This window comes from Furipterus horrens, unplaced genomic scaffold (assembly GCF_987537825.1).
Source record: "Furipterus horrens unplaced genomic scaffold, mFurHor1.1.pri manual_scaffold_5, whole genome shotgun sequence".
Lineage (NCBI taxonomy): Eukaryota > Metazoa > Chordata > Mammalia > Chiroptera > Furipteridae > Furipterus > Furipterus horrens.
In genome coordinates this window covers 22,790,257-22,934,435 of record NW_028327175.1, presented here as the reverse complement: position 1 = coordinate 22,934,435, position 144,179 = coordinate 22,790,257, and the positions used below count along the sequence as shown (strand labels likewise).

At 40.3% G+C, this 144,179-nt stretch overlaps 1 protein-coding gene and 1 pseudogene across 2 annotated transcripts; one reads left to right on the top strand and one right to left on the bottom strand.

The window, feature by feature from the left end:
- Window positions 1-48,296: 48,296 nt before the first annotated feature.
- LOC150008273 (peptidyl-prolyl cis-trans isomerase A pseudogene) lies at window positions 48,297-48,956 on the bottom strand (annotated as a pseudogene).
- Window positions 48,957-69,639: 20,683 nt separating this feature from the next.
- BASP1 (brain abundant membrane attached signal protein 1) lies at window positions 69,640-138,917 on the top strand. Of its 2 annotated transcripts, none has more exons than XM_090278902.1 (2): window positions 69,640-69,753; window positions 137,468-138,917. In XM_090278902.1, the coding sequence occupies exon 2, from the start codon at window positions 137,477-137,479 to the stop codon at window positions 138,161-138,163; it is 687 nt and encodes a 228-aa protein (XP_090135028.1). In that variant the 5' UTR covers window positions 69,640-69,753; window positions 137,468-137,476; the 3' UTR covers window positions 138,164-138,917. The 2 variants fall into 2 exon arrangements, with proteins under 2 accessions (XP_090135028.1, XP_090135027.1); XM_090278901.1 differs by lacking the exon at window positions 69,640-69,753 and adding an exon at window positions 91,868-92,070.
- Window positions 138,918-144,179: the final 5,262 nt, after the last annotated feature.

Genomic DNA, 144,179 nt, shown 5'->3' with positions numbered 1-144,179 from the left:
GATGATTGAATTACACACATAACATTCCTTGTATGTGTCTCAGTATGTAACAGTACTCAATAAAAGTCACTTCCCTTTCTTTCTTATACTGTGTGGCTGCTCCCAGTGGGTGACTCTTTCTATAGAGATGTTGCCTGGAATTGCATAGCCTTCCTTCTGCTGTTGACAGAAATCAGGCTCTTCCATGAGATCACGAGGAAAGCATTCTAAGGACCTGTGCATGGGAGATTGTGGTGTGGCAAGATGATTTATTTTTGTAGAAGGCTGCCTCTGTGTCCCCTCTCTGCCTGTCCTGCCATGGAAAAGGTCCAACAATGTCCTCAGCAAGGCCACAACAAAAGCCAGTGTCCAGAGGGTCTGCTTCACATTAAAGCTTAGTTCTTCTAATCCACCCACGTAGTCTGCTGTGGGCCCTGGTAGCCACTAGACCCTCATGGTTGCATGCTTGCAAGTAAGAGAGAATGTGAATGCAGGGGGCAAGTGCATTATGGAGCGAGCAGAGAGAGAGAGCAGAAGACAGAGAGAGAGCTGCTCTGTTCCTCTGGGATTCATTAGCTTGGGTTAGGCATGGACCAGGTGCTTTTTTGAAATGACCAATCAACTTCCCAAGCTTTCATGGGCTTTTTGATGGGTTTGCACCCCTACTTAGACTGACAGAGCTCTATGGTCCAACATCTCCCCCTGCACCCTCCAACAATCGGGTACTGGAGGCGCATAAGAAGAGTGTTAATCCCCTTGGAGGAGCAATGCGGTGATCCCCTAGAATGTGAAGCTATAGCTTCCTGATGAAGCAAGCGGGTTTATGCTCCCCAGTTTATTAAGCTCAATGTCTAATTCCCTTTGCTTCCATTCATATTAATAATTAGCTAACTACCTACAGCAACTCATTCTCTCCTACAAAAAAGCTATTCCATGTGTCAAAGTAAGAAATGTCCAAACCTGTAAGAATTTTTATAAGTTTATTTGAGCCAAACTGAGGACTGTTGCTGGGAAGCAAAACATCAATGAACTGAGAAAATGTTCCAGAAAGTGACAGTTTTGCACCTTATTTTGTACATTACAAACGAAGGAGGAGGTATAAGAGGGTTACATGCAATCCACTGGTGATAGATTCAGAGGTGGGAGAAGGCAAAGCTTGGAAACCTCTAGGATTGGATAAAAAATAAAATGAATAGACAGGATAGTTACAGTCAGCAATTAAGACAATAACAATAACAATGAAGGAATTTGTGGCTTCTGGTGTGCTTTGAGGGGTCTGGTAAAAGGAAAGCACTTTGTTATTCCAGAGGCATGTTATCAGGTGTGTTATCCTGGATGCAAAAAAAGACAACAGACAGGCTCAGTTAAGGTAAAGATGGACTTTTTTTTTTTTTTTTTTTTTTTAGGGAAAAATACTGCCCTAGGACATGATTACCACTATGAAATGTTTTAGTTAGAAAGTTTTAATTTCAGACCATCCTATGTGGTTACTTTAGGTCTCTGAGTTTGTAAGGCCACCACTCAAGCCTCCCCTGAGCTTCTCAGGTCCAGTATGTGGCTTTTTTTTCTTTCATTCACACACACTTCCTTTGCATTTTCATCCCCAGTAGTTACATGTATCAGTGTTAGATTATCATTATTATATAGTCCTCCACTCCCTGACTTCTCTTTAAATAATAATCTATGGATCACTGTTTAACAAATTGTACAAACACATCATCTAGGTTTATGCTGTGGCTTGGTGGTTGTTCCTCATGGTGGTCTGTTCTGTGGCTGCTTTGACTAAATGGCATCAACATCACCAGCTGAAGGGACTCTGCTCCTTCCTGCTTCGCCTTCAAGGTCAAAGAGCCGAGCCTACTTGTTCATTCCACTCAGGACCACCTAGGTCAGGGGAAAACATATTGGAGAGGAAAGAACTGAACTAAGATCTTCCTCAACACAGATTCTTTCTGGAATTTTATGTATTTTCTTTTTGAGTAAGGGTCTAGGTACAGAGACACACCTGTATCAAGACTTTAGACTGCAATCTTAATTACATGTACTCATGGCAGGTGAGGGAAAAATGGAGCAAGTAGGTGAACACCAAGAAAACCCCCAAGTTCAACCACGTTCAACATTGTCTCATTAACAGAATCCTGAGTAGCATGCTGCCCTTCACATATACACGATCTGGATTAAGACTCACTTTCTCTGATGAATTGGTTGTGCCAGAAGAGAGGTTTCATTTGAGCAGAGCCACCCCTGGACGGGAGAATAGTTGGGTGGCTTTGCCTCTGGGTGAGGGCCACAGAGCTGAAGTTAGAAGGAGAAAGTGCTTCTGTTTCTCTAAAGTCAGTGCAGACATCAGGTCCTTGACCTTACAATTAAGAAGGGAAGACATTTATAAGCTGCTGGGAATACCAGCTACCATTTACTTTCAATGTATCAAGCATTATTCGAAGTGCTTTGAAGTCACTAACTTATGCAATCCTCCCCATACTTTTAAGAAGAAGATACTATTGCTATTATTTCCAAAAGGGAGAGAGAAGTTGAGTAACTTGCTCAAGATGCACAGCTAGTAGGAGAGTAGCTCTTTATCTTTCTGGGGTAAGGAGCCCCAGTTCCTGCTCAAGGAGGTTCCTGAGGGGCTGGAGGTAAAGAGTGTTTTCTCTCTTCTTCATTTCTTCCCCAAGGCTGGAGGAGGTTTTAGGAGAAGAGGGCAGTCTTACCAATGGAAGGAGTGGAAGAAAGGAGAATAAGATCCAGAATTTTCTGGCATGTTACGAATGAAAACCACAAAACCAAAGTTGATGCTATTCTTTTCATTTCTTCCAGAGTTCCCTGTTCTCTTTGTTATCATTCTTCCCATTAGTTTCTGTTCATTCTTATTTGGAAGTGTAGTGAGGGCAAGTTTGTCTTTCTCATTATCCTTTCCTTTAACAGTGGAATCCTGTAAGCCCTTTCATTTTGTTCTCTCCTTATCGTTCTCATGGAAATTTAAATTCCGTATTATCCCCTAACCTTATGCCTGGTCAATGTTTTTAGGAAGGAACAGGAAAACGAGATACAACTAGATTCTAACATCCAACTTCTTGGCTTTATATCAGCAGAACCTGCCATATGTTAGAGACAGTGCACCTTGCTGGGAGCACATTTTACTTCAGAGCTCCAGAGCACCCACAAAATGCTGAGGCAAACTTCGTGGGAGGACTCCTACTTATGTGCATCAAGATGATCAAATATGCAAACTAACATATCCACTGTTATGAATGGGGTTGTTCTGAGGCCTTATGAGGTAAGGATAGTGTGCTAAGTTTGAGCGAAATCCATGTTTTAAGCTCTGCTCAGGCGTACATTTTGATTTACAGAGGCATTTATGAAGTTAGATGATCAGTTTCCACAATTTGTGTTCTGTAGCTTAAAGCAAAAAATAAAAATAAATTCAGGAAATAGATGGTGATATATTTTATCCCAGAATATTGGTGAAAAGAAGTGTGGACTCATGTATGGAAAGCACAGAAAAAAACTTAAAAAACACAAACACATTGAAGACAATAATTTGACTAATGAAAAGGATGTTAGCAATGTGTCCATTTGATGGGTAAGTGTGCAGACTAGAATGAGAGACCTGGTTGCTGCTGAATCCCTTAGGGAGTGGTTCTTTCAACATTCAATAACTATTTACTGAGCATCCACTGAGTGCTTTCAGGGTCTGAGTGCTGGTAATAAAGTGACAAGTAAAGCAGTGATCTTTTCAGTGCAAGAGCCAATATGATATGTAAGGTCTTGATATGTACAGAATAAAGAAATAAAGAGGGGTGAGAGGAAGAGTTCTATTTTACATAGAATGGTAAAAGGCCTGCTTGAGAAGGTGACATTTGAGTTGAGACCAGAAGGAAGCCAGGAAGGGAGCTGTGCAGATATTTGGGGCAAAGTTCATTCCAAGAAGAGACACAGCAGGTGCAAAGGCCCTGAGGTAAAAGAATACTTGGGGGTGTTCAAACAGGAAAGCGGGCAAAGTGGATAGTAGAGGAAGATAAGATGGGGGCAAATGGAAATTATGTAGTATTTTATAAGCCCTCTAAGGACTTTGGTTTTTATTCTGTGATGAAGGCAGTGAGTGGTTTGGAACGAAAGAATGATTTTAGAAGGATCACTCTTGCTCTATGTGGAGCCAGGCTTTGGAGAAGGAAACACCATGTAGCTATGAAAACTCCCTTCCAGATCTGCAAAATGTCAAAGAGAGTAACTGTTTCAAATATTTTTATGGGAGACTCTATCCAGATAAAAGAAACAAGACGTTTGGCATGATCTTTAAATGACCCAAGCGGAGAGGGGTAGTGCTGGGCAAATATAAACAACATTGCATTCAAGAGCTGAAGTGGAGACATGCTTTCAGTCTAGCGTGTGCAATAGCCAAGGCATCATAGCACAATCAAAGCCAGCTGGGACCACGGAAGATGACTCCATATCCTGTTGATGATCTGCTTGGCACAATGTGGATGGGAGTCAATGAGGCTGGGGGTGGGGGGAGTGGATGGAGGCCCTCTGACTGCTGCCAACCTTTGTTCCAAGCTAGTGAAAACTTTCTGATTCAGTTCAACTCTTCTGCAGCTAGCAAGGGGGAAAGGGCCTAAAGGGAAGGTGCCAAGGCTGCCATAATAAATATTATGTGGGCATCCGATGCCCCACTAGAACCGTTTCTGAGCAATTTCCATTTTTAAAAAAACTGGCAGGTCTTTATCTTGGTAAGGCTGGCTAACCTTTATTCAGCACTTACTCTATGCCAGGTACTGAGCTAAACTTACCATATTCATGACCTTATTAATTTAAGTATTCATTACAGCTCAATGTGGAAGGTGCTATTATTATCATTGGCATTTTTTTTAGTAGTGGGAACTTAAATTTAGAGGCTTTCATAAGAACTGGGATTCAAGCCAGAGAATCAGAATCCTGTCTGTACATTGAAACAACCACACACTGTCTCTGATGGCTACTTGCCAATCTTGCCTGAGGAATTGCCTAAATGGTGGTAGAGTTTGTTCTTAATTGGCTTCCCTTTAATAGATGTTGGCATACATTTGGCATTAGTATGAGAGCTCCCCATTCTCAGTGCAGAAGAACAATGGTAACAAGGTATTGGATTAGTGTGAGAAAATGCGTACAACCCATATGCAAGCCCTATTTTTAGCAAACCTAGTAACACGAAACAATACTTACAAAATAGGTACTAGAAGGGCATGATTTTACCATAGTTTTTTTTTTCATTAATTTGCCATAGGATTTGCCAGAGTATTCATTTATATAGTGGGTGCAATAATGCATCTCGTGTGTGATTTACATTTACCCATGAAAACAGTGGTTATAATAAATACAACCAGTGCCTACCAGAGTGGAGACAGTTAATGGTTGCTGGTGAAACGGTCCATCTGGGCTAAAGGCCAACGAGTCTGGTGTTGACAGTCAAGCATCACAATTTCAAAGCGAATGTTTCCTATTGCAACCATTTTCCAAGTTGGTGACTGTTAGCCATGGCGGAAAGCTTGCTAGCTATTATAGCCTGGCAGGGGAACCTGGGCAGTCACCATCAGGTTTTAGGCCTGGATTACTTTCATGACATGGGGACCCTTTCTCTAGTCTGGTCATTCAGAGGTATTGAAGTGGTAAATATTCTATGGGTGATAAGTTAATAATAAACTGGCTGGAGATAGAATGAGGTGGAAATGGGAGGCTGTCTCCTTGTTCTTCGATCCTGACTACACAGTTTAATCCATCCATACTTTGAGATCTACACACAGACTAGCGATAGAAAGGAGGGTAGGTAAAGGCCGGGAGTTACCTTGCTTCTCTCAAAAGTGGGAGAGTGGAGTAAGCCCCTGCCAATGAACCTGAGTTCTTTGTCAACCCATGTGGGCTACACAAGCTAGGAAACAGTCTTTGGGGATATAAGCAAGAAAGAGGGGAACACATTCAGAATTCACAGCTCAGGGCCACCATGGAGAATTATGGAATTAGCAAATGCACCCCTCTGCTCTAAAGCTAAAGGCAGCAGGTGGAGAGGTGAATTCAGTGGATAGTTTAGAACTCCATTTTTGGAAGATTATCAAATGTATCTCGTCCACTTAATTCTGAATGCAGACTATCTATCTATCTATTTTATAAATTTAAGTACAGTTGGATTATAATATTATATTAGTTTCAAGTGTACAATATAGTGATTTATCATTTACATACCTTACAATGAAAGCCCTGGCTGGTTTGGCTCAGTGGATTGAGCGTCGGCCTGCGAGCTAAGTGTCGCTGGTTCGATCTTCCAGTCAGGGCACATCAGAGAAGGAAAACTCTGACTCCAAAAAACCTCCGCTGCCTTGCGGCATACCTCTTCAGGGGAAAGGCTAAGGGAGTAAACCCCGACAGAAAATCCGGAGCCGGAGTCCCTAAGGCGGTTTGACATTGTAGTCAACACCGGCAACTCCTGCGGCGCACCTGAAGCCAAGCTGTATTGACTCCGTCTTTCCCTTGGACCCTTCAGCTGCGAAGAGAGGGGGGGTCTGCTGCATGGGCAAGAGCAGACCCTCCATATCACCCTGCCCAGGCTCTGTAGCTTCAGCTTCACTGGAGAGGACACTCCAGCGTCATCGCAAGATGTCGATTTAACACGGGAGAAGACAGATACCGTGTCACTCCCGAGTCGGACTGCACAGCCATTCTCGGCGGTGCAGATAGACTCTTAAGAAGCTACACCATCGTCTCTCGAGACGGACGGCTGCCGACGACCTTACAATGAGCTCACCATACTAAGCCTAGGAATCATCCGTCACCGTGCAAACTTGTCATCGTATTATGATTATATTGCCCTTGGCCTGAGACCACCAACTTAAGTTCAGATGAAGCAAGCGTCATATGTCAAGTGCCAAGTGTGTGATATGATGTGGCCTTCATTCTAGCATGAAGCATAAATCTTTCTGCCCCTGCCCCGTTGGTTCCCAAGGATCTGATGATATTGGCGTCCTGATATTGATGACAAACTCTGTTTTCACAGTTTCTCCTCTGGTGGACTTCAACACTCCAGTCACTCACTCAATATTTTCCCCTAATGGCAGTAGAAGTGTTGAGATACTTTCTAGGTGGTTTTTCCCCTTAGACAACTCTGAATTCTTTTTCTTCCCTTTTTTAAAATTTTATTTTCTAGTTGTGGATTTTTTTATAGTTCATATGCATTTTTGCAAATATTTAAAAGGATTATTTCAAATAAAACAAGTACATTTGCCCCCTGTAAGTTAAAAAAAGAGAGAGAAACAAGAAAATTACTACTTTCTTGCACTTAGTTTATACTTTCGGCAAACCTCTTCTCTTTTCAGTTGAATTAGCAATGACCCAATGCACGAGAGGACTATAGGAATGATGATTGTAAAGAATTATAAACATCTTTAAAAGCTTCAGCAATTCAGGTTATTTCCAGTGCATCTTACTTATCTGGAGTCAATAATTTAATGTACCAGTTGGTAGTTTTTGCATAATTTTTAGAAAAAAACTTCATTTTACTTACTTTGGAGAATCAATAATATTTTGTGCTCAATAACCGGGTAGTCAACTTGTAACAAAGACAAACTAATTTTATCAAAGAGACTGATCTGTGCTGATTGTCTTCAGTGTGACAAAGCCTTTCACCCTTCTGGGATGTTTGTGTTTTGGCTACAAAAATCTTTCCTTGCTCTGTAAACTGATAGAATGGTTGTGAAGTTCTTTTTAATTGAAGGAGAAAAATGATAGTCAGCAAGCATTTCCCTAACAGTTAGCTCTGCCAGTGGAAGTAGGCATGGGCCTTGCCCCTTGTGTTCCCTGTCTCGCCCATCAGTCAGGGTGGCATGTTGCGAAGGGATCAGGGTTTCACTGTGCATTATATTTCAGTTCTAGATGCCTCAGCTCCACTGATTAAGTCGGCTGAGTATGCAAAGAACAACTCTGAAGCAGAAATAGCCACACAGTTTGGTAGCTACTATGAATACATCATACATCAGAGTTAATACACCGTGAAGATACCTCCAATAGCTTCTAATCATTAACACATGTTTCTTCCTGAACAGTTTGCAGTATGATTACTCTATTTATAAGTCAGCCAGTCCATTTAAAAGAGATTATATGGAGCAAAAATTATTTTAAGCTTTGTTTGCCAGTGCTTTTACTTACACTGGTTCCCAAATCCTATGAATAAAAGGGGTTATTTTTCAAGGAAACTGCTTAACCAATGTATGCAATGCATCTTGTGCAAAAGTGAGATTCTTCCAGAAGGAAATTTCCAGAAATTTGTTTCTATTTAGGAACAAAAGATTAGGTTATGAAACACTCTAACAGCACACGTGTGTGTGTGTGTGTGTGTGCATGTGTGTTTGTTACCATAGGAAATAGTATTGTAGTGAATGTTCTTATACTCAGTGGCACTGTCTGCAGGCACCCTCTCCAGAAGTTTTGGCGACAATAAGGGCAGAGTCTAAATGCAGCATGAACTATATGGAACCAGCATCCAGAAGAGAATTGCATATCATTTAGGAGAAAACCGGCCTTTGCTTTCAGAAGGTTGAGCTAGTCTGCAAATGTAAAAGACAATGGTCACATCACTTCATATAGGTCTTTCATTGTATCTGTCATAAATGGTTAATGATGAATTACTAACCTGAGTTAGCTTTGTCCCTAACTCAGTCTGCAAAGTCTAAAGGGAATGTTTATCATCTCCATTTCTTAGAGCAAATCCATTCAAATCTATGCATTGAGGTGAGGGAGATGAGAAAACCACAGTTCTTGCCAAAAAGGCTAACAGGAGCTATAACTACATATTATAATGTCAGTATGTGTAAAAGCTATTCAATCGATAAACATATTGGGGTGAGGAGCTAGGTTCACATTATGCCACAACTTCTGGCCTTTTCTCATTGTAATGTAAGACGTTTATCTTACTTTATGTAAAATAATGTATGAAGATGTTCTGTCCCACGTGAGGAAGTCGCAACTCAGGGGTGGGCGCTGGGAGGAAAGGGTGAGGGTCAGGGGCCCTGACAGGCAGAAGGCGGCAGTGGCCTCCTCCTCTGGGAAACTTGGCTTTATTGTCCAGAAATTCTGGGAATTTTCTCAAGCTTGGGCTGCCCTGAGGAAGTAGTTTGACCTTCATGTGGCTGGTCAGTTTCAGAGATGAGATTCTAGCCTAGCGACTCCCTCCCCATTTGCAAAGGCTCAAATGTTTCCTTTTTAGCTTTGGTTTCTATAGTCTCTGTGTCAAAAAAGTATCATCTAGGGAGCTTCCTAAATAACCCCCTTAGCATTTTTTAAGTCTGTAAAATACAAGCAAATTAGAGCTGTGTGATGTCTTTAAAACTATTACCATAATTTTATTTTGTAGTGACAAACATGTAATATCGACCTCAATATGCTGCAATGTCCTCAGTGCTCACTATCCTAAAAATCAATTTGCTATTTGTCTTATAAATGATTTTCAAAAATTGTGTACATTATAGTAGGCTTGAATACGTTACCAAATTTTTCCATATTTCCTGTTGTTCATTGCTTTTTTAAAAAGAAACATATCCTGGCTGCTGTGGCTCAGTGGATTGAGTGTCGGCCTGCGAGCCAAGTGCCTCTGGTTCGATTCCCAGTCAGGGCACATACTTGGGTTGCATGCCAGGTTCCCAGTTGTGGGTGTGTGAGAGGCAACCACACATTGATGTTTCCCTCTCTTTCTCCCTCCCTTCCCCTCATTCTGAAAGTAAATAAATAAAATCTATTAAAAAAAAAAAAAAAAAAAAGAAAGAAAGAAAAGGAAGAAACATAATCCCCAGGTAATTCATGGAGTATAATAAAGTCAAGATTCTTGCAGCATTAAATTCTGAAGCTGTATATGAATTACCCAAATAAATATCTTCATATAATTCTAGTTTACAACTTCCTTGAGTATATGAACTGTGACTGACATGTTTATCCCCACTCCCATCCATATTTCCAGACCTAGGCAGGCACTTAACAAATGTTCAATATGTCATTGTTTGGGGAATTAATGTATGTCCCAGAGAAATAGCATTTAAATGTACATATTTGTTACAGACTGAATGCTTACGTCCTGCCCAAATTTATGTGTTGATATCTTAACCCCCAAAGAGATAGTATTAAGAGGTGGGGCTTTGAGGAAGTGATTAGGTCATAAGGATGGAGCTCTCATAACTGGAATTAGTGGCATTATAAAAGAGACCCCAGAGAGCTCCTTTGTCTCTTCCACCATGTGAGGACAAAGTGAGAAGCTGGCAGTCTAAGAACCAAGAATTGGCCTCTCAGTAAACACCGATTCTGTAGGCACCTTGATCTTGGACTTCCCAGCCTCCAGAACTGTGAGAAATAAGTTTCTGTAGTTTATAAGCCACTCAGTCTATGATATTTTGTATAGATATCTGAATGGACCAAGCCGTGTTTTTATATGTTTAAGTGCTATTTGTCTTGGACTTACTTTTCAATCTCTTTCTTGACTTCCTTAAAATGTATTCAATGGAATTAAGAAAACATTTGAACATTTACATGTACTATTAATAGTTTATCAGATGAGTGATTTTTAACCCTTTCCATCTCATGGTACACATAAACTATACACTAAAATTTTGTGGCACACCAATATATATATATTTTTGCCGATCTGACAAAAAATAGGTATAATTTTGATTCACTAACACTGGATGGCTATTGTTGTGTTGGCTGTCACCATTTTTTAATTTGACAATCTAAGGGAAAAGAGGTCAGTGCCCCTGACTAAATAGTCAGGTATTACATGTTTTAAAAATTCTTGTGCACACCTCTTGTGGCACACCAGTTAAAAATCACTGTATCAAATGTTACAATTACTAACAAATCCATGCCAAGTCCGTCCTAATACACTTACTGTGCACAGGGGTAGACAGAATAGAATCTACTTTATTTGTATAAAGCACCTTACTTAAAAGTGGAATTCAGCTTCTTATTACCACAGTCCACCCCCAAGGCTTAGCCTGTGTGGACAACAGCTGGTTTTGGATTTCCAGGCAGAGATAAACAAGACCCCATTATGTGGGGACTAGTTCTTCACTTGGCAACTGTGGCCTTGCAGAGATTATGCATCTGTCTCTCATGAAGTTTGCTTTCTTCAATCATATGCTTTAAAGAACACTGAGCTAGAGCTCACATGATCTTGGAGAATCTTGGAAAAAACAAATTCACATTCTTTACTCTCAACTTGACCAACAAGTGTGTAATTCTAAATTCCCATGAGGCCTTGGATTTGACTTTCTGCGACTCAGCCCACAGTCTGGAACTAGGTGGTTTCTTTATTTGATAAGTTCCCTGGCTAAAGTTTCAAGGGGACCGGCAATTATTCTCGAGGAAATGCTATCTCTTTATCTTAAGAAAAGCTTTTCATACCAGATTTGCAGTATTCTGGTTGATCTAAAATGTTAGGAGCAGAAGTTTTTGTTGTTGGAGAGTGTGGTCCCTTTATCGGGGTAGGGGTGGACCCAAAGTATTTGAATCATGAGAAGGATCATAGATATTTTCTATTCCAAACCCTTTCATTTTTTTCAGATGAGGAAACAGAGGCCCAGAAAGGTTAACTGAAGGAATACCAACTGCTTGCTCTGCGCTTGGGGCAGGAACAGGATCCTGGTTTAGGGACTGAAATGTGATTCCTTAAACATCCTTCCCTGGTTCTATGAATTGCACTTTAGGTCCCTGATTATGTGCAGGGTCTATGAGCTCGGCGGAGTGTTACTGTTCACAAGTGTATCTTTTTACTTAAGGATTAGAAAGTGTGTGCTGACTTAGCACAGGTGAGCTTTGATCTTGCCCAAGGTCAGCGTTGAAAACTGCATCTTTTATGAAAGAGGAACAGGAAAATCCAGTATGAGATTTCAAGTACATATTTATTCTCTTGATAAGCTTCACATTTCCCAATGCTGTAGCTTTCACTCCCCCTGTTAATGAGTTGATTGTGTGTGCCTCTCCTCCATGATTCTGGTTTCTCTGAAATGGTATGAGAGTTGGTCCAAGGCTCAATCAGTTTCCTTCAGTCATTTGATATTTGACTATTGTCTGTATTATATATTTACTGTTTAGCATATAATTCTTTGTTGTCTACTTTGTTTTCTGAGTGAGTTTCACAATCCTTAAATGTAAGGTACTTAAAGGCTACGGGCTTACCTTAGTGTCTTTCACATTGTTCATTTAAATAACATTCCTGAAGCTCCTTGAAAACCCAGATTTTATAAGGTGAGCTACTTAGAAGTAATTATGGCTAGGAGTTAATTTATTGTTTTGGTGAAGGTGATTTTCCACATGTCAGATTGCATAGAGCAAGGTATCCCTACTGTCACACAAGTTCATCCTTCCCAGGGACTTTTCTGTGTGCAGGGGAATCCTCTACAACATTTTGTCATCCCTTTCTTGGTTCCTTTTCTGCTAGAATCAGTTGTTTCAATGACCAGTTGCTTGACCATCTTTGATAAGGGCTGTTATGGAAATATCTAGCTATTTCCCTGTTCTTCATAATGAACATGGGTGTTTTTAAAAGAAATGACCTTGAATTGGCCAGTGTTTTGTGGATGAAATCTTCCAAAACTCCTGTGTATTTACTTTCAGATTGTGGACTGAAACTGGACTGTGAAGTGGTGCCCTTGGCTTGATTTCACTCCACCTATGTGGTCATATTTTTTTGGCCTCTAATCCTGTGCCCAGAAATATTTTCCCTTTGTGGGTATGCCTTTAAGAGAAAAACAAAAGGCTTGATGCCACTAGGCTATTCCAGAAGAAGGGTAACTTCTCTGTTGTGCTTCTGTTGACACCTCCGTTCTTATAGTTAATTACACATTTGGTTAATTGGTTTAATTAGTTAATTGGTGTGCTGAGTCTGCCATCCTGGTGAGAATTACAAGACCCGGAGATCTGCCAATTCATGCACGGGTATGCCCTTTCATTGCTTGCAGGAAAGAAGAACAGGGGAAAAACCTGTTTCTTTTTCTTTAGAACATAGGTAGAGTAAATGCCTGTTCACTGCCAATTCCAGAAAAGTCTGCTTTTCTTAGGCAAGGGAGGAAGTGAGAATGGCAGGTCCCAGAAGCAGGAGATGTGGTTGTGGGGAAGAGTTGTTGGCCAGGAGGTGGTGCATATCAGCTGTGTGTCTTCTCCCCTCCTCAGAGAAGGCCAAGAAAAGAAACAGAGCTCAGTGTGTCCATTCTGAACACTAACATTTTCTCAATAAGCGAAGGAAATGAATTCTTCCGAGCTTGCTGGGAGAATGAAAGGAAACAAAGGAAACATAGTTTTTAACCGTAGATGGGTTTTACAGTTGTCGAACTCTCTAATCATTTCTGGTTCTTTCCGTTTTCAAAGTGCCCATAATCACATTTTTCAACGGGTGACTTTATGGATGTTGAACAAATTATCAGCATGTCTTGTTTGGCATCCTGGCATCACATGTTGAAGAAGAAAAGCTCCAGGGTCTTTTTCCTTGATGAGTTGCATGCAGAGGAGAGTGAGTAGAGGGCTGGTTTCACCATGCTTCTAAGATCTCTGGAAAGAATGTGGCTAAAGATTGAAAAACTGTCCATAGATTCTTTTAACTAGGGATTGGAGAAATCCATTTTAGGAATAGTGTTGTTTTGTCCTAAGAATCTTTAATTGTTGGGTTTCTCATTTCAATCTGAGGGTTAACAAGTTTGTGAGCCCCTTTGTCAGACTCCTGAGAATCTTCTTTCCATTCCTCATAATTAGAGAGCTTTTTGCAATCTTTAATCAAACTTTTCTTTGAACAAGCTTAATTGCATCTTTTTCCAGCTTTATTGACCAGTGTAACTAATTGATCTTTCCCTCGCCATAATATTGCTTTATGCGTTTTAAAGGCAATTATAGCTCTTTTCATTTTCATTCTCTCAGTTGCCAAATCTTCCTTTTAAAAACTATAATTATTTTAAAAAATCATAGAAGTCATATAATAGTAGTACTATTTGGCCTTTGTTTTTCCTTCTGAATCAGCCTTTATGTTACTCCCTGCAAATCATAGTTCGGGTGACATTTTTCTTTAGATTTGAGGTTTGAAAACCAAACATGAGATCAGCATCCTATAACCAGTGCGGAAGTCCGTGGCAGAAGTTCCCATGCTTTGTGTGGAGCTCTTGTTCATACATCCCAATGCCAGAGGCCACTTCCTCTTTTTTTAGGGTGGCCTGGGGAAGAAAGGCGGGTGGCAACAGTGTCTCATTAATGACTCATGTTCCTGTGTCTATGGATGGATGGCAGAATTCTCCATAACAGTGTTTTCAGGATGGGAAGTTTTACTTAATAGATCTGATTGCTTCTTTTTTAATACCTTTCCGCTGAGTTCTGGCTAGTTGTTCAAAAAGCATCATAACCTTACTGAGGAAACAGAAAATGAGATCAGGATTCAAGCAGATAGGCTAGACTGGGTTAAACATAAATAAATAAATAAATAAAAGAAGGGAAAAGTGGAAAAGAAGGTGATTGAAGCCGAGAAAGAAAAGAGGTGCATAGAAACAACGTGGAGAAAAATGTGAAGTGTATGAAATTGTATGTAAAAAGTTACTCTTGTTATGGCTATTCTTGCCTTTGCATGGATGGAAAGAACATGGTTTGGTGTTCAGCTCTAAAATGCTCTGCTTTGAGTTGATGGGCCCAGACACGTTCAGAGTGAAAAATGTTTTAATCAGCTTCTGGCCTCTGGGCCAAGAGTATCTTAGTCAGTTCTGTGCAGTAGAGTGGGCTATGTGAGGGGTGCGGGGAGAAGGGGAGCAGAGCTCAGAGTAGGATAAGGTGGTTCTGCTGGGCGGTTGCCCTCCAGGGAAGCCAGCAGCCTGGTGACCCAGCAGAGACCAGCTGTGGGTCCCAGTTGACTGGACGTTAAGGAATGGTCCCAGGCAGCTAGAGCAGGATGAGGTGATGGATGAGCTCCCTGGGGTCACAGGAAAGATGCAGTTATGTGACTCAATTTCCTGTTGGCTGCAATTTATTTAAGAAAACAGCTAGACAAGCAAGGATTTGATGAGGATTAGCCAGTATTCCCATGCTTCGTTTCGACCCTGTGAAATTATTAACTTTAGGTGTAACTCTTGTGGTTCGTTGTTATCTAACTGCCTCTGCTGATGAGAAGACTTCTGTTTTCTTGCCCTTATCTAATATTAAAGTAAGCTGTTAGTGTCAGCTATAAACTAGCATTAGATATTTGCCTTGGAGGCCAGTAAAGTCAGAGATAAGACCGAAACTGGGATCACTGAGGCTTCTGGTTTCACCATCTGCGAAACTATTAGGGGAAATAATGATGGTGATACTAATCCAAACTGGCTGCTGAGCCACTTTTAGCACCAACAGTTTTTCTTATCCAATGTGTTCAGCACTCTGCCGGGGGCCAGAGATACTAATATTACTGCTCTGACTGACAGCTGTGTCTCCCAGTAACATGACTAATGACGGCCAGACCTCACATGTGCCTACTATACACCAAACACTGTTCTAACTTCTATCTGCTATATACATATGTAATGATTTCACCTTCCAAACTATGAGAGCTGTTGTGTTATATTATTCTTATTTTACAAAGAAGGAAACTCAGATACAGAAAAGTTACAATTCATTGCTCAAGGTCATACACGATGACGTATCAGGGCAAGGGATGTAAAGTTGGGAGAATCATGACTAAGGACAGATTCACACCATGCCTTCAGAAAACTGATCATCTAGTAAGGGAGATGGACCATTAAACACTCAATTGCAATTCAGTGTGATTGGTGCCTGAGAGGAAGGACATGGAGCAGAGGCAGGTGAGACCTCGCAGAAAGAATGTTATATGAGATGCCTCTGATTGGCAGGGGCGGTAGGCGTCAGGGATTGCAGGGTAAACAGTGTGCTGAGAAGGGACATTGCTGATGTGGTGGGGTAGTTGTGGTTGTGGTTTGCGGAAAGAGGCGGCAGCCATATTGGGGAAGGCTCCTTCAGCCACAACAAAGAGTTGACTTGATCTCCAAAGTGAAGGGAGGCCACCTCAGGGTGCTGAGTGGGGATGTGAATTGCTCCTATTTGGCTGCTGTGGGAGAATTGGATGGGGTTTAGAGTAGAAATGGAGATCTTAGAAGAAACTCTTCACTAATGGGGATGAGGAAAAATGGTTCCTTGGACTAGGGCAATGGCCATGAAAATGAAGAGCAGGATTTGAAAGCTAATTAAGAGGGGTGGCTGCTAGATTTAGTGGTTGACTGGAAGTCAAGGATTTGGTCTGGGCAACTGGCTGATGGTGGTGCTATGTGCTGAGGGAAGGAAAAGGTCAGACCCTCTCATTCCCTTCCCCCTGCAGCCCTCTCATGTTCTATGTTGAACATGAGGTGGGGGTGGGGGGAGAGCTTTAACTAATGGGGACAGAGGACTTCGGTCAGCTTCTGTAATAAGCAGAGTACCCCCTGAAGACCTGTGTCAAGGATGATGTTGGTGCAATGCCCAGGCCCTCCTTGTGTGGAGGTGGCATAGCCCAGCTGCACAAGCGTTTGAATTGCTAGAGGTTTACGGATGTGTGACTCTCTCTGGAAAAATGGTCTTGACTCACAGGAGCTATCTTGCTTGAAGATGATGCCCAGCCAGATACTCGAACATCCTCTCCCCACCAGACACACAATGGGGTCCAGCCAGTGAGCTAACAGATATGGTGATAGGAAGACGCAGCCTCTTTACTTCACTCTGTGGTTTGACTGACGCTGCTATGACCCCCTCACCCCATGGATCAAGCCGAGACTAGGCTTTCCTGGGGACCACATGCTGTCTCTCTCCTTCTGCTTTCTTGTCCCTTTTCTATTCCCATTATGGACTGAATTGTGCCTCCTCAAAAGCCATATATAAAAGCCCGAAACCCCGGTACCTCAGAATGGTCTGTATTTGGAGATAGGGCCTTTCCAGAGGTCATTACGTTAAAATGAAGCAGTTAGAATGAGTCTTCATCCAATCTGACTGTTGTCCTTATAAGAAGAGGAGAGTCCAGGGGAACTCATGCACAGAGGGACAACCATGTAAAGAGGCAGCAAGAATGTGGCCATCTGTGAACCAAGAAGCAAGGCCTCAGGAGAAGCCAACCTTGCCAACACCTTGACCTTCAGACTTCCAGCCTCCAGAACTGTGAGAAAAGAAATTTCTCTTGTGAAAGCCACCAAGTCTGTGGTATTTTGTTATAGCAGCTCAAGCTAACATGCTCCCTTACATGACTTTCCTGAAAAGGACTCCCCCCTACCAATAAACCACAAGCTTGGATCTTGGTCTCAGGCTCTACTTCTTGGGAACATGACCCAGGACTCCGAAGTGCTAAGGATTGTATTCTAAATGGATCATCCCTTTGTTGATTATTTTATTAACTTGTTAGTGGAGAGTTAATACCCAGGAAGCAGAAAGGCTGACCAAGGCTCCCAAGGTCAGATTCTTCTGGAGCTGGTCCAGGATTTAGAGGAGGGAGCATCATCTGGGATAGAGCCTTTCTCTTTTTCTCAGCCTTTAATGTTTTTTTAGAGTCCACAACTATTTTAGTTCTAAGTTAAAATAAGTTCTAATGTACACGAATTAATTTGTTTCTGGTTAAAACCAGAAAGAAATGATTAAAACTAATTTCGGTTTATGAGAACATAACCATCACTTTACATTTCTAGATGCCAAATGCTTTCCATCAGCTTGTACCCTGTTTATACCTTTTGGCTGTATACATGAGAGAGAAATGAAGAAACAAGGGGCTTCAGAAATGATCTGGGGTCAAGTTCTGAGTCAACCAGGTGTGGGATTTTAGGCCCTTTACTACGCTCAGCTTCAGGTTCTTTTTTTTTTTTTCCTTTTCCTTTCTTTCTTTCACAAAACCAACCAAACAAAAGCAGTCCAAAACCATTCTAAGTCCCTTTTCCTTCTAATTATTCTGACAAATAAACTGGGATTTTTTCAGACAGAGGTGTTTTAAAGATTCTCAGGTTATTCCAATCAGAATAGTCTCACCTACTTGCAGTCACAGGTGTGATCCCAACCCACACCCCCTTCATCAGTTTTCACTCGTGAACTTCAACTTCATTTACCTTTCTGTCCTCAATTCCCCCGGCTGGCTCTGCGTGTCAAATAAACCTCTCCAAATAGACTTGGAGTCTGGCTGGGCTGCGTTTATTGAAAACCCATTATGTCCTGTTTACTTATTCTGCAATCAGAGCCTGCGCATTTCTGATTCACACTAATGGGAAAGTTTTGGCCAAAGAGGCGCTGATTGTTCTTTCTCTGTCCTGTTCCATGATATCAAACATTCATCTGTGGAACACATCTGAAACCTTTGTCCCCTGGTAGCTGCAGTGGTTAATCTTGAGAGAAAGAGAGACAGAATGTGTGTGTGTTGGGGGAGGGGGTGTTGATTTTATTAGCTTGGGACACATTATGCTGTGTTTTCGAGGAACTGTCAAAATCCTAGAAGTAAGCCTTCTAGTGCGCAGTTTATTTTCTCAAGCCTCTGCTGTCAGCGAACTGATCGAGAGACCTGTGGGGTCCTGAAACATCGCAGGACAGCAGTCTTTTATTCTTTGTCTAGCAGAGCGAGGCCTTTACACCTCTTTAAAAGCTCTGTAGTGACCCTCATTCAAAGTGGCTTGAGGCACGGCTCACGAAAACTTATCAAAATGTGGATTAGATGCACTAGTTTTTTTCAAAACATGAAGACATCGGAGAAAGTGTTGATGTTTTAAAAACAAAGACTTGCCAGAGAGCAGTAACCCCTAAAAAGTAAACTTGAGAATAGCATCCATGCCTTATTTATTTTTGTATTTTCTGAGTATTGAACTGTGCTTGGCACATAGTAGGCCATGAATAAAAAAAGTGATGAATAATGAAATGCGACCTGAGACTCAACTTCTGGTTCATGCTCCAGCCAAAGAGCAATGTTAATCCTGCATCTTGCAAATGGTGGCAGGTTAAGAGCAACACGAAATCACCTACTAACTAGGCACTGTGTGAAGCTGGCCACTCTCTCCTCCACGTCTTCAGAGCATCTACCACCCCGTCAAATGATCCCATGTTTTCCACTGTGAGGCATTTATTGCTTGTCTCCCTGACTAGACTGTGAGCCTTAGAGAACACAAACTCTGAAAATCTTATTTGTAACTGGTCCTGCCACCCACACAGTCTCAGGCACATCTCATTGGACAATAATAATTTTCTGTTGAATGAATGAATGTATAGATCAATGAATGAATGCAGAGGATGTAGAACAGTATCATCTAATTAAATCAATATGCATTGAAAAAGTAATGTGTTCAACTGTATCAAAGAACCAGGTCCTGTTTTCAAGGAATTCATAAACGTCTTGGAAAAGAAGCAAATATTGATATCCCCTCTGGCCCTTACTCTCACACTGAATACACCTGGCACCACTGATTTCAAAGTCAATAGGAAAGTAATTTGCCATCTACTTTTTGGAGCCACAGATGTTCCTCTAGCATTGAAAATGGGTTCATGCATGTGATTCCACATATATCAAGTTATAGAACAGGTAAAACTAGTCCATGGTGACAGAAATCAGACCAGTGGTTGCTTCTTATGTAAGGAATGGATGGAATTGACTGAAAGCGGCACAAGAGAACTTACTGGGGTGTTGAAAAAAATTTTTAAATATTTAATTTATTTACTTTTAGAGAGAGAGAAAGGGAGGGAGAAAGAGAGGGAGAGAAACAGCAATGTGCAAGAGGTACTTTGATTGGTTGTTCAGTTGCCTCTCGCATACCTGCAGCTGGGGACCTGGCCCCACAACCCAGGCATGTGTCCCGACTGGGAATCGAACCAGTGACCTTTCAATTCACAGGTCGGCACTCAATCCACTGAGCCACACCAGCCAGAGCATTTATTTTTCACTTGATGTAGGTGTGTATGCAATTGTCAAACCCCATTGAACCATAAAGATGTGTGCATTTCCCAGTCTTTGAATTACACCTTGATTAATTAGTAGACAATGCTTGAGCTGAGCGTGCATGATAAAGCGCATTTCCATCCAAGCACACTCGTTTCCCATTGGGTCTTATTACGTCCCCGGCCAGATCCCAGTGCCCCACTGGACTCCCTGCTCCAAAGGTGATATGGAGGGAAGACAAATTTTGGCAACTGCTAAAACATATTAGGACAGGATTGAAAACTAAACTGTAATTTAAAAATAAAAATAAAAAACAAACAGTAAAACCATATTAGGGTAGGAGAAATGCTATTTCTCAAAAAAAAAAAAAAAAAAAAAAAAAAAGTGGTGGGCTTGTATCTTGCCTGAGGTTAAGGAATTTAATGTCTCAGAAAACTGAGGCCCAGGTCAATCAAATCATTTTTCCTAAGGCTGTATTAACTGCACACAATCAACCAGTAGCAGAACTGGGTTTCAAACTCCGGCTTCCTCACTCCTCCCTCTGAGCCTAGTTTTCTTTCCATAATAGAATGTGGTGTAGGAAAGAGTCTTTCCTTGGACCAACACAAGTTCCAATCCCTGATCTATCAGTTTCACCTGCATGAACTCAAAACAGTTTATTTACTGTATTCACGCCTCTGTTTCTGCACCTATAAATGGAGATACAATATTTGCCTGTGGTTGGGACTAAATGAAATAATGTCTATGGACACTGGGTGCTTATCAGCTGTCAGCCCCTCTTCCTTCCTATCCTTTTCATTACTAATTCCTTGTACTTCCTACCCAGACTCAGGCCCTTGGTTTGTTTATTCACAAGGTTGTAATATAATGAATCAGCTATGTAAATAAATATTACTCTTCATATTAATAACCCAAACTGTTTAAATAGAGTTTTAAAAATTCCCTAAGCCTCTCTTTCCCTTTTCCCAGAAAACTCTGATCCAATAAGAAAATAAATCTCATAAACATGACAAACTACAATGTATTGCAAAGAAACCAGATATCTTTAAAAAAAAAAAATATATGTAAAGGTAAAAACACTTGAATTTCTAGCAGACTTTCTGTCATCTTTGGCAAATCATTTCAGTTTCCTGTGCCTATTTAAGAACCCCTCAAAAATAAAAACAGCTCTTTTGCAAAGTCAAGAACCCCAGGAAGAAATAGTTATTACTTTCTTTATGTAAATACCTTTTAGGAAAATTTTGAGGTCTTGCTTCAGACTGTCATGTGGTCCCTTGGATAACCTTGAGAACATTCCAATGCTGAGCGTCAGTCGTTTTCAGGGGACAAATGGGACCCTTGCTGCTTGGACAAGGATGCATTTATCTTGTACCCAGTCCCATCAGCAGCCCCTTATCATTTGCTAAGTGTCATTCTGTCCCTGCTTCTCTCCCCTTCGATTCCAACCTGGGAACAGCTCCTCAGAGGTTGACCAGCCCACTCTTAGCACATATAACAAAAAGAAAAATAAAGTTTTTTTTAAAGGTGATGTAGACTTCACGGAAGAAAGACAAACAGTCCAGAAATGAGTGATTGATGGACCAACTGCCCTCACTTCCCATCCCACGAGGTCTAGGCCTTGCCAAAAGGGTTCCATCATCATACAAGGCCAGGGAGGATAGAAGCTGCATCCGTGAGGGAAGCCACATGAGAGAAACATGTCCCCAGCATCCTCACAACATTCCCTGAAGCTATGGGACAGGCCCACAGTGATTTAATTTTATGCATGAAGATGAGGCTTATGGAGTGTTCAACATTCCTGCGACAGGCACTCAAATGCCTGCTGCTTTTTATTTCAAAATAGAGACAATACGTGTAGGCTCATGTACACAGGGACACACAAAACATTCTTATTAATCCCCATGAAAGTCAGGCCAAACCAGGGAACAAACTCCAATCCTCCTCACTTATATGGGACTGAACTTGACCAGGAAACTTGAATGTTCCCTTGGAAATATCAAATACCCACATTCAGTTCTCTCCGGGCCCATCTCTCAAACTAGGTATCTTGAGGGATGTTGGTGGAGGGCTGGTGGATTTATGCTAGTCAATGCTTAAGCTTAAAAAAAATTACATCTTGTAGATTCTAGCAGAGGTTCTCAGATTAGTCTTTACCACCGACTATTCCTTTTAATCACATGGGAAGAGAATTTGGCTTAAGGGTGCTGTTTTTCCAGGAATGCCCCAATAATTGTTGGGCTGTGAACATCTCACACTGAGTCTTAGGTTGAAGTTAGTGCTCCAACAAGTGTTAGAAGTGATCTAGCCACATTAATTTTATATGTTTCCTTGATTTCACATAGCAAGGACCTGGTCTTCGGCAAGGAGGTCAGGTCACATAGCCACGTGACAGAGGCCAGGGCCTCAGACCTGGAGCTCAGGACTCCCTGCCGGGTGTCCTTTGCACTGGCTACAGATTTTGTTTTTACCAATTGTGCATTTTAATAGGACCATGTTTCCCCAAAGCTAGTCTCGGTCATGTTGTCCAGAATCCCATCTGACTGCCTCAACGCACAGTCAGTCCAAAAGACGGAGGCACTTCCAGCCAAGTCTCAACTGGGTCCAATGTCCCTGTTGTCCTCTGACCCTCTCTCCTTTGGACTTGGAAAGCAGAGCAAGGCCAGAGGTAGAGAAGATGCCAGTTGAAGCACCTTTCTCACAGAGAAGGTCAGTGTGGGAATAGGGACAGTTAATCCCTATAGCGCAGAATGTTCATTGATTTGGTTCTCAATTGCATTTTCTTTCTTTTTTTTCATCCCCCACACTGAAAATCACTTGTATTTTCTAGTTAAAAAAAAAAAAAAAAGACTCCAATGGAAACCTCTTTCAAATTTGGGATACCTAGCAAAAAAATATAGGTATTCTCTGTTTCATTTGCATGCACTTCGCAAAACTAATAGAATTCAGAGAATTCCACAACTGAGCAACATGTCAGTAAGCAATGTCAACTTCTGGCTTAGCAGGGTATGGTGTTTTAGCTTTAGTAGCTGTCACCCATAGTCAAATATTGGAGGAATGGACCCTTAATTTCAGGAGTGGCATGTGTGGAGTGAGGGCAGCCCTAGAGAGGGTTGAGGCCAAGGCAGGAGAATCCTGAAAACAAGGATATGCTGCAAAGTCTTCTATGCCTGTTAAGAGTTTCTGCTTCCAGCATTTCAGGAATCTGGACTCTCAACTTTCTTCTCCTAAAACTTTGGGTTACAACTCAGGGGAAAAAGGAGCCTTTCTTCCTACACATTTGCTTTACAACGAAATGGACTGACATCTATTGGCAAGGGAGTGAGGGTCTACTTAGGGAACTTCTTTTTCCAGGATGACAGAATTGTCTTAAATAATGAATAGGGAGGTATGGATTGGGGAGCTCTTATTGAACCACAGCATTATGTTGAGCTCTATATGTTCCTAATAAAACTAACAAAAATAAGAACGGCACTTGGCCCTACTTCATTCACCAATGGGAAATGAAGTCATGAACATGCTTTATAAGTGGCTGGCTAGTTTCCATCAGGTGGAATGCCAAATTTAAAAATAGGAAACTAAGCTTTGAAGTATATATCACAGAGCTCTTCAATGAAGTCCACATTTTACAAAACTGTATAGTCAGTCGAGTCTTGGTACTTGGAGGGGGCACTGGGTTTTTAATTTTTTTTCCCTTGTAAGATGTTCGTAAATTCCAAATTACGGACTCTTCTGCTGGTTTTTACAACTGAGAATGAAAGAAGCCCTCTTGTGGTCAGAAAGTGCACAGATCAAAATCAAAATGCAAGCTGCTTGACTTGGGCCAAGTTTCAGGGTTTAGTTTTAACTAGATGAATGCTTTGAGCCTCAACTCTGGTTCCTACCAACGTTTTACCATTAGGGAAAGGATAACACAAATAAAAAGCCAATGTTTTAACCCATAGTCAGAAAGAATTGAGTGCCTAGAAGGAAACATTTAGTTTAAATTGTAGTTTTAAGGAAAGCACAAAAACACATTATATAGGTTTCCTAATGGCCCCGCCCTGCCAAGACTTGACTGTGGGTTTTAGAAATTAGGTGCTGCATCATCATTTGATGAGCAGTATACAGCTTGACTCTTTAAGGCCATACAACATACTTTGTGAATTCGGAAGGCAGTGAACTCCAGCAACTGGAGCACAGGGGGCTGGGGTCAGAATTGGTTTGCAGCAAACCAGTTGCCTCTCTCCTGGCTTTGATTTCTGGATTTAAGAAATGAATGTTTGGGACACTTTTTCTTTCCACTGAGCTTCTGAAAAGCTGGTTCTTGGGCTGTTGTCTGGCAGGGCCTGGCTTTGCCAAGCAGTTCTTGCTTTTCCTAAAGACCTTGTGTTTTCCATGTACTTAAAAAATGAACAATTGCGTAGTTTCTAGTTTTGAGATATTACATTCAACAATAATAATAATAGCATGGGGGAACACAATTTCTGTTGAGTTAGACCTGACACTTGTTTTTGACTAACTTTTGGCACCTGAATCCAAAAATGACCCCAGTTTTTCTCTATCACATCAACTTTTTAAGGTACAGGATACCCTCCTTTGTCCCCCAAACCATATAAAATGTACATACAAAGGAAAATAAAGAAAAAATTATCTAAATAGACTCTTTATTTAGAGTTATTTTATTCATATAAAGGCTATATTTTGTTACTGTAAGTCAAATTGTGTACAAGTAGTAAAGTTCTGCTACCGAACATACATATTAAGGTATTTTAACTTTTCAAATGACATGCTAGGAAATGCCAAAATTAGATACTTGAAACAGTCTCCTTCAGTTGGCAAAGCTTTAACAAATTGCTTCATGAGACCCAGTTCTATGTGCAGAGGTGGGAATATAATGTTCTTTCTGTCAACAAGTGGCTCATGTAGAATGTTTGAATCACCAGGTTTGAGGTCAGATCTTGGAGGCCACTTAGACTCCACCCAATGCTTCTCACGAACTCTGCTGTCCCACATACACAGAAAACAGGAATACTTGGTGTATCCGCATTGCTGACCTAGAAGGAAGCAGGCCATTTTAAGGTCAACACAGATGATCCAATTGTGCTTGTGATATTGCAACAGATCAATGACTCTCTTTATGTCTTCATATTCTTCATGAAAACAAGCTGAATGGCCAGCTGGGACTGCACCAAATAAATTGCCATTGTGGAGGAGGATACATTTCAAGCTCCTCTTTGAGCTATTGATGAACAGTCACCATTCAGTTGTGTTCTAGATTAGAATTCCCAATTCCTCCATTAAACCATGTATGTTATGGCAATACACAAAGCCACCGCCACTTCAAAAGTATTGCAGAAATGCACTTTCTCTTGATCAAAAGTAGGATGCCTTTGCTCCTTTTTCAAGCAAGTTTTTCTCTTTAAGTCTTGATGTTAGGAGTTCTGAAGCCTTTTTGAATAGTCCCAAATCTCGTGCCAAATTATTCAACTCATGCTGACCAAATCCCTTACGAACTGAGTCATCTTCAATTTCAAAATCTTCATTGTTGCTGTCACTTAGTTCTTCACCATACTCCTGTTTTTTGAAAGAGGATAGTTCAATGAAAACTGGCACTGGGATTTCAGTTAAATGAGGCACTGGGCACATAGCTGATGGTAGACTAGGATACTCTATTCTACATTTATTTTTCATGATATATCCTCATGTTTTCACTATACAAAAGTAACAGTCACTTGAATGATCTCTGGGCTCTTGCCAAACCATAGGTACAGTATTCCCTCACTATCGCGGGTATTACATTCTAGACCCCCCCTCAAAGTAAGAACCTTACATTTATTCTACACTCTTAAACCCACGTAACTTTAACAACATACGTATACAGTATCACAAAATCCCACAATATAGCGAAAAACCTGCGATAAATAATTAAATATAATATTTTAAAAAATCCCGCAATACAGTGAGGCCGTGATAAGTGAACCGTGATATAGAGAGGGACTACTGTATACCAAATGGCAATTTATCACATGTTGCCTTCGTCCACATCTGTAAACTCTCAACACACTGCTTGCACACCTTGTGAGGGGCCCAAGACTTATCTTGATCACCAAGTTTTACTTTAAAACATGCAAAATAGGCTTGCCTGATAAATGCACTGATGTTTTTTCCCTCGACTGGGAATGGTGAAACTGCCACAGATATAACAAAATGAATCAGGGTTGTTTAGGCACTTATGATGAGAAATAGCAGAGGCAGACATGATCTGAAGGAAAGGAAGTAAGTATGTATGTAAATAAAAGAATAAATTATGCTAATTCCTTGTATACAGCTAAGACCTCGGAGTACACTTTGGAATATGATTCACTATATAGAGCGGCACACAACCTCTCCTCACGCTGTCTCATGTGTATGAACCTGTTGCTGGTCTCCGAGGTCGTCCCCCACCCCTCCTCACTCGAGGTAGGTTTGCTCTCAGCCAATAGGAGAGCACTAGTGCTTCCCTCGATCTAGGCTCGATCCAGCCTAGAGTGCTGGCATTAAGATAAGCTGTACAGAAAAAAACTTGACATGATAAAAGAAAACTATCTGCAGTTTTGAAATCAGTATGCCTATTTAAGTCTAAAGCAGCTGAAAAATCAAACCCAACAGGAATTAAGTTAAAAATTGTTTCCCTGTGTAGTCAATCTATTTTGAGCACTTGTCATATTCCAGAAACTGTTCTTAGTACTTTGTGTATTAACTTGCTTATCTTTCATAATAATCTCATGTGCAGACACTGTTATTGTTCCTACTCTACAGAAAGGAAAACTAAGGTACAGAAGGATTAAGTCACTTTCTCTAAAAATGGCAGAGACAGGATTTGAACCCAATCAGTCAGAGCACTTACTATACTATTCTGCCCAGAGAAGTCTGATTTCTTCTAACTTCTAAATAGCTTTTACATCTATTCACTTCTCTCCATTCCAATTGCCATCACTCAGTTCATTATTTTCTCTCATTTAGACCTTTCTCTTGGCCCTCTACAATCTTTTCCTTCACTGTGCAATTAGGGAAAAGAATTTATGGAACACAATATATTTATGATTTCTCTGAAAAACCCAACAGTGAAGTAATTATGAATTTATAGGCAATTGCAAAAAAATTCAGAAATGAATAAGGAGATCCCATGTCCACTTCGCCTCGCCTCCCACCATGGTTCCATCTTCCCTAACCACCACGGTGCACTATCCAAGTCAGGAAATTGACATTTGTGCAATCCATGGAGCTCCATTCAGCTTTCACCCACTTTACAAACATTCATTTGTGTGTGTGTTTTGTGTAAAGGTCTATGCAATTTTATCACATGTGCAGGTCTTTGTAATCACAGCCAGAGTCAGGATACAGACTTGTGCCATTTCCACAGGACTTTCTCATGCCTTCCCTTTGTGTCCACACCCAACTTCTCCTTCACCAGCCCCCACCCTGCAGCAAGCACTAACTAATCTGTATTCCATGTCTGTAATTTTGTTATTTTGAATACGTAGTGTAAGTGGAATCATACAATCACCTTTTGAAGATGAACCTTCTTTACTCAATGTATTTCCTTTGAGATTTCTCTAAATGTTTGCATGTCTCAAGAGTCCTTTTCCATTGCTGAATTGTATTCTTTGGTATGGCCATAACAGTTTATTTAACCATTCACCATTGAAAAACATTTGGATTATTTCTGGTTTGGGGCTATTATGTATAGAACGGCCATGAACATTCTTGTACAGGTTTTTGCTAAATTACAAAATGTAGACCTTGCCTCATGTGTTCTGTCTGGTACAGATATGTGTAATCTGCCTTCTATCTTTTGCTTTTCTCCCATATCTTTCCTTAGTCCTGAAAGCAGATACTAGACCCTGCATTTTCAAACCCATTTCAGAATTTATATTATGTCCTAAATATGTCTGGGTAATAATAGCTATCACTTACTCAATGTTTTGCTAAATGCTATACTATAAATTATATCATTTGGTCCTCACAGGAATGCAAATAAACTCCATACTAACATGGTTCCATTTCATAGGTGAGGAAACAGAGGCTTAGAGAGATCCTAGTCTTTGCTATCTGACTCTTGAATTCCTCTGGACCACTACTATGTATTGCTCTTTCAGAGGGTGAATTGCTCTGAATAAGGGAATGAATCCACTGTTCACAGGGTAAATTTTATTCAGAGATCAAGTATTCATATTCTAAAACATCCCTGTAAAACCCAGAAGGTATAACCATTTACAAACTGTACAGTTATCACACAATATGCACCACCTTGTCAATGTTAGAAAATCATTCTTGGTGTCTATGGGCTTTCCTTTCCTTCGATCCAGATGTATTCTTTTCAGGGGAAGGGGTCTGTGCCCAGAACCTCCCAGAACAGTGGTGACTTCCAAAATCCTAAACTCTCTTCAACCTTATCAGTATTTCTGTTCTTACTCAAAGCAGTCTGTATGCAGGAGGCATTGGTGTCAGTGCACCTTTGGTGCAAACTCTTGGATATGCTGCTGTATCTTGGGATGATCAAATATTAGAGTGAAGGAGATTGCTTTTCTACTGTAGGGGTCAGCAAATGTTTTCTGTAAAGTTGCACATAGGGAATATTTTAGACTCTGCATGCCATAGAGTCTTTGTTGCAACTGCTTAACTCTGCCCTTACAGATGGAAAGCAATCGTTCACAGTATGTAAACAAACGGGCATGGGTGTGTGCCAATAGAAGTGTATTTACAAAAACAGGGGAACATAGCAACTTACTCAATTTCAACTACAGGCTTGTTGAAAAATAAAGTCTAGAAATCAGTCCTCCTGACCATCAGCGCTTTTCCTACTATATTATACTTATTCCCACCTCTTTTTAAAAATTATGAAAATTGAATTTTGAATATTGAATTTAAAAATTTTTCCCACCTCTTTTTAAAAATTATGAAAATTTAAAAATTTCAAAAAGAGATAAAAATTAGCAACATAGAACTATTACCAAGCCTAAGAGAAAAATTACAAATATGATTGAAGCTTCCCATGTCCCCTCCCCAAACCCTACCCCCCAGGGCACCATTATCCTGATTTTGATGTTTGTCATGCCCTTGCTAGTCACATGCATAAATCTCCTGAAACAACAACAACAAAAACCAAGTAGTTTTAGAGGGACATTTTTTCCAAATAGCAAAAGATTAGAAACCTAACTTACCATTAGCAGAAACATGAATAATAACATTTTGTAAATGATCCAATTTTCCCCCTAAAATCTCTGCTTAGAAAGGGATTGTTTGCTTAAAAGAGAGTTGGTGACAAGATATGCAGAGAATGTTTTTGAACCTAAAACTACTTGTAAAGACATGGAGGCTGAAATTCCAGCTGAGTGACCTTGGGCACATTATTGGTCCTCTCTGTGCCTCAACTGGTAACATTGGAAGAAACACTAGCACCCACTTCTTGGTGTTGTGGAGGCGCATAAAGGACTTCAGGTATGTAAATGCCACCAACAGTGCCTAATGTTAGCTTTTATTCCTTCAACATGAATAATTTAAAATGTAAACTTCTAAGCTTCCATATTAGGAATGGAGATCATGACAACATACTAACCAAAACCGCAGAGGTTTCTTAGGTAGACAGAGCTGCTAATTCTCTAGACTGAGAGCCATTATGAATTTGAAGATGATCTTGATAAATCAAGGAGTGTTATTGAGAGAACAGGCATTCAGTCAGTTGGTACAAAAAGAGATAACATTAACTACAATCCACACATAGATACTGAGATGGTCCTACAACATGGGATGTGTCTCAAAAGTGGGGACCCGGGACTTCCCGCCAAGATGGAGGCTTAGACGGACGCGCTAGGTCTCCCTCTACAACTAGAGAGGAATACAACTACTTCAAAACAAAGGATAACTAGAAATTCCAGAAAATAAAACTACACGGAGGCCCAACATATGAAGTTATAAACCAGCGGCGCTCTTTGGGCAGGTAGGACGAGAGAAAGGGGGCGGAGCTGTTTGTGGTCGCACCTGGGACAGCAGCGGGGAGAACAACCCCGGCTGCAGTCGAACCCCCGGCAGCTCGCGACCCCAATGCTGGGGAAAGCAGCCACCACATCGCCTTGAACAGTGAGGCCCAGGGGGGCGGGAGGACGGATCCCGGTCTCCTAGCGGAATAACTGTGTGAATCCATCTTGGACCCCCGCCCCCAAAGAAAGCGCCACAGGCCTGCGAAATAGGTCGCGGACAGGCACCGGTCGCTGGGTTGTGACGCGTACACAGGCACTGCCCCCTACAGCCGGCCCAAGAAAACAAAACGCATCTGTCAAAATGAGGCAGACAACTATAGAAATCCCGGTGGCACAGCTCACCAGGCAGCAGATGGAGAACCTGACAGATGAACAGATAAGAAACCTGTCAGAGGCTCAGTTCAGGGCCATTGTTATCAGGTGGCTTACAGAATTAACAAAAGATCTGGAAAAAGATGAGAAAGAAGCGAAAAACACTCATAACGAAAGGAACAAAACCACATACGAGACAGATGGTGAGGAAAAAAAATCCAGAGTTCATTTCAACAAACCGGAATATGGAGAAGGAACAAGCAGTCAACCAATGCAGCGAGAGGAAATGGGAAGCAACGATGAGAGGATCAGAAACCTCTGGGACAGCTATAAAAGGCCCAACATAAGAATCATTGGTTTGCCAGAGAGCGAGGAAGATGAACTAGAACTTGAAAAATTGAGTGAAAATATAATAAAGGAGAACTTCCCAGACTTGGGGAAGGAAATAGACTTACAGATCCAGGAAGCACAGAGAGTTCCAAAAAAACTGGACCCAGGGAGAACCACTCCAAGACACATTATAATCAAAATGTCAAAAATTAAAGATAAAGAGAGAATCTTAAAAGCAGCAAGAGAGAAGAAAAGAATTATGTACAAAGGGGTCCCAATTAGACAAGATAAAGAGAGACTCTTAAAAGCAGCAAGAGAGAAGAAAAGAATTATGTACAAAGGGGTCCCAATTAGACAAGATAAAGAGAGAATCTTAAAAGCAGCAAGAGAGAAGAAAAGAATTATGTACAAAGGGGTCCCAATTAGACTATCAGCTGACTTCTCAAGGGAGACCCTGCAGGCAAGAAGGGACTGGCAAGAAATATTCAAAGTAATGAAAATCCAAAACCTACAACCACGAATACTCTATCCAGCGAAATTGTCATTCAGAATAGAAGGACAGAGAAAGTGTTTCCAGGACAAAATAAAACTGAAAGAGTTCATTAGATCCAAACCACTGTTATATGAGATGTTAAAGGGACTGGTTTAGAAAAAGGAGGATCAAGACAATGAAATCTAAAATGAAAACTGCATCACAAGAAACAACAGAAGCTAGGGAATTGAAACAAAGGCAAACTAAATAGGCAACGAGACTGGAAAAAGAACTATAGTTACGGGGAACATATTGGGGGGAGGTCAACAGGGAGGGGGAATGGGGAGAGGGAGGGAGATGATATAGGCATTAAGGATCATGGTAGGAAGGAATGGAATAGACAGAGAGAGGTTGAGAAGAACTGTATGCACAACTAATGGACATGATCTAAAAGGGGGGGACAACTGGAGGGAGGGGGGCCACCGGGTGGAGGGGAGCAGAGGGAAGGGAAATTGGCACAAATGTAATATTATAATCAATAAAACACATTAAAAAAAAAAAGTGGGGACCCAGAGATCCAGCTGCTGGGTGACAACGCAGGCTTCACCACTCAGGAACAAGATTATCTCACGGAAGTTCCCAAACCTCCCCACGCCTGTGTCCTTCGCTGTGAAATGTGGAAAATGATAGACCTGCCCCTTAGGGTGGTTGTGAGCCCTTAGCACACTGGGCAACAGAGTTAGATGCAGCCATTACTGTTGCTGTTGTGGAGATTAACGCAAGGTACACATTTAATGGCAAAATGACCTGGGTGGAGCAGTCTCCACTGACTGAATGAATGTTCCTCAGAAATGTAGTGGACCTGTGGGAAAAGCCATCATGACACGGAGATGCCAGAAGGAAGACAGGAATGCTTTAGAAATCCCTTCCTTTGTGTAGTTTTCCTTTATGTTCCTCCTTAGTCCAGACTTCACTAGGGAACTTTTTTTTGGCTTGTTTGTTTCTGCTGTTAAAAAATGATAAGAAGAAACTAAAAGCATAAAAAGATGTTGGAAAGGATGACAATTAGTTTTATGAGAAAAGGTTCAAGCATATGGGGTTGTTTGGTTCAAAGAAAGGCAGGCTGAGGGAGGCTTAATGCTGATCTTTAGATAAATATAAGGTTTTAATGTGGGGAATGCAGGCCAGTTTTTTCATTCGGCTTGTGAAGGACCAAATTAGTGCACGTGGACTTAAATTAAAGAGGAGGGATTTCACATCCATAGCAAGTTCTCAAAAGTCACAGCGACCAACTGTTACAGAAAGCTGCCAAGAGAGAATGGGAGCGGGCATCTAGAGGTCTGAAGAAAAACAACACCAGGAGTCTGTCGTTAAGATGCTCTTTCTAAAACTTTCTTCCAGGCCAATGGGTCTGTTTTCCTTTGGATCGCACTCTAGACAAAGAATGCAAAAGCTAGAGCAAAAAGTCATGCAATTTTCTTATTTTTAGCTCAAACAAACTGGTATTTTCTCACTGATATCTAGGATGTTTATCAAGTCTTGTTCCTGGAGCCACGTTCTTCTGGCCTCTGTTCTCTGGCTTCACTGTAAGGCTGGGCTTCCTGTGGTTGTTTATATGTAAGAGACTTCTCTTCTCTTCACCTCTGCCTGCCCTCCTGGGACTCACATCTCCACTCAAAGCTGCTCGTCTCCTTCCTCCATTCCCCAAATTCACTAAGTTGTACGTGTTTGCTTCTATTATTTCTATTTCTGGGACTGGGAATCAGATGATGCCTTGACAGCATCTGTGATCATCTATTGTCACCTGCCCTTACACTTTGTAATCCAGAGGCAGTCTTTCCCAGGATGCACTGCCAAGGTATATTTTCTGCCTGTGAAAATGTACACATTTAGCCTTTTCATAAAAATAAAATTAAAGCTCATTCTAACATTATAATGCTTGTGAGAATAGACCACATGATGTGGTATGGGAGTTATTCACAAGGGTTTTGCAAACCCCTGTCCCTTGGTGAAGTCTGGTCCTCCTCTTGTTTCTGTACCTCCTGTGAGCTAAGAAAAAATGGCTGTCCATTTCCTAAATGTCTGAAAAAATGCTAGGTGGGAAGCAACACTTACTGTTAGTACTTTCAGTTCTTTTGATCCTTAAAGCAAAAGTAGGAGAAAAAGCATATCAAGAAGTGCAAGGAGGAAAGTTCTGCCTCATTTCTGACAAGAGATATTAACATGTACAGAAGTGGAAAGAAATTCACATGCAGGAGTGTTAAGCCATATTCACAATACGTTAGAGTAAGTGCTTACCATAGTGGTTATTGAATTTAATAAAGTGCTTTCCCAGGATAGACACACTGCAAGTGTGAGTGTGTGCGTGTGCGTGTGCGTGTGTGTGTCCATATTATAATGCAGGACAGGTAAACATTTGATTTTTATAATATGGCTTAGAGGACTATAAAATGGACCAGGAGTGAAGATATGAAGAGATGTTGTTACAGTCTCTTCTCTCATGCTACACATTAGTACACCACGCAACAATCTATTTCCAGGGCAACAGTTCTATTGAGTTCAACAAACATTTCTTGAGCACCCTTTGGGTACTGGGCACTGTGCTAGGTGCTGAGGATGCGAAGGAGAATAAAGCTGGGCCACCGGCTTTGCGAGCTTGCAGTTGAATAAACTCGTGGAAAATAATTTTCTTTAAAACCTTGTGTTCTGCTCTTAAGACTGTTGGCATGTGACCCAGCAGATCCACTTCTAGGTGTGTACTCCAAATAATTGAAAACAGGTACTCAAACAAATACCTGTACATGAGTGTTCATTGCAGCATTGTTCACAATACCAGAAGGTGGAAAAATTTTGCTCATCAGTGATGAATAGTAAACTAAACATGGCATAGACATGCAATGCACTATTTTTCAACCACAGAAAGGAATGAAGTTTTGGTACAAACTGCAATATGGATGAACCTCAAAAATGTTATACCAAGGGAAAGAAAAATGAAACGTAAGTTCACATATTACATGAACTATCTGGAGAGAGGTGGATCCATAGAGACAGAAAACAGACTGGTGGTTACCAGGGGCTGTGCGTGGAGAATGGAGTGTGACTGGTTACCGGATACCGTTTTCTTTGGGGCTGATGAAAGTCTTAGGAGCTAGATAGAGGTGATAGTTGTACAATACTAAATGTCGCTGAATTGTACATTTTAAATTAGTTAATTTTATGTTATATATCTTCTCCCTGAATTTTTTCTTCTATTTTTTTAAATCCTCACTGAAAGATATGTTTTTTTTTTTATTTTAAAGAGAGAGAGGAAGAAAGAGAGAGAGAGAGAGAGAGAGAGAGAGAGAGATCAATTAGTTGCCTCCTGCACATGCTCAGACTAGGATGGAACCCGCAGCCGAATTATGTGTCCTGGCTGGGAATTGAACCCACAACCTCTTTTGGTGCATGGAACAATGCTCCAACCAACTGAGTCACCCAGCCAGGGCCTAAATTTCTTCTTTTGACTTCTAGGACATCTACTTTCTTCAGCTTCCTTCCTACTTAGCCCCTGTTGCTAATTTCATCTTTTTCCTTTGACCTGTTAGACTGGTGGTGCTCAGAGTGGCAACTTTTCTCTTCTTTTCTCCTCTACTTGTCTTACTTTCTTGGTGATGTCATCCAGTCTCATGCCCTTGAGTACCATCTATAGACTGATGACTCCAAATTTAAGCTTTCTGCCTGGACTGCTCTCCTCTACCCTAGACTCACATATTCAAGGGCCTACCTGACATCCCCATGTGCATGCCTAATAGATATCCCAACTGTAAGGTATTTAAAACTGAATTTCTAGACTTCCTTAAAAGCTGCTTTCACAGTCCTTCCCATCTCAGTTGCTGACAGTGTCAGCCTTCCAGACACTCAGGCTAAAAATCTTAGAGTCATCCCGAATTCCTCTTTCTCACGCGGCTATCAACAAAACACAAATCTATCAACAAAACCTTTGCTCTCTCCAACCAAAGAAGGGACACCATTTCCTGCACACAAGCTTAGCTGCACAGGGTGGGATCCTTTGCAGGTTTGTTGGAGCAGAGGCCATGACTGACAGCTAGCAGCAGGACTACTATTTAGAAAGAAAAATTAAAGCAATAATGGAGATCTTAACTTGTCTAAAGCCAAGTGAAACTTCATGGTTCCAACTGTAGCTTCCAAACATTCTAAGCACCGCTTCTTCCTGTGTTCAAGATAGCAATTGGATACCATGGTAGATTATACAAATGGCCAGTGATTCTGTCCCTCCATGCATTGGTGCCCTTGTAATGTGACAGTAAAGATCCTCCCATCAAGCGGTGGAGTCTCTTTCTCCATCCCTTGAATCTGGACTAAAGTTGTGACTTTCTTTGATCAATGGTGTACAACAGAATCAATCTCATTCTCTCTCTCTCTCTCTCTCTCCCCCCCCCCCATCTCTCTCTCTCTCTCCCTGGGCTTTTAGACAACCAGGGAGCCCCAGTCCACAACCAGCCAACTGCCAGACATGTAAATGAGAACAACAGGAATGAGCCTCTGGAGCACCCACCAACTGACCTCAGAACCAGCAGCTGATCCCAGATGAGTGAGTGACTATAGCTGAAAACACAGAAGAATCACAGGACTGAGCCCAACCCAGGTCACTAACCCACACAATTATGAGCTAAATAAAGAATTGGGATTGGATGATACTATATTTTGAGATAATTTACTCTGCTGCAAAAACAACAAATAGCCATCTTTAATTTATCTCTCTAATTTTGCTAATTAGATTAAAATTTTTTTTCAATGCAATGATGTACATGTAGACTATTTTGTTTTATAATTTGAACTTCAAGTCTTTTACCTTTTTAATCATTGTAACTCCCAAAACTCACAGATGGGGGCAGGTTTTGTTATTTTTACTGCATTGCTCTTAGGAACCAGATCTAGTTACAAAAAGGTTTATATTTTCAAGAGCCCAAAACAGAGGAACCGCAAAGGCAAACCCTTGAAATTTTCAAACCCTTGAATCAACATTGTGACCATTGGTTTCTTGAAGTCTTTTACTCTGTAGACTCCAAATGCAGGGAAAACTCAAAGTCACCAGAAAGAAGAAATGCATTTTAGCCCATAGGGCCTCACCTACTACCTGTCCAAGCGTGTTACCTTAGGAATGGTTAAGTAACTCTCTCATTAATCTCAAAACAAATTATTCTTCTGAACATTTTCAGTGCTTTATTGGGCAATATTTAAAAATATTGGACATCAAGGCACATGCCTGGGTTGTGGGCCAGGTCCCCAGTTGGCAGTGTGTGGGAGGCAACCACATATTGATGTTTCTCTCCCTCTCTTCCTCCCTCCCTTTCTCTCTCTCTCTAAAAAATAAATGAATAAAATCTTAAAAAAAGAAATTCATTGCCATGGACTATTGCTATGGCTTAAAAAAAAAAATCGAGCAATATTATGTCAAGATATGGAGATTAGAGTCATCTTTCTACCAGGTAGTAGTAATAATGAAGATGGGTGCTTCATTTATTTTATAAAATTTATAAATAATTGGGAAACCAGAAGTGCATTTCCCAAATGACATGGGCAAAAGCCGTTGTGAATACCAGGGAATTCTGGGGCAGGGAACAAGATTCTTTTAGAAAAAAATCTCCAAAACAAAAAACAGCTGTTTTTAAACATTAGACGTGCAGAAAACCGAATTCCGCCCTAACCATTGTTTCAGAAAGTGCAAGAGCTCCCAAGGGCTTCTTCGTATTCTAAGTGCTTTTGTCCCCATTCTGAAATCATAGTATCTGTTTATAAAGTCTGTTTTTAATTTTCATCAGAATTGGAGGCAAAATAAAAAATATGTCACCCTTTTCTTTTGAACTTTAAAATGATTTATGCTGTCCAGTGTTGAAAATGTTTCCACATAGGCAGTGTTAATCTTCTCATCATAAAACAACATGAAGTAAAAAGTATTTTGAAATGCCAACCAAAAAACAGCTTCACAAGAAACACATGAGATACTTATGCTAACCTATTTTATGTTAATGTGGGGACAATAATAACCATGTGTGTTTGTGTGTGTGCGTGTGTGTCTCTCTCACCTTTCAATAAATATCCCAGAGGTTTCCATCGAAAAGCCATGCTTTTATGCTGCCATTTAACCCAGGAACTAAGCAAAATCTTACAACGAAACAGCAATAGTGTCAATTAAACCATTAAGCATAACCTGTCAGATTAGCAAACTAATTTATGTGCTTGTTTTTCTTTATTTTTGTTCTTTAGGCAAATGTCCTAATCCTTATTTCAAGTTGGCTTATTCTTTTGAATGTATTAGTTATAACTAAGGACTTATTGTTAAACCTGACACTCAGGGAATTCTATGTCTTTCTAAGCACCTTGTGGGAATAAGATTACTTTTACAAATAGCAGATTACACATGTGAGTGGAAATAAAACAAGAAATATCCTCAGTCCTTGTGTTTATGTCCTTTTGGCTAATGGCTGCTTGGCAAAAGCCTCTGGTCGCTGTTTGTAAGAGACTACTTATTCAAAGTAATGAGCACCCATTGTTGCCCTGCGTTTTAATTTTTCATAGCTTAGACTGTTTAAAATAAGCAGATGATGGAATACGTGCAACAAATTCTGTGTCATGACTTAATAATGATCGTGCAGCACACTTATGGCAATGTTCATTTTTCCCAGATTCATCACTTGGAGTGACACCTTTCCCTCTTTGGGGGAAGGTGTCCCAGGCTACCCTTTACTATGACCAGTGCATGTTACAAATCTGTGTAGAAATCTGTTATGGCTGATGGAATATTCTATTTGAAGGCTCTGAGAAGCACATTAGGCTGCTGATATAATTACTAATATAGGGAGATTTTTCACAAAGAGTTTTCTTTGGGCTCTGGGGTCCCCCGCTGGGCTACTGAAGGATTTCCATTTTGGTAGGCAAACAGAACACAGGATTCCCCAGGCAAACATTCCTTTTTGATCTGTCTGTATTTTCCCCTGTTTTAATTTATTCTTGGGAGCTAGCCACAGATCATATAAACATTTATGAAGTTCATTATGGCACGCCCAAGAACAAAGTATACAGCTACATTGATTTCAGAAAATATTTATTTATTGCATGCCAGGGGCATGAAAGACTTTGTCTTGGGTCCTAAATGCAAATTGTGGGCTTTGCGCCTCACACATGGAGCTAAGTTCCCGTTGGGTCAGTGCGTACACGCAGAGGCAGACGCCCAGGCAACTAAGTGGAGGATCTGCACATCCCCTACTTGGGGATGCAAGTTACAATTTTGGGATGCCCTGGCTGCAAATGCATTCCAACTTGATATTCCAGACCTGACAACATGAAACGTACATAAGTGTGGGGGACCTCTGCTGCAGAATCAATCTTGGGGCTCAGCCTGTCATGTCTTCCCAGTTTACAGTGAGACACTTTCTGAAGCTAAGCAGGGGTGTAGAGGTCGTCTTTGAATGGTTGAAACAGAGTTATTACCTACATTGGTCTTTTGCTTTCTTGTAGATACTTTGGTCATCATAGTAGACAAAAGTTAACTAGGGAAATAAAGGACGCTTCTGATTTAACATTGATGTCTGACTCTAGCACTCTTTCAGAACTTTGGGTCGCTCATGGATTTCTTAAGCCTCAGTTTCTCTGGAGGAAAAGCATGAATTTCCTTCTTATGTCACCTCATCAATATTATGCAACAGGGCAAGTACAGGCCCACCACAACTTAGTCTAACTTATGGGTGTTGTACTAAAGACCAGCACATACCTAGAAACTGACAGTGGAAGTGGGGTGGCAGGAATGGGATAGCAGATTCTAGCCCTTCTCTCTTTTTAGGGGTCAACAATCCTTGTTTCTCAATCCCACGCACCTCCAAAGTTATTGACCTTGACCGACATCCTGGTTTGTCCAGAGTTGTCCAGTCTTAGTCCTAAAAGTAAGTCATGCATCCTAGGCACGGCCTCCCACCCCAGACCTGTGAAAATCAGGATGGTTATCTTCCCCTTCATTCTAAAAGAAATACCAAGCATGAAATAGTTGTACAGTCAAAGAATTTTAGAAACTTCCCATGAGAAAATAAATAAAAAGTGAGGAGTTTATATGACTTAGCATAAGCTCTTTCCCCTCCTTCATTCAATACCTGGCAAATGGCAGTATATTTTCTATAAACCAATGTTACACTGTCAGATTTGATTTCTTGAAGTTTTACTTTTTCAGGAGCCACATCATTTGTGGCTCCTCAGAGCTCTGTGATGGAGATTAAATGAAGATGTTTATTAGAGAGTGTTTCTGAGACTGACACCTATAAAAAAAGAGAGGAATAAAACAAGATTAAGGGAAGGAATTCTAGCTGGGACGTAGTCCTGAAAAAGGCTTCAGCCGATCCCACTGGGAGCTCAGAAACTGAGATGGCACTTCTGAGTTGACTCACTTTGGGATCAGGGGTTTGGCTTTTATATACACTATCCCCTTCCATCAGATCAATCACTGGATAATCATCCAGGGAAGGGGATGTGACCTTGGGTGGAGAAAGTCCTTTAAATGATGGTAATTGACATAGGGGGTAACACACTGAGGGTTGGGGCCTGCAGCATTGCCAGCAGGGGGGGTAGGGGTTGAGGGGGCAAGCCTTCATTCCGGAGGGCACTCTGAGCCACGTGACTCAGCCCAGCTTTCTAGGGGTCTTGCTTTCTGCTGGGCAGGAGATTATTAGATTAACTGTTCTCCACTAGCATCTGTAGTGCATCAGAGAACACAGACTGAACCCCATTCAGAAGTTGCTATATAGCAGATTCTTTTTTTGGAATGAACCCTGAACAGATAAAAAAATTTTTTTAATGTCAGTCTTCTAGATGTTAATCCTATGTAGTTTGATAGACTGATGGTAAAAACAGAAGCCTGGGTTAAAAAAAAAGAAAAAAAAAAACGGTGCCCGCATACAGACATAGTTATTATTAATTGATTGCTTTACATTTTGCATATTTCCACACAAGGATATTTTGCACACCATTTTTTTAAAGTTTAAGTATTGCATGATATAAGTACAAATTCCTGCCCATGCTTTTGAGGGCATCCTTGGAGCTCTGAACCTCAGGGGCAACACTAAATGACAGCAAGTGGTCTCTGGAGCCCAGCTCCCTGGTTCAGTTTCTCCAGTTCTACCACATATGGGTGTGTGACCATGGGCCTCAGGTTCACGGGATTCTGCCTCAGAAGGGGTTTGGATAGTTTACTCCAAGGCACTGATCAAAATGTACAACCTCTATTCCATCCCCCTAACACGTACCTTCTGTCTTTCATCCTCTCTGATTTATTCCCTCCCTGTTGACCTCCATCCTAAACTACCTGGAACCTCCTGTAAAGACTTTCTCTATACCTTCAATCCATGACAGATGAATATGTTGTCCTCCCATACTGACACTGTTTTTCTTCCGATTGGGCTCTCTGCAGTGAGGGCTGCTCTTTCTCTTACAGGTTACCTATCTTTCATCTGGACGAGGGAGTCGACATTGTTCTCAATACCCTCTCCAGAACCTAGACATTACTTTATTTCCCTTGGTTAAAAATCCTCTTTCTTTGGGGTCATGCCATCCACCAAATCCACCCTACATCCCTGGGGATCACTGTCATCTACTGGCCTTCTGATCTCTCTCCCACGTTATGGAAAACTTTGGCACTTGGTTCACGGTCTCCTCTAAGTCACCATGTAAAATATCTAGGGTCAACCTGAAATCTATGTACAATACATAACCCCAAACATGGTGGCCTCTAAGGCTCCTTGACCTCAGAACCAATAGCATTCACCTCCCCCGCTCTTTCACTAGCACATCCTGCACCCTTTTAATCCCCAAACAATGTCACCTCAACAGCGATTGCCTACTATTATATTTTGGTTTGAGTCTCACAAGCAGCAGGCTCTGAGAGAGATTCCTGTACAAATAGTTTATTGGGAGCTAATCTCAGCAGGGGAGTGTGCGGGAGGCAGGGAGAGGGCTGCTGAGACAAGGCAGAGAAGGAAGTGGAACACCCATCCGACTGCTCACCCTTGGGGGCTGGGTAGTTAGCCATGATTTCCATTAGTCATCAGCTGACGGCTGCTTCTAGGGGACATAACTGCTCCGTATTTCTGGCCTGAAAAGGCCCAGAGCCCAAAGTAAGTAACAGTCTGGCCAGAGTAGGGGCATAGAAGTAAAGATGGCTACAAAGGTATGGGGCCTTCAGCAGCATCTGCTTCACCTAGCATTTCAGCTTTCTTAACCCTGTATTTCCCCTAAATATGCCTTTTGTCTTTAATGAGATCCCTGGTTCCTTGACTCATTCGTTTTCTGCTAAATAATCAGGCTCCCGGGAGCTGCAATTCCTTCCATATGGAGCCTGGGTCCCATGGCCAATTTGAACTTCATCTCTCAAGCCTCTCAATTTCATTGTCCCCTCATTGTTGGTCCCCCCCTCCCCTTTTTCTTTTTCTTTTTTAACCACAATTTGGTATTTCCTAACTGAGTTCAGACTTTGAAACTAGAAAGAATTGCCCACCCAGGCAAACTGGTGCCACTACAAATTAATGGAAGTCTGTCTTCCCAGTTCATTACATTTTTTGCATGTTCTAGGTCAGTTCTCTCTTTAATAACTCTCAGCTGCTTGTCTAAATGGTCCCCTTCTCTCCCCAAGTCATCTTCTCAGTTTTTATCCCTTTTATTCACAATCAATGGCTCAAGACAAATTTCTTGGTAGCATTGTCTATATTCACCATCCCCATTATATTCTCCCACTTATCCCTAAACCTGCCCTGGTGTGAGTTCTGGCTTTATTATCCATGAAAACAATTTTTGCTTCATGCCAACTCAACAAACATATCTATTCTTACATTTTTTCTTAGCAACATTCTTGGATATTTACCCGCTTGGGAATTTTCTCATCTCTTATTTTCTGTGCCATGACACTATCTTAGTTTCTTTTCTTATATTTCTGGATTTCTGGTCATTTCTTCTTCCTCTTCACACTCTCATCATCTCACCACTATCTATTCACTGAATATTTGAGCTCCTCAAGAATCTTTCTTGGGCCCTGTCCTTTCCTCTATATTCTTTTCATAAACAATCTTCCTCTAGTGATGCCTACTTTTTGTATCTATGTTCAGACCTTTCCTTTGAGATCCAGGCTCATATGTCCAGCAGCCTATACTTTCTCTTGACTGTCTCAAAGACACATTAAAAGCAATATATTTAAATGAAAACTCATGATCCTTCCCTAAACCCAGCTCACTTCCATTATACTTCATTTTAGCAATGCACCCAAATGTGTGCAGACTGGAAACCTAGGAGCCAATCTCAATATTCTTTTCACCTTATCATACTGAATTTTACTTCATAAATATCTTTGGAAATCAATTTCTCTCTCCATTTTCACTACCACCACATTTTCTGAGCTATAGTCCTTTCTTCCCAGGATTACAGAAAGGGGTCTATCTTGTCCTCTCCTGACTCCTCTAATTCCCTTCTCTGGGATGTAGCTAAAACGAACTATAAAATACAAATGTGATCATGTGACCTCTACCCCCAATCCTTCTTGAAATTCTTCAATAGTTTCCTCGTACTTCATGGAATAAAATGAGCCTTCCTGCCATGCCCTGCAAGGTTCTACCTGGTCTGATCCTACTTATGTCTTCAGCTTCATCTTTTGCCATCCTTTACTTCACTCTTTCTGCTCCATCCACACTGACTCTCTTTTCGTCTGGCTCAGGCTTTTGCACACGCCGAACCGCCTCCTGTCTCTTCTCCAGTTGACTCCATCTTGTAGATTGAAGTCACATCTCTTTATCAAGTGGCATGTCCTACTTGTGTTACCTCAGCAAGGAAGACATCAGTGATACCTTAGTAGGTCAATTCCTCTCATTATAAATGCTTATTGTACCATGTAATTCTTCATAGCATCTATCACAGTTGCAATTTAGTATCTACTTATATGAATTTTTGATTAGTGCCTACTACCCCATCAGATTTGAAGCTCCAAGATGACAAGGATAATGCCTGTGGTGGTGCCAGGGTACTTGGTAGGTGCTCAGAAAATAGTTATTGAAAGGGTGACAATTAACGAATGACCACTTTCCTATTTCCTAGACAATGTGAGTTCTTAGATGTGAAAGCCCCCATTTTCCAACCTACACCCTAATGAGCAGGAGTCCCAGAAAGGTCTCTGTTTTAGATGACCTCCTCAGCTGTGCTATTAATCAACGCCCTTCTGATCTAGTTCCAGTCATTTGGTCCTTCTCATGTTTTAATTGCTCCCTTTTGTCTTATTCCTTTCTTGCATTCATTAATATTTTAAAATACCATTAGAAAAAAATACTCTCCTCACCTTTGCTTTTTTTCTATTTTTCTTTATAAAGTCCCCCAAATAATACCCTACACTAGAATCTCTGTTTCTCACTTTCATGTGCTGACATCTTCTGTCATGACTTCAAAGTAAAACTGAAAGCTTCCTCTTGAACTTCAGACCCAAATTACCAATTGGTGACTTGATATATTTAGCTGCATGTCTCAAGGGCTCTTCTACTTGAACCTATATCAACTATTTCAAGACTGCTCTTCCCCTATTTCTTTAGCACTGGTCAGTTAACAAAGCACTCAGTTAACAAAGCGAGGGTTCTGATAGTTGTCCTAATCTTGTTCAACTTATTCTTGATCTCAGTTAGTCAATGTGTCTTATCTAATGTGTCTCTTAAATGCTTTGGGAATCTCTGCATTGATAGATATCAATACTCATCTTATTCCTTGGATTATGATGACAGGCTCCAGGTGGTCTACCAGGTTAGCTGGCCCTGCTTTCATCTGGTGTTTACATAGCTACAGTGACCTTTTGAAAACACACATCTGATCATGTGTAACCCATCCCCCTAATTCTAAGACCACCCCCCCCCCCCAGGCTCCTTATATTCTCAATGCTTTGGCATAGTATACAGGTCCCATGCTTGTATCTTCAGCTTCACCTCCACCTCTTCCTCCCATTATCCCCTCTGCTCTACATATTCCCTAATCCCTGCTTATCTTGTAATGCCATTGTTTTATGCATCTTTGCCTTTTCACATACTGCTTCTTCTCCCTACAACACCCACCCCAGACTCTTGGAAGAATGGAGAACCCCTACTCCTGCCTCAAGGTCCAGGTCAGTGACTACTTGTTTTGTACAGCTTTCTCTGACCTTCCCAAAGTCAGTTGAGAATTCTATCTGCTGTATTCCCAAATATGCCTTTAACACATTGTGTTAGAATGTGTGTTGGTAGAGCTGCTGCATAGGTTGTTCCAGATGTGGTCCTTGTTCACAAAATGGTGCACAATTAGCAGTCGTACTCCATGGCTCTGCTTGTGAGCTGTTTTTCCATTCTTTGTTCTTAAGGATCATAGGAAAGGAGATAAAGGGATAAAAAGAAGATTAAGAATGTAGTGTGTGGAATATACATGTGCTGGATTGCTCTGTTAAGTCCAGAAGAACGAAGGACAGTGCATGAGTACATGCTGAGTCAGGACGCTTATGCATGTAACACAGGAGCTTAAGGGATAAGTTTTGTTGTGCTTTGATGTACCATACTTATGTGGCAAATTGTGCAAGAGATATGACAAGAAGGGGTTAGCTTGGGGTGGTGATTTTCATTCACAGCAACAGAACAGGTAGAGCTGGAAGAACATAAATGATTTTAAAAGGACTGAAACACAATTGGCCACAGAAAGAGAAGTAGGGATGCCCTGTATCTTCATGGAGTTGATGACTGGTGTTAATAGCAGGGATCTCTCACATAAGTCTCCCCCAAGGGCTTGAGTACTTTGTCATACTCAGAATGGGACAGATGCTGATTGAGTTGGATGGTACATTTGTTGATATGTTTGCCCTTCCCCTCCCCCAATAGCATGAGAACTTCATTAGGCCAGGCATTTAATTTTTTGATCTTTAATCAGCAGTAACTTACGTGGTACCTGGACCACAATGGGTACCTCTCACACCCATTCTACCCAGAAGGAGAAAAGAAAAGGGAGGTTTATTGACTTCAACAGTAACAGTAATAATAATATTAATAGTAATAATAATAATAATTAACACTAATATAGTATTTGCTATGTGCCCAGCACTTTTCTAAGTATCTACTATATATTAACTCATTTTATTCTTGTATTTAGCTATTATAATAAGTTTCATTTTACAGATGAGGAAATGGATGCTAAGAGACATTAAATAACCTGGCCAAGGTCATACAGTAGGGGATCTTCTCTGCCCCACCTACTGTGATGGCAGTTTTAATCTGAAGAGAGGTTAAGGATTTTGAATGAGGTTTGTGTGCAGTCTCATACCTTGCCTGCACCACCCCCCACCCAGATATCAGTGGTTTTGTGTTATTTACTTTTTCTTTAGTCTTTCGCCCATAGAGACCTCTATTTGTGAATAGAGACATCTACATTCTCTTTTTCCTGAATAGTTCTGGTGGGAGAGTCAGTGGGAAGAGAGGTTAACACTTTTGTTTTAGAAAGATTCTCCACTCGAATCTCCTGGACTGCCTATCTACCCCTTCAGGCTGGAGAAATTAAAGAGATTTTCTCCCAACATTTTCCCCACTCATCTTCTTGGTTTTGATAGTGCTTCTGGAGATACGAGGCTTGGAGCTACCTTTTTATCTTTGGAAACACAGGTTTTTCTGGGTAACACTTTTCAATGATTTGTTTAAGGAGAGTTGATACAATTAATTTTTCCCTAGTTATGCTTTTCTTCATTTTTTTCATTGGTTTTTGTAAATTGAGCAATTTTATAATTTGGGTCCATTTTGTCATCTTATCACAGAAGTCAAATAATTGTGTTTCTTTCAGAAAGAGTCATAATTTAATTTTCCTTTTCACTTAGCTGTATTTCTCTAACCTGTAGAAAGAATAGAAATGCAGACTTATGAGGTCTTTGGGTCTGAAGTTTTCTGGTGAAAGGCAAAAAGAATTCACACCTGGCTTGCTTTTGATGAGGATTCCATATGCTTCATTATGTTCTTGGGATCCCCGATGGGCTTTTAAGTATATATAAGTTAGCATTTTTGTGTAGATCATATTAATAAATAAGAGTTTTGCCTTTTTATTTTTGCTCTAAGGGAGAAAGCAGACATTGTGTTTACTATGCACTGTCTCAACAACTATGGCCAGATTTCAATTCATTCCTTGATTTAGATCTTAAAGAATGTTTAGTTAAAAAACTTCCTTCCCACTCCCCACCGCAACCAACCCGCGGGTGTTTACTAGTTGGTTGGACTAAGAGCCTGCAGTGCTGGTCTATGCTGTTCCTCTTATAGGATTTGTCCTCCTGAAGGCATTCAGTGTTCTTTGATTTCCTTTCTCCTAAAAATAGAATGGTGTTTGCTTACAGTAATTCAGCGTACACTTATATGTTAAGAACAAGAAGTCTATGGATTTCTGCCTTTAATTCTCTTTAAATTGCATTTGGTTTGGTTTTCAAATGGCGCCAAAATAATGCATGGTAGTAAAACTTCAGTTTCAAAATTGGGATTTGGTACATTTCCAGTGCTGGTAATAGAACCCCTTCTTCAAGATTAAAAAAAAAAAATTGAATAAAAGCATTTTTCTAGGATTGAGTCAAGTCCCATTTGGAAGTAAGACTATGAGTTAGGCATGGCTAGATATCAAATATAAGGCATTTCTGTCAACTGGTCCTATAAATCATGTGTATTTGTAAGGTCATGTGTCCTAATTTTTAGTTTGGAAAATACGGTCCCTGTATTTGTTTTCTAGGGCTGCCAACACAAAATACCATAATCTGGGTGCTTGAACCACAGAAATGGATTTCCTTACAGTCCTGGAGGCTAGAACTCCAAGATCAAGGAGTTGACAACTTTGTTTTCTTCTGAAGTGTCTCTCCCTGGCTTGTAGATGGCGAACTTTTCACTATGTCTTTTACCTGGTCTTTCCTCTGTGTGTACACATGTCTGTGTCTTAATTTCCTTTTTTTATAAGGACACCAGTCAGGTTGGATTAGGGCCTAACCATACAGCCTTATTTTACCTTATCTACCTCTTTAAAGGCCTTATCTCCAAAAAAGTCATATTTTGAAGTACTTGGGCTTAGGACTTCAACATACGAATTGGAGGGGACAGGGGCACAATTCAGCCCATTATAGTCCCTATTGGACTGGGCATCTTCTGGCCCCTGGTAGTTACTTGGGGCCTGAATGTCAGGGTATTCATGACTACACTGAAAAATGATGGTGACTTCAAGGGGCTGACACACTGCTTGACCCCACCAAAGAATACAGAATATTTTCATCTCCCCAAAGTTTAATAATATGAATATAATCTTATAATAAATAGAAAACCCGAAGAGCCCTTAAATAAAAAATAGCTTAGGTTAGCAATCATAGAATCTTAGATCACCAATTATGATAAATGACATCTCAGTACTTATCAATTACTTAAAGTTTATAAAGGGATGCACTAACCTTTCATCACCTATTATTTAAGCAGGCTCTTTGCTCTGCTAGGAGAAAACAAATACCTTATCTGCCTATCTTGGAAGAGTTCACAATTCTGGATCTCAAAGATTTCAGATAAAACAGAGTCTCATATTTGAGTAAATGAGGTATCAACGAGGCTACCTATCACGCCCGTCTTAGGTCTAGATCAGGTCTGCTCAAACCCCTTGTTCACCAGACAATAGAAATTCAATGCTGTTGCCAAAACTTCTGTATATTCCTTGTGTCAATCCAAGTCACCTCTGCTTTCAACTTCCAGCTTCTACTGACTTTTTGTCCACTTCTCTATGTCTTACAGCTGTTCCTTTATCTTTTCCTTGGCGTCAGCTCAAATATGGGACATGAACCTTCCATTTTTTATTTGCTCCTTTCATTAAAATACAGTGACACAATGCAGCTGTGTGCAGTGGATTTCTGCTGGCAATTTGATGACAAGGAAGGTTACATTGTAGAGCCATGGAGAGATCACTTTAAAATTGAATACTAGACCCCCTATTCTTCAAATGTTTCTTGGGCATTTCCACCTCTCTCTCCCATCCTTCCTCTCTCTCTAAAAATAAACACAATCAATAAAAAAACATATCTTTTGGTGAGGATTAAAAAAAAATGATATAACCTCAAAGGGTAGCTAGATAGGACACTGAGTTTACTTATGTCTATCCATTAAAATCTTCCATCTTGATCCATGTTGAGTTTATTGTAGTGTGGTGTAAGTTGGTGTTCTAGTTTCTTTTTTTTTTTTGTTGCTGTTGTTGTTGTTGTTTAGTTTTTATTTAATAATCATAAGCTTAACTCTGCAATCCAGCTAGACTTGGAACGGGTAAGGAAAATATGGAACCCAATGAACTGCGGCGAGAGCACGGAGATTACAGAACATTTCCAAGCAGAGAGGGGTGAAGGGGTGCTCTCCTGAGCTACAGAAGGAATGGTCTGGTAGTTAAGATAAAACCCAAGTCAAATGTATTAGAGTTGTCCACAGTCAGTAATGGTAATCTTCTTGCTGGTCTTGCCATTCCTGGACCCATAGCGCTCCATGGCTGTCACAACACCCATGCCGTCTTTCACCTGGCCAAAGACCACATGCTTGCCATCCAGCCACTCGGTCTTGGCCGTGCAGATGAAGAACTGGGAATCGTTTGTGTTGGGTCCAGCATTCGCCATGGACAAGATGCCAGGACCTGTGTGCTTCAGGATGAAATTCTCATCATCGAATTTCTCCCCGTAGATGGACTTGCCGCCTGTGCCATTGTGGTGTGTGAAGTCCCCACCCTGGCACATAAATCCCGGAATAATTCTGTGAAAGCAGGAACCTTTATAACCAAATCCTTTCTCCCAGGTGCTCAGAACACAAAAGTTTTCTGCCGTCTTTGGGACTTTGTCTGCAAACAGCTCGAAGGAGACGCGGCCCAAGGGCTCGCCATCGGCAGCGATGTCGAAGAACACGGTGGGATTGACCATGGCTGGATGCGGGAATATCCAGGGCGGCGGTGGCGATGGCGTCTGCAAGGCCTCTAGTTTCATTTTTGTTTTTGCATGTCCTTGTCCAGTTCTCCCAACACCATTAGTTGAAGAAGCTATTTTCACTCCATTTTATACTCCTTCCCCCTTTGTCAAATATTGGTTGACCATAGAGACCTCGGTTTATTTCTGGCTCTACATTCTGTTTCATTGATCTATATGTCTATTCTTAGCCAGTAATATACTGTTTTGATAACTGTGGCCTTGTAATGTAAATTGATACCAGGTATTGTGATTCCTCCTACTTTTTCTTGTTTTTCAAGATGCTGAGGTTATTCAGGGTAATTTTTGGTTCCATATAAATTTTAGAAGTATTTGTTCTAGGCCTGTGAAATATGTCATTGGTATTTTAATAGGGATTGCATTGAATCTATAAATTGCTTTGGGTAGTATGGACATTTTAATAATGTTAGTTCTTTCCATCCATGAACATGGAATATGCTTCTAGTTATTTGTATCTTCCTTAATTTCTTTTGTCAGTGTTCTGTAGTTTTCTGAGTACAGGGATCTTTTACTTCCTTGGTTAAATTTATTCCTAGGTACTTTCTTTTTCTTGGTGCTATAGGAAATGGCATTTTATTTTCTAGTTTCTATCTCTGATATTTCATTGTTGATGTATAGAGATGGCTTTGATTTCTGAATATTGACTTTGTTCCCTGCTATTTTTCCAAATTCACTTATTAGGTTGAGTAGGTTTTTTTTGGTGGAGTCTATAGGGTTTCCTATGTACACTATCATGTTGTCTGCAAATAATGACAGTTTTACTACCTTTTTTCCTATTTGGATGCCTTTTATTTCTTTTTCTTGTCTGATCTCTGTGGCTAGAACTTCTAAAACTATGTTGAATAGAAGTGGAGAGAGTGGACATCCTTGTCTTGTTCCTAATTTTAAGGGGAAAGCTTTTAGCTTTTACCCATTGAGTATGATGTTGGCGGCAGGTTTCTCATATATGGCCTTTATTATCTTGAGATATGCTCCTTCTATCCCCAGTTTGCTGAGTGTTTTTATCATAAATGGGTGCTGAACTTTATCATATGCTTTTTCAGCATCTATTGATATGATCATGTGATTTTTTTCTTTCATTTTGTTTACATGGTGTATTATGTTTATTGATGTGCAAATATTAAAGCATCTTTGCATCCCTGGGATGAATCCCACTTGATTGTGGTGTATGATCTTTTTAATGTGTTGCTGGATCCAGTTTGCCAATATTTTGTTGAGGATTTTAGCATCTATGTTCATCAGCGATATTGGCCTGTAGTTTTCTTTCTTTGTTCTGTCTTGACCTGGTTTCAGAATTAGGATAATATTGGCCTCATAGAAAGAGTTTGGGAGTCTTCCTTCTTCTTGGGTTTGTTGTAATATTTTGACAAGAGTAGGTGTTAGTTCTTCCTTAAAAGTTTTGTAAAATTTGTCTTTGAAGCCATCTGGTCCAGTGCTTTTATGTGCTGGGAATTTTTTGATTACTGCTTCAATTTCCCTAGGAGTTATTGGTTTATTCAGGTTTCTGTTTGTTCTTGATTCAGTTTTGGAAGATTACATTTCCAGATATTTGTCCATTTCCCCCAGGTTGTCAAATTTCTTGCCCTATAGTTATCTGTTCATAGTAATTTCTTACAATCTTTTCTATTTCTGTGATATTGGTTGTGATTTCTCCTCTTTGGTTTCTGATTTTGTTTATTTGAGTCTTCTCTCATTTTTTCTTGATGAGTCTGGTTAAAGGCTTGTTGATTTTGTTTACTTTTTAAAGAACCAGCTCCTGGTTTTATCAATCCTTTGAAATATTCTTTTAGTCTCTATGTCATTTAATTTTGCTCTGATCTTGATGATTTCCTTCCTTGTACTTGCTCTGGGCTTTTTTTGTTGTTCTTATGGTTCTTGTAGATGTAGGGTTAGGTTTTTTATTTGAGATTCTTCTGTCCTTTTTAGGCCTGTATTGCTATTTACTTCCCTCTCAGAACTTCCTTCTCTGTGTCCCATAGGTTTTAGGCTGCTGTGTGTTCATTATCATTTGTTTCCAGAAACTTTGATTTCTTCCTTGATGTCATTGCTAACCTATTTATTATTTAATAGCATGTTATTCAGTCTCTATAAGTTTGAATTTTTTTTTTGAGTTTTATCCTTGAGGTTGGTTTCTAGTTTCAAGCCATTGTGATCTGAGAAGATGCTTGATATAATTTCAATTTTCTTGAATTTGTTGAGGTTTGTTTTATGTCCTACCATGTGGTCTATCTTTGAAAATGTTCCATGTGCATTTGAAAAGAATGTATGTTTTGCTTCTTTGGCATGAAAGGTTCTGTATATATCAATTAAGTCCATTTGATCCTGAGTGTTGTTCAGTGCACAATATCCCTGGTGTCTCTTTGCTTCAAAGATCTGTCCATTATTGACAATGGGGTGTTAAAGTGCCCTACTATGAGTGTGTTGCTGCTGATATACTTCTTGAAGTCCTCCAAGAATTTTCTTATATACTTGGGTGCTCCTATGTTGGGTGCATATATATTTACAAGGGTTATATATTCTTGATGGATTGTTCCCTTAAGTATTGTAAAATGTCCTTCTTTGTCTCTTTTTGTGGCCTTTGTTGTGAAATCTGTCTTGTCTGATATAAGTATTACTACCCCAGGTTTTTTTCATGTCCATTTGCTTGAAATATTTTTTCTATCCCTTCACTTTCAGTCTGTGTAAATCTTTTGTTTTGAGGTGGGTCTCTTGTAGACAGCATATATGTGGCTCTTGTTTTCTTATCCATTCAGCAACCCTATGCCTTTTGATTGGTGCACTTAATCCATTTAAATTTAAGGTTATTATTGATAGATATTTATTGTCATTTTTCCCCTTTGTACTTGTGTTCCTCTCTGTCTCTCTCTGTTTCTTCGTCTTCTTAAAGCAGACCCTTTAGCATCTTCTGCAATACTGGTTTGGTGGAGATGTATTCTTTTAGCCTTCTTTTGTCTGTGAAACTCCTTATTTCACCTTCCATTTTGAATGAGAGCCTTGCTGAGTAGAGCAGTCTTGGTTGTAGGCCTTTGTTTTTCATTACTTGGATTATTTTTTGCCATTCCCTTTTGGTTTATAGTGTTTCTGTTGAGAAATTTGGTGATAGCCTTTTTGGAACTCCCTTGTATGTTATTAGCTGTTTCTCTCTTGCTGCTTTTAAGATTCTCTCTTTGTCTTTGTGTTTTGCCACTTTAATTTTGATGTGTCTTGGAGTGGGCCTGTTTGGGTTCATCTTCATTGGGACCCCCTGTGCTTTCTGGACTTGCATGACTTTTTCTTTCATTAAGTTAGGGAAGTTTTTGTCATTACTTTTTCAAACAGGTTTTCTACCCCTTACTCCTCTTCTTCTTCTTCTGGTATCCCTATGATATGGATATTATTACATTTCATGTTGTCCTGCAGCTCTCTTAAAACCTCTTCATGCTTTTTCAGTCTTTTTTTTCATTTTGTTTCAATGTCTGGAAATTTTTTCCTACGTTGTCCTCCAGCTCACTGATCTGATCTTCTGTTTCACCTAACCTGCTTTTGATTCCTTCTACCATGTTCTTCATTTCAGAAATGGTATTCTTCATTTCCTCCTGTCTCTTATTGATAGTTTCTATGTCCTTTTTAATGCTGGTGTAGTTCTCAGTAAGCTCCTTGTAGCTTCCCTGGAGTTTTTCATAGTTTCCCTGGAGTTTTTGTAGTTTTCTTTGAGCTTGCTGAGCTCATTGAGCTTCCTCATAATCATTATTTTGAATTCCATGTCTGATATTTTGCTTACCTTTATTTTACTTAGCACTCTTTCTGAGGATTCCTCCTTTCCTTTTGATGGGGGTTGTTTCTTTGTCTCCCTATTTTTTGTGACTCTTCTTATTTCTTTCTGCTTCTTAGGTTGATCTGCTTTGACTTCTTGTCTTTGTGTTGTGACCTTCTGTGGTCAGAGACCTCTGGGATTCAGTGGTGCAGTCTCCTTGACCTCCTGAACTTGATGCGCTTGGGATGCCCTTTATGCCATTTATTCGGGCTGTCTGGTTGTACTTGGGTTTTGGTTGTTGTCGTGTTGCTCTTTGGTGGGTCCTTTCCTCCATCTAGCTGACTGAGAGTGACTCCTCTCAGCACGTCTTGTATACTCTTATAGAGGTGCACTTTCTTTACTTCCTGGATCTGCCCCTGGTGATGTCAGATCGTGTCCCAGTCTGGGCCTAGGCAGTCTGTTTGAGACTACCAGAGATCTACTGTCTTTGTCTGTCTCATTTTATTGTTAACCTATCCAATCTGTGATCAGCCATCAGGCTTAAGCACTGAGGGTGGGGAAGATTAATTCCTGCAGGTGGGGCCATTGCTCCTCCTCAGGCTGATGCCACTTGGAGGATATTGGTCTGCCTGCAGTGTGGGGAATGAGTTACCACTGGGACCCTGTCAGCTGCTTTCTCAGTTCTCTCCTCAATACCACTGCGCCAAACTCTCCTCAAGCATCTCCAGCCTACTCTGCCCTCCCTCTGCTGGAGCCCAGGGTAAGTGGTTGCCAATGTATTTTCATACATGGTCCCATAAGTGCTCTTTGTGTCCGTCCATTTCTTCAGGCCAGCAAAAAAACGCTGCAGCTTTTCACTTTTCACAGCTGGATGCTATTTTACTTTCCTCTCTGTTGCTGTAGGCTAGGAAGCCCAGCTGAGGGTTTGGACCCCACCCTTCTCAGGGGGAACCCCTGATTGCTGAGATGTTTCTCTGTCCCTTTAGCTGCTGCCCGTGGGAGCTCAGCCAGCTCCTTGTGTCTCTGCACTTCCTACCAGTCATGTTATGATGAAGAGGCCTTTTCTATCTGTCTGTGGTTATAAGGCTTCTCTCCAGCTAGTACTCATTTGGTTATTCTGGATGATTTCTCCACAATTAAGTTGTAATTCTAGATTGGTTCTGGAAGGAGGTTAATGTAACTTCCACTTACTCCTCTGTCATCTTGAATCTCTGACAGCTGATTTTAAAGATTTTGCTTATTTATTTTTAGCAAGAGGGCAAGGGAGGGAGAAAGAGAGGGAGAAAAACATTGATTGGTTGCCTCTTGCATGCCCCTAGCCCAGGACCTGGCCGCAACCTAGGCATGTGCCCTGACCAGGAATCAAACCAGTAAACTTTTGGTTTGCGAGATGGCACCTAACCCTCTAAGCCACACCAGTCAGGGTAGCTGATTTTTAAAAAAAGATTACTGGGTAGCTGAGCTGAAACCAATGGGCAGAAAATCTAGAGGTTGGTGGGAAAAATAGGTCATTGTAACCATTCAAGCAACAAATGCTGGCGGCCTGGATTAATCAGTTGCAAAGGAGGAAGGCTAGATATAAGAGACTTCTTTGGGGTTGAGTGTGAGGTGTTGGTAAATGGGTGTGGGCATGAAGGGGAGGGGAAATGGAGCATAAATGACGGGGTTGTTGCATGGGAGGCAGTTGATGATGATGCCACTGATGGAGAACTTTCCTACAGAGGTGACGCTGGTTTCTGGGGTTCAGATAATGAGTCTATGTTGGTTCTATTAAATTTAAGAGAAACTGATTGAAATGACATGAATAATGTGGAATGGGGAAGGTCTTCAGTGCATAGTGGAATCACCTTTTAGATTTATATAGTTGTTACTGCCAGTTGGAGCCAGTTAGAATACCCATGGGCCCATTTTCTGTCATGTAATGGGACTCACTTCACACTCCCAGATTTTAAAATAATTTAAAAGAGACTCTTCTTCTTCTTCTTCTTCTTGCTTATTATTTCTTAATATTTATTTTTTAAATGGATGGATAACTCAATTATATGAAACATAATGACTTAATGTACAAGTATGTATATATTGCAAAATGATCACTGCAATAAGTTTAGTTAACATCCATTACCACATTTTTACAAATATTTTTTCTAATAGTGAGAACTTTTAAGATCTGCTCTATTAACAACTTTCAAATGTATAATACAGTATTATTAACTGTAGTCAGCATGCTGTCCATTACATCTCCAGGACTTATAACTGAATCTTAGTACCTTTTGACCACTTTTTCTAAAAGGGACACTTCTTAATCCTCCTGAAAATTTGTAGTTTGGACTTTGGGCCAATTTAACCACAGGGTGTTTCCAACTAGTAAACCAGGTGGCATCTGTCAGTCAAGAACCACCAGGAGCAAGCAGCACCTTTTCTATCTTGACTCTTCCACTGCTAGAAGTTCAGCAGGACCAGAACAATGAGCTGGATAGGAGGGGGATAAAGATGAGGGTTAGGGTGGGAGAGTGTGGGGTCTGTTTATCCGAGCAGATACCAGTTTATCCTTACAGATCTGAGGCTATAATGGGCAAAAAGGAAATCCAGAAAGGCCTTTTGTTTATTAAAATAAACCCAAATAAAAGCTATAGATCATAAATTGCAGAACTTTAGAGAGAATCTTGATTATGATCTGATAGCATTTCAGAAAGGTTGCTCTGGTGGCTGTTTTGAGTAGTGATCTCACAAGTTGCAGGGAAGGCTTGTTTTCCAAAAAGCATGCAAGAAAATATTAGAAGAAAATTGGATGCAGATGTGGTCTTTAATCTGAAAAAAAGAGACTAAACTTCACTGATATTTAATATGCTACTTCAGAATAGGACATATGTATAATTTATAAATAAATGCACACACAATGAGAATGTGTGTTCAGAAATATTTTACTGATGGGGACACAATTATGGCTTCTTGCTTTGACTTTAAAATAAATGCCAGGCCCTTTCAGATTTCCTTTCTTATCCATGGTGGGGCAGGGAGGAGGGGGAGATGGGGTTGTTGGAAAGAAAGAGGAAGAGGCGGATGGCAATGGTATTTAGAATTTGGTGATTGATGGCGTGGGAGTGAATCTTTGATCAAACCCTCCCCGTCAGTGGAGAATCTATGCCCTTTCTAGTACTTTCACAGAACTGCCATCATTTCTCTTATGGCATCGGAATCTAAATAGTTACTTACCAGTCATTTGCCTCCTAGTATTTTGAAGCTGTATTCCTAGCAATTTAGTGGCTCCCAAATAAATGTTGCAATGGGAATATTACATTAAATGTTTTAATAGCTCAAAAATGAAAAAGAGGCATATTTTTGAATAAGAGAGTGTTCCATATAATGGTAGGCACTCTAAGCCATAGCTTAGGGAATGCAATAAGAGCCTACCATAATATGCTGTGGAATTAAGGTTGTTAAAACTGGCTTTATGATTCTGTGTTATAGATTAGAAGTAACTGGAGCTAGTCATTTGTTGATGCCTGCTATTTGAAATTTATATGGTGATTAGGGACAATATTAAATACTCACATTTTAAAAACTACAAGTATAAGTGTCCAAATGAGTCATGAGACTTATTTTTTCCTTACTAAAATATGAGTCAAAATTAGCCATAAAAGTTACTTTCAAAGCATTTCCTTTTGGATACCTAAGGAATGCTGACTATTCAACTAACATTAGTTGCATAAAGAAGATTTTCGGTCCCATGATCTGGCTGAAGCTTTGCACGAACAGCTGCTTATCTCATGAATGGAATTTCCTGTTAATATTCTTGCAGGCTAATTGTTCATCAAAAGTATAACAAATGTCAACAAATATCTCAAATGTGTTACATCCTAATATTTAAGGGACAGCAGAAATAGTTCAGATGTTTAACTTGGTTGTGCTTAAAAGGCAACAGCACAACCTTTAGCTTTTGTCACAAACTACTCTTGACAGGATTAATGCTCTTCAGAGGAACCATTTGGTTTAAATGCCCTCTCCTTTCAATTTACAGCAGCATATGGCTTAAGATAAGACAAGCTAAGGGAAGAAATACAATTGTAACTTCAAACATTGTTATTATAAAGCACCTTTTTTTTGAATGGATGGCATATAGTTTTCATCCCAACTACATATGGAAATAAGTTTTCTTAGAATAAAAATTCCTCAAATGGACTCCAATTTCTTGGCAATACCACAAAGACATCGACTTTTTAATGTAAGTTACTCAGGATGGAGGGCACCTCACCTGGGCACCAGGGTTTAGATCAGAAGTGGAAATTTCGTGTCTGTAGAAACTTCCTGGAACCCCAAGACAGCAGATTCTTAAAAGGCTTTTTTCTTCTTCTGATAACATTAGCCTTTTGCACTGTGGTGCAAATTGAGGCGTTGTTTAAGGAGGGTGCTCAGGGAGGAAGTTTTGGCGCAACACTCTGACCTCCTTCACGCTCTTAGTCACGCTTGATTTTCTTTGCCTGCGCCCTAACAAACTCAGTGCCTAAGAGCTGGAAATGAACAGGTCATTCCCCTTCTCTTCCAGATGGTATCGATCTTTGTTCCTCTTTCAGAAGCAGATGAGAATGGTGTCAGGCTTTTAGAAACCAGAGCTCCCTTTTCATCTTGTTGGCATCTTCTCCTGGGCCTACCTTCGCGGGCGCTGGGAGCCACTTTTGGGTTTGGAGAAAGGAGGTTGAATTACTCCCTATGCTACTGTTGTTGCTTGGCTAGATATTGAGAAGGGGTGCAAAGGACACTAGACATTAAGCTTAATAAACTGGGAAGCAGGAGCCTGTTTGCTTCACCAGGAAGCTACAGCTTCACACCCCAGAGGTCACAGCATTGCTCCTCCAAGGGGATTAATACTCCTCTTTTTCCTACTCCAGTACCGAATTACTGGGGGGTGCAAGAGGAGGTGCTGGACCATAGAGGCCTTTCAGTCTATCTTGGGGTGTAAGCCCATCCAAAGACCACAAAAACTTGGGAAGCTGATTGGTCATTTTTGAGAAAGCACCTGGTCTGTCCCAAACCTAAGCTCCTGGTTAAAAGCCCAGGGGAACAAAGAAACTCTCTCTTTCTCTTGCCTGTGACCCACATTAGTGTGGTGCATGCACCAGTTCTTGCCATGGCCATGTGGCCTTAGCAGCCATGGGGCCCACGGCCCCCAGGAAGAAACCTGAATACCACAGCACAGCAGTAGACTACAGCTGGAAACATGCTGAGATAGCTAGATGCTGGACTAGACTGTATTTTAATGAAGAGCATAAACTCTGGGTGGCCTTCATCCTGGCCCAAAGAAGACAAGATTGGGCTTTTTTCCATGGTGAGATAGACAGAGTTGGGACGTTGGGAAGTCAGGAGGGGAATCTCCTTAATTGTACATCATCAATAAACCATTCCAGAGAGCCACATCCTCCTGTGTGGGTCTCAGGAAATTTCTTTTCTTTAGACAACACGATACCCAACTTCCACCAGTAACACTGCCTCTGCTACCTTGTGTGTTCCTGCACATCTGAAGCTATTAACTGTCTCTCTCCCTCCTGGACACTCCTGTTTAATCCCCAAAACCTCCACATCCGTGACTGCCATCAGCCACACACCACCACCACCCTCCTCTTACCCTTGAAAGAAGGCTTGGTGAATGACTGAACACATAGCGTGGTGTTATCTACAGGTTACTGTCTGTAACCAACATTCTATGTTTATACATAGTATTTTTTATAGTTCTGTATAGCTCAGTTTTCTGGATTAAGAACAAATTCTTGTAAGAATGCCATATAATACTATTGTATACTCATGAATTTACCAAACATTTAGTGAGCATCCCTTCCCATGTGCTCTGCTGTAAGTGGGGCATGTAGGGACAGGTAAGACTTTTCCTGCCCTGAGGTATGTACTTGAAACAACATGACATAAGGAAGGTGGTGGTGAAATATCTGAGAGCCACATCTGTTTTTGTTGGTCATGCTAGCTAAGAAGATGAAGAACTATAAAAAAGAAGAAGAGTATGTGATAGAGAGGTATGTGACTTGCAAAGCCTAAAATAGTTACTATCTGGCCCTTTACAGCAAAGTTTGCTGACCTCTGACACAAGGACTGTAATCCAAAGTAAAACATTTAAATTCTATCGGGAGTGGTCAAAAGGTTATAGGAGTCCAGAAAGGGAAATGCTACTCTTGACTAATGGGATCAAAAGAAAGACTAGCATAGAGCAAGTGAGTCCTAAAGAAAAGGTGATATTTCAATGAAAGGAAATGAAAGAGAAGCCATTTGAAGGGGAGGAAAAGAAGAGAGAACAAAACAACCTAGTTATTGCTTGTTAACCCCGTAGCTACTCACTGGAATCCATCCCTGGGGGAGCTTTTAAAATATATTGAAAACAAATTGAAAACAAACGGGAACAATAACACCTGACTGTATATCACATTGAAAGCATAACTACACAGAGAAAGAATTATTTCAAGTGACTTTTGAATTGAATGCTGTGACTGGACATCCCTAAAGAGAAATATTGTAAGGATTAAAAACATTGCAAAGAAACCGAAAGGCTGCAGTTTGATTCTGGGTCAGCGCACATGCCTGGGTTGCGAGCCAGGTTCCCGGTTGGGGGCGTGCGAGGGGCAGCCAATTTACATTTCTCTCGCACATTGATGTATGTCGCCCTCTCTTTCTTGCCCCCGTCCCCTCTCTCTAAATATAAATAAATAAATAAAATTTAAAAGAATTGCAATGAAATCTTAAACTCTTGTCAGCAGCTTTACTAATAGTAGTACTGGCATGATGATTTTGATACTGTCTAATTTGTATGATGAGATAAAGGAAATGAATATGTTAATTTTATTAAGAATCAAGATTTCCAATTGCAGGGAAAAAGAGGTACAAATAAAAAAATAAAGAAGTTAAGAGGGTTCAATTTTAATTGGAAATATTGATATGAGTTCATGATTTATATGCATATGTAAATGTAGTTCGTGATTTGAAGTGCATATCTGTATATGTGTATTCCCACCGAAAGCACCTGAAAGGGATGGTATGCCAGTAACCACAAGATGCCTAATGCTTAGACTTATTTTCTAAATATCACTTCAAGGAATCTGTCCTCTTGGGAAACTGGCTAAGTCTAGGCCTAGTTCAGGGAAGTTCAAGGTGAGAAGGGGAATCTTATTGTGCCAGAAAGAAAAAAAGGGTCAAAAGCTAATGAAGTCATGTCAAAAGTTCATAGGACCAATTTGATAGGATTCTCATTAGGTAAATTTGGGACACTTTGAGAATTAAAAAGATAAATGTTACTGGTTGCAAAATATGGGATAAATAAAAATTCAGAAGTCCATAAATATTTTTTTTTAAAAAGTCAAGAGACAGAAGAAGGAAAAAGAAAAATTTGCTTGCCCACTCTTGGAGGTGGCTACTATGAAATTTTTTTACTCTGAAAATTGGTAATTAAGCAAGAAGAATTAATGTTTACTTGACCTTTATAATAAGAGCTATAGTTCATCTCAAGTTAATGAGAAAATGTTCTTTTTCTGTGGCAGATTGCCAGTTAAAAAAATATGAAGCATGACAGAATTTTAAAAATGACCAATTCACTTTCATGCATTGAGAGTGGGAATGAAAGATAGTGCAGGCACTGTGAGAAGAAAGAATTTAGCTGTTTTTTAAAAAAAATAAATAAAATAAACATATATTTACTAAACAACCCAGAAATCCCATTCTTAAGTATTTTACCCAAGTGAAATGAAAATTTATGTTAAGATGAAGACTTGGATAAGAATGTTTTTATGGCTTTATTCATCATTGCCCCCAATTGTGAACAACCTAAATGTCCCTCTGTTTGGGAGTGAATAACAAATTAACACACTCCAACAAAGGACTTCTATGCAGTAAAAGAGAGGAGAGAACTACTGATACATCAACACACCGATGAACCTCAAATGCATTTTGCTAAGTGAAAGAAGCCAGACTCAAAAGACTATATACTGTATGATTCCATGTATGTGACATTCTGGAAAAGGCAAATCCAAAGGGACAGAAAACGTATTAGTGGTTGCCAAGGGCTGGGGTTAGGGGAGGGGTTGAGGATAACAGGATATGGGGGAATATCAGGGAGGGGGGTGGAACTCTTCTCTTTCTCAATGCTCGTGGTGGTTGCACAAACAATACATACATTTGTCAAGACCTGCTAAACTGCAAAGATAAAAGAGTGAACTTTTAGTGTAAATAAAAATTTTGCCTTAATATAAAAGTTAAAAAAGAAATCACCATTTTTTAACTCCCAAATAATTCTTTCAGGTAGGGGTCATCGATGGATGCTGAAACTACTGGGAGGAATTTTGTTGGTGCCAGAATACCATCTCACAGATTCCTTGCTTATTGCAAATAGGAAAATGTGTTTTAAGGGAGAGATGTAACAGTTATTCCCTTAATCAAGGGATCAAAGTCAGCGTTACTAATAATGTGGCACCTAACATTATATGCCACCTGGTGGGATGTGAAGTATACACATCTCCTATGAATTATACTAGCTCCAAATGCTTGACCTGAGTCTAGCCTCTTCCGATTTATATTTCAGTTTAGGACCTACTGGGAATAGACGTGTAAGTTAAATGACACCATGAATTGACAATCAGACCACTATAGTTTATGGACTATTCTACAAGATGGCCAGCCTGTTGGCTTTAAAAGATCGGTGTAATTTAATAAATAAATAGGAGATAATAGACTAAAAAACCTTATCAAATGTAATGTATGAAATTTGACTGGACACTTATTTTTTTTTTCACAAAAAGAGAAAAAAGGGAGATTTTTGAGCAAATTGGGGATATTAGAGAATTGCTATTATTTTCTTAGGCATGATAATGATATTGTGTTTTTGTAAGACAACACCCTTATTTTTGGATACTTCTATAATGTCATATCTGCAAATTATTTTCCAATAGCTCAGCCCTATATATGTCTATCTAGCTATCTACCATATTGCTAAACATTCATAATTGTGATGGGTCCACACATTTCTATACATTATTCATTCAACTTTTCTTGATGTTTAAAATTTTTATAACAAAGAGTAGGGGGGAAATTAATATCAGACTTTACTCTAGACTAAATAAATCAGAATGTCTTGGGGACAGAACCTAAGTTACAGCATTTTTAAAAAGCTCTACAGATGATTTTAAAAAACCTATAAAATGGCCATTTTATTGGGCTGCTGGATTCTGTTGGTCAGGAATTCAGAGGGCAAAGAGAGGTTGACTTGTCTGTGTTCAACAATGTCTGGGGCCTCAGCTGAGCTATCCTGGGGTCATCTGGCTGCATCTTCTCACACAGGCCTGGTGATTGAGCCTGGCTGTTGGCTGGAATCTTGGTTGGGCTGTAAGCCAGCACACCTCCATGTGGTCTCTCCATTAGGTCTCTCTGCATGGTCTCCAGGTGATTTTAATGTAAAGTCAGCATTTACCCAAACTTGAACAATCATAAGAATTATTGTAAGCATTTATTAAAATCCAGATTTCCTGGCCCTTTTCCTGGGTCTAAGATGGGGACTATTTAAATTTCCAGTTAAAGACTACCCAAGTGTGTCTAATGAAATGCTGAATTTGGAAAGCACTGACTTAGGGCATTAGGCCTGTTCTTTTAAGGCCCCAGATATGTTCAGACACCATGTACCAGATGCCACAGATGAGGGGAATGTCCTATTCTATTGCCTTATTTCTGAAACATCTTCCAAGTCTCTCCCTTTGATTCTAGATTACCTTACTTGCCTCCAGCTTTGTCTTTCTCTTGGCTGTGATTATGGTTCTCCCATGGCTATGTGGCTTTTGTTGCTTTAGTTGAATCACTTGTCTTATTTGACTATGTCCTTGGAACTTCCTTCACGACATGATTAGGTGGGTATAGACATTGGATAGATTTGAGATACACTGAGAGAAAAATGATGGTAGAGCATACTAGGTCTTGGAGGCCAGGCTGAGGAGTTTGGCTTTAAATCAGTATGCCATCGTAATCCAGAGAGAGTTTGTCGACCATGAGTGCAAAAGGATCAGGGATGTGCATTAGGAAAGCAACTCAGGGCAGTGAGAACTCAGAGGCAAGGAGAGCAGGTTAGGGCTAGGAGAAAAGTTAGGGGTTTTTACCAAGAGGGTGGTGATCTCAATATTAAAGAGAAGATGGGACACATTTTTTAAACCCTTGTAGACCATTATCGCATTCTTTGGCATTGCTATTGGTTTATAAAATTAAATAAACATTTATCTTTTTATGAAAGATGAGATGGCTGACTTATAAGGTATGCTTTGAATTGGTTCTAGTCCTAATGTACTTGAGGTGATCAAGTACACTCTCCTACTAGTCTTGTCTCCCTCTTGATCAAGAGAACTAAAACTGAGTAAGCTTTGGAACGGTGAACCTTTATCTCAGTAGCATGATTATCCAGCTAACTGAGCCACCATAAAAATCTAAAACCATGGAAGACCTTCTATAACAAAATTAGAATCAGAGAAATGGATACTCTTCTGGGAAGTTTCCCATTGGTATCTGTGAAGTGATTACTCAGATACACTGGTGTTTCTCAGCAACTAGAACACTAGCTGACTACAGTTAATACTCTGTAAATATTAGCTCTTATTAGTTTCAGTTTGATACAGGGTTACCTGCAGCCAACATTCCTCAATGTGACTAGCAGCATTCTTCTTCCCAATGATGACGTATGTCTGGACAAAAATTGTTGTCCATCTCAGGGCTCTCTGAAAATTTTTCTAGGTGATTCTCCAAGTGCGCTCCCTGGACCAGCAGACTCAGCATCACCAGGGAACTTATTAGAAATGTAAACTCTCAGGCCTCATCCAAGATTTACTGAATCAGAGAATTTGAGGATGGGGACTAGTCAATGGTATGCTGGGAAGGGTTTGACAGCGACTCTCCAGAGTTTGCTGATTCACATGGTACAAATTTTCCTATGATGACTAATTTCAAGCTAACACCATGATGTTATTGAATATAGAGTTCTGAAGAGATGCACATAAGTTCTCCCTAACTGATAAGCAGAACCTGCCAAGCTAGCTTTCTGGACGATTCTGATGCTTGATGGAATTTGAGAACGATTGCTCTGATCCCCAAAGAGCTTTGTCGTCTATAGTTCTGGGGAGAAAGTATGGCAGAGTGCCTGGCTTTGGCAGTAAAATTTCTGGGCACAAATCCCACTCTGTCATTTCCTGACCTTAGGCAAGTGCCTGGCCTACAATTCAGCATAAATGCAGAATAGCTATTATTATTACTCCAGCCGCATTCTTGTTGCAGTTGGCCAACACCTTCTCAAACACTTAGAGGAGCTCTGAGGACTTTTACTGCTCCCCAAGGTCCCAGGGTAAGCCAATGATGATCCTGGTACAGGATTTTGCAGTTAGATTGGCCGGACTTTCTTGAGGGCTTATGGTGGTTACGTGAGTTACGTGAAGTGAAAAATGTTTTTTATTACCCCATTTTACATGACAGTCATAAAAACAGCCTACATCAGTGTGGTGATTTGCAGATCCTTATTGTAACATTGGGTTAGGGTCTAGGATGTAGGCAAACTGGAGACTCAAGGTTCATTTTTGTCCGTTAGTAACTGAAGCTACCCAGATAGGCGTCTAAAAAATCCTTTCCTATAATCCCAGTTTCCACCACCGTGAAATACCTGGGTTCCTGTGTGTAAGGGAGCCTAGGGGGCAGAGAAGCCAGTGTGGTAAACTTGAAGTCTCATAAGACTTCTTAACTTCTCTGAGTTTCTCCTCAACTACTGCCTACTCTTTTGATCTCACCAACATCTATGATGACTTCGTCCTGCCCCTTCTTCCTTGGGAACAAAGTCCTACTTTTGTTCAGGCACCTGGAGGAAATGTGTGTAGGGAAGGTGGGTCCCTCACGCATGAACTCTGGTTGTAGAGCTCTCCAACCCCACTTTCTGTGAGGATGGAATTGGTCTATATCTGCCTTGTCTGTCACGGACCCCGCCAGTTCCATGAGGACTTGAAATGTGGCTTGTGTGACTGATCGACTGAATTTCTAATTGTAATAAATTTAAGTTAAACTCTAAATCACTTCATGAAGCTAGTGGATTCCATGTTAGATAGCACAAAGACTCTAAACCATGGTCATTCTAGCCCTCTTTGCCAAGTATTGTCGGACATCACCATGTAGCCCCATCCTGACCTATAGGTTCCAATGTGAAGGACTAGAGGCATCTGGGAAGATTTTTCTCATGGCAGGAGAGAGATGCACAAGAGAAGTTTGTGTCATTCTCATCCTCTGCCCAGTCCCCTCCCACACTTTCCTTCCTACCCTTGCATATTGTCATGTGCAGTATGAATCTTGGTGCCTTGGGAACCCTCATGACAACGAGAGGATGACATTAATAAATAAAGATAAGAACTAACACTTATATAGTGCTTATTACATGCTAGGCCCTGGCTAAGCAGTCTACATATAGTAACTAATTTAATGCTCACAAGAACCCTGGGAGGGAGGTGGTATTGTTATCTCCAATTTCACAGAGAGAAGTGAGGCTCAGAGAAGTTAAGTAAGCCACAAGTCCCACAGCTGAGAAGCACTAGAGCTGGGAGTTGAACCCAGGGGAACTAATGGAAGAGACTGGGCCCCTCATCACTGCACCAAGCTATCTTTCTAGAACCAAGAGAATTGCAAAACCTTGGAATGACCTTTCTCTAGACTTCTTCTTATGTGAGATGTATACTCATCATTACGTTTAAAGCCACTTTAGATAGCTTTCTTGTGACTTGCAGTCTCAAATGTCTGGACTGATACAGTATCTTTGAGTGGGTCTCTTTCATCTGGAGCACCCGGTCATGCTAGTCCATTGAGTCACTCTTCCATCATAGGCTGATTCACAGCACTCATGGATTAGGAAACCATCCCATCATCAGAGGAAGAACAGTCTTAGGCCTGGGAGTGCTGATGTTGAAATACCTAGACAGAGACACCCACAGAGGAGTCCACGCATGCTCAGCCCCGGAGCTTGCAGCAGAGCCGAGGCTTCCAGTATCTGCCATTTCCTCTGATTCTGATAAATAAAGTTTGTGCAGAGGTATTACGGAAGTGAGAAGCGCAGAGAGGCAAGGAGACTTGGAAAACATCTATGAAAGGCTGCAGTGCCTACTTTTAGAATTTACTCATTAAGTTGTCATCATGGCGTCAACTCTGGGTTTCCCCAGTCTCCCAAGCTCTCTTTTGTGACTAAGAATTCGGGCTGATTTGAAGTTGTATTTCATTGATAAGTAGGGTGTTTGTCTTTTCAGGCTCATGAATGTTTGATGATACATGAATGTTCAATCCATTTAACCAGAAGTAAACATGCACATAAGGGGAAAAATACAGAAAATTTCTCGTCCGTGAAATCACCCAACACACTGAGCTGGATAGCGTGGGCTGTTGCAGGAAATGCAACAGGTGCTGCAGGAAATCCCCTTCCAGCCCCAGAGCTGCTCTCCTTCCCTCCTTGCTGCTGGATAGCCCTTTCCCCCTCCCCAGACCTGCTATTCTTTCTTACTCCGTCCTAAGGTTAAGGAGAGCCAGGGCTGCAACTGAAGAATGAATGGGGTGACCAAAGAAGGGGGTCCATCCTTCACCACACTCTTCATTCATCCCTTCACTCATTCAGCAAAGAATTATTGTGCTCTGGCTACTAAAAAGGCACTAGAGACACAATGGAGGAAAAAGTCTTTCTGGGAGAAAAAAGAACCTGCCTTAGGATCCTGCTGGAGTTTTATTATTTCTTTATTTTTTCCTCAGTATGCGATGTGCCAAAGACCCAATATTATCTGTGTGTCAAACCTGTGAGATAAATAGGTGAGGTTTTATCCTTCCATTTCACATGGGAGAACACAAACACTGAGGTCAAGTAAGGAGATCATGGGGTGTGGGTAAGTGGCAGACCCAAGCCTCGAACTCACATCTAATTTTTTTCTCCTAAGACACCTCATACCCAGTCTGGCCTGGGAAGAGCCAACCACTGCAGGTGTTCACTCAGCTCTGAAGCAGATCCTTGAAAGTTCTTTCACCATCAGCCCCTCATTGTAGGGAGAGGAGGGGCCCCTGGCAGCCGCCTGCGTGATCCTGCTGGCTAGTCTTTGAAGTAAAATATCTTGAGATCAAAGGAAATATTCTGTTGAACTCAGTCATTTGTCCTTGATCTGCTAGAAACCTTAATTTAATTAGCAACATAAACTCTGTGACAACTTCACTTTCCCAGATTAGTTTAACATATACCATTTCTTTTATTTCTGAGTGACTTGGAACAACTAAAGGGAAAGAAATATGTGAACTATCTCACATAAGACAGGGACAATGCAATACTTTTATCTCATGAGCATTTTCCAGTAGTACTGACCCAGATTTGTATAATTTTTGTCCTCCAATGAGTAATAAGTTAGAGTGAGAAATATTTTGGATTGAATTATCTACTTGTGTTCCAGAAAGGCAAACTTCCCAGATTCCTTCATGTTTGAAATCATAGCATTTTAGAAAGGAGAGTTCTAACATTATGACCTATTCCATAAGTCAGGCACTTTATATGGTTAAGGAATTCAGTCCTAACCTGTGACATAGGTATTCCTCTTGATAGTTTATAGAAGAAATCAAGTAGGGTTCCTATGGTCACACTGCTGAGATGCCTGGAGCTAAGGTTTGATGTGGCAGGTGCTGAGCCCTCCTGCATGTTAATAGTTCACCGGGGATTTAGAGCTGCCTTTAGACCTTTAGAGATCAGCTGGCCCACGTCCTCCTCTTACATCAGAGCTAAAGAAATAAGGCCCCCAAACTCTAAGTACTTGCCCGTTCCTGATGGAATGCAGACAAAACCTAGGCCACTAACTCTCCCAAGAGTGGTCTTGTCTATTGAACTTGTGCAGATGGTCAAGAACAAGAAAAGTTGTCCCAGATGAATGCAGGTCACCTCTGGGGTCCTTGAGGGAACTCTGCCATTCTAGGATGTTTGATTGATGGTGAGGGGTTTGCCAAGGTATTCATGCCCCAAGAGACTGGGTCTCCTCATTTCTATTTGTGTATGGTGCTTTTGTGTGTGGGTGAGAGCTATGGACCGCCCCCCACCCCCCACCCCCCATGGGACTGCAGTATTTTAGAGGCATATCTGCTTTGAGCATTCTGTTCATGGAGAAACACCTGTGGAAGGGGAGATGCCTCAGTCAAGACTTCAGGCCTTGATCCATTTCATGCCAAACCTCTTGTCTGCTGTGATGTACATTGTCAGTGTTTTGCGGCAGTCCTTTGAGTTCATCAAATCTCACAATGAGAGGTTTCAAATGACTCTGGTAATAAATAACATGACTAGGTCCTGAGCTAGAATTGGTACCTATAGCTCATATTTTTTCTCTCACTATCACCTGCTGAAAGAAAACAGAAGATCTTGGCAAGTGACTGTGCGATGGCTAATATGGATGGCAGCAATTCTTTCTTTCTCACTAAGGCCGTGCTCTTTTAAAAACAAAACAAAGCACAAAAAGAAGAAAGGGATAAAGGAAGGAAATCACAAATGACCTTTGAGAAATTTCCAACATGTAGGCCTGACTGGAGAATAGTGGATGGTTCTCAGTACTTCTGGACTCCCCCTAAAACGATCTCCCATGGATTCTTTTTCTTTAAATAGTGTGAAATGTAAACTTGCATGACTTGGTGGGTGTTCTCAGGAACCCAATGTTACTGGTACCATTCCTCTTCCCTGCCCCAACCCTACCCCCCAGCCCTGCCTCCACCAGTGTTTCTTTAGCTGGGAAATTTCTTAAGCTTCTTACTGGAATTTGTTGCATGTGGTTAAAATCCCCAACAAGTAAAATGTGAACTTGGCATAAGTAATCAGTTTTGTTTTAGAGTCACATTCAGAATAATAAGTTATGGTGAGATAAATTCCTTTTTAAGGAGGTTCCTAATTCCTATAATCTGTAATCGAAATTGAAATTCAGAATCTAGGAAGAGTTTGCAAAAACAGATTATATGTAATTGGTATTGAGAACTACAGTATTTCAATCTGGGTTCCAATGTAAGAGGAAATAAGGATGGAGTGGGGAACTTGCCGCAAATTATGTGCACCATTTTAATGCATTTTTGTAACTTTTTTTTTTTTTTTAAGGAACATTATCTATTGAATATAACAGTCAAAATGAGTGGAATTGGTGAAGCGGGGTGTGGATGTTTGAAACTTTCCATAATAAAAAGGGGAAAAGGAAGCAGAAGCCAAGACAAATGATCATGGCTCTAATAGTGAGCTGTTCTCTGTTTGCAAGAGCTGTTGAGTGAAACAGAAGCAGGAATGACATTTAGTTCAAACTCATTTTCCAAGGAGACTTTTTTTTTTGTTAGTGTTTTCCTGGAACCTTAAAAACACTCAAAAACTGTTTCAACATGTTGCAGGCTGGCAGGGGTCAGAGTTGGCAAGAGTACAAGATGGTTGAGAAAGCTCTAACACGCAGTTAGTGGCTGGTTGAGATAGTTTCCAAACAGAAATGTGACCGGAAGACTAGAAAAATAGGCTGAAACCAGGGACCCTGACCTCAGTCACGCATCTGCCACATATTTTGACTTTACCTGGGGGCCAGAATACGGTGCTTCAGTTTTAGGCTGTTAATCATGATAATGACCAACTACAAGTTTCCCTCTGTTGGGTAACTCCCTGCTCCACCCCTTCCAGACAAGCAGAAGGTGCATGCTTAGAGCAAACTGTTCTCTGTTCCAGATTTTCCAGTGCAAAAAGGAATGTCTATTAGGCCGATTATTTACCTTCTCACTGTCACGGCAGGGCAAGCCTCCTAGCCCAGCTAATTCTCCTGCGAGGACTGGCAGCTCTGAGCTGTGAGCTGGGTGCAGCAGGGCTCCTTCCTCTTTCCCCACATCCGTGGCCCCTTCCACCTGGGCGGCAACCAACTGACCCCAGGCCCCAGGGTCCTGAAGGCTCAAAGGACGGGAAACAAGCGGACACTTGTGGGCTCCCTGAGGCCGGTGAGTCCCATCCTGCCTGGTATTCTGTTGCCTCCAGGGATCACCCAAGTTCTGGCCCCTCCAGTAATGTTTCCTTTTGTACTCATGCACCTGCTGCTCTGTGAGTCTTTTCTGAGGACTCCTGGTTCCTCTTCTGCTCCCATGACAACCCTTTTCACTGGGCTGTCTGGGGTTCTTGTTCCATGGTGGGTAATCCCTTTGTACTCAGAGTCGTTGAAGGATCTAACCCTACTGAAATCAGGCTCTCTCCAGAATGTCCTGGTTTTCCACTTTTCCACATTTCATCAGCCAGTTTGGGGATTCAGCATTTTACCAATGTTCTGTGGTCACTTGCAATCTATTGCTCTTTTTTTCCCTTTTGCAAAATATCCTCCCTCGGTTGACGTTTCGTGATTCCTCTCCCCACCACTCCTTTCTTGCTGTTCCCCATGGGATCTCCTGGTGGTTGCTCCCTCCCATCTTTCCAATGTAATTAATGTGAGTAAATTGGTGTGTGTGTGTGTGTGTGTGTGTGTGTGTACATGTACAGTGTCAAGAGCCTGGCTGCAATATCTGATGGCTTGGATTTTAATTTCTGTTTTGTACTTACCAGTTTGTGTGACTTTGGCCAAATTACTGAACGTTTTTAGTGTGTTAGAGCTTTCATAAAACGAGAATAATAGAACTTCCTATCGTGTAGAGCTGTTGTGAGGACATTATGAGAAGATCCATACATAGTGACTGGCACATTTCTAGCGTAACTCAGTAGTTGTCACCTGTACCACGTTTGGCCTACTTGCTTTCCTTCTCAAATCCCACCCTCATTTGGGGAAACTTCAGTGTTCTTTGGAAATTTACAACCTGGTCTCCAGCAGAGATCCATGGCTTCTTTAACTATGGACATGTGTCTCCACTGCATGCCTGTCCCACTTTCTAATGATAACCTCTGGGTCTCCATGCCCCAACCCCCCATGCTCTTCCCTGCCATGTCCCTTCCATCTTCCCCATCATATCTTTGTCTATTTGTAGCACTAGCCTGAGAACTGCCAACCTTGGTCAGATGACTTATTTTCACTGCCATCTACACAGGCTATGATGTGCATGTTATTCATTGTGTATGAATGTCATATTTATTCTCTGGTTACATTTTCATAATTCTTCAGCCAGATTACTCATGAAGAATCTCATCATCAACCTCTTATCTGGAGATTGGGTCTTAGGCCAGTAATGAATTTGACCCCAGGTGACAAATGGTCTAGCAACTGGCTTGGCATGGGGGTGAGACGACACCTTTCATGTGGCCATGACTCAGAGCTGGGACACCAAGAGGCCACAAGGTGGTCTTTGTCATCTGAACTTGGTATGTATGCTCTGATGAGGAATGGGACAGACTCCATGAGCTGTGGGACAAGCTTAGCTCTGTTTCTGTGTCTCCAGGTTTTCCCTGAGAAAAAAAAAATTTTTTTGGTTGGTACTTTTGGGAATTTCAGTCTATCAGTTCTGCTGAGTCACAGCAAGAATAGGGATTTTTCCTAGCATGGGCCAGACACTTAAGGTGACACTCCTCTTGGGGAGGCAGAATGGTGATGGCAGGGGAATCAGACTGAGGGCTCTCTAAGGCATTCTGCATGACCTTGCCACACAGAGTCAGCAAACTCATGATCTCCTTGTCCCAGTGATGTTTGCAGCCAGGAAAGGTGGGGAGAAGGCGTAGCTTGGCTTGTACCTGACCTTTTCCGTGATCCCAAGAGGGGGAGTGGCTCCTTCTCAGAAGGGAATGGGAAGGAAGGGTGGAAAAATTCTTGTGCAGATTGGGAAACTAGAACAGGACAATGTACTTGTATCATTTGGCTTGAAGTTTTATAAATTCCCAGAGTATCAGAGACATTTCTATCCAAAATATAGGAAAGGCACTCAAAAGACAACTTTTGGTTGACCATAATTTTGGAGAATTTATTCACTGCTTTCTCATAGGTGAATATTAAGAATAAAATATAATTGTGTGATATTTAAAAAACACGCTATATGAGGAATTTGGAGATCTGAATCCCAAATCCTGGTCATCCACTGAAAGACTCTGTGATCTGGACAACATGATTAACTGACTCTATATTTCTTTTTCTTTAAGAGGTCATGAAGAGTAAGAAAAATTTATGTCAAATACTTTGAGCAACTCAAGGGAGCAGAGTGCTTTAAAAATGCCAATTGGACTGTAAAGTTTTTGGGTATTTGAGGAGACTTATAAAATGCACTGGGATAAAAATGACCACATTTCTAGAAATCATCACTAAGAGCTGTGTATTTCAAGATAAATCAAGATAACATTTGCTATTTAGAGCATTAAGATATTGGTACTGGGTAGACAGGAAAAAAGGGAGAGAAAGGGAAAAAACAGAAAAAATTCTTTAAAACCTTGTGTTTAGTCATTACGTATTTTTTCCTTGCCATTTCCAGAATTCCATCCTACTGTTTCGAATCTGGTCATAATAATGAGTTTCCTAGGGATGCACTAACAAAATGCTACAAACTGGGTGGCTTCAAACAATAGACCTCTCTGGTCATATCACATTCTCTGTGCATTTGGTGTTAAGATTTCCTCTTCTTATTAGGACAACAGTCATATTGGATGGGGGCCCAGCTTAATGACATCTTTTTTAAAAAAGATTTTTACTTAGTTTTAGAGAGGGGAAGGGAGTGAGATAAAGAAGGAGAGAAACATCAATGTGTGGTTGCCTCTTGTGTGACCCCAACTGGGGACCTGGCCCACAACCCAGGCATGTGCCCTGATGGGGAATAGAACCTGCAACCCTTTGGTTCACAGGCTGGTGCTCAATCCACTGAGCCACACCAACCAGGGTTGACCTCATCTTCATTACATCTGGGAGACCTTTCCAAATAAGGTCACATTCACATATAAGAGGGCTGGGACTTTAGTATATTTTGTGGAGGACATAATTCAACCCACAATACTAACCAAGTAAAAAACTATCTGCACTTTGCCCAGGAGACCGGGCTCTGGAACTTCTCTGAGTGGGCAAGGCTTCTTGCTGGCTGTCTCCCAGGGCAGGCAGGAAGCTCAGGGACTGGGTTGCAGGGACCTGAATTGCTCTGTACGCACCTTAGCTTCTTTCCTGGGTCCTCACTGTGCCCTTTCCTAACCCTCAGGCATTCTTCAGTCCAAGAAAATTTATTTTTAGTTTAACCAATAAGTGCTTTTAAGAAATGGAGTTACTTTAATACAAAAGTCAAATGTTTGTTTTTTTTTAAATGGATCAGAACATGTGTTTCTAGACTCTTGTCTGCTCCGCTCCTCCATGTCTCCTCCCCCGTGCTTGCTGCTGCTGCAGTGAAGGCCTCCTCTTGACCTTCTGTGGCTCCCGGAGATTATGTCCCCACTGAGCTGGAGTCAGCTGGTGATACTAGATGCATTATGAAATCAAGACCCTCCCCTCTTAAATCTTATTTTACAGCATCTGTGAGTCACCTAAGTTTTCTTGTCTGTGACTATCAGCAGGGGAGGCAGGGAGTGTGGGGACAGTAAGGTGGGAGGGAGGACAGTTCAGCAGCAGCGTGACAATCACAAGACCCGCCTGTTATCTCTGGCCTGACCTTGGTTCACAATCTCAAGTGGGTTCAGGTTTCCTGAACACATACATGTATGTCGACCTTAGTAAAGGGCCAATTCTGGTTGCCAACAGTCAGCTATGTTCTAGCTCCTGCTGCGAGAAAATGGATTTTTTCCCTTTCAGCAAAGAGTAAAAATAGTGGCCTCTCGTTTTGTGAAAACAATTCACTTTTGACAATATTAATGAAATGACCTGAGCTTACCCACAGTTGAGTAAAAGTTTTGAGTCTCTTCTTGTGTGCTTTGACTGCAGTGCCCCCTGGTGGACATCTTGATGCCATACAAAGTTTTTGTGTTCTATCCATTTCCACAGAAATCTAAGAAAGTATTTTAACAAACTCATTGTGTTCCAAAAGGGGCCCATATTTTGCTTCTCGTTTTTCTTCCAACTGAAGTTCACTTTAACACATGACCAAATTGTATGTGCGCGTATATATTCCTCTGATTGTTCACATGAAATTTGTTACTCAGCCCCTCTTCCTCATTTTAGGAAAGGAGGAGGGAAGGCAGATGTAAAAGAAAAATGGGCACTGAAGAAAGTTACCATAAGGGCTATTGAACTGTGGTTGGTAACATGTTACATGTATCTAGGAAACTAAAATGCTGAAAATATGACTACAGTGAAGCTGTAACGCTGAGATTATTATGATTTAAAACATTTTAAAGGAGGATAAGGATATGAATTAATTCAGTGAGAGTCTGACATCTATTTGGTGCCAGAGGGCTGGTGACAAGTGGATGGGTAGGAAACAGCAGGTCACCAGATAAAGGCCACTTTCTTACTGCTTTGCCTAAGGATGTCCTGCCTGTGACTTTATCCCCAACTCACTCAGCTAAGACCAGGACTTCCAGCTGCCATGCATGCTCTCTCTCATCCTGGTCCATGACCGGTGTGGAGGTGAAGGTCCTGACCTCACTTCCTTGCTCTTTAGTTTCCAGGAGACTGCAGGGTGGCAAAGTCCAGGGATTCCAGTAAGGATTGTCTTGTATGGGGTACAGATTTTGGGGGTGGGGGGTGTTGCTCAAGGCTTCTCTAAAGTAATTATAAAGCTACTCTAGCAACTCCCAGATTTTTAGATCTTACAAACAAGCCCCAAAAGGGAAAGCTTTAAAAGTTGATCATTTAAAAATATTTCTATGTAATGGCATTGAAAATGAATTCATGAATAATAAAACAACTTCCCATCATCCATCACCATCAGTTCATAAAAGAAAGAACAATTTAATACAAAAGATGATCAAAACGAACTTCTTCCCGGGAAAAATGTGTTTTATACACACATATACACGTACCCACAGAGAGAGACACACAGGCACAAAGAAAATGGTCCTTTCTTAGCTTTTGTTTCACCATGGGTCAGGGAAAGTTTCGTCCTGAACTGGCACCCATCTGTGATTGGCTTTGGGAACCGTGGGAGAACTTGGCCCCTGAACTTTGACACCCCGTGCATGAATTGCAGATCACTTCTTCTGTGTTAGTTCTTTGAAATTAGGACTGAGCCCCCCCACCGATTGCTGTGTAAAGAGCGATGAACTGAGAGGCTTTGCTTGCTGGGGGGGGGGGGGGTCAGTGACAATGTCAGACCTCAGACACTCTTGGGGAGACACAGGACCTAAATAAAGGGATTGTCTGGTGAATACTCCCAGTTTAGCATAGTGTAGACCCACGTGGGAATCATTCAGGGCGGATGGGGAAGTGTGCAGATCCAGGGCCTACACAGAGGGATCTCCATGTACCCCTGGACACTGCACTCCCACGCTCAGGTGTGCTCCCTCTCAAAAAAGAAATTCACAGAACTTTAGAGCCACCATAGGCCTGAAGTCATACAGTTGAATTTCCCCATGGTACAAAATCACTAATTCCCCTGAAGGAGGCAAAAGACAAGCAGACATTCATTAAAATTGTCTTTGGAGAGCCTGACACTCCCTGTATGCTCCACAGAGCCCAACACTGTGGTCTGTAGCTCCTTAGCACCTCTCAGAAGGGGGCTGGCTGGCTGGGGGCTCTGGACTCATATCTCACACCTACCCCCATCTCTGAGCTGCTCCCTTAACCGACCAGCAACCCCGTGAGCTTAAGAAAAGCCAACATGAGAGCCCTTTCTCAAATGCCTTCACCTGCTGGGCTGGGATCTATTATTTTATCTTCTAAGCTTTATCTTAGCCACACTCAATCTTTTTATCCTTTCTATGAAGGCCTCATTTTACACATATTTGATTTTTTTTTCAAATTTACTTACAAGTGTTGTTCCAAGTGGGCCACAATATCTGCACATTTACCCAATTTAATGCCGTCCCCTATTCTGTGCAATTTGAGAGTCTGCACATTGTATAACCTTCCTCAGAGTTTCGTTTGCTGTGCATCTTTCAATTGACCTTGTTTTGTCTTCCTAGCCTTTGACTGGCCGTACATTTCAACTATTTGTTGGTTTTTGATGGTGTCTCTGTAGTGAGTTATAACCACATCCATATCCCCGGAATATGTAAATGTTAATTTGGACAAAAGGGACTTTGCAGATATATTAAGTTACCAATCCTCAGATGGGGAGCTCCTCCTGAATTATTCCAGTGGGCTCTAACTCCAGTGACAAGTGTCCCTATAAAAGACACACACGGGAGAGACACAGAGAGGAGAGGATGATGTGATGATGGCGGCTGAGATTGGAGGGATGTGGCCACAGGCCAGGGAATGCTGACAAGCTGAGGAAGGATTGTTCCCTAGAGCCTCCAGGGAGAACAGCCCTGCTGACACCTTGGTTCTGAACTTCTGGTCTCCTGAACTTGGAGAGAATAAATGTTTGTTGTTTTAAGCCTCCAAATTTGTGGTAATTTGTTAAGGTAGGCACAGAAAACCAATATAGTCTCCAAAATCCTAAGATTATATTTAAAAATTTCCCATAGGGGGCTGGCTTTCAGTCATTATTCCCACATTTAATGTTATTTGTCAACATTTTACTGTACCTTTTAGGCCAGTGATCTCAGTCATTTTGTGTATTTCAATCTCGCAGTTTACTTGTCAGTTTGTGGACTGTGTCTAGAATTGAAGCCTCTGTTCCTCTACTAATCAATAGAAGATAAACTGGCATTTTTCTAATTCACAATATTGGGAACAAAGGCTTGAAAAACTTACAGAGTCGAATGGTTTGATATCTCAGAAGGAAATGTGAGTCATGCTAAGGTGTTTTAGAGCAATTACACTAATTATACTATCGTAGTAGTTAGCGTGTGGTTTGGAGCGAGACTCCTGCGTTGGAACCTAGCTTTGCCAGTTAAATGTGGGCAAGTTACTTATCTTCTCTGGGCCTCAATTTCCTTATCTGTGAAATGGGTTTAATAATTATTCCAAGGCATAGGATTTTTTGGTGAGGATTAAAGGGATAATGTGTATAAAGCTCTTAAAACAGCAGCAGGAGCATGTGAAGTGCTGCCGAAATGTTAACTATTGTTTATGTGTTTATAACCTTAAACATTCAATTAGTGTGAAAGCACCTTAAAAATAGGGAGGGGTGAAATAGGGAGATTATTAATAATTTTTTTTTTAATAAGAGCATCAAGGAAGTGCTCCTGGGTACGTAATCCTGTGTGGCCATGAAAATAGGGTTCTAAGCAGAATTCTATACACCCATCTAGGGGTGAACAAGGAACAATATATTCACAAAGTTAGCACTAATTATTCTGCTTTATCTGTTGATAGTCATATTCTCAGATAGTGAAATGACAAATGCCTTCTATTAAACCAGCCACTCTGTTTTCTTGATTCTTTGCAGTATTTCTCAAATTTATTCCACCATTTTAATACAAGGGCTAATAGATTTAGCTCATCTAGCTCATTATTGCTTCATGCTTGCACTGTTGTTAATATTCATGGAGTCCAACCCCATATGACTAATTATGTCTTTTGCCTCCAGCCGAGTTTTGAGCTCAGCATTCTATAGTTCCCAAACCTTATGAAATTTCTATCATCTACAAGCGTGGTCTCAAAGCTCCTCTGATCTTACACACAATGGAAGGAAAAAAATTAATGTTATATAAATAATACACAAATGCCAATATACCAATTATACGTGCATGATAAAATACATAACTATGAGTCCTTGGACTGTTCTCCCCATGTTCAAGCAGACAATTCTATTTTCCCAAGAAAATGCAGGCAGATCTCACCTCCTCACTCTTCCCTTATAATCTAGAGGTTGCAGTGAGTACTCCTCTCTGACTCTAGAAAGAGTCTTGTGGCAATTAGTCCAATTGCCTGGGGAGGTGTCATCTATTATTGGCTTTAACTATTTTTTAAATAATTTATTTATTTGTTTGTTTATTTATTTTTAGAGAGAGGGGAAAGGAGAAAGAGAGGGAGAGAAACATCACTGTGTGGTTGCCTCTCACTCATGTCCCCAACTGGGGGCCTGACATGCAACTTAATCAAGTGCCCTCACTGGGAATTGAACCAGCGACACTTGGTTTGCAGGCCGATACTCAATCCACTGAGCCACAGCAGCCAGGGCCTGGCTTTAACTATTGAAACTTTTATTGTTCAATTTTTTACATGCTTGTGTCTTTTTAAAATTTTTATTTAGTCTTCAATTTACATTATATTAATTTTAGGTGTAGAATGTAGTGATTAGATATTCATATAACTTACAAAGTAATTTCCCTGTAAGCCTGGGTACCCATCTGACACCATGCATAGTTATTACAATATAATTTACTATATTCCCTATTACATACTTGTGTCTTATCTCCTCATCTGGATTGGTTTTTCCTTGATGATGAGCCTGTGTTTCATCATCCTTTAATTTAAAAAATTTTTAAGAAGTAGTTTTGTACATAATTTAAAACATTACCAGTAGGAAAGGCTTAGAGTGAAAAAAAAAACACTATTCTCCTATTCATTCTTTCCCATCTTTCTTTTCATTTTCCTTATAAGCATTCCCTTCCAATTCTTCACTGGTTTTCCAGAGAGTTTCCTCCAAATTTTACTGGTCATTCTTTAGCTCTTGAATGATCACTTGGAGACATTGTTTTTTGAGTTTCTGCTAAAAGTATTCTGTTGGCTTTTTTTTTTTTTTTTTTTTTTCTGTCCTTCTCTCCCCCTTTCATCCTTGCATTTTCCTGACATATCACACTTTGTTGTTCAATTATGGTCAGTATTTACATTATTAGGACAACTATGTAAAGATGGTTTACCACCGAGCCCACTAGGGGATAGGAGCTCCTTTCTTTTTATAAACTGTTTTTCCCCTGCAGTTGCCACATTTTTTCATTTGTTATGTTGTCTCTGAAACTATCACTGTGTTTCATTTCCAGATACTCTCACAAGTGTCTGTTAGTATTATTTTCCAAATTCTCAAGTGCATCTTTTGGTTCAGGTTTTGCCGGGAGACCTTTGCACCGTGGAGTATATATTTCCTTGCTTTTACCTGGACCAGTTCTTGTCTGAATTGTTGGCACTGTTGTTATCCTGCCACTTCCCTGCTCTCCTGTGTTGGAACACCTTCCCTTTGGGATCCCATGTCCTGCTCCTCACTGGTTTTAACTCTTATTCTGATGGGTCCTTAAAAGCCTGAGAAGGTCTATTCTACCCTTATTTTTGGCACATAGATTGGCTGGGTATAAAATAAATCTTAGATTAAGAACAAATTTTCTTTAGAATTTTAAATATTTTATCACCTTTTAGCATTTCCCTTCCTATTCCTGATTCCATTTGTATGTTTTCTTTCTAGAAGTTTTTAGAATCTTTTCTTTATTTCTAGGGTTCTGGTATTTCAAGATGATGTGATTTTTTCATTCATTGTGCTAGGAACATTGTCTTTTTAACCTGTATCCTTGTGATCCTCAATTCTGGGGAAAATGTTTTTAAAAATCTCTTTGATAAAGTCTTCCTTTCTGTTCTTTTTATGGAATCCCAGAAATGTTCATCCTCTTGTTTCAGACCTCAGTCTTTCCTTTTCTCTCCTGTTTTTTTATTTTTTGATAGTTTTGTTTTACTTTCTAGGATGTATTTGCTAGTATAGTCTAACCCTCTATTGAAATTTGTATCTTTGTGATGCTGTTTTTAATTCCCAAAGAATTCCTCTTTCATGTCTATCTTCCTGTTCTTATTTTATGAATAAACTTTCTTCTCTAATAGCTCTCAGGGCGTACACACACACACACACACACACACACACACACACCCTGGTCCTGCACCATCTGTTTTCTCTGGCATCCTTCCTACCAGTCTCCTTTAATTCATGTTGCAAGCTTTCTTAAATATCTGATGATCCTTGGTTGTCCTTTTATAATTAAGACAAATACCGAAAGCAATTTGCAACCCCTCTGTGTGGGCAGGGCTGTGGATAAATGGCCTTTATAATAAGTGCCAAACTAAAATTTTGGTAAGGGGGCCAGCTGGCCTTTTCATTAGGGACCCACTTCTCCAGAGATGCCTCCAATCTCTTATTGGGGGTACCTTCCTGGCTAAGGCCTTTTGGTATCAGGTTCTCGGAAATGCGCTATGTAGTCAACCTTCATTAAGCTGACTTCCAGTTAATTCCCTGTTTTCAGGTCTGTACCTCATCTTCTCTGTGTTCATCAGTAACAATTAGACTGGCGTCCCCTGGAGTTAGTTTCTCTCTAGCACATTTCCAGAGAGCATGGAGGTGGTGGCCTCTACTGAATGGCTGGCTGGGAGGGAATCTGGGGGTACACTCATTCTCAGTAGAAACTTTCCACCAATCCTCTCACTGCCCTCTGACTTCAGGTATCTCCTACCTCTGAGTCCTGGACCTCTGGAAGTTTGGCAGGACAAATTGGCTTCCAAACCCATCTGGGAAAGAATTATAGTTTAACACCATTTTCATTATGGGGACCAGTCCAAGAAGTATTGTGAATTGTTTGATGGGTGGAATTTGTGATGCTTGGTCCAGGTTGAAAGAATCAGCAGGAACTGCAGGTCAGAATCTGTGTCACTCAGAAAGTTGGCTGGTAACAGGAAAATATTCAAAACTGTATGAAGAACACTAAGTTGTTATCAATTTGAAAGGAAACTTGTAATCTTTGGGGCATTAGAATGCATTATTGTAGAAACGTCAGGGGATGTAAAGTTAATTCTATTGGGTTGACCAAAAAGTTCACTTGGTGTTTTCCATAAGATGGCTCTAGTAGCACTTAGTTGTCTTTAACTTCATTCAAAACAATTTTGCTAGATTGTATTGTGAGAGCTGTCATATCAGCGTGCATTTAAAAAGTTTATCAAAATTGGTGAAATTTTGTGTAGCCATTTTAATATTGAAGATGGAAGAAAATATGCAACATTTTTGGCATATTATGCTTTATTATTTCAAGAAAGGTAAAATATGCAATTGAAATGCAAAAAAAAAGAAAAAGATTTGTGCAGTATATGGAGAAGGTGATGTGACTGATCAAACCTGTCAAAAGTGGTTTGCAAAATTTTGTGCTGAAGGTTTCTTGCTGGATGATGGTTCATGGTCAGGTAGATCAGTTGAAGTTGGTTGTGATCAAATTAAGACATTAATTGAGAACAATCAACATTGTACCATGCAGGAGATAGCCGACAACTCAAAACAGCCAAATCAGTAAAGTTGTTGGTGAAAATGAAAAACGTGTCTTTTACTTTACAGAAAAAACTAAACAGAGTTTTTGACCAACCCATATTTTTGGTACCAAATAGGCTTAGCTTTGGTACTCTGCCCTAGGACAGGAGGGGAGTGTCCTCCTTCTTTTCCTTGATGCTAAGAACTCACTATCATAGGTGGGGAGAACAAAATTATTTAATGGAATCGAAATATAAATATTAGAATATTTTAGGTTAAGTAATTTCTTTTTATTGATTGTATTTAGTAGTTAAAGAAATTTGTGCCTTCTGAATAACAGAAGGTGCAAGAGCCCAGTAGTGGCATTAGGGAAATTAACACTAATTGTTCAGTAAATATTCTTGAGTATGTGTGTACCAATCTAGGTGCTGAATTATCTACACTTTCTAGAGCTTTCCACATAGAAGACATCTTAACCTCTTTATTGGAGCCTAAATCTCATTTTAAATCTCTCAATGATGCCAACACCTCCTAATGCACATTAGATAAATCCTAAATGTGGTTGGTCATGAATATGGCAGGTAAAATGAATGAATGAATGAATAATGATCAAGGACATTAATAACTTGACACTTTCTGTTGCTTAATATATACTACCCATAAGGCTAAGTATTTTATAAGTATTGATTCACTTATTTCTATAACCACCACTATAAGATACTGTATCAGTCAACCTAGACTAAGTAAATTATGCTGCAATAAAAAAAAATAGCCCCCAGATCTCAGAGGCTAATAACAGGACACAGTTATTCCTCTCCCACATGACACATTTGTCATGGGCTGCACAACAGAGGATGTAGAAGGTGGAGTGGCACCTGAGTGGAAATTGGTAGTCTTAGGTAAGGGATAGGAGAGAGAGCGAACCATGAGCTGGTTCTTAAAACTTCTGTTCAGGAGTGATGTGTGTCATTTCTTTCCTTGATTCAATGGGCAAATCAAGTCACATGGTCACTCCTGATCTCAATGAGCCAGGAAGCTTTTATTCTATTTCATGGAGGATCAATCCAAATTATGCATCCAGCCTGGTATCAGTGAGTGCGGAAGTACAATTCTCCACCAGGGAGGGCAGCAAATATTTTGAATAATATAATCTATCATAACCAAAGCAAAACCAGCAAAAACCGAACTAAACCAAACCTAAACACAGGGTCAAGGACTTAATTATTCAGAAATATTAGAATCAAACACTGTGTGCCACCTTTTTAAGAGAAAGAATTTTCACCTGCATGTTATTATTTCAGGGTGTAGTTGAAAAAGAAATAGCAAACAGTAAGACATTATCTTATGAAGAATAACACCGAGAGAACACTTTACAAAAGGGCCATTTTAATGTTATTTATGTAAATTAAATTCAGGTTCTGGTGGTCTCAAAAAACATCTTGTTTCACCTTGGGGATTTACTGGTGTTTTACATTTGTCATGTGATCTGAAACTTGCTAAATGTGAGAAACAGCTTAGTAGTGGTGAGTATGATTGTATTAAGGGAAATTGTTTTGTTGCCAAATATAACTTGGTAGTTCTTTTATTTATTTATTTACTTTAAAGGGAAGAAAATTTTAAGAAGAAATAATTTCACATCATCAAAAGTATATCTTAAGCTCATGGGTATCTTTGCATTTTATTTCCTTTTCATGGTTGTATAAAGTCTTGTCTGTCACCTGTATAAGTACATATAAATCCTAATGCTATAATTAGGTTGTTTTCTAGTTTATTAGATTATTAGTCACTTCTCTGGATTTAGCATTTATTCCACTATAGAAATTAGCCAACAAGGTTGACAGTTTTTCTTGAACAAGCCTGTCACCTAGTGGTTATTTGGAAAATCAGACTTGGCAAAATGAGTGTTCTGCAGTACTTTTTCTTCAATTAATATTTTTTGAGCATCTGATGTATACCAAACACTGTTCTGCCTTACAACAGTGAATGAACTGGACAAGAATCTCCACTCTCCTGGAGCTTACTATGTATAGCATAAGGACTTGTGTGTGTAAGTTAAAATTTGGAAATGTGGTTCACCTTCAAAGCCTGCTAACCCATTGTCCTACCTACATGCGTGTCCATCTTCCCTATACGCTGCATGTGAGTGAAATATCCCTGTTCCTATGAAGGTGAGGTCTTCTCTCTTCTATTTTCTGGGGCTTCCAGTTGGCAATCTGCAGACCTTGAGCAGGTTTTAACCAGCTGCTAACACGACGTAGGGTGTCCATTGCCAGACTCCCATGGCACCCTGTTGGGCAGAAATATAGAAACCCTTTTACTTGGGCCAAAACACAAGTTAAGGTTACAAGAAGAAAAATCAAACCTTAAAATACAAATAGTTCTTATTATTTTCAAGTCAACACAATATTTGAGAAATCCATTTTTGCACTGCAGGGTTTGTTGAAAGTTCACACCAAAATGCCTGGCATTTAGAAAGAGAAGCTAAAGGAGAGGGATGAAGAACTCTGTGGTGGCCATCCCTGTGTCCCACAAGAGTCTGGAGTCTCCAGGTGGAAACCTCTGCTTGGAACTCAAGGGGAAAGGCAGCATCAGAGCCTGGGGTGAGGTGGATGTATGTTTTGAATACACCTTGCTCACCTAAAGGACATCCTGCCCAGTCCAAGGAGGAGCTTCCTGCTTCTTCACTGCACCTTCCATCCGTGGGGAATCTTCCTACATGCTCCAACACAAAGTTGCCTGTCTGGATCACATTATTTTTACCTTTTCATAACCATTCTTTGGAAGAATTATAATATGATGGTTTCTGTAATTTGTGGGTTGATAAAATAAATGACCTCATGGGACAATTTTTTTATCTCCAATAAAATCATTATTGAAATATTGTCCTTTATGAAATTTGGTATTCTTTATATAAAGGAATATAGCAACACATTCTTCTCTTTGAAGTTGGTTGCTAGGAAGCTCTGTCCCTCCTGACACACTGAAAATGTCTGCTTTTATTAGAGAAATTAATAGTCCATAATATTCTAATTTCTTCTTTTGACTGCCAGGAAGCTTAGAGCTAAATTCCTGTGCAAACATAGCTATATACTTCAGGTTTTTCATTATGGCTATCTGGGCCCTCCTATAATCCCTGATACAGAACTTAACTCTTATTTTATCTTTTCCTTAATGGTCCTATTGGTGGTGCTATAAAACCAGGTTCTTTAGGACACATTTTCTGAGTGTGTTTTATGAATTGGCTAAGTGCTTTAAATCCATTTTCTTATAGAATCCTCAGAACAACCCAGGGAGGTTGGCATTTTTCCACATTCCAGATGAAAAAGACTGAGGCTAAGAAAACAGGAAGAATTGTGTTCAAAACCAGAAAGCTAGAAAGTGGAGGCCAAGTTAGGACTTGACACCAATGCTAGCTAAAAAACCAAGCTTGTCAACTCAACCACTAAGGTGGACTATCTCCCCTAGTCACATTTCAGTGAAGTTCAACAGATGTCAAAGAGAACTGATCTGTAAGGATAGAATCAGAACCAGATGAAGTCTACATAGTGAAGCAATGTTGGAAAAAGAAAGCCAATTCTTGTTGGTAATCAAATATATGCAACTTAAAACCATTTTGCACCCATGAAAAGTTGTGAAATGTATTGGTGCTGGAGCATGGGGAAATGTGTTCTCTAAAGTTTTTTTGGTTACACAGAATTTTAAAATCTCATTGGAGGACAAAAACCTATAAAAATCAGCACAGTGATGATGATGGATGGACTTTTAAACTGAGGAAATATTTTAAAAGATGAGAACTATGTGTTTAAAGCTGTCAGAGCAGCATGTTAGAAGTAAAAATAAAATATAAAGGAAGATAATTGGCCTTCAATTGGATAAAATACTTGAATGATTTTGATTCAGTAGCAATATTGTGATCATTCAGATAGACGGAGAAAGGCATAAAAAACCAATGTTATAGAGAAAACAGTACTTTGTGTTGATTATGGGTCCATCAATGCAAAAAGTAAGTTAATATATGGATGACATCGTAGGTGCTAGGTACAGGCTAAAATCTCTTTGTACCTGCCATCACCTCAAAAGCTGGGTGTGGGGACTCTTATTAGGGTTTTCTGGACCCAAGGGTAGGTAAGACGACGACCATGTCCAGCTTGAAGCAGCTAGAGGAGCTTGAGACCTTCGCCCATTGTCCTTTACAAGATTACAAAGGGTCCGAATATTTGAGAGGGGGGGAACAGTTATTTTTTACGAACCAGGGGTATGGACTTGGGGGGGGATTGCTGGGGGAGGGAGATGCTGGGTGGAGGGGAGCAGAGGGGAGAAAATTGGAACTGTTGTAACAATATAATCAATAAAAAACATTAAAAAATAAAGCTGGGTGTGGGGAGGTCTTTTGCATTAGAAGTGAATGAGAGTGGGACACCCCAGAGACCTGGGCCAGCAGCCAAAAAGGTGCCAGGGCTAGGGCCAATCCTTCATCCAAATTGAGCCACTAATTTAAAAGGTGAAGAAGCAGAAAAAGGCAAGAAACAGAAGTGCAGCGTTCAAATACAGAGATCAGGGAAAGCTGATGAGAAGTCAGTCTCTAAGTAGTGATATCTCAACCCGAGACCAGTTTCTGAAACAATACACTAGAATTATATATTGTCTCCAAAGTAATGAATGGTCATTGCAAAAACATTCACTCAACATGGAACTATATAAGATGGTGTTGGAAAGCTGAGCAGCTTCTACCCCACCTCTGAAATAACACAAGTTCTCAGCGAGAGCAACGTGGTGACAGTTTCAGCTAAAATCCTGCAGTTTCCCCTGTAGCGATGTAGAGCATAATGGGACAATACCATATCTCCTGTGCAGCAATTGGCTTTAGGTCCCTAAGAAGTTGTTTTTGACATCTTTCCTTGTGTTTGATTTTGATCAAATAAATATTTTAATTACAATGAAATTGCTTTTATTTTTGTTGTGATCGTTGCAAGTCCTCCAGAAACAGTGACAAGAACCATGATCTTCTTGTTGTGTCAAATTTCATGGTCCATCACTGTGACAAGCTACCTCATTTGCATAGATGGTATTGGGTTTCCCTTAAAACTACTGACACAGTAACTGTTTCACTTAAATTGCTTTTTAGATGTACTCAACTGTGCCAGCTTTTTCCTTAATACACTTTAAGGCTGGCTCTCTCATTACTTACTATCTTACTATTTTGCGTTTGGAGAGAAGTCATTCTTTCTGACATTGCGTTGAGCTTACCTGAGGAGATTCCTGGGCGTGGGATGCAATGAGTTATGGCCTCGGCCAGTGTTTGGGAGCCTATCCGCATAGCAGAGTTAAGCAGATGTCGGAATTTGGACAGAATTTGCACTTGGAGAAGGTGGGAAAACAGCACCCCAGTGAATTCATAGCAAAACTGTGCATTCTTTGCATTCTTTTTGGCAACTTGCTTGTGCACTTAACAATTTATTTTGGGCACCATTCCCTGCATTAGGGTAAAAGTAAAAACATTTTAATTACCAGCAGGGGCTGATCTGAGGGAAGAATCAGGTGGCAACAAGGAATGGGGAGAGACTGTGCTATCTAACACTGGAACTTCTACAGTCTCATTGATTCAAGAGCAGAGCCACGTGAATAATTGTTCTACAGCATTCTTTATGCCATTATGAAGTAACTTGTTCTCTGAAGGGTTTAATGGGTGCTTATGGTGGAAGGGCAGCCAAAGAATTAAGGACTGTTTTCCCAGCATTAAAGTCCTCCGCTCTAATGCCCTGCCCTGTGTCTGTAGAAACAGGTAGGCTCTGCCTGGAAAAAGCCCTTGCTGGTCAGTGAGGCAAACACCCTTTTATCATTGGTTTTGTGTATTTGTGTATTCTATTAAGAAAATACCAGAAAGTAGAAAAAGTACTTTGGGACTGAAAGTCTAGGTGGAGAAATTATGGTTGATGATAGGGAGAAGCGAGTTGGAAATGCGAACTATTCAGGTAGAGCATAGGATTGTTTTTTATTCACCTTTTATCTACGGCAAAAATGTTCCTACTGGAGTGCCAATAGTGCCAAGGTCAGGTTGCTCCTTCCATTTCAAGTCCAATGCTTTGTAGTAAACACATGTTTGCTCAGGTTTCCTGGCTATCCTTTTACAGTACATACAGAGGAAAGTGAAATAGGGAACTGAAGTTAAGCAGTTTTCTTCCAGTTGCTCACCTTGTAGTGACAGAGATGTTGATCTTTGGCGCTGCTCTTGAAGCGACTGCCTAGATTTGTGCTACGCTCCAGGAAGGTGGTTAGTGAAGGGCCCAGGGTGCATCGCAGGCTCCTGACTGAAGAAATCCGCTAAATTTTTGTACCTCCAAACTTGGGGCCTGCTCAAGACACCCTAAACCTCAGGAAGATGTGGTTCCCCTTGCAACAGGGCACTTAACAAGAATCAAGTGTTTTCCAACTTCATGTGCTTTTGAATCAAGGTTTCTCAAACTCATTTTGCATTTTGGGCTGGATATTTTATTGATGTTGTGGACTTTGGATAATTGCCTTTTGTGGGGCTATTGTGTGTGCATTGTAGGATGTTTAGCAGCAACCCTGATCTTTACCCATGAGATGGCAGTAATATTTTACCTCCTTATATTCCCTTCCCCTTAAATGCTTCCAGATATGGCCAGTGTTCTCTGGGGTGCAAAGGAGCCCCAGCGTGAGAACCATTGGGTGAAACAGAGGAAGTCTTTTCACTTGGCTATGTGAATGGTGAAGTTGTAATATGGGGGTGGTAGGAAGGGAGAGAAATGAAATAAATACTATACAGATTTCATTATTTTCCTTTGATTAAAAATGATAAAATATATTTAGAGGAAAAAAGCTATAAATTTTCATATTTAATATTGGCCGTATGGCCTTGAACTTGCAATTTGTAGATGAGGTCTTATCAACAAATTATAGCAATTCAGTCCTCTCGCCAACACTTACCATCAGAACTAAATTTATCCAGTTCTCTACATGAGTCTCAGAGGGTTCAGGTTAATTCAGTGGCTTTAATTAGGAACTAGACAAAATGATGTCAAGCAAAGGTCGCTGTGGTAACACTGGGGTGACACTGCTTTTGCTTCATTTATGTTGGTCTATATCTTTTATTTGGGACTTTAATCCTCTTTCTACTATCTAGGAGGAAAGGATGGGGAACTGAGGAAGATACCAGGTCTCAGTGGGTGATATGGGAGGTAAGGGAGGGAAATTGTGAGTGAGTTTTGAAGGTGAGATGAGCTCTATATAATTATCATGGACTCTCAATTGACACAAAACATACTATTTGAAAAGGCAAACACACTGAAGTTTCCGTACACTGACTAGTAATTTAGGTGATGATGAGTCCATTATATTACTAACAGTCTATGGTAAATATTATGGCAAAAATAGTAGTCACCGATAATGTATCCTTTTGATAAATATACTCATAATGATAGTTTGATTCACTGAAGCAGATTTGTAAGTAAATGAAAATGACAATGGAATTTAAAACCCAGAAAAAACCAGCTTTGTTTGTTAATAATATATTTATTTTCATTTGGAGATTACTGTAGGGAACCCGGTCTGCATGGCAATGGCGAACGTAGCTCAGCCCTGGTTCCGAAAACCAAGAGGCGTGAGGCAGCACTCAGGAGCCAGGCCCACAGTTTGGCCTTCCCGCAGGAATCAGGCCTGCATTGTATCTATACTGCGTAAAAGCTTGCTTTTGCTAAAACTCTCTTACCTTGAGCTGAAAAACAGCAGATGTTTAATGTATAACTTTAAAGTAAACTTCTCAAGGTCTATTTTGAACTATTTTGAGGACAGAATGTGGCCTGATTGCCCATCCTTATTGTGTCCTTGCATGTGCAACATTCTTTCCTTTATTTTCTATAAACAACAACCATCTAAAGTAAAGAGATTTGCAACTTTGATGTGATCCACCCAGAAGGGAATAAAAGCTTGTCCAGGCAAGGGTCAGTGCGTGCGCTTTCTCTAACACTGCCTGAGAGAGTGGCTGTTCTGTCCCTTTTCTCCACTGGATTAGTGCAGTCCGTGTGATTTTGTTTATCACATTCACAACGCCGTGGTCACTGCTGGTCGGAGTCCACAACAGATTACAATAGTTTTTATTTTCATGATGTAATGTTGAAAAGTAATTAAATCTGTACCTTTAACATCTGTTCCCAAGTCCATTAGTCTATAATCAAAGCAGCTAGTGACGTCCACAACAGTTAATGTTAACATTTTCTAGATTCCAGAGCTTCAAATACTTAGTTATTAGTTCCTTAAGTTTGTGTTTCCAAAAGATGTTGGATGAACAACTAAAAATATCACCCAATTGGACTTTATATAGTAGTTTACGGAAATGTAATAATTTGGCTACCATTTGATACATGCTTATAAATTTTGGGAAAGCTTCCATTCTTCAGGTTAATAGCACTGTCAGCCAGTTGTATCCTGATTTCATTAAAGAAGACTGCCTTAAAAATCTTTTGAGAGAACAACTAAATGTGATGTAAGACAAAATTGAGGCGACCTGTAGTCTCACTGGTGTAAGATTTTGCGTCTAATTTCTATGGCAACCCATGATCTGTATTCCAATCACACCTTTGAAAGGCTTTTTTTCTTTATCATGAAAATGTAGCCGGAAGCACTGAAGACACCGAACATTAATTTTTATGTTGTCTTTTTTTCTTTGAAAAAAATTGGAAAAAGAAAAAACAGCAAGCATAGTAAGACCATATACTTACTTATTTTGAGATGATTTACAGGCCTGAAAGATCACAGGGCTAAAAACTGGATGCTAAACGAAAAACAAACAAACAAACTACTCTGATACCCTAATACATTCAATAAATGTCTTGAGTATACAATTGCAAATGATCATCTAATTTGACAGGGTAAAAACTTAGAGACTTATGCACTATGGTTTAACATTTTAGAGCCCAGTATTTTTTGACTTGGGGTGATTTTTGTCTCCCAGGGGACATTTGGTAATGTCAGGAGACATTTTTGGTTGTCACAACTAGTGGAAAGCATGTGGTGATGGTGGCGGTGGTGAGTGTGAGTGTGTGTTACTGCTAACTAGTGTGTAGAGATCAGAAATGATGCTAACCATTTCAGAGGGCACAGGACAGCCCCCCACCAACAGAAAATTATCAGCCCAAAAGAGGAGTTTGAGAAACCTTGCATCTAGCTTCATAGATGGTGTGCTGGAATGAGGGATACATATTGAACATATTAAATTATTGAATAAATATTTATATTCAAATAAATAAAATTTTTCGGAGGCAACCCTAGTTGTGTTCCTGTTTTTGTATTGTATTTATTTGTTATTCATTTAAATGGCATAAAGAGAGAAAAAGAAAAAACAAACCAACAAAATCCCTACTTTTTTTTTCTTACCGCCCTTTGGTTAAAATGGTGAGGCCATATGTAGACTGTAAATACCTGTTCAGTTTTGTACACAAGCATTTCCACTGCAAAACTTTGGGCATAGCATTGGGTTGACATGGTCACCCCACTTCATTTCAACATAGTTAAGTTCGGATAAGTTTTTTTCCTGTTAATAAGAAATGGACTTACCTTTTCCCAGTTGAATGCAGATGCACTTGCCTTTAGCGTCTCTCCTCCTAAATGTGGTTACATTTTGTCATCCAGATTTTGGAGGAAAACCTTGCCCCTGAATCAAATGGACGCCCAGGTCAAGAGGGCAGATCCACCCTGGAAGAAAACCTGCAACCTCTTTTCTTTGCTGGGATGGATATAGGCGGGCCTAAAAGCAATCCAAACACAGCCAGAGGGCGCCAAAATGCCGCAAATAAAAGTTCCAAAGGTTCACACGGGTTTTTCGGGAAGGTAACATTGGCTTTTGTCGAAAGAAGGAACTACCGTTGTAAGCGATGTCATGTTATCTTTTGCATTTGCTTCTTGCCAACAGACAGGCAAGGTGAGAGTATCTCCCTACCCTGGTGGTTATTTTTGTCCCGGTGTTCAACAAAGTGGCAGTGCCCAGGACTCCCCGACACGCTGCAGCTGGCCCTGGCTTTGACTTGTGCGCTTCTGTGCAGGTTGCCTCGGCTAACCAGGCGTTCTCGAGAACTGGTTGCCTCCATTAAATCACAGACACACAGAGACATAAACCCGACGGGTCCTTTCCTCGGGTTCTTGTCTTTCCTTTCTCTTGTCAATTGCCGAGAGCATCCCTGCAAGGGCTATACCGCCCTCCAGGCGAGCTGGACCCGATGCTGGGTCCGAAGCCGCATCAGTCCATGTTCCACCTAGCGCTTGCGGGGAGCCGCCCACCCAGTGCGCCTGGTCCGCCGGGCGCCTCTCAGAAGTGCCAGCTGTTGGGGGCCACCTCCGTCTCGCAGACATCGGTCCTTAGGGGCTGAGGGGAGGCCACCATATCACCCCAACCCCACTGCTGGCCTGGGCATAGGAATCTCAGCCGATGTCACCAGTGTACAGGATTAGGGTGCCGAGAAAGGTAGCAGGTGGCAGGGGGCGTCATTCATCACCTCTAGGCAGCCCCTTGAGTCTGAGCGAGAGCCGGAGCGCTTGTAACCAACAGTTCCAAATGAGAGAGAGAGAGAGAGAGAGAGAGAGAGAGAGAGAGAGAGAGAGAGAGAGAGACCCACCTACGGACAGTCCCAGGGAAGCGAGGGAGAGGAGGCGCGGAGGCGCGGGGTGGGGTGGGGTGGATCCCAGAATGGAGGGTGGTGGGGAGTGGGAAACCCGCACATAGGGCAGATCAGGAGAAGCAAGAGGGGTACAGGGATGAAGGGGAGGAGGAAAGGGGGACCACCGGGACGGAGAAACGAGGTGGGGGTTAGGGCGGAGGGGAGGGGACAGGGATGGAGGGGAGTTGAGGGGAGGCGGGCGGGGCCCCGGAATGGAGGGAAAGGGGGAGGGAGGCGGGCGGAGTAGCGGAGAGGGAGGCTGGGCGGGCGGACGCGGCGGGGGAGGTGCTGGGCAGGAAGGGGAGGGGGAGCGCGAGAGCAAGAAATGCAGAGGCTGCAGCGGCGGCGGCAGTAGCGGCAGCGCTCCAACTAGCTCCTCGCTCCAGGCTCCGCCGTCGAGCCGGAGAGAGAGCCTCTGCCAGCGGCGAGACGCCCGGCCGGACGACGCCAGTGACCCCGGCCTGTCGGTGGCACCGCATTTACCCAGGGGCGGCGCAGGCACCCAGAGTCGGTAAGGAGGCGCGTCTCGGTGGCCCCCTCACCACCTCGGACCAGGGGGGTCGGCAACCTTGGGGGCCTCCGTTTCCTTACAGCACCGTGCCCCACTGCCCGGGCCCTTCGTTCTCTGTCAGCGCTGCAGTCGGGGTGGATGGGTGGTGATGGTGCAGGGCGGGATTAGACGACGCCGGGCGTGGGGTCCCTTCACGAGGGCCCCGTCGCACTTCGGGAATCTGAGGTAATGGGGGGGGCGAGGTGGGAGGCTTCAGCCACTCGCAGGGTGGGGAGGATGCGGGGGATGGTGAGTCTGATAAATGGAGTTGGGGCCGGGGGTGGGTAGCAGGAGAGAAGCTGCTAGTTGAAGAAACTGCCGAAGGCGAAAGCCTTTAAGTGCACTGAGGCCCAACGAGCGGTTTTGTGGGGCCGAAGGGAGCGTATCTGTCATCGGAACCTTCCACAGCCGGGAAGAAAGCGCTTGGTGCGAGGGGCGCAGCAGTAAAAGATGGAGCGTGGGGGTGGGGTGGGGCGGGAGTAAGGGGAGAGAGAACATGGGGAATCTGGTCTGATCAGAGGCAGGAGATGGCTTCGGGGTTTAGCAAATGGATTTCCTTGACCAGTGGGACTCCTGAATCTTGCCTTGGGGTGGCCAAGGGACGCAAGATTCACACGACAACGTGCGTCCAGAAGCACATTCGAGAGGATCAAAGCCTCAGCCTCAGACGTGGCTGAATTGCTTTCCCACTAACCTGTGGGCCACCTCTGAGCATTTCATTTTTTGGAGTCTTCGGTTCAGAGAATGCACCAGGCGCCTCCACTCGCGGCCGCGGCCCGGAGGGTGTGAGCTTGAACCTGACTGTGCGCGGGCCCCTAACGGCCCAGCCCTGCTGTGAGCTAAGGTTTGGGGTGTAGCAGGTTTTGTCTAAAGCACTAACTATGAAACCCGACGCCTGGTTCCTGCCCGCCCCCACACCTCCGAAAAAATATAAATTGCAGAATCCCTGGATCGGATCGCACACACAATGCGCGGCTGCAAACCGCATTCTTTTCATGAATATTCATCGAACGCTTGGCTGGGCTCCTTATCTGCTTCCCCAGAGATATTTCCGCCTTGAAACGAACTCCGTGGACAGCCTTTGCTTGTGTAATTTTCACCCTACTGAAATTAGCACAGCTCACACGGGTGCGTTTTTAGTACCTTGAACAAGGTTGACACACCTCGGTCTCCCACGAGGCCAGTAACACATATGCGGCGGGTTAAAATCATACACTAGCCTCGAGGTGGTCTTCCTACCAAAGGGGTGTGGACCAACACCCTCACCCCCCCTTCCCTCGGGATTACAGCCTGGGCTAACAGATCCCCAGTGCTGTGAGCAAAATGAATGAACTGGGACTGTAATTACCTATTCCTTTGTCTTGGCCTCGCGCATGCGCGAGAGAGCTGGGTGTGGAGGGCCGGGGCAACCCTGTCTGATCTCTCCATCACCCACCCACCCACTCCCTTCCGAGGCGAAGGAACAAAGGCTCTTGCCCTAAATGTTGCGTGAAACCCTTGGACACAAATGACAGTCTCCTTCCCCACCCCCACCCCTGTGTGTCTGTTTCTTCTTTACCAGGCTCTCTCATCTTTTGCTTTCTTAGGGATTTCAATTGACCAAAAATGAGATTAGCTTTTATAACGAGAGCAAATTTTGTGGACTAACTATTTTTTAATCGAACACTGTTATTTTCCTTTAAAGTACTGTCCATTGTTCTTTTTCCTGTAACATTGCACTGCAGTGATGGTGACTCTTAATTTGCATCAATTAACCGTTTGTCTGACAGATTTTTTTTCTACTGATCATTTGATTAAGGGGCACTGTTTTCAAAAACGGAGAGTGGGTATTGCCCTTCTGTCACAACTTGGGAAAAATTGAGACATCTTGGCATTTACAGGAACAAGATGGCCTACAAAGCCCCGAACAGAGAAAATGGTTACCTTGTCGTGGGATTCTAACCCTTTCATTTTTCTCTTGCTTCCTACCTCATTGTTTCATTAGGAATCCCAAAAGGCAAACCCCATGGAGATGGAAATCCACTCATGGGGGGAAAAAGAAGGCAGGCCTGTTGCTGGGGGAAAATATACTTAAGTTCATTACCCTTTCTTTCTGTTTTCTTTTTTTCCAATATCTAACAGAAGCCATAATACCTATACCTTTGGCTGATTTTCTTTCCAATAATGCATTATCCAGGTTATGGCTTTTTAGATTGCTTTTGGGGCTACCATCCAAAAGGAGACTGTGTGTATATAAAGTAGAAGCTAAATATATTTTTTGCAGGTACATATCCTTATAAGAATTTTATGCTTAAGTATTCTCAGTATACCCTGGTAGGACAACACGTGGCAGGAAAAGGAAAGTCATCTCTTTTGTTCCTTCTGATAAAAACTTGAACCCTATATAAAAGGGCCTGTACTTGGTGGGGTAGCTGCCTGGTACCTGCTCTGTTCCTTAGTATTGAGTGGTTTATTATGGGTTAGAGGGCTATATGTAGTTTTTCTCTTTTTTTCTTTTCCTGTAGATTGTGTTTTTGAGGGAGAGATGAGTTGGAATGTAGAACAAATACAATGGCAAACATATACCAATATACCTGAAATTCAATGAGTCTTAGGTTTTTGAGCAATATAATTTTTATTTTTTACATAACTAAAAAGAAAGAATATTTACTTTTAGAGAAAGGGGGAGAGAGGGAGAGAAACACCAATGTGCGGTTGCCTCTGGCATACCCCCAACTGGGGACCTGGCCTGTAACCCAGGCATGTCTCCTGACTGGGAACTGAACCAGTGACCCTCTGGTTTGCAGGCTGGTGCTCAACCCATTCGTTGAGCCACACCAGCCAGGGCGTAATTTTTAAATAGAATTTTTAAAAAGATCATTTATCTTATTCTTTTACCTAGCTTGATTTTTGCCAAGCCTTAGCAGGTGGAGAAAGGGAGCTAATTGGGCCTTTTGACAAAAATACACCAATAGTGACTATATCGACAGTGGCATTTTTTCCCCTTAACTGCTGCCCGTGCTTTCATTATGGTCTGTAGAGAGAATCCTTTCTCCCCCCCAGATCAGTCTAATTAAAATGTCCGATGGAAGAGCTCAGCTCAAAGGGCTTCAGCTCCCTGTTCTTGGAGGTGTCATTATTAGTTATATGTGTGTGTTTAATCCACATTAAGAACAACTTTAAGCCATTTTCATTCCATGGTCATAATAAGTGGAGTATGAAAACTTATGTTTGGGTGAGAGATTTGATCACTGTAAAATAGATGTCTTTGTTTTTCACTGTGATTTTATAAAGCAATTAAGGTGCCATTTATATATAAACACACATGCTGTAAAACAAATCTTATTAATGATATGAAATTAATTAGTATAGAATATTATTTTATAGTGCTTCATATTTGTTTTTGGAAAATAATTTTCTTTTTAAATATGTATGTAAAAGAGAGAGCCTAGCTAGTCTGTTAACAAGCTCATTTCCGATTTCTACCAGTGTACCCCTAAAACAAATGGGTTTCATTGAACATCTTAAGACATTTATTTAGAGGCTTAAAAACTCACATTAAGCCCTACCGAATTTTAAAAGCTGCAATAATCAATGTTTTTTAAATAAAGGATTGATAAAATTGTTTCGTCTTATTTTTGTGATTTCTCTTAAATTTTTGTTTTGAAAATATTCAAAAAAGTCCTGTCTATTATTTGTTAAAAGCATTTCATTTGCCTTTGGTGTCTGATTCTGTTGAAAGACATGCTTTGGTTTGCTTAGGTTTTTGTTTTTCTTATGTGTAGTTTTGAACCTACTCATTTTACACCTTCTTTATAAAAAGATTAACGTCTTCTTAAAGATCATCTTTGCTGGTGAACTGGAAACTAAGCAAAACCTTGCATATTTAGATGAGGGAAAATGATGTGGAATCCTCTTCTTTTTATCAAGTTTTCTCATCTTACTGAATCTTAAGATTAAGATAACCCAATGCAACATGAACTTTACTTTTTGGCTTGATTATGGTGGATAAATATCAAGAAATGAATTTCAGGTTGTGAATAGTCAGAATTTTTTAAAAAGTACACTCTGGATGTGTTTTGGGGAAAAACGTTCTTTTTTTTGAGGTTGCCTAGGGTCTAGTAGAAAGCAACTGGGTTTAAAAAATCTTTGGGTGCTGTCTGGGCCACTTTGGACAATTACTTCAAACCTCCCTGGATTTTACTTTCTTCAGTTATAAAACTGGGATAAACATTCCTATTTTCAGGCTATAATAAGGACCACACATATGTGTAAAAAGTGCGCAAGTGCAATGGCTCTCTCTAAAGGGCCACTGGACTTCTCAGTCCGCAGTTCAACACATTGAGTGTGATTGACATCACTAACTAATTTCTGTATACTGAGCTGTGTTTTTGTTTGATGCCAATTAATCAAGACCCGAGGGCTCTGGGTGTATTCAATCAGAAAGAGACTATTTCATTCCCAAAGATTTTAATGCATCATAATCCCAAACTTCTGTCCTTGTGGATATACATATTTGAAATTCTGAGACACTGCATGGGAGTTTGCCTTAAAGTGAATTGAATGAAGCCAGGATAGCCACTCTCATTGATTCCCTATGGCTGCTTATGTAACTCAAGAGATGGCATTTGAATTCTTTTGAGAGTATACAGGGCTAATCTTAAAACTACAGAAGTTCCAAGCCTGCCAAAGGATGGTTTTATGTTATATGCCGTTCCCTCCACAGCTGTTAAGACAGACATGTAGGTAAGTGTCGTGTGAAAAAACGTGTCCAGTGAACCATAGAGCCAAATTCTTACCAGGATGTAGTTAAGTTGGTATTTTGAGAAGCAGCACTGTGATCAAATTCTTTTTCCCTCTCGATATTAGAAATGGGATGAAGTGGGAGGCCAAGAGAGTCTCATAGTGTGTTTTCCTTTTGAACCCTGAGTATTTAAATAACTTAAAAAAAAATGAGGCTTTCCAAAGAAAGTAGTTTTTTTTTTTTTTTTTTTTTTTTTTTTTTTTTTAAGAAACACCAGGAAAGCAGATTTCTTGGCTATCCAAGGCCATTAAGAGGGAAGGTTGCGATTGAGCAGGCTTTGAGGTCTAGGAATAAATTCCTGAAAGCTTGAAAGACTGAGACATAGAAACCATCTGCTAGCACCGCAGGGACATAGGGTATAAGGAAACATTTCAAGATAATATAGGAAAATGGTGGTCAGTGGGGAAGGCAATGCCTTTACACAGTATTTTCCCCTTATCACTTAAATATGCTATGAACTTTTTTGAATAAATTTTGTTGTTGGAGTAGTTATTCATTTTAGATAAGGGAGGACGGACTGGATGCATTGGTTTGCGTTTTGGACTTCTCTCTGAAATGTGTATTTCAGCCATTAAACAATTACATTGTTCAGGGAGTATGATATTTAGAAAGCATGATTTGGAGGGATAGGTATGGTGGGACTGGACTCTGGAGCCAGATTCACTGGGTGGAGAGGATCTTGTCTCAGCCATTTCCTAGCTGTGTGAATTTTGGCCAGTTGGTATCTTCTCTGTGCTCAATCCCCATCTGTAAAATGGGGATTACAATACAGAGTTATTGTAACGATTAAGTGAAATCCTCAAACTCTTAGGACAATGCCTTGCACATATTCAGTGCCTCTTAATTTAGTACATTCACCATAAAGAGGGGAGAAGCCCAGCTTTCTTTACTTTGCCCTCTACATCTGTAGCTGTTCATCTGCTTGTTTCAGAGAGATCATATTTCCAGAAAAGCCATGGTGGTATCTTGAAGAGAATAGTTGGTAGGACATTAAAGTCTATGGTTTAGAATAATCCTGGCCACATATTCAAGTCCTATGATAACTTTGAATATGTATGTGGCCAGGACACTTGTCTGGGTTTCAAAAGTCTAAAATGGGTATGTTAATACAACCCCAGCCTCCATCCTGAATTGGCATTAAAATGAAAAAAAAAAAAGTGAAAGTCCTTGGAACTTGAGAGACCTTCAGAGAAAGGCTCACTATATTATGATGTTAGGGATAGATTAAATTTACTCAAATTCCTGAAATGACTTGGCTTTGTTGTTTCTTGAATCAAGGTGCATTAATTGGCATTTGAAAGCACTGTCTTAATCATTAGTACTAAGATATAAGCCAATTTATAAATTTAAAATTCCAAGGACACACATGGTATATACCTTTTACACTTTCCCACACCCTCACTACCCCATTCAGGAGTGAAATGGAAGATTGCATTATGCAGGAATGTAAAGGTGTTATCAGCACCTTTCTTTGGAAGTAAATATCTGCATGGAGACTTTAGTCACTGTGGCCTCTTAAAAACAACAACAAAAAAGTTTCTTTGGAATTTCAGATATTTGGGATTGGTCCAGCCTTCAATCGTTTCCAATCTTTCAGGCATTTAATTCAGGGATCTGCCCAAGTGGTTTGTTTTTGGCCTTCGGGACACTGGCTTTTGCTGTTGAGCAAAGGTGGTTATTCTCATTTTGCTTAAATTATTTTTAATAGTTTCTTTAAACATGCTTTGAATCTTACAGATTCAGGAGGGAAGTTATATTTTACTTTACTTATCTGTCAGGTGTTCACTGTAGAAGAGATGTTTTGGACATGGTGGTTGTATCTTAAAAAAATTTCCTCTATTAAAGAAAATTTTTTATTTTTAAATCCGAGATGTTAAGGGGTGAAATTGGACACTTATTGGCTGTTTATTGTACATCATAAGCTCTCATTGAATTTTAGCTCCTCAAATTGTAAGATGCGTTTTACTTGTGAACAAATAAAAAATAGAGGGTGTCAATGTAAGAGAAGTTTAAACCTATAGAGAATTTTTATGAGTTTTGAGCCAAATTGACGACAACTGCTGGGAAGGAAAATCTCAATGGATTGAGAAAATGCTCCGGAGAATGGTAGTTTTGTACCTTATTTTATACATAAGAATCAATGGAGGGAGGCAAAAGGGGTTACGTGAAATTCATGGTGATAGATTAGGGAGGCAGGAGAAAGCAAAGCAAGAAATCTCTGTGATTGGATAATAAGTAAAATCAATAGACAACTTTGTCATTTGTGGATATAGGATAATTAACAGTTAACAATGAACATGATGACAATAATAATGAGGGGTTTTGAGTCTCACTGTGGTGCAGTGACATTCCAAAGGTATGTTATCTTAGAAGCAAAAAGATAATAGAGAAGCTCAGTTTAGGTAAAGACTGAGCTTTGTCAATGAAGATACTAACCTAGGACATGACTGCTTGCCCTGACTTACTTTTATTTAGAAAGTTTTCATTTCAGACCACCCTGTGTGGTTCTTTAGGGCTCTGAGTATGTAAGGCTGTCACACAGGCCTCCCCCGAACTTGTCAGGTTAGTATGTGGCCCCTTTTTGGTTTACTAGGTTTAAATAATAATAAGATTCTAGAGCTAATAGAAAGTGATAGAAAACAAATCTATGTCTGATGGCCCTCTTCCTCTCCACAATGCTACACTGTACTTCCCATAAGCCTCGGCCATTTTACCTTCTGTAATATCAACAGCCTTCTAATGTATTAACATGTTCAATGTTAGAGAGAAGCATGCGAAGTACTTCCATAAAAAATTATGTATCATGGAAGAGATGCAGTGTGGAATAAGTATTTAATCAGTAAGTACATTAAGTGAACTGTAGATTAGTAGTGCTTCTTGTCATAGTGAACATGGGCTGATATTGTTAAATCATACTTTTTCTAGCAGAATGATGATTGGTGGCTGCTCTTAATATAAAAGACTGTGAATGAATGTGGTGCATTTGGTTGGCTCCCTTCACTTTCTCATTACACTTCACAGGTGGGATCCAAATACCTTACTTGTAACTCTAACTTTGAGATACTAATCCGTTACTAGTCAGCCCTCTTCCAGCCAAGTAGTAGGGGTTGCCTGATTAGAAATCAGCCAAGTCCTAAGTTCATTAACTGGTTTCCCTTCTGCCTCCATGTGTGTGGGGTTCATTTGCAGAAACTAGGTGGCTGCTTTAAATACTATCTTGAGTACAACATAAGTCCTTGTAAATACTCATGTCCTCATAATGAAAGGTTTGAAAGCTCATGACTAAGACACTTATTTTGGAACTTAACAGGATCTTAGAAAAGTTAGTGGATTACTCAGGGTCCCTTGAGCTGGTTAGTGGCTGAGTGGAAACCCAGGTTATTCCCAGTAAAGCCTCATACCTACTATTCTTCACTTCTGTCTAACTGAGTCAAACTCTTACTTGGTCTGCAACTTAAAAAAATAAAATTCCTACCACTTCTTGAAAATTCAGATCTCATTCTGAGCGTCTCTCCCTGCTGTCCTCTCTCCCATCTCTGGGAGAAAGAACTGCTTTTTGATACATGATTGTGTCTGCAGTTCCGACCTGCTATGGCTTTATCTACAGGCCATCTCTCACCTCAGCTGACCTCTCTTCTTACCTTATAGGCACATGACTTTCTTCGTATGCCAAAGAATTTATGGCATGTATTAAAATAACTTAGCTTATAAAGCTAAATTTTAGTGCCATATCTTTGTTTTCCTCCTAAAATTAACAGTGGTATAAGGTTGGGGAGCTGTGTGTGGATAGAGGGTGCATGTTTGAAAACAAGCCAGCTGGTTTTAGGCCAATTTGGGGGCTACAGAGCAACTGGAATATCAAACACTGGGCCCTAGAAATGCTTGGGAGACTTGTGGGGAATCCAGCATGCTGTGTTGTGGGAAGTGATGAGTGGACATGAGCCTTTACGCTGATTACTAGTGTTATCTGGCTTATTAGTTTGAGAGCCACATAATACACGAGATTTAACCTTTTTTCTTTAGAATTATTATTTATAGTATTTGGGCTGATGTGGAGGTTTTAAAGGGCTCTAAGTTTCTGAAGTAGTCATTGAAATATAGAACTGAGTTACACGTTGCTAAAATATTTTACAAAGCTGAATATTTAGATGTTTGAAACTGATTTTAGCAATGTTTACATTTGTATTTGGTGAAACTGATAGTTTTAGATAAGATACAATTGTAATTTCATATTTTTAAATGATCATCTTTAGACATTTCTATATGTGGAGAATAAGCTTTGATTAATTTACATTTTTTTCCCCAGGGAAATGAGCAAAAAATGACTTCACAGTTTTTGTAATACTTTTAATTATTACAGTTTGCAGGTTCAGAAAAGAATATATTCCTAAAATGAGCCCAAATTAAAAAAACCTCTTTTATAAGTCTCTGAAGAAATAGATGTTAGAGAATATTTTTCCTGATTGAGCTTTCTACATTATAAATTTCCTGAATTGCTTGGCAAAGTGCTTTTGAAAAGACCCACATCATTTACCCATTGACAGCCATTCAAAACACCATTTACCACCTAGGTTAATGCAATAGCCAAGTTAAAGAGTAATAAGATCTAATTGTGGAAACAGTATATTAACAGGGAGAAAAACAGCAAACACCCAGTAACTGCGAGACCATTCCTATTTCTTCGGAATATGTAGAAGAAAGTTCGTAGAATTGTTGGGTCTTTGCAGGACACCGTCTTAAGCTTTCCTGATCTTTGTCTTGGAAACTGTAGGGGCTGTAGGGATATTTGCTGTCTGTAACCTTTACACATGTTCTCAGCTATTTCAATAGAGGATAAACGGCCTCTGTATTTGCCTTTGGCATATTTAAGATGATTGTGGAAAAGGAAAATTTAGAGAAATCAGTGATTTACAGGTGGGGAGATTTGAGGTGACTTTTTCTGCCTTTATCTTGCATTTCGTCAAGAAGGTAGGGTGAAGTTATGTGACCATTGGGGTATTTACCAAATGCATTTTTATGGTTAAACAAGGTATTCTGGAATATTCTCTAAATGACTCATTTTAAGTTAACAACTGGTGGCGGTAAGAGTTTCTGGGTCTTCAGGTGATAACCCAGCCTTGGTTGATGCCACCCTGTTGGCAGGAGGTTTATTGCCGGCGAGCATTTCCTCAGTAGTCCTAGTGATCTGCTGTTGAGACCTCAGGCTTTGAATTTCCAGGGCTCCCCACACTGGACTTGAGAAACCTGGTTCTAGAAATTTCAGTGACTGGTTTTCAGAGAAAGAACAACTAATGTTTGTTCCGGTGTTCTTAAAAAACTTGTTAAGACAGGATTGATAATAGTTTCCCAGGAATGTGTTTCTTCCTGTGACTGACAACTGAGTGTTACCCTTCTCCCGAATATGGTCCAGTGGTGGACTAATGAGGTGTCTCATTGGTGTTGGAGACCAAAATTAATTACTCGCTTTATTCCCCTCTACCTTTTCTATTCAAACTGGTTTTGTTTCCACCATCCAGAGAGCTTAGCCTTGATTTCATCTGTACTGAAGTTTCCTGGGTGGGTGGTTGTCTCAGGAGACTGCAGCTGGCCACAGTGCAGCGGGAGGTAATTACATGATTTCACTAAGGTAAGAGCTGTAGTTTTAAATGCAATATACTCTCAATGGGAAAACAGCATTTTAGTATTATTTCTAAGATATTAGGTTTCATTCACTACTACTCTGCAGAAAATGTAATAAAAAAGTGAATTTAACAAAAACATTTTTTTCCCAGCCGTCTTCACATCTGTGTCCCTCATCCGAACAACCATGATAATTAGTCCACCCTGCTTAAAAAATATCACGTAATTTCACTTTATAATGCTGTCAATAGTAACACATTTTTTTACTGTATCCAGCAACAAATATTAGAATGTTCAGGGGAGAAGTGGTGGTTAGAGAGAGCGGTTGGCGAATCCGGGCAAATGCACGCATGCTACCCTTTTCATTTGCCTTCTTTAGACCAAGAGACAGCACACTTGTGGGTCCCATTCTTGTGCTGATCCCCACTGGCTAGGCATACCGCCAAAGGAAGGTCCTTTGTCATTCTGGACTGAGAACCAAGGATCTCAGATAAAGGACAAAGAAGTCCAGGATGATGTCATACTGCAAAAAAATGTTAACTGCTGTTTCTCAGGGTAGTGAAAAAAAAACTCAAGCCAGTTTTGAGTTGGGCAAGATTCCTTTTGGGAGAGGGTGTGAACTGGGGGAAGATATATCTAAAAAAACAAAACAACACCCAAACTCTTAGGGTGTTTAACAGCTGTTAACATTTGCAGCCTGGCAAACCAGCAGGCCTTGACATGTTGGCGATTCTTTGCATAGTTTACCTGGTAGAGAGAATATCTAACTGCTAGAACAAATGTTTTAACCACTGATGTGCACCATGGTTAGTGTGAGGTTTAATTGGCCTGGACACATTTCCATTTAAATTGGATTCTGATAACACATTTAACTACCTCCTTACCTAGTTAAACAGTTCAATCTAGGGGATTGACAGCATTTTTTATTAAATATTGAGATTTTTCAAACCCTTCTGAAAAGGAGGAAAGGGCTGTGCTTGGGGGAAGTTCACGAGGGTAATTTGGTAATTTTGCAGTGAGGTGTCTGGATGGAGAGAGGGGAACACCATTCCTTTTTGTTTCCAGGAGAGCCCTTGTGTCGGGGGGTTTCTGGAAGTGCAATACAGGAAGCAAAACTATATTGTTCTAGGTCAGCAGTTGATGTTACCTCTTGTTTCTGAGCCCCAGGCTCCCTCCTTCTGGTGTTCCCCTGGGGTGAAAAGAAAATAGCTCTAAAGAGGAGGAAGCCAATGAAGAGGAGAGGGTGGGGATGCACATGCAGTAATAATAGAAATGGTGCTGTTCCCATTAGCCTGTTCCTGCTGCCATAACAAATAGCACAGTCTAGGTGGACTATGCAACAGAAATTGATTTCCTCACAGTTGTGGAGGCTAGAAATTCAAAATGAAGGTGTTGACAGGTTTGGTTTCTTCTGGGACCTCTCTCCTTGGCTTGCAGATGGCCTACTGCTTGCTCTGTTCTCACAGAATCTCACATCTGTGAGCTTGCACCCTGGGGTCTCTGCCCATGTGTCCTAATCTCTTTTGTAAGGACAAACAGTGCTCTTGGATGAAAGGTCCACCTCCATGGCCTCGTTTTAACTTAATCATCTTTTTCAAGGCTGTATCTCCAAATACAGGCACATGTTGAGGTACTGGAGTTTAGGGCTTCAACAAATGAACTTCTGGCAAAGTGCTGCTTCACACGTTCTTGTCCTGAAGAAGGAAGTGGGGAAACCCAGCAACACTTGTGCCCCTGGTTTAATGCTCACGAATCCAGATGGGGCAAGCTTAAGTGTCCTCATCTGATACAACATACGCAGAGAGGTTAATTGTCCTAAGATTTGCATTGCTAGAAAAGCTAGAGCTTGGCATAGGATTCAAAACATTGTTTCTGTGGCTCCATTGCCCCTCGGGGGTGCAGGTGCCATTCCCTCTGTTGTACTGAAGATGGATATGCGTATGTGGAGGAGGCCTCGGGATCCCTTTTAACACAGTGCATTAGGCAGCTACCACCAATCGGTAGGCATTAACACGTAGAGAAACCTAATTTTCATTCTAGCACTATTGTGTATTGCCATGCTTTTCCTCTGCCTGAAAACTTTTCCATTAGATTATTTATATATCCAAATTTTACAAGGGAGTGCATAAAGGAAGACAGAAGAACTTACTTAGTGTATCTAGCGTAAAGAACTAGCTAGTCTTGAATAAGTTAGAGTTATTCTGGGAGAACCCACTTTCGATTCTCTCACCAATAGTGGCAGTAGGAAACAACTCTTCTTAATCTAGATGGAGGAATTGACAAGGTGTGTGGATCTGTTTAAAACCCTATTCTAGCATCCATGCTAGTGATTCACCACACAGAACGTTAGTAGGGGGCAAGTCTTACTGGATGGAGACTTGAAGACATTAGCAGATGGAGGGTCTAACAAAAGCACACGTGGGAAGAATGGCTGGAGTTTTGTTAGGTTTCTATTCAGTGGGACATTAAATAGTGGGAAGTGAGCGGTGTCAGTAATCATATGAAGTCTATGATGACACAAAAGTCAAGGCTAATGAATTTTGGGGCCTTTCCAGGCAATAAAACAAGCAGTGATAATAAAGGGATTCTTTGAGGGGCATTCTCAATGAACGTGGATGTGGGTAGGTCTACACTTAACCCTTTTGAGAGGCTCTTTTTTAAAAAAAATGACTAACAACTTTTGAGGGTACCTTCTCAAGGGATGTAGTTACTGCTTCTTGATTCGAGTTTCAGGACATGTCACATTGAGTTAACTATGGTAATAAAAAAGTTACCTCATTAATCCACAGTCTAATTGAATATAACAATTCAATATTACTGTATCAGATAAATCTCTGGCTCTAAAATAATTGAAAGTTGGTACTGTTTAATATCTTTTATAGAATTTTTTATTAGTAAATTATTTTCTGCATGAAACATGATATGAATTACTATAGAACATTTTATTTTAACTCTTTAATTTATACAGCCTCTATTTTCAAGCCAATGTCCATGGTCTTATTTTAGTGTTCCCTGTCTTGGTCAATAGCACCTTCTTCCGTTCATTCCAGAAAGCAGAGTTTTTTGTGGTAACAAAGCTCTATCAACTCTACCTTGTAATTATCTTGCACATATGTCCATTTCCCTTGCTGGGGAGGAAAAATTTTCCCCTACCTTTCAAGGTTCTTCTGGCTCATCTAACAATCAAGTTGAGATAAAGATTAATAACAAGTACAGTATTCCCTCACTTATCACGGGTATTACGTTCTAGACACCCCCCCAATGAAGTAGGAACCTTACATTTATTCTACACTCTTAAACCTATGTAACTTTAACAACATACATATACAGTACCACAAAATCCTGTGATATAGCAAAAAATCCACAATAAATAATTAAATATAATATTTTTAAAAATCCCATGATACAGTGAAGCCACGATAAGTGAACCGTGATATAGAGAGGGACTACTGTATAACACCTTCAACTAAAGACAAAGGAAGATGTTGGGCTAGAGAGTCAGTTATAGGAGATTACCAGGAAAAGTACAGGTAACGAGGGCAATCCATGCCCTCTCCATTCACAACAGTTTCTAAGGATTTAGATATCTCCCTGATCCAGTGAAGGAAACACCTTTACAAATGGAGATTTCTGCAAATGTAAAGGTCTTTTTACAAAGGATAATTTCTACCTGATTTTCGGATCTTCTTCCCTGGCTGCTGTTTCTTAAAATTAACCAACCTAAAGTAATCAATATCCCAAAGAGGCACATTTTGGGGAGGCAAATTCTACTCCTTTTTACTTACTACTCTTAAGCCATAAATCTAGTCAAAGTCTCTATCCCTGTTCTTGATTACTGCCCAATACTCTTTTAAACCTAAGCGTGGCATTCCTGTGATTGTGTATATCATGACTGTGTTCGTCGGCAGCCGTCCGTCTCGAGAGACGATGGTGTAGCTTCTTAAGAGTCTATCTGCACCGCCGAGAATGGCTGTGCAGTCCGACTCGGGAGTGACATGGTATCTGTCTCCTCCCATGTTAAATCGACATCTTGCGATGACGCTGGAGTGTCCTCTCCAGTGAAGCTGAAGCTGTGTTACTCTTAGAATAAAACATTAAAACCCTTTGCTAAGCTGCAAGGTCTTGCACTTTTGCCTCCTATTTTCTTCTTCGACACTCTATCTTTTCACACTCTCTCACCCACCCTTTGTTCTCCAGCCACATGGCTCACTCTTCAGTTCTCCCAATGCTCCAAGTCTTTCCTACTGTTCCTTCTGCCTGGAATATTCTTTTTCCCACTGTCCAGGTAGTCTTCAGCTTGAATGCCATTTTCTCAGAGATGCCTTCCCTGACTGTCCCCACACATTTTGCCCCTGCATTGATCAAAACTGATGTGATTATTTAGTGTCTCTAGAGGAAAAGACCCAGAAGGGAAGGATGTGTTGGTTTTGTTGACCCATGACAGTGCTCTGTTACAGTTCTGATATATACCAAGCACTTCACATTTGTTCAGTGTCAAAGGTTGCCAACAGTACATTATATTCATGGAGGGCACATGTCTTTTGAAAGTCATCTATGGCAGCTGAGATGACTTTCATTTATGGACAGTAAGTTTCACCTCATCAGTTGTGCTTACTATGAAGATGAATATCTGATGAACTCCAATTAGTGTAATTATTCTGTTTCCAGGCAGTAACCTTAGTAGTAATTGTTCTAAATCTCTGAGACATTACGAGTAATTAGCACTAATGGCTCATGCATCCAAGCTTCCTCCCAAGGTAGATTCTCAAAGGAAGAATGAAATTGTATATTATTTGTGGGAAACGAATAGTATTACACCATGGAATCTTTGCGGAAGTAAACCTCAAGGAATGAAAGCTGGGCTCCTTGTCCTTACATTTCTCATTCCTTCTTCCAAGTCACTAAAACGATGGGTCTCTTCCAGATCCATTATTGTTAAGCAACTTAACCAATGCACTTTTGTAATAGCATTTATGAAGGCTATGTGAAGCCAGGAGTATTCGGCCCTCAGATGAGCATGTGGTTTAAAATCTTAATTTACACATTAGTCAATTATATATAAACCTAACAAATAAATAGGAATCTAGTCCCAGTACTGTGCTGTGACCACTTACTCTAAATTTTGAGTTCATGCAGGCCAGGGCCTTGCTTTGTTCATCTTTGGTTGTCAGTTTCCAGCACAGAACCTGTGGCCCACTATTGGACTGAAGGCACAGAGGGCATGTTTCATGGTGGCCCTTGACATTGTGCTATACGAATAAGCATGTGTCAGAGTGTTGTCCTTTGCTTTACTGTCACATCTAGGAAGCACCTTGTAAATGAACATTCTGCAAACATCACAGTGCTTTTGGGGGTAAGAGGGGAGGAACACAAGACAACATTTGTGATTTAGTCCCCCTATCCATGTCCCCATGTTTTCATGTAATTCTTGATGGTCGATATTCAGCTTTCATTGTCTCATCCCTGACTATTGTTGGCCTTCACAGGTCAGTGTCTGGCTTCTTAAAGCCCATTCTTATTGATGGAATTCTTATTAAATTTAAACGATGTAGTTTTTTATAATACTATCAAATTGATTTCTAAAGTAACCTGTAGTTAAATAATAATGCAGGGTTCCAGTAAGCAGGTCTAATCTGGCAATACAATCGACTCATTCTAAAACATTTCTAGATAGTAATATTTTATTTGTAAAATTTTCATTTTAGTAGGCATTTTTTTTTTACACATTAAGTTGAGGTGATTTCAGGGTCTTTATTGTCTACATTTGTGAGCTGCATTGGGGTATAAGACATACTCATACTATTTGTACCACAAACACTTGCTACTTTTATTGTTAATACTTTGTCCTAAAATAATCTCATTTTAAATAAACTTAGTTTATGGCATTGTCTGCAGCTGTGATTCCTTTAGCTCCTCCTCCTTTCCCTGATGCCCCACCCCCAACACACAAAAGGATCTAAAGGAGTTGACCAACAAGACAGGGGAGGGCACAGCTAACGGGTCACGGCTCATTGACTCCACAGGGTCAAGCCCGTTTGATTACAGGTGAGTGGTAGAATAGAAAGTGCAGTGAGATACCTTTGCCATGAAGTTTTAATTTTATGTACTATTAAGCCTCCCTAACTTGCCATACTGACTGCTGCTCTCTCACATACCAAACCTCATGTTTTGTTTTGAAGCCCTGGCCCAGGTTGTAGATTGTGTCCTGCAGGATATGTAATTAGCCGGAATGACATGGTATCAGTGGCTGAGCAGCAATTTATGTCAAATGAATAACTGGATGACCGATACACTTTTTTATGTGTATTTCCAAGCAGTTTACTAGAGGATATTTTCCTTTATTATTATTTTTAAACCCTCTGATGTGACTTGCCAGGGTAGAAGGTATCATTTTGGTTTCAAAATTGGAGAATATAAACAGAAAAATTGCTGTGGCTGCAATAAGAAAGCCCGAGGCATGATTGGTGTAGATATTTAGATTTTGACATCTATTTCTGCTCTATAAATTTATTATTGGGTTGGACTCTCATGCTGTACACTTATTCATTTGAAGTCATAAGTAAAAAATTATTTTATGTAGTTAAAACTATTGCTTTTGCAATGAATTCTTTATTTAAAGATCAGTGGCTTTGTAAATATGTTTCTAAGACTAAGCTTTTTAAAAGCAGTTCAAATGAGCAAGCAATGTGGGTTTTTTCTACCCTGCTAAATGCAATGTGGGGAAATACAAACCACATTAAAATATTTCACAATTAATGTTTGTTTATTGAATGAGTTGGGGGTGGATGCCTATTTCCTTCCTTTTAAGGAGCTTATAGTCAGTGAAGGCAAACAAGTACACCAGTAATTACAGTGAAACAAGTGTTAGTTTGCAGATAACATGGGATAGAGGTATTCATCAGCAGATAGTCATTAAAGTAACTACGTGGATCAGTCATTACCTCTGCCCTTTCTCTGCTCTGCTGTCAGATCCACCTCTTTAACTTGAGTAAGCCATGGGAGATATTCCAAGTTCAATTGGCTATTACTTAAAGAGTTTTATGTACCTACCACATTTGAGAATATGGAACTTGGGTTTGATTTCATTTAATTCCAGATAGAAAAGACATTTACATATCATAAATTTTCATTAAAAACAAAGTACTTTGGGTTTATGAATGGAAGGGAAAGCCTTCCAAGAATAGTTAGATCTTAAAACACATCAAGAATATGCTTTAGATCTTGAGCAGCATCTCTACAGTAACTGAGGGGCCGTGGGGTGGGGAGGATGTTGTCCCCAGTAGGTGCACCCTCCTGCCTGCCTAACTGTGTTCAATCAGGCTGACTCAGCTTGAAGAACAGGGAAGAACTGCTGTTGCTCTTGTCTTCAAGGTGCCAAGGAAAGCTCACAATGGTTTTCAAGATTCTTGAAATCTTCCGTTTAGAGAGGTTACTTGAATGACTGGTGCTTGTCCTTTGTTCCAGAGAGATCTCTAGGGAACGAGTTGAGGCTACATGGAAATGACTCTGAAGTTGCATGGAACATATGACAAAAAACATGCCTCTATACAAAGAAACATTTTATCTTGATAAAACCTGCTTTGGAAAATGTAAATTCTAGAGTTTCTTTGTGGATTGGGTAAGTTTACAGTGTTGAAATTGATAGATCCTTTTTCTATTAATTTTCTCATAAGAATTATATTTCCCCACATATCTACTCTCTTCTGCTATAAAGTGGTAGTTTCTCTTGACTCCTGAATTGCAGATAGCTTGCAGAGGTTGCTGGGACTCTTGAACATGATTTCTCTTTGAAGTTTCTCAACAAACTTGGGGTAAGGTTAGTAACCTGTCTCTTATCATTCCTCTAGCCTTCACCTAGGCTGATTTGTATTACCTGTCATGTGTGATGGCTGCTTGTCAACTGATTACTTCTCAACCCCATGGGGAAACTCTTTGGACACAGGTACTCTGTCTGCTTGATATTGGTTCTCCCAGAACTTCAGGTGTGGGAGGCCCAGAGTAATTGCTCAATGTGAATCGGAGATTAATCTGAGAGATTATTCTACCTTGGGAGAGAAAAGCAAAAATGATTTATTATTACATGCATTTAAACCATTGTATATATTTGTGGAGATCTTGGGCAAACCATTCAGAAAGCTAGTTTCCTGGTTGATAAAAGGGAATTTTCACTCTCTGCTGTTGATATTCTCTCCTAAAGAGTGAAATGGCTACTAACATATCCTGAGCATGTCCTCAGGTTTAGTTTTCATTCATTGTTTATAAAAACAGAAATATTTTAAAAATAAGAATTAAAGACTTCCTCAAGTCCTCATAGACTTTTATATGTAGAAGTTCAAGTGTGGTGAGTAATGCACACTTTTTATTAGATTCGTATCCTAAGAAAATATTCTCAGTGGGCAATCTTGCTGTAAATACATCACAGCTCTGTGTATCAAAAGAGCTGCTTGTGTTGCTCTGTAATTCCCCTGAAATTTTCAAAAGCTGGGATTTTTTCTGTATATATTGAAAGCTCGTTAATGGAATCTTCCAGCCCAGACTGCAATAAACAACCAAGACTTCCTCACAGAGGTGTCAGGAAGACTGTCTGACAGGGACAACAAGAACCCTCCTTGAGCTCATCTGGAATGCTTTTGGAATTAAAACACAGACTAAAGGTCTGTTCTGAACATTAGTGACTTGGACAGTTTTTATTTTGAAGAAGAAAACAGCCTTAGTTTGTGGTTGAATGGCCTTGCAGGCACGACAGGTGTGGACCTCTGGAAATAAGGGGTGTAAAGGAGTGTAAAGGAGGGTTCTGTCACCTAGCCCTTTATTAGGTGTTCCCTGATGTTACTTTCTAAAGTCAGAGTACTTATAGTGTCACTAGAATAGTATGAACCATGATGTACATGGAGGCTATTTACTTGTGTAAATGCTTATTTGAGGGATTATTGTCTTTTCTTCAGTCACATTCTCTTTTGGATGGATCTAAGCAATTTGACACTTCTGCTGACGCTTTCTTTGGTTTGTGACTTGAAATATATTTTCGAATTACACCTATCCTATTATCGAGGCGCCTATTTCCTCTCTATTTAAATTGCTCTATTTTTTTCAGAACAGCACTGGATCTTCTCCTTAAAGTCACTCCAGATTTGTTTGGATCTTCCCATGTTCTTAGACTTCTTGTCCAGGAAGAGTGGTCACTAGTTTCAACCAGCTCAATTTACAGAGCTGGCTAGCTGAGTTTTTATTGAAACCAAAATAAAACTTCAAAGAAACTGAAGAAGCTTGAGCTTCCCTGCTTTCCCTTTCAACTAACACCTACCGATGTTTATCTTAGAAATAATTTGATGTTTATGTGATGAAACATGTAGTTAAGTGTTAATGGAGACTAATGTCAAGCCTTAGAGCCATGTGCAGAAACCTTTAATAGTCTGTGTTGAGGATTTGATACTCTACCGTCATGGGTTTCTATAGAATCCATGGAAACCTGGAGTAAACCACTTCACACCTGAACTTGACCCGCCTTTTCTTCATCTGCTGCCATCTCTTCTTCCTCATCACACCATCTTCAGTTTGTCACCTTGCTTTCCAGCACCATGAACTGTTCGTAATTTCTGATAAATTTCTCAAGTGTGGAATGATATGACTATTTGAACATGACTCATTATGAATTGTATTTAAACATTGATATGACAATGACTTTTCACAGAATATGTGGAAATTTCTTTTTGAGTGTAAGCTATGAATCGCCTGCTTTCTATTCAAATGTGATTACCTTTGGTAAACTTTTTGAAGTATCTTTACACGCAAATGGGGACTGCCAAGTTCTCTGTGAGTGCCTAGGAAAGGGGTATTGATTTAGTGTTTGCTCCTTTAGCCTTGTAAGAAACCAATTTAGCTTGGCTCATTCAATAAAATGTATAAATGAGTGGGGGAGTAAACTACACAGCTCCTTATGCCTCCCTGAATAATTAATCAAATTTGGCTAAATAAAACACATTGCCTTAACTCCGTCTGAAAGAAGGTATGCTGTATATGAAATGTACCATCATTGTCTTTGCTTTTCCTTGGTAATTTGGAAGCCACCAAACTCGGGGTCCAAATAAAATAGGTCAGTGTAAGTACAGTAGTCATCCCCACCTTCCCCATTCTAAGAGGTTATTTTCCAAGTCCCCCAGTGGATGCCTGAAACCTCATAGAGTACCAAACCCTGTATATTCTATGTTTAGCCTATATGTACAAGTATACCTTTTCATGGTAAGGAAGCACTTTATGACTTCTCTTTGGCATATCCAACGTGCCAGCATCACTACTCTGTGCTTTGGGGCCATTATTAAGTAAAATAAAGGTCACTTGGACACAAGCGCTGTGATATTCCGAAGATTGATCTGATAACCTGGAGGCCTACTAAGCGACTAGTAGGTGGGGGAGATGCTGGACAAAGGGATGACTCACATGCCGGGCAGGACTGAGCTGGACTGTGAGAGATTTCTTTATGCTTCCCAGAATGGCGCACAATTTCAAACTTAGTACTTCTGAAATTTTCCATTTAATACTTTCCCAGCTGTGATTGACTGTGGGCAAGTGGGGACTGCTGAACATGTAACAGGTTGAATAGTTGATGGTAACTGTTGTCCCTGAGCTCCCCCTGGGATCTGGGCCTCTGTGGCCTGCAGGATGTGTTAAGATACCCCAGGCCGTCCATCTTGGTTACAGCGTCAGTTCTTTCCAGGGCCTTGCAAAGTCAGGTCGATTCTGCTTGGTACCCAGGTAGGAATTCAGATGCGTATGGCATATCTGCATCTGGTACTATCCTCTTGTGGTTGAAAACACAAGCCTCAGTGAGTGAAGCAAAACTCTTCATCTGCATTTCTCCCAAATCTGCAAGTTTGTATTTATTCACAATCCTTTTTACTGGTAACCACCATGGCGGTAGTCAGATAGTTGATAGCATAAAACCATTATTACAGGGACAGCGGAACTATGCAAAAATTTATTTTTAAAATGACATTTCACAACATTTTGTAATCTCTTTTAATTATAAGTCGCAAGAAATACCACCTTTTAGTTTACTGAACACAAGCTTACCGTGTTCTTAGTAGGCAGTGTTTCTAAGCGTCACAGAGATTAACATAAGATGAAGCAACCCAGTGCGGTAGGTAGTGCTGTTATCCTGTTGTACAAATGAGGAAGCTTAGGCACAGAGAAATAAGTAACAGGTCACGTAACCAGTGTGACTCAGCTCTTCTCGGTCCACATTCCACGCTCTTAACTTGCTTGAATTGTTCCCAGGCAATAAAACAGCTTAACTTATTGCTTCTAATTTGGGTAACTTTTCTTTGACTTCTTTAAGTAAATGCCATACATAGCTGCATTCGTTGGAAATGAATGAGATTCTGAAGCTTTTATAGGATCTGTTCCAGAACTGGAGCAGAGGCAGTGTGACAGCCGTCACTATTTCTCTGAGCCCCTTAGCGCCACCAGGGTCCCAGATGCCTCCTTCTCCAGTCCCTTTGACTGCACTGCGTGGGTGTCAGGCTTTTGGGTCAATTCACCAAAACAAACTGAAGGCCCTTGACCCACTGACCCACCAGGAGCTGATGGATTTGGAGACAGGCTGCGAAATTAGCACATGAAGACAGCATGCAAAGTTGGGGTTTTTTGTGACTCAAACTTAAGCTTTTAAAAAATATTAAATCAGTGGACTCTTGACTGAGATGTAGAATCATACTGTGATTCCTTCACAAAATTTGAGATGCGCTGCATTTTAAGGCTGAGCGATTACCCTGAAGAACACACCTCCCTCATTCACTTGCACTCCATGTGCTTTCTTGAGTGACAGGAAGGACTAACACCGCAGTAAGGTGCTATCTTACCATGCTGTTTCCTGAGAGTAAGAAGGGATTCTTTGCTGTGTTAGGAATTATGGTCAGCCATAGTGTATTCATAGTTTCTTTTTTCTTTAAAATTTTATCAATTACTCAGTTAATGGGCAAACAAGGAAAGGGAGAAACTTTTGTATGTATCTATATCTGCAATGTAGGGGGATGAAAATGATTCTGTGGTTTTGTCTCTCTCTCTCTCTCTTTCTCTCTCTCTCTCTTTTAAATAGACTTTTAAAAGTAGTTTTGGTTGCACAGCAAAACTGAGCAGAAGTCAAAAGAGATTTCCCATACACCCTCTGCCTCATACACACATGCACAGCCTCCCCTACTATCAACATCAGCCACCAGAGTGAGGCATTTTTTTGCAATTCATGAACCTACATTCGTCATCGGCAGCTGTCCGTCTCGAGAGACGATGGTGTAGCTTCTTAAGAGTCTATCTGCACCGCCGAGAATGGCTGCGCAGTCCGACTCGGGAGTGACACGGTATCTGTCTCCTCCCGTGTTGAATCGACATCTTGCGATGACGCTGGAGTGTCCTCTCCAGTGAAGCTGAAGCTACAGAGCCTGGGCAGGGTGATATGGAGGGTCTGCTGTTGCCCATGCAGCAGACCCCCCCTCTCTTCGCAGCTGAAGGGTCCAAGGGAAAGACGGAGTCAATACAGCTTGGCTTCAGGTGCGCCTCAGGAGTTGCCGGTGTTGACTACAACGTCAGACCGCCTTAGGGACTCCGGCTCCGGATTTTCTGTCGGGGTTTACTCCCTTAGCCTTTCCCCTATAGAGGTATGCTGCAAGGCAGCAGAGGTTTTTTGGAATCAGAGTTTTCCTTCTCTGATGTGCCCTGACTGGAAGATCGAACCAGCGACACTTAGCTCGCAGGCCGACGCTCAATCCACTGAGCCAAACCAGCCAGGGGCTGAACCTACATTCACACTTTATAATCACCCAAGTCCATAGTTTACATTAGAAGTCATTCTTGGTGTTGTACAGTCTATGGATTTGGACAAATTTATAGTGATATATTCACAATTATGGTGTGATAACTTTGTCTCAATAAATGTTCAAGTCAGGACTTCTCATTTATTGATAATTTAAGGGATAATGTAAGTGTATTTATTATGTCTCTATGGTTATCAATAAAATGTTTAAGAACCTTTAAACAGCAAAAAGTGATTAACATTATTTATAATAGTACATACTTGCTCAGCTTGTTAATATCCTGTGGAAGGGAACTTTCAGAAAAACAGCTCAGGTTTTAAAAAAGGCAAGCATCTTTCTCCTTCTTAAAAAAATATTGCTGGAGGAGAGGGCATATCTTTAAATAAGTGAACACGCACTTATAAAATAATGTTTTTATAAACCTACCCATCCCCATCACCCTGGCTGGTTTGACTCAGTGGATTGAGCGTCGGCCTGCGAGCTAAGTGTTGCTGGTTCGATCTTCCGGTCAGGGCACATCAGAGAAGGAAAACTCTGATTCCAAAAAACCTCCGCTGCCTTGCGGCATACCTCTTCAGGGGAAAGGCTAAGGGAGTAAACCCTGACAGAAAATCCGGAGCCGGAGTCCCTAAGGCGGTTTGACGTTGTAGTCAACACCGGCAACTCCTGCGGCGCACCTGAAGCCAAGCTGTACTGACTCCGTCTTTTCCTTGGACCCTTCAGCTGCGAAGAGAGGGGGGGTCTGCTGCATGGGCAACAGCAGACCCTCCATATCACCCTGCCCAGGCTCTGTAGCTTCAGCTTCACTGGAGAGGACACTCCAGCGTCATCGCAAGATGTCGATTCAACACGGGAGGAGACAGATACCGTGTCACTCCCGAGTCGGACTGCACAACCATTCTCGGCGGTGCAGATAGACTCTTAAGAAGCTACACCATCGTCTCTCGAGACGGACAGCTGCTGACCCATCCCCATAAATTTGTGCCTCTTTTAAAATCTGAGTATGAGAGAGTGGATCATGTGTGTAAAGGGAGAGAGAACATTCTGGAACACCTGTAGCATCTCAGTGGTAAAAAGATCACTGTGATAGATCCACCCTGATGCTGTCCTTGTTCCATGCCTTCTTTCTATCTATGCTGGCTTGAGTCAATTTCTCCAACCTTCTTAGCTTCGGTCACTTTTGTGTCTAATTTGATGTTAATGATGTTTACCTCATGTCATTGTAAGGATGAGCTAGGCACAGACTAATCCCTCAAGAAGGGGTCGTAGTTACTGTCCTTCCCCATCCTGCTCTAATCTAGATCTTTGCTTCCTTATAACATTAATGACGAATTGTAATTATTTGGTTTGAGAATGTCTTATTTTTTCACAGCTTATCATATCATCTGTTGTTGGTGAACTTATTTCTGAGTGACTCTGTCTCCCTTCCTAGCCTGGAATGTAAGCTCTGTGCTCCCAGCCTGGGTCTGTTTCATGCATGGGTTCCAGCACTCTGCACCTTGTAAAGGCTGCAGCTCCTGACATCATATATGCACCTGTGTTATGTTATTGTGATACTTTCATTTGGTTTAGAGGATAGAAGAACATAAATGTTACCTGGAGTTCAACTACTGAAGAAATCATTTGAGTACCAGACATCCCAATGGATGTGTGTGCCATATACTTTCAGGCTTCTGAACCTGATCCGAAGCTGTAACTCGTAACACAAATGCTGCTTCAGACAGTACCAGTGTTTGGGAGTTTACTTTGCTGTGGCCTATATAAGGTTCCTGGACCAGCACTATCTGCTTTTGATGGAATAACTCCTCAGTCTAACGTAAGAAATTGGATCTCTTTTCATATATGACAGTGGCAGGAATGAAGTATATAAGTTTGACACTTAAGATGGTCCCAGATTTACTTTTAAAGAATTGGTGGTTCGTACTGTAGGAATCAGGGGATAAATTCATTGCAGAGAATTTGGAAAATAGCTAGCATTTCAGGGTCTCTTTAGTAGCATCCCATTGTTTCCTGGGAGAAGGGTATTAGTGAGCAGAGAAATCTGTGTATCTGGGCCACCATGAAGCTGTCTTACGCTTTGGCTGGTCAGCAGCCCCTGGGTCATGAGACTTCTTGTCTTTCTCTTGGTTGCTTATGATGATTACAGTTCAAACACTTAAATATTCCAGATGTGGGACAGAGAACCAAATATTCCAGATGTGGGATAGTCAATATTTTAGTAAGTTTGTTTTAGATGGTTGCTTGTAGTCATCTTGTCAGAATTCTCACATCAGCTATAAATGCAACTATCTCTCTGGCATACACTTAAATTGAGCCTCTATTAGTTGCAGTGAAAGCACCAAGTTCATGCCCAGTGTCTTTCACCTGGAGGGAGTAACCAATAAGTGTGCATATCAGGGCAGCCTCTTTTGTGACCTAAGCCTACTGATGTGGTGTGAAAACAATTAAGTCATACTTTAAAATAAAAGATTTTTTTTCATCATAAACTGTTGCCGTGTGGGGTGCAGTAAATATCAGTCTTCCCCAAGCCTCATTTTTAACTCATAAAAAACAAATACAAGGTGAGAAGCCACTTGCTCCTCCTGTGCACACCTGTAGCGGCCAGTTATCTCCTTGTTCAGGATCTTCCATGCGGTGCTTCCCTCCTGAGCTGTGTGACTAGCGAAAGTTTAGAGGATGTGATTACCTGACTCAGAATTTGAAAAGCCAACTTCATTTACTACTTCCTTAAGACCTTTCGTCTTACTCTATTAATGCTAAGGCAGTGTTGACCATGTGTTTTTCTGACCCTACTTGAAATGACTTGCTATGCACAGACTCTTTCCCTTTTTAAACTTCAATTTAGACTCTATCATATTCTCTATGAATTGTTCCTTTATCATGTACTAGCACTTCTGTATCTTTGCCTGCTTTGCTCTTTCTACTTCTAATTTTTCTTCAGCCCACAAACTGATCGAAGTATTTTTTCTTGATCTGTCCCTAAGGCTTCTCATTCAAATGTGTTTTTAGGGTTCCTTTTTGTTTTTAATTGCTGATCATTGCTAGAACTGTTTTGTCTACCTCTACTAAAATACACCTCTTTTAATTTGGCAATGTTCTACCTGGCTATAAATACCCACTTTTTCTTTATAGAAGTATTACACTTTATAGAAAGTGTGTTCTTTGATTAACTTGTCTATTCTTTTGTGAGATTAGCTGCATTGACTTTATAGTAAGTATTAAAACTCAACTTAATTTTTCATTTTTTACAGCATCAGTAATATTTTATACGGAAAATTCACTGAGCAGACTTTTATATGGAAAATTTACTGAGCAGACTTGGTATTTTCAAATAGTAACATACTCCAACCACTAATAATTGAGAAATATATGTATTTGAGAGATGGTCATGGGGCTGGGGAAATTCATAAGAATGGCTTATTGCCAAGTGTGTTGAGATATTTTAGCCTGAATTTTTAGTGCTTGAGGAGTGGTCTTGAGAAATTGACTCTGTTTAGAAGTAGATGTTGCTGCATAGATAGAACAGGAAATTCAAACTTATAATGACTTAAATGAGAGGCAAGTTTAATTCTCTTTTACATAAAATTCCAGAAATGGACTCCAGGGCTGACGTGGCAGCTCAGTGATGTTATCCAGATACCAGGCTCCTACCTTTCAGCTCTTCCATTCTCAGGGCTGATTTCTGTCCTTCTGGTTCAAAATGGCTGCCAGAGCCTCAAGTCATCTTTCTTCAGAAGCACATAGAACACATTAAATCGTGTTCGTTTGCCAGCATCTAGCTGTGGAATTGTGAATAGATTTTAAGTGGAAGAAGGATGTAAGCAATTGGATGAGAGAGTGGTGGTGGTGGTTGTAGTCATGCAGGTAGGTCCACAAAGGCCATGTATTTCTGGCCAGGCAGTGGGGTGGGTGGTGGTTCTGATCTCTTGGATGAGAACACAATAAAAGGAATAGGTTTAGGTAGGTGGGAAATGTAACAATGAGTACACTTGGGAAAATCTTGAATTTGAAGTACCCAAGGGACATCAATGTTTGGTTACTGGTATAACACTGTGTGCAGAATTCTGAAGCTTAGGAAACGTCGACCAGTAGGCTCAAGACATTAGACAAAGGAATATTCAGCCTCCCAGGAGGCTCTTAAAACTGTGCAAGTGGGTGTATCTCCCAGGAAAAGCAAGATGACCGAATTGATGTGGATCCAAGAATGATGCCCTATGAACCTTTGAAGGAAGTCATGGACAGAAGGGTGAGTTTAGTTTGGGGCTTGAAAATGAGAGACAGGTCTAGGGATAGTTAAAGGGAAGCAACAGCTGTGTTTTCTTTAGCTTCACTCTCCCCACTGGACTACTGTTGATATTATGGAAGTGTCACAAAGATGAGCGTTTTCACTTCAGAGAAGGTCAGACGTGATATAATCTGAGGGGCGCCACAGACCTTGCCTTGGCTCAAGAGGAGCATTGAAGTCTTTGTTATTTTATTCAATTGTTATATATTGTCTTTCATATCAAGTTATTATTTTCCCTGTTTTATGCTTATGAAAAAGACTTGCTCACAGAGAGAGGTTATGCAACTCATTCTCTACCATGCAGCAGAAAGGGATGGAACCCAAGTGATTTTTTTTTTTTTTTTTTTGTTCTGGTCTGGATTTTGTGTTATGGCATCGTGTCTCTTGAGAGCGTCAATGACTTGTCCAGATTTTTTGACCTGGTAAGTGCTGCCTGGATATTTCCCCAAATTAAAACATTCCCATGTTACATATTTTTTACTGATGATATTATTACAAACCAAAAAGAGCCTGGTTACTCTTTGTAGCATCATTTAGATTAGAACTACCCTCTCGTCTGACAGTATGAACTGAGCCACTGGCTACGTATGTTCATATAAGATTCTACATAGGGGTCAGCACACTTTTTTTTTTTTTCTTTTTTCTTTTCTTTTTTGAAGGACCTGATAGTAACTACACTAGGCTTTGCCAGAAAATTTTTGTCACAGCTACTCAACTCAGCTTTTGCAGCATAAAAGTAGCTGCATTATGTAAATGAATTGGTCTGGCTGTGCTCCCAGTAAACTTTGTTTTCAGAAACAGGTGGCCCAGTGTGCTGACCCCTTGCTCCAGAAGAAAGCTAAATTCTAGAATTTCAGCTTTTACTCTTGCAAGTGAAATCATCTGACAAAATTGTGAAAATAGTCAGTTTTTCTCTTTCATTTCCAAACTGAAAACATCTAGCTAATTCTGTTTTTAACATTGACTTATTTGTATAATAATCTTTTATAAGTGCAATGATTTTTGGGAGAACAGTTGCAAAGTATGAAATTTGATTCCGCATTTCTATTTTATTTTCTCCTGCGTAGTCTGGATGGAATTCTGAGTTATTAAGATTCTTTCCAATGTCTTAGAATAATCCCTATCTTTCCAATCAACTCTGAAATCACAGAGAAACTTGATCTCCAAACTGCGCTGTGGATTTGCTTTGGTCGTCATGAATGTGCGCCATGGCATCTGTGGGGCTTGCAGACTGGAACCTGTGGCTGAGGGAAAGCTTGGACACCTGCGTTGTTAGAGAAGGTTCATGCATCTTACTCACCAATGATAAGACCTAGCACATTCAGGAGGCTTTGTGGAAGAGAATAACCCTTCAACATTAGTGACTGTCTGGGGTTTATTATTTGTGTTATGTAGATACATACAGTGATCTGAGAAAAACATTCTTAATGGAATTTGAATGTTGCTAGTCTCCCGTTATATTCAAATTGCAAGTCTGCATTTGTACCGTAGTCGAGTTTTAGGTAACATAGACTAAACTGGACTTTTAGGGGACATACCTTTTTCTCATAAAAGAAAAAATTAGGAGGACTTAATCATCTTGTGTGCAAAAAATGCTGGTGAGGACAAACGAGCATAATTTGTACAAGAATCATAAGCAGGTTCTGTCTTTATCTTTAACAGTTCTCATTTGTATTGAGAAAGCAGATTTTTACTAAACTAACTATAATTCCTCTTTTGTGCTCATTTAGAAGTACCCTTTCCCTCCCTGGGGGCTTGCAGGCATTGCTGTGATACACCTTTAGCAAATAAATGGACCTCTCACTGCTGATGGGTAGTGTTATCTGTCTGACCTTGAGCTTTCCTCAAGACTGCCAGGAAATAAAATACTTCTGCTCCTGCAACACGTCTTTTGAAGTTAGAGTGACTGGAGGAGCTGAGAAGACTTGACTAGGTTTGGGGAATCCTATGGCTCCATTATAATCACCTATGACAATCAAGTTACACTAATTTCCAAGTCAGACAGCTTCGTCTGACTGAGAGGATGGTTCAGGTTTTAGGATGGTCTCTTTTCAAAGTCACATTATAAAAGGAATAAAACTGTGTGCCTGAGGGAAGTGAAGCCAGTTGATAAAAGGTTCAATTTGCCATGGGTCTTCAGTATGTAATGAAGAACTCAATGATAGTTTTGAGTAACTGTATTTATTTCTCAGATTTTAATTCAATATGAATTGCAGATCCTGTGTTCAGCTTATCAAAACCTGAATCATGTGATTTAGAATAAAGACTTTTTACTACACACTGTGCTTGGTAGGGGTCCCGAAGACAATTTAGGCTTATTGTATGCGATCCAATATGAAAATGAAAGAATAAATCTTAAAGCACTGTCTATGTTGGATGTCCTCATTTCGTTAGATAACACCTTGATGCCAAAGGAAGTAACAATGTCCTGACACTGATCTTTATCTTAATAAATGCTCCCGCTTTTGTGGGTGGTCTTAGGTAATTTCAGTTTGCCCTCTGCACCTGTTAAGTCTTCCAACTGACTGGAGGAAGAGCTTGGATTTTTCTTGTTACAGCACATATCTATCTATTTATTTGAACCCATTGTTGCAAACATGTAAAGAGTATGGGAAAGCAAATTTTACTTTATTCATGCTTGTTGTATTAGTGTTTTAGACACATGGAATTTTTGAGATGAAACAGCTCAGTTCTTTTGTTTTATAGAAAAAAATCCTTGTAGGCCCATTGATGAGGGACAAGTGTATAGTTATAAAGGTAGGAGATGCTGTTCTAACAGAGATGCTCCTTCCCTTTGGTTCAGCTTAATCTTTATTAAGACTCATGGTAATGGCGTAGTAAAATAATGTACCCAATTGATACTAAAATATAGCAGTCCCCAACCTTTTTGACACAGGGACCTGTTTGCTCTCTTGCCCACTGCCTACCTCCTGCCCTGCGGCCCAGTTCCCAGTTCCTAATAGGCCATGGACCACTAGAGGTCCGTGGCCCGGGATTGGGGACCCCTGCTATTATAAGTTCATTAGCATTTTCTCCATTAAAAGAGACTCATGAGTCATAGCTTAGTATTGCCTTCCAAGCTTTTATTCTATTCTCCCCTTACATCTAAGAGTCCTGTGGAATCTCTTGTACCTTTGCCAGTCTGAGACCACTGTGTGTTTTGAAATCTCTTGCCCCACTCTGATGCCTAGTGTCAATCAGGAAATGTTGTAATTTGTAACAGGGTAGGAAGTCATAGGAGTGCAAAGCTGGTGATGGGAATGAGGAGTGGAACCCTCAGAATGTCTACTGAGGTTGAATTTTACCAGCTTAGATAAGTCAGATAAACTTCGTCATATTAAGTACATCTTTCACTTCCACTTTCTGTTTTAAATGAGCAATGTGTTTGTCTTTGTTTTTCTTATTGAGACAGTGCACCTCTCCTCAAATGTGTCTGTCATAACTTCAGGATTGCTTAAGTCACACCACTGTCACTGGTGTATGCTATTTAGCAATGTCCTGTAGATCAGAGTACATTTATAAACAGTGAACTCCAGACACCCACATGGTTCAGTCCATAGGATAGGACCCTTGGTCTACTAAGCAGAAAGAATTTACCCAATCGAGAGAATCTTGAGATGTCTGTTACTGACATCTGAGGTTCCACTTGTTCCTAATTTGTCTGGTATCAGCATGACTTTCCACCCTTGCCATTCTGCACCCCACTTATTGCAGCTTCCTCCCTTGGTCCTAATCTCAGAGAGTGCACAAAAAATTGGAGAGGTATCCCATCAGGAGCCCAAAGTGTCATTAGGAAAGATTTGGGCTCCTGCCTATGTATTTTCTGTTTTAACTCTTGAAAAATAAATTGACTTTCTGTTGTACTGTACTTGTTAAAATTGTTTAAGCCACATTCTCACAACCCAGCCCAGAGGCTAATATTTGCTGTTACTTTTGACATTTTTAATAGGTATAGGTTTCCTACACTCTAGACCTGAAAGGTCTGTAGGCAAGTCAGAGTCAACCTTGTTTTACATTGGTCACCCTGGGTCTAACACAGGGATTGTCTTCAGCTTTGCAACCATCTAGGAATTTGTGTCCTTTCTGAAATAAATGCATGCGTGAATTTGAGTGCTCAATGCAGTCCAGTTAAATATATATATTATTACCGCACATTTGTGTGAAGACTAAAAATTGTAGACCAAAGGAATACAATTCTAAGTAACTAAGCCCTGAGGAGTTAAAAAGTGACTTGTTTCACATAAGCAGCTAATAGTGGCTATGGTGAGACTCAAGCCCAAGTGGAACAGATGTTGTTTAAAGATTCAAGTTCACAAAAGCATGGATAATGAATGGTGCCTACTTTTCTAAGTAGAGTGATTCAGGTGAGTTGCTGTGTGGTGTGAGCATGCAGAGAGGCACCCTGTTTCAAATACCATGTGTTAGGATTGTATTTAGCACTTGGTCTGCAGGCTAATTGCCAGGATGATATTGGTGTGGCTTAGAATGCAGTGCCACATTCCCTGGTGGTTGGTTCACTGATTCCAGGAGAAGTGCTCATAGATTTGGATAATTGGGTTTTCTTGACTTACTTTTTCTAAGCCTTTTTCTAAGTGGCTGACTTCTTGCCTGAATTTTATGCTAAAATTGAGGAAGAATAGGTGGCCGTTCTTTATTTTGTTTTTGAACACACCATTTATTAGCTGTAGATGAAAAATAAAATATTCTCAGAGAAAAGATCTATTTATACTTCTATTTTAAAACTATTATTAAACTCCAAACAGGTGAACTAGGCAAAACTGAGTATTGTGCATGGCCTTCACCACAACCTCACAATTTACATAAAGCAAATAAGATGGAAATATAGTTGGGAAAAGACCCTTTCTTTCCCAAAAGGTTGCTTTAAAGGCCATTTTCCCTTTTGATTTTTTGTGTAATGATTTTTCGTATACCCAGGGCTCATTTAACATTTGGTGTTCCTGATTGTCATTCATCTTTTCTCAAAATGTGCCCATTTAGTAACATTTACTTCTGTTTAAAATCTGGATTTTACAATCTTTAATCTAATCTAGGATTTACGCATTTAGGGAAAGTGATTATTATTTTGATGACAATTGAATTGATTTCCATTTGCTTGTTTGGAATATAGTAATTTGTTTCACCTATACTTTTATTTAATCTTGAAATTCAGATTTACTCTCTGTTACCTAATAGCAGGACACAGAAATGGCTCTAGGTAAAGGAAAGTCAGCAAAAATTTACTGAATAGTGTCGTGAGTTGAACTTTATGTAGCCTTTCCTGCAATAGTCCATTTGATGTTATTAGCAACCTACTTCTCCTTTTTTTTTTTTTTCTTTCTTTTTATGGGTGAGTTTACTGAGGCTAACTTCCCTGCCCAAGTTCACATAGCTGAACTTGGCCTGTTGGCCCCATTGCCCATATGCTTTCTCCCATAGAGTCTATTGGATCAGGGCTCAAAACTCATTGGCAAGCCTTCAAAGTTCTATTTGAACTAAAAGAGAAAAACCTGTTTTTTGAAATGTGAGCTCTAATTACATAAAATGGATGCTTCTGAAAACAGTATTGTCTGTAGGGCAGGCTGTAAACCTTGAATACAATCAAAGGGAGTTTACAGAGGCAAATAGCCACTGTACTGTTTCCCGCACAGTGGCCAAAGTTGCTGGGGTAACAAGGTCACCTAAGGCCCGGTGTAGGTATGGGAGCTTCTCTGTAGCTGATAGGACTGCTCTTTGGCCAAGAGACTTGCTCTTCTATGAAGGCTGCTTGTATGGTGCCCCTATCTTGGCTGAATAATGGCGCTAGTGAGGGGGCTGGGTGGGGAGTGTCTGGAAGGAAGAACAAGCCCTGGTAATTCTAACATAATTTGTGATTCTGGTAGCAAAGAGAACTCAAAGGGAAAATAGCTCAGTAGTTTACGACATACCATTGGATTTCTTTTCACTGTTATTTCCAGGTTCCGCACAGCTAAGGGTCTTCCATACCTTCTTGTCTTTAGCTTTGCAACCACCAGTAGTAACCGCATTGGCTTTTAGGTTTTTCATTCTGTTGTTGTTACAGATCATGTGAAAACATGAACCAACTCAATGTCACTGCAAACTCCATGTGTCTGTATTTCTGAGAGAGTGGCTCCTGAGCCGATAGGCTCAGCTTTACCTGTTGTTGACTTGTTAAAAATAGATTCTCAGGACTCAATCTAGACTCTTTAAATAAATCTCTGGAAAAGAGACCCCTGATCTGCACTACTACCAAGCTCCTCAGATGATTCCTATATACACAAATTCCACTACTACTGTTTAATGCATTAAATCAAAACATTGACAAATAAGAGAATATGAGTGACTTTACTCCAGGTCACATCATGAGTAAGGGGCAAATTGATATTGAATTCTAGTTGCTTCAATTACAATTCATTCTTATTCATTAAAAAGCTATGTGGGGTCTGGAGATAAAAGACATAGTCTTTCTTCTCTAGAAATTCCAAGGTTAGGAAGGACTAGCCCTCAGTCATGTTTTAAAATCTCACAGCCCTCTGGGACTCAAACCTTTAATGCTGCCTCATTGCTAAATGTCTCATTAAGTAGACAGGGTGTGTAAGTTTGAAGAAGGCCAAGTACGGAGGGAGTATGAACATGAACAGCTGGCGGGGGGAATGTTTGGTTGAGAAACTTTGAGAGACATATTCGGATTTGTAAGGAGTGGCTGAATTACAAAGGACATTAAATGTTACACCGTGTTGTTGAAACTCAGCATGGTAGTAAGTATTCTCAAGGACAGACACAGCACATACCACTCACCTGTGGGTTTAACACATTCTTAATTCAGCAAATGTTTACTGAACCCCTATTTGTGCTAAGCATAACACCAAGAAAAAAATGCTTTTTAAAAAAATCAAAGACATGTAGAAAGACTTTAGGAATGGTTTTCCTTGAAAATGATTAAAATATGAAATAGCTTGAATGGTTTCCCTTGAAAATGATTAAAATATGAAATAGCTTTCAGTTCAAAAATACTATATTTGTTATTTATGCCAAAAAAAGATACATTAAAATGTCAATGTGTGACAATTTTAGGTGGTCATAAAAAGTGCGAATTAGCCCTTTGTGACTGGAGTGAGAAATTCCTCAAAATACAATTGTAGTTATTCCTGGTGTCCCTCCCTTCTCCTGGCCACCGGTTTGTCTAGGTAAGGTGGGCTACTTTGGGCAAGTATATGTTGCTCCAATCCCGTGATGGTCTGTCTAGTCCATTAATAAGCATCAAAGTACCTCAACTGCTGGAAGGTTTTCCTCTGTGCTTTATTTTAATACTGTCTTGAGAGTTCTAAATTAGTTGCGGTGATAAGACATATTAGCTTCCTGGATTTGTGGAAGAGAGGACGGTTCAGAAGTGATCTCAGCAGCCTGCATTTCCGGAGCTGGTTGTGGTTTACTTACTAACTTTATTAAAAGAGCAAGTGATTCATGTAAAGTCATATGTTAGAATGCTGTAGCCAGGGCTTTTGAAAGGACTGTCCTTTAAGTACAAATAAATAATGATGTGAATGCGCAGCAGACTCTAAAAGCATATTAGACTATCGATGAGAATGAATAATGCATGTTTTCTGATAGCGTTTGCTTCATGTGGCAGGATATTTTAAATGAGGAAAAAAATGTTCTGCGAAAGATCTGCATCCAGTCTATCTTTATGTTCAAAGACAAGCTTAACTGTTATCTGTCTTAGTTAGAGCAGCATTATCAGTTCAGAGCTTTATGGTTAAAACTTACAAAACCAATTACGCTTTAAAAAATTGGTTTCTACAATGTGCATGTGATAACTTTAAAGAAAAATATCTTGTCGGTAATACTGTAGTGATGTCTGCCTTCTCATCTTTATGTGATGGGTCCTATGCCATAGAATTTGCTGTCATGGTGATCCCTGGAACTTGGCCATGTCTCATTCAATGGAATGGAAATTTTGGTTATAACTTAGCATGCTTGTTTATACTGCTAAGTGAAAGCTGAGTTTACGTAACGCAGTTTATAGTCCTGGTTGTATTGATTCTTAAAGCTTATAATTTGGAAATTGCATGTTTCAGAGTCTGCAATGTTTATCAAGAATCCATTGTGCACTAAAACCCATAAAATAAAATCTTTGTTCTGAGGTTATCAGATACATGTTGGATAAATCTGAAGAAAGTCTTTTGATTAATGTTCAAGGGAGGCTAAATTTATTTTACTGCTGAAACTCTCAATACAATACAATGGAATATAAGAAGGTTAAGCAATAAAGATACAGAGAAATAGTTAAAGAGGGGTGGCTTACCTAAGACAAGACCAGATTGAATAATAAGGAAAGAATCAAAGAGAGTAAAGGAGTTCTTAAGAAGGTTCTTTTTCTGTTATACTTATATTGAGAATCCATGGCTAGATACCTGTGCATTCCCTGGTGTCTTAAACCCTCTAACAATACAATGAGCCTGCTTGCTTTGCTTCTGCACATCGAATTGTTTTGCAATAAGACCTCTTCAGGTTTAGTGGTCACTATGCTCATCTCTAACATTTAAGTTTATGAAATGTTTGTTCTTTCCCTCCCAGGACTTGAGAAATCCTAAGTGTTGTAACATGAAAGGGACTGAGAAGGTAAATTACTGGATAAATAAAGACCTAAAGTACTGAAAGACTAAGGACTATTTCAAAGACACATGATGTAACATTTACTACAGTGAGATCTTATTGAGTCTTTGGTCTGGAATAATTCAGATTTGACCATATTCACTTGAAAGAGAGTGAAGCTGATACAGAGTCTGGGAACAACCAGCAGATTTGGAATTGACCTCGCTCCTTTTTCTCCCTTTCCCCCATCTGTTTTGTAAGTGTCCCTCATTACCAAGCTTAATTTTGATGTACTTTCTTGAGTCTTCCAGAACCTTGACCACTGCCTTAACTTTGCCTGCCCTCTTTTATGTCAACCATTCGAGATCTCTTTTCTGGTCTTCATAGGCTCTTTGAGCCCTTCCAAAGAGAGGCATATGTCTTCACTCCTCCACCCGAGTCGCTGCAGGGTCAGGAGTTGACAACTCACTATCAGATCAAATTGCACAATTTCCGTTCTTACCTTTCTTAACCCTTTTGCAGCAGCATATAACTTCAAACTGCTTTTTAAAATTCTATTTTCTTTTGATTTCTGAGAAACTTTCATTTCCCCCTTGAACTCCTTTGAGGGCTGGTTTTCTGCTTTCTGCCGCCTAAATACATTCTATTAGGCAACCTTTATAGGTGAGCCTTCCATCATCCTTTCCTCCAGGCCAGTGTGTACTCACCTATCTCCCAAGTGTAAACAGGATTTTCTTATGCTCGTGACTAGATCTTCCCAGTTGGTTCACTCTGACATAAACACTTTCCACTTCCCCATCTTCATCTATAGACAGTTTAGCTATCTTTTAAGGCACTTTGCCATGATGGTTAACAGACCTCACTCAAGAGCCAGAGTTCCTTGGTTTACGTCATATCTCCAGACTACTAGTTGAATAATCTTGGATAAGTTATTTACCTCCCACATGCCTTAATTTCTTCCTGGTAAAGTGGAAATAGTGATAAATCCTTCCTTGTAGAATTGATGAGACAGTTAATGGGCTAAAAATATAAGGACTAAATAGTGAGACAGTCCTAGGCAGAGCTGGTACTGTGTGTATAAGTACTTTTGATATTTTTTATTATCTCAAACTCTACTTTCTCTGTAAAACTTTTTTTTGGCCCTGGCCGGTGTGGCTTAGTTGGTTGGAGTGTCATCCTGTGGACCAAAATATTGTGGGTTTGATCCCCAGTTGGGGCACGTATGGAGTCCACTAGTTGGTGTTTCTCTCTCATATTTATGTTTCTCTATTCCTCTCCCTCTCCCTTTCCCTTCCACTCTCTCTCAAAAAGCAATGAAGAAATGTCCTTGGATGAGGATGCAAAGCAACAGCAACAGAAAACACCTTTTCCTGATCTCCTGAATCCAACTAAAAGCCATCTTTTCTGGGAAAACTCTATGGTTTTTCATCCTATTATGACACTTAACTGACTCTCATTTTAATTGTCTCTGTATGTCTTACCCCTCCTGGTAGACTAGAGTAGGATTTTTGCTCACTTATGTACCCTGTCATTCATTGCTTACACTTAGTACCCGCTTCAAAAATGTTCTTTTCCCACTAAGATAAGTCTATTTTTCTAGAATAATTTGTGAACATCTAAAGTTCTTTCGGCTACCTTGCATATTGGATATTTGATGAGAGAGCCCCAAAGACCTGAATTTTCATGAAGGGGAAAAATGAAGGGGTCCCTTGTGATTAATTTTATATTATATTGGAGGGCTCCCTGACTTTGAAGCTCCAAGTCATCTTAATGCAGTTTTTTTGAGAAAATTGTGTTGTAGAAATGTGAGTGAGTGTATATGCCCTCTTTTCCAAATATTTCTTACAGGTTTTTACAGTACATTTTTTACAAAGCTGAATGAACATTTTTATTGTGACAAGAGAATAAATTGTCTTGGAAATGTTTCCTCTACAGTTTTACTCATGGTATTTAATAGGTATGCCTCAGAAACGTAGACGTGGGTTGACAATTCTTACTATAGTTTCCTCTCCCCCAAGGATATTCTCATCTCCTGAATGTTGGTGATGTTACAATTGCTGAATAGAAATTTTGACTGAATCAGATGCTGAGAACAATAAGTCTAACAATGAAAATTATCACTAGGAAGTGATAAAACCTGACAGCAAATCACGGTGATGGAACATACCCTGGTAGAAATACCAGAAATACACATAAGCTACATTATTATCTTTATTTCATTTTCTTCTTTTAGAATAAACTTCTTGACCATTTAAAAGAGAAAGGCCAGCCACTTGTGGAAAATAGAAATTGTTGGTCATGACCAAATGTTTTAATTTTCTTCCATTCTTATTGAAAACATTTTTGAATTTGTTGTGCTTCTTTGTGAAAAAAATCTGTGTAATTCTTTCCTCAAGGTAAAAAAAAAAATTTTTTTTTTCCTTCTCTTATCTCAACATGTGCTTCAGCTAGCTTTGCCCAATAACTTGGATATTTTCAGCCTGAGTAATTAAAAACCCAACTTGTCCAGTGATGAGTTTGTCTGTAGATGCAACTCGTGAGTCAGTTCTAATTTTTATCTTGAGAAAGCAATATAGATTGCTTTGAATGTAAACCTGTTGAACCTTTGTAGCCCTGAATCTGCAGTGACAATTGCTTACTCAAGGATGCAGTTAATATGCTGCAGCCACATATTTAACTGTTAAGAAACACTGATACATTCTCAGCATTCTTGTAAGGCAGATACATTTTCTTCTGAATTTAAGATGGAAAAAGAATCAAAAGGAGACTATTTCTTGTCTTGCTCGCATCATGAAGCAGCAGTCTCTGACACCCTGCTGCATATTCATGTTGGGTTTTGCTGTAGACTGGAAGTCGTCTTCATTGTCATCTGTTTGATATCATCCTTACGAACTATATTCTCTTGGCTCTAAATGAAATGGTTAATTAATCCGGGTTTGCATTTTCAAAGTAGAAGTTTGGCAATGGATGGGACCTTGGTTTAATTTAACTGTCCTACATAGGAAGTAGCCCTGGCTGGTTTGGCTCAGTGGATTGAGCGTCGGCCTGCGAACTAAGTGTCGCTGGTTCGATCTTCCAGTCAGGGCACATCAGAGAAGGAAAACTCTGATTCCAAAAAACCTCTGCTGCCTTGCGGCATACCTCTTTAGGGGAAAGGCTAAGGGAGTAAACCCCGACAGAAAATCCGGAGCCGGAGTCCCTAAGGTGGTTTGACGTTGTAGTCAACACTGGCAACTCCTGCGGTGCACCTGAAGCCAAGCTGTATTGACTCCGTCTTTCCCTTGGATCCCTCAGCTACGAAGAGAGGGGGGGTCTGCTGCATGGGCAACAGCAGACCCTCCATATCACCCTGCCCAGGCTCTGTAGCTTCAGCTTCACTGGAGAGGACACTCCAGCATCATCGCAAGATGTCGATTCAACACGGGAGGAGACAGATACCGTGTCACTCCCGAGTTGGACTGCACAGCCATTCTCGGCGGTGCAGATAGACTCTTAAGAAGCTACACCATCATCTCTCGAGGCTCTGTAGCTTCAGCTTCACTGGAGAGGACACTCCAGCGTCATTGTAAGATGTCGATTCAACACGGGAGGAGACAGATACCATGTCACTCCTGAGTCGGACTGCACAACCATTCTCGGCGGTGCAGATAGACACTTAAGAAACTACACCATCGTCTCTCGAGACGGACGGCTGCCGACGACGACGATGACGACGACGACATAGGAAGTACCTAGATATTATTTGTGAGAGACAGAAGACATAAAAATAGCACGTGAAGCTATAAACACAGTAACTTTTGATCATATGAAGAAATTCTATATCAGTCATTTCCTTGTTTCATTTTATACACCAGTTACTGCGTGCCAATAATGTTTATTATCACAGAATCTTATTATTGCTCATTGACAGTAACAAAAATGTAAAAATATGGAATAGGGAGGTGTCATGGATTATGTAGGAATTGTAGGAAGAATACAGGGCATATAAGTCCCCATGGCTTTGGGATAGTTAATGCCTGGAAACTGTGTCATTATGCAAGGTTGTGTTTTTTTTCTGAAGAGGGACTGTGCTATAACCAGGGTTTGCATTTTCGATCCAAAGACTTGGGTAACACTAAATAATGGATATAACCAACACATTGCTATCAAAACCAAGATTAAACAAGTACAAGCGATGATCATCTACATATTAAAACATCTAAAATTTAGTATGTGGGCTGTTAATTAGCAATAATTTTGCTTGCTACCACGATGCAGAAAGGTTCTTTAAAGCTAGTTGGATGACCCAGGTCTCTGGGATGCCTGGTGGCATGCTAATACTTAGCCCCGTCTCAGAGGGCAGAAATCTTAAAAGTTGGTGATGACACTATTGTTGTTTCTCCCACTCAAATGCCTTTTGATCTAACATTTTCCTTTTCTCCCTCACCTACACCCAACTAGGCTATTTAGTAAAAGTTATATTTTAAGGACTAAAGTAAGGAAACAGTAAATGATAGCTCCCAGAAACCTCACATTTCATTGGAATGCAATAAAAATAACTTTCATAATGGCTAAAATATCGATTAGACCACTATCTGAGTATGTTGGACTGTGCCTTCCTATGCCTTAAAACACTGGCAGTTCTCTAGATTGAAACCAAAAGCAGTGGGGCTGAGCCATGTCTTTTCCCTTGGTAGCAGCCATAAGTTTTAAGAAACTCTGTCCCTGGCAGGAGTAGAATGGTCCTCCAAAGAGACCCCATAAGACTAATTTAGCTCATTGGCTCCACTCACCAGAGCAATTGGTGACTGCCAAATTGGGCTCCCCTCTTAGCACTGGAGAAGGGGAAACTAGTCTGATGGGCTTCCTGATTTATAATACAATTGCTTCGGCTTTGGTGCAGAATGGGGCTGAGGTTTCAATCCTATACTGCTGGATACTTTCATTCTTGTGTGCCTCTGAAGATGGAGAACAAGCTATGGGATAGAATATTTGGCTTCAGTTTCTGTAAGTTAAAAATGCAAAAAAAAAAAAAAAAAAGAAAAAAAGAAAAAAGAAAAAGAAAAAGAAGAAAAAAAGATTGTGTCCAGTGGAGAAATAGATTTCTGAAGAAACAGTATATAGAAGGTGAAGAGAAACTTTATTCAAAATGAAAAGCGCTCTCTCTCTCTCTCTCTCTCTCTCTTTTGCTTCATTCTTTAATGTGAGGGTAATGAGTCTTTGTTCTCACTGTGTTTAAAAGTCACCATGACCTTGTGCTGATATTCCCAAAGCAAAGCTGTTGGCATTTAAAACCTATAACTGGATTGGAACTCTTTTACAAACTCCTGGAAAAATCTTGTAAAACGCTGCATTTCAGTTGCTCTGTAAAACTGGTGATATGTCCTAGTTTGGTTACTGCATCACCATTGGTCTCAGTTTTCTTGCTGGGCCACCCAGTGGCTAACGAATGACCAAAATGTGGACAAATGCAAAGGTAGTTTTTTTTTTACTGCAGCTTAGATTTAGGTTTAAGTGATTTCCAGGGTGGATTACTAGTTGCTGTCTTTTTTTTTTTTTTTTTTAAATTTAGAAGTTCCATCTTTCAATCTTCTATACTAACTGATTTCTTTCAAAATTAGAAGTAATAGAAATGAGAAAAATAATTAAAATATATGCCCATCACGCTCTGATTTCTTAAGGATCATTATACAAAGATTTAACAAATGGGTGATGAAAAGTTTAGGGACAGACAGTACTTGGGCTTCTGACTTTCTTCATTATCTTGTTAATTCTTGAGTTCTAAGTCACCCCAGATCTGTAGGAACCCTGTGACCTGAGATCGGTAACATTCCTGAGATGAGAACTCTACACATGTGCCAGTTTCTTAGTAGAGTTCGCGTTGACCTCCAAGATTGTGCCTTCCTGCCTAACCTAATTTTGTTGGACTCAGCCTTTTGCTTACACTGCTCCATGAACTTGGCTAGAATTTCCATATGCATAAAAGGAGGATGCTAACGATGTACAGTAGTCCCTCTCTATATCGCAGTTCACTTATCGCGGCCTCACTGTATTGCAGGATTAAAAAAATATATTATATTTAATTATTTATCGCGGATTTTTCACTATATCGCGGGATTTTTGCAGTACTTTATATATGTGTTTTTAAAGTTATGTAGGTTTAAGAGTGTAGAATATGTTTAAGGGCGTAAGTAGTGTTTATAAAAGTGTGGAAAAGGTTAATAAGGGAGTGGGAAAGGTTAATAAGGGACTGGAAACGGTTTATAAGTGTGTGGAAAGGGTTTATAAAGCCTTAAAATATATATAAATACTAAAATGTAAGGTTCCTACTTCGTGGATTTTCAACTATCATGGTGGGGGGGCATCTAGAATGTAATACCCATGATAAGTGAGGGAATACTGTACTTACTACATTGTGGTACCATTGAGAAGATTGAATAAAATAACTTAGCAATGTGTTTAGGATTAAAATTATACTTGATACCCAGTAATCAGTTAAGAGATTTTAAATTGTGATTTTCATTTACTCTTGGGTATAGGTAAGGTTTTCACCCATGTTGTCTTGGGAAATAACCAGCTACCTTGTCTTTCCAGGGTGCTAGTGAATTCTATAAGCCTCCCTCTGATACCTCAGTATAAACTAACACAAGAAAACTAGCGAAAGCTAGGAGTGTTTGGTTAACTTTGTGTTTGAGAATCAAAAGGAATGGAGACACACTTTCTTTCTTACAACTGGATTATGTACCTTCATTTTTTATCCTGAAATGAATCACAGCTGGGCTTAAAACAAAGAATAGAAAAGGGCCTTAACTGTGTTTCAGAAAACCAGTTTTAGTAACGTAGATTTTAGGTTTGTAAACCAACATGACTTTCAGTCTCTGGAGATAGCTATATAGAATTTCATGCTGTGTGTGTCAGAAAGTGGCACTCCTGTTATAGTCACAACATACTCTACATTTACACTTTGTCCCCTGTTCTATAATTTCTAAGTTGGTGTATGGGTTTCTATTATAGAATTGGGAGGCAATCCTAAAGACAGGACTGTCAGGTTTTCTATTTCTTAGGTATCTTGACATATAAGAACTGAAATTATTTTGACATAAGACAATTTATGCATATTGGCTAATTAAGAATTCAATGAAACATTTCTAACTACAATTTAAAAGTACTGATCTAGTTTATCTTTTTATATTTTGATTTGTTGCCTCTGTGATTGCTAATAAGATAAAAGTATATTTGGTTGTATTTTTACCACCTATGATTGCTATAACTTCTGAGGGAGAAATAACCAAAGATTATGTCAAATAGAGCCTGCGGAATATCTGAAGTAGGTTATGACCAAAAATCACTTCTTGTAAAAAAAAGATATGTAAGAAAAATTCTTTCTTTGATAATATAATAACGGTCTTTATTGATAATAGAAACTAGTATCTTAGTCATCTTTCAGTTTATTGCATTTTTTTCTCTCTCTCAACTATTGAAGTCTCTCCAGACAGGAAATTAGCATATGGAGCAGGGGGACAAGTTAGACTTAGTCAGAATTCTTCAGATTTAGTGTTCTCCTACCCAACACCTGGCTTTGAGAATAAATGTAGGTTATTTCACTGTTGTGAATTATCATTTCAAGGACTATAATGAATAAACAGCAAAATTCCTTTTTTAAAGGATAATTCTTAAAAAAAAAAGAAAGATTAGTCAAGGAGTACTTTATAATTCTGTCATGAGTAGACTCTGACCTGAAACCATTTCAGATGGTCCCACCTGTACTTTATGACCTTCACTGGTGCCCAGGTCAAGGCTCTCTCTCTCTTTTGGACTTGTTTGTGGGGATGAAAGAAGATATTGGAATGTTATTTCTGCCATGCTTCATCAAGAAAAAGCAACCAGTTTTCCTCTAAAGACCAACATTCCAGTGGGTTCTCACTGATACATGATCCTGTAAAAATGCATTTGAAAATAAAAACAAAACAAAACAAACAAACAAACAAACAAACAAAAAAACACCGCAGTGCCTGTTTAGCTCTGGCCATGGTTTGGAATGAATTTATTATTTGTAAATTTAAATTATTTATCTGGATTGATGGTTTGGTACCAGAGAGAAAATTCAGGATTCAAATACAAAATCATGTTCTTATGCCCAATCAGAATGTCAGCCTTTAGTAAGCTGGAGACTTAGCTTTGAGTGCACAAGGCTGTTAATAATCATTGAACTTGCATATCTAGTTTGAATCCTAATCAGAACATTTTTAGTGAAGGACAGTTTTATATTGCTTTGGAACTATTTGTTTTAAGCCAGAAATACCTGGAAAAGCAATGAATACAGATCTGACATAACTAACAACCTAAATTTAACCGGGAGATTATGTTTTTCATTTCTTGGGGGATAGTTTTCCTTTAACTGGCCCAACTTAATATATATATATGAATAATGGAGTTTGAATGAAGTTTTTAGTTTGAGATTATTTTCTTGAGATTTGTGACTTGTGCTTTATTACAAGCTGTGCCATTTCTCTGGAAAGCATTTTAAAATGATGAAGTCTTTTAGTAGCTATACTGTGATCTAATATGCTGCTAGAGCCATTTTGTGCACCTACTCAGTATTAGATGTGTGAGTTGGAAATTGGAGGGCAGATAAAAAACAAATACTGCTCCACTTCTCTTTGCTATGGACAAGCTTAGGCGTTAATCACTGATTCTTTGATCTCAGCTTATTTCCTCGACTTGCTATGATTAGACACACTATAAATGAGCTCTTTAAAACAGAAAATAGTTCACTGTTTTATTGACAATTGTGGCAAAATACATGTAAAAAGTTTACCATGCCGATCATTTGGAAGTATCCAGTTCAGCAGTGTCCTGAACTCTTTGTAAAGTGAAGTTTCTTTTAGTTTTCATACTTGAAAAGCTTCTTCATCTGTGCTGGCTGCTATAACAAATCACCGTATATCGAGTGGCTTATAAACAATAGATATTTATTTCTCACAGTCTGGGAGGCTGGGAAGTCCAAGATGAAGGTATGAGCAGACTCTGTGCTGCAGAGGACTTGCTACCTGACTGTAGGTGGCTGTCTCTTGCCGGGTCCACACATGGGGGGCGGGGCGCCAGCGCCCTTTGGGCTGCCCTTCATGAGGGCTGCACCTCCCTGCCCTCATCACTACCCAAAGCCCCCGCGTCCCCCCGCGTCCCCCCCCCCCCCAAACGCCATCACCTTGTGGAGCAGGGTGGGCACGGACATTCAGTTTGGAGCCAGGAGTAACTCCTCTTTGTTCTGTTCTGTTCTGTGTTGTGTTACAGAACTCCAAGATGGGAGGCAAGCTGAGCAAGAAGAAGAAGGGGTACAATGTGAATGATGAGAAGGCCAAAGACAAAGACAAGAAGGCTGAAGGAGCAGGAACGGAAGAGGAGGGAACCCCGAAGGAGAATGAGACCCAGGCGGCTGGGGCGACCACCGAGGTGAAGGAGAGCAAGGAGGAGAAGCCGGAGAAGGATGCCCAGGAAGCTGCCAACAAACCTGAAGACAAGGAAGGTGGGAAAGACGCCGAGGTGGCCAAGGCAGATGCTCCGAAGGCAGAGCCTGAGCAGACCGAGGGAGCAGCCGAGGGGAAGCCAGAGCCCCCGAAGGATGCGGAGCAGGCGGCCACCTCGGGCCCCGCTGCAGGCGACGCCCCCAAGGCTTCGGAGGCTGAGGCCCCTGCAGAACCCGCGGCGGCCACCAAGGTGGATGACAAGAGCAAGGAGGGAGGGGAACCCACAAAGACTGAGGCTCCCGCTGCTCCTGTCTCGCAGGAAACGAAAAGTGACGGGGCCCCAGCTTCAGACTCAAAACCCAGCAGCACTGAGGCTGCCCCATCTTCCAAGGAGACCCCAGCAGGCACGGAAGCACCCAGTTCCACACCCAAGGCCCAGGCCCCCGCAGCTCCAGCAGACGAGGTTAAACCTGCCGAGGCCCCGGCAGCGAATTCCGATCAAACCGTAGCAGTGAAGGAATAACAAGGACAGCCAATGAAAAAGAAATTACAGCTTAAAAACAACCTGTTTCTCTCTGTCTCTTGTTTGTCTCTCTCCTATACTAACTTGTTTCAAATTGGAAGTAATGATATGTATTGCCCAAGGAAAGAAAAAAAAAAAAAAGATGTCCCATCAAGGGAGGGAGGGGGTGGGGAGAATCCAAATAGTATTTTTGTGGGGAAATATCTAATATACCTTCAGTCAACTTTACCAATCAGTCCTGGATTTTAAAGGTCAATGTCTGAAAGTACAGTACACCTTTTGTACCTGAACTGCTGTTACCTGCACTCCACCACTAAGATCCGAAATCTTGTCTTCTGCAAGGGGAGTTGGGAGTTCTGCGTTTGAGTCTGCCCACAGGGCCTGTTCCAAGGCAATCAGATCTTTATGAAAGCAGTATTTTCTGTGTTTTTAATTTGCAGTCTTTCTTATTTTGATATTTTTTTAATGTTCGTGGATGAATGCCAACTTTCAGACAGCCCACTTAGCCTGTCCACATGTATCTCTCTGCCAATACTCCATTCTTCCTCCCCAGGTATTTTTGGGAGTAGCAAACATTCTCATCCGACTTAGCCTCCCTAGATTTCTCATGACGAGTTAATGCATGTCCGTGGTTGGGTGCACCTGTAGTTCTGTTTATTGGTCAGTGGAAATGAAAAAAATGTCTGCGTTCATTGCAGTTCCAGTTTCTCCTCCATTCTGTGTCACAGACACTAACACACCACTCATTGGAAAATGGAAAAAAAATAAAATAAAAAAACAAAAAAATGTACAATGGATGCATTGAAATTATATGTAATTGTATAAATGGTGCAACAGTAATAAAGTTAAACAACTAAAAAGAAATAATAATGACTATTGGTTTTTTTTTTTTTGCCACTCCTTCCTTCATGGTAATTAACTTCAGTGAAGCATAGGTCAATGGATCTGGCATTTTCTGGGATATGTTTGGGTAGAAGTATAAGGTCGAATCCTCAAGTTTTTCTGAACATTATCTGTTTAGAAAGTTAGTTGGATCAGTGTCAGTAAATTATCTTGGAAGAGGCTAAACTGAAAACTTACTATGCCTGTGGATATGCACCCTAAAGAAATGTGTGTGAGATTAGTTTACTTCAAAAATATTTTGAATTGAACAATTGAAAGACAATAGATTTGATCTTGAGAGTTGGGAAGAAAAGAATGATAAGATCTTATAGAAACATCATATGTATGTAAGTTGTAAGACCACTGGTAATCATTTTGTTTTATCCCTTTATTCATCACATTGTGACAGAACCTGGAAAGGGGGCCCCATGTTGTGAGCAGGCAGTGTGAGAACAAGTCTTTATGGTGACTAGATTCCTGTCCAGCTGTTGCCACTCTGTATGGCTTTTAAGTCACTCTAACTTCTAGGCTTCCTTGCATTATCTACAAGAGAGCAAAGACTATGATCTCTAACTTCTGAAATATTTAGTTGTTGTGTGTATATCTGGTGGCAATTTTATATTGTGATGGATATGTATGTACCAACAGATGTGATGTCACCTCCATTCCTTGATTTCTTACCCCAACCCCTTGGTTTGTTCAGATTCCATATATTCCATAGATGGGGGAGAGATAGGAGAATTGGTGTAAGCAGTGACGTACAGGGTGGCCAAGCATGCACATCAATTCTTTAACATAACAAAAGAAATAATTGTCACTTGGACTCAGTAGTAATTTTGGTTTTATCTAATTGGATATTAGAAACCAAGTGTTGAATATAAAACACTTAAAAGTGAACTTAACCCTAGCCACTGTGAAGATTGCTCATGCTTGAATCAGTTAAATGTTAGGTTTTTGGGGAGAGTAGGATTACGTAATAATCTCCCAGAGTGATAAATTCAAAGAATTTATACTTTAACAGGAATATTTTTTAAATGAACATAGGGGATTTTCTGTAGAATTTGAGAAAGGCCAGTGTACTGGAATTTATTCCCAGAGAAACATTAGCAATATAACAGATGAGAATGAATGAATCTGATTTTGTTCTTGTGCATTATATGTTACACATGCTGAAATAAACAGAAACAAAAATTCTCTCCAATTACTTTCTCAGTGGCCTGTAGTCTGTACAATACCTAAGATGTGGCCAGTGGATAAAACTGGGGAAGCAGAAGTGGTGAAACAATATTAGGCAGATATACTCGTTGTGTTCAATTTATGTCTGTGATCACCTTTTTGCACTTCTGGTTCTTGTTTCTATAGTAAAATAAACTTGAACTCTTAATGCTTGAAAACACAGAATATAAGAAATATGTAAACACAAAACCACTGAGCAACTGTTTCAGGTGTGAAAAATAGCAGAAGACTGCCCATATTATTACCAATGTGTCCTAGCATATATTAAAAGCTTAGGGGTGGGTTTGTGGTGGTAGTAGGGAAACAACAAAATAAGTGAACCATGGAGACCATTTATATGGTTACTAACATTAAATAGCATGTATTTCTTGCAGACAAATGCGCTTGATGAAAGTATTATGCTATATATCCACTGTCTTTTCATTCTCTTTCAATTACAAAATTTATTTTGCATTTTGGTGACTAGAACAATCAAATCAAATCAGCCTCCTGGATTACCATTTATTGCTATAAATCACTATTCAGGGATAAATGAAACTAAGACTTTTCAGTTTATTTACACTTAAAATTGCTGAGTCAGGTGTATGAGACTTAAAATCTGAGCGCTATGTATATTTCTCTTTTCTAACGATTAGAGCTGTGGTCAAGCAATGAAAGAGTACAGAAATGTGGTCACCAAAGTATTTAAATCAGAATTTCAACCTAACCATGGCTCGTGACATTTCATTTTACCACACCTAAGAAAAACTTAAGATGTAGTTTGAAATTGTATGTTCAACAGGAAATGTCATATGTGTGGGAGTGAATGGTTTTGCCAGGAAGGAAACAGTGTTGGGCATTTAAGTTAATTTTGGATTAACCTAGGTTGTCCCTTCCTCATGAATGATCTAAAATGAAGGGAAGGCAATACATAGGCTGTGCTTAACAGGCAAGTCAGCACTTACTCAGGAACTCACCACATATCTGGCTCACTAACTCACCTGTGTACAAGTCTTTATGAAAAATGCAAGGGTCTCAGCATCTAATGCTTGCTGAGTGCCTATGAGCATACTGAGAGGAGGAAATTAACAGGAATAGAAATGAATTTGTTGAAGGTTGTTAGCTTTGTCTTTCAACCTTGAAGGTCCTCTCCAGTAGCTGACACTGGCTCCGCATGATGGGAATGGACCCAGATCCTCAAGAGCTGGGGTGCACCAGACATCCTAGGATGGCCTTCCCTGGTCTCAACCCTAATAGAAGACTGTCTTCAGTTGTCCCTGGCCATTGAGGAAGAGATTACACATGGCCACAGTCCAGGAATGCCATTCACCATTCTTGGAAGGTCTCTTTCAGTGGCGTCCAGACCCAGGTTTAGTGCACAATAAGGAATTGGTTGTTAACTCTCTAATACTGGCAAGATGTGGACATTCTTCAGCTGCCCAAGTTGGGTAAATTATTAGGTGCCAGCAGCTACACAAAGTTTGTTTTCATAAAACATCCTGAAACCCTAATTTTTCTTAAATGAAACATCATGGTATATTGACACCGTGTCTTCACTGAAACACATCCATTGGGTCTGGCTCTGGTACATCCATTTTTTGTTCCTTTATACATTTAAGGCACAGTAAATTTCACTCATTTCATTTATAGGAAAAAATCTATCTGTAAAATTTATAAAATTTGCTGTTTTGGTGTTATGCAACATTTTATCTCAGGATTGATGAGGTTAATCTCCAGCCTTTGATTTCTATTTCACTTTTTGATGCTAAGAGTGCAGTTATTTTGAGCTTTATTTTTAACTGATTTGCACGATATTGAAAACTGGTTGCTTGGAAGGTAATTTTAAGAATTTCAAATAGCAGTACCACTAATAGTTGTGGGATTCAACAGATGAGCTTTTTGTACACATGCATAAAAAAGGAGGCAAAATTTGCTCTATTTTTGGTCTGCCAAGCACTTAATATTTTGAATATTTAGCTTAGGGGTTGCTGTTTGGACAGGGTGTCATTTTGCCCCCTCTGCTAATGGAAAAGTAAAAAGGGCAATAGAGGCAGTTGCTCATGAAGGTCTGTCTGCCTTATGAAAGCTCCAAGTCTGGTATCATTGTTTTCATGCATGTCTCCACGTTTCCTCAGTCTTCATTGTAAGAGCAACTTGCATTCTGAAGCTGTATATTCTATTCACATACAGATTTTAATAAATGCCTAGAGTGAATGTCGTTCTGAAGAAAAAAAAACAAAACAACAACTCTATCATCTTTAAAGAGAAAACGGAATTTAACTGTACATATCGAAGGAGAAAACTAAACAACTATCATATACCTCTATCTCCTGTATACTTGACATTTATATTTTCCCAAGGTCCAAATACCATCTTTGTTCTTCATTTTCTTTGAAGGTGGTTTTGTGTTTCCCTTGAATTTTCCTCCGAGACCAGGAAAATTCATCTTTAGTATCATTCATTTAGAAATTAATTGGCCTTATATGATGTATCTTTTTTTGTTTGTTTGTTTTAACTTTCTTGGGCCACTGTGCTAAATGTTAAATGACAAAATGATGGAGCTATACCCACAAATTTAGTGTCACTTAGAGAATCTTCATATTTGCTTTTTTTGCATATGCTTTTGCTTATACAGTCCAGGATTTAAGGAAATAAGAATCTCAACAAAAAGGCTGTTTTGGGGAAATTTCATCTTGAAAATGATTTTCCATATATTTCCCTAATCATTAAATGGAGTTTCACATAATGAAGACCAAAAGTACCAGCTTCTCTGAAGTTGTGGGTATAGAAGTGTATATGAAACTTCAAAAAGAGATTTATTTTTAAAAATATACTTAAATATTCTGGTAATTATTTTTTTAAAGTTATCTAAAAGATGGAGTTCCAATCAGTAGCAAGAAAGAAAGCTTTGTTATTGGCAAACTCACTATCTTTTGGCTTTTTAAGCTATGCGTTTATTCAAGTAGAAAATGTGTTTGAATAGGTACCAGAGATTCTTGCCTTATAATTGAATAAATTATTCCTTAATGGCAGATGGATTGTATTTAAGAGCCACACAATCAGAAAGTCAGGCTCATGATAGCGTTACTTAGAATAAAACGGCACTTTTTTTTTTTTTTTTATCTTGGGGAAAATATATTCACTTCTAATACACTTTTGACAACAAGAAGTATGTGAAAAAAAAAAAAATTCCAAAACTCTCCACCCCGTAAAAGGAAAGCAATCCTTTTAATAGACAGGAAAGACTACAGTTCAGTATGTGACTGACAGAAAGAGCCCTGTTTTGAGATTTGCCATGAAAGAAGGGGATGACGTGCCTGATTGTAAGAGCCTTTTACACAGGTTTGGGCAATTTGATTTGACAGGTGAACCCCATTAAAAGAACTGTGGGGAAGGTCCTAGAGCAGCAGTGAGCACTTTTTATCCCACTGGGCCTCAGCGCAGACATCTAAGAATAGAGCTGCCTGTCACCGGAACCGCCCACTGCAGCACACCAAGTCTGACTGGTATGCAAATTCCCCAGAGGGTTGGTGTTTTTTTTTTTTTTTTTCTTCTTCTTCTTCTTCTTCTTCCCTGAGGAGAACAGGGACTATATTTTGCTTGCTACATGTTCAGCTGCCTTCCCTTGCAAGAGTTGAACTTGTCTTGGCATTCGGAGCAAATTCTACCTTTTCAAAATAAAATGCACACCAAATAGTAAAATTACAAAACCAAAAATAACATAATTAGAAGACTAATTAGAGAACCTCAGTAAAAAGCTGCTTAGACTTCTGATGCTGGTGGAAATTTTATTGTAACACTTTTGTCTTTTATTTCCTCCCTTCCTTATTCTGTTTCCTCTGCATTTTGTCTTCCCCATCAAGTCTTCTACTTTTTTGTCAGCTAATTAAATTCTGAAGTTATCATCTTCCTTCCTTCC

Coding starts and splice junctions, on each gene's coding strand:
- BASP1 (XM_090278902.1), top strand. CDS start 137,477: ATGGGAGGCAAGCTGAGCAAGAAGAAGAAGGGGTACAATGTGAATGAT.